A 135,768-nucleotide genomic window follows, 5' to 3' on the forward strand; every position below is an offset into this window, starting at 1 on the left:
TAAGTAGCTGAGCTGTCTCTGCCTCCTGAATGCTGGGATTACAAGCGTGCACCACCATGCCTGGCCTCCCAGCCCTATTTTTTTTATCTTTTATTTTGAAACAAGGTCTCACTGAGTTGTAAAGGGCCTCACTATGTATCTGAGGCTGTCCACAAACTGATCCTCCCAAATGCTAGGATGACAAGCATGCAGCACCATGCCTGGCTCATAATCCTAGTACTTGGGAGGCTGAAACAGGAGGATTGTGAAGGTTCAGAGGCAACCTCAGTTACTTAGTGAGATCCTGTTTCCAAATAAAATATTAAAAAATAGGTTTGGGGCCGGGCATGGTGACGCACGCTTGTAATCCCCACGCTTGGGAGGCGGAGACAGGAGGATCACGCAGGTTCGAAGCCAGCTGTGCTGGTTTAGGAGCCCCTGTTTCCAAAAATATAAAAAGTATAAAATAGGTCTGGGAGTGTAGCCCAGAGGTAGAAGAGCTTCCAGGAACCCCAGTTCCACCAAAAAAAAAAAAAAAAGGTCTGAGAGTGTAGCCCAGAGGTAGAAGGCCCACGGGTTCCATCCCCAGTACCATTAAAAAAAGAAAAAAAGATGACGTGAGCCAGGTGTGGTGCCACATACCTTTTTTTTTTTTTTTTTTTGGTGGTACTGGGGATGGAACCCTTCTACCTCCGGGCTATACTCCCAGACCTATTTTGTATTTTATTTGGAAACAGGGTCTCTTAAGCCAGCAAGACTGGCTTCAAACCTGCGCAGTCCTCCTGTCTCCGCCTCCCATGTGCGGGGATTACAAGCGTGAGCTACCAAGGTGGGCAACGCACATACCTTTAGTCTGTTTTTGGTAGACTGAGATAGGACCGTCAGGTTCAAGGATAGCCTCAGCAACATAGCAAGACTCTTAGCCATAGTGAGACCCTGTTTCAAAAAAATAAATAAATAAAAGGGCAGATGGTGTTAACTCAGAAATAGAATGCCTCTGGGTTTGATCCTCAGTACCAAAATACAAACAAAAAAAAGAGATGAAAGCTGGGTGTGGCAGCATACACTTATAATCTCAGTACTTGGGAGGCTGAGATGGGAGGATCTCAGGCTCTAAGGTAGCCTCAGCTACTTAGTGAGGCCCTCTGAAACTTAGCAAAATAAAGAAAAAATAGGACTGGGGGTGTAGCTCAGACGTAGAATGCCCCTGAGTTCAATCCCCAGTACGGAAAAAAAACAAATAAAACAAAAAAAATGAAAAGGCCGTGCGTGGTGGCACACGCTTATAATCCTAGCACTTGGGAGGCTGAGAAGGGAGGATCACACAGGTTCGAAGCCAGCCTCAGCTACTTAGTGAGGCTCTTAGCAACTTAGTGAGATTCTGTTTCCAAGTAAAAAATATAAAAAGGTCTGGAAGTATAGCCCAGATGTAGAAAACCCCCTGGATTCCACCCCCCAGTACCACAAAAAAAAAAAAAGAGGTGAAATTCAACTCCCTGAATATTTAGGCATCTATTGTGTGTCAGGTACTGTGTTCTATGAGAAATTACTACATTGGTGATAGAAAACTTTCTGTCCAGCTTTATGAAATACTGCAGAAAAGGTCTTTTCTGATCTGGAGTTGTGTAAGAGAATATTTGCATGAGAGAGGAAACGTAGGACTTAATTTGTCAAACATTTATTTAGCTTTGCCATGTACACTGCAAAACAGGTAGAACTCTACAGGATACCAAGATTAATCTAGCCAGGGTTTGTGTGGTAAGTGTCTATAATGTGTTATGGAGCTGAGATACCAGGTAGCTGAAAGAGGTGGCCCATGAGCAGGACCTCCAAGAATGGTTCAGATATTTGTGTGTGGGAGTTGGGGGAGGATGGGGATTTAACCAAGGGGCACTCTACCACTGAGCTATATTTCCAGTCCCCCCTTTTTTTGAGTCTGAAGATTGAACTCTGAGCTACACCCCCAGCCCTGTGTTTTTGTTTTTTTTTTTTTTTTTTGGTGGTACTGGGGTTCCTGGAAGCCCTTCTACCTCCGGGCTACACTCCCACGGGCTACACTCCCAGACCTATTTTATATTTTTTATTTGGAAACAGGGTCTCTTACGCCAGCACAGCTGGCTCCGAACCAGCGCGATCCTCCTGTCTTCGCCTCCCAAGCGGGGGGATTACAAGTGTGCGCCACCACGCCCGGCTTTTTTTTTTTTTTTTTTTGAAACAGGGTCTTACTAGGTTCACTAGGTGTCACTACGTTCTGAGTTTCTCCTCGAACCTGTGATCCTCCTGTCTCAGCCTTCCAAGTACTAGGATTACATGTACCACCACACCCAGCTCCAGCCCCCTTTTAAAATTTTATTTTGTGACAGGGTTTCTCTAAATTGCTCAGGCTGGCTTCAAATTTAAGATTCTCTTGCTTCAGCCTCCTAAATTGCTGGGATTACAGGTTGTGCCACTACACCAGACAGTATCTTAATACTTACTTATGAACCAGTATTTTCCAGTCTGAATGAAAGCATGAGTATAGTGGTGAGTGCTGAGGAAATAGTAAAGATGTCAATTTGCCTGAAGAGCAGGGTTGTTACCAAGGATGTTATTGGAGGTAAGAGTAGAAATAGAAATTGAACAACAGCAACAAAAGTAATAGATAAAGCTCAAAAAAATAGGGATCACTCACATATTTTTCTACTTTCTAATGTGCTGAACATTATGCAAGTGGAACTTTATTTAATCCTTATACAACCTAGTTAATATTACTGAACACCAAATTCAAAAGGTACTCATAGTATAAATAGGTATTTAGGTTTGTATTTATCCTTGGCCAGCTGTAACATTCCCCAACATGCACACAGACGCGACAGCAGTTCCCATTAGTCACCTTCTTTACTGATACTGAACCTGTTGAATGTTAGTTCCAGACTACCTATTTATTATATACATTTTCTAAAAACCATAGGAATCTTACAGAAATAGTTGCAAATTTATGAATCAGATTCTTCTCTGAAATTTTTTTTCTTTTTCTTTTCCTTTTCCTTTCCTTTTTTTTTTTTCTTTTTTCTTTTTATGTTTTGGTGGTACTAGGGACTGGGGATGGAACCCAGGGGGATTCTACCTCTGAGCTAAACTCCCAGTCCCATTTTTTTTTTTTTTTTTTTTTTTTGGTACGAGCATGTGGATGGAACCCAGGGACATTAGACCTCTGAGCTACAACCCCTGCTCTATTTTTTATTCTTTATTTTGAAACAGGGTCTCACTAAGTTACGGAGGTCCTCACTAAGTAGCTGAGGCTGTCTGCGAACTGTGATCCTCCTGTCTCAGCCTCCCAAATACTGGGATTACAAGCTTAAATTTTCAAGGAACAATCATAAACTGTTTTCAACCATGGCTGCACCAATTTATATTCTTGAGAGTCTAGCTAAGTCACCCAAGCTAGCCTCAAACTTAATGATCTTCTTGCCTCAGCCTCCCAAGTAGTGGGGATTACAGATGTACACCACTGTGACCAGTTCTCTTTCTATAATTTTAAATTTTGTATGGAAGTAAGGCTGTGGCTCTTCTATAAAATACATACTTAAAAATTTCAAACTCAGCCGGGCATGGTGGCGCATGCTTGTAATCCCTGCGCTTGGGAGGCAGAGACAGGAGGATGGCGCAGGTTCGAAGCCAGCCACGCACTGGTTTAGGAGACCCTGTTTCCAAAATAAAAATATAAAAGTAAAAATATAAAAATAGGTCTGGGAGTGTAGCCCGGAGGTAGAAGGGCTTCCAGGAACCCCAGTACCACCAAAAAAAAAAAAAAAAAAATCAAACTCAATGTGTGGCGCACGCCTGTAATCTACTTGGGAGACTGAGACAGGAGGATCCGGCTTCAAGGCCAGCCTCAGCTACTTAATGAGGTCTTCCACAACTTAGTGAGACTCTCTTTCAAAATAAAGAATAAAAAATTGGGCTGGGGGTATAGCTTGGAGGTAGAATGCCTCTGTGTTCAATCCCCAGCACCACAAAAAAAAAAAAAAAATTTTTTTTTTCCAAACTCAGCTGGGCATGATGGTACATGCCTATAATACCAGTACTTGGAAGGCTGACACAAGGAGGTTCTCAGGTTCAAGCCATCCTCAGCAACTTAATGAGGCTCTCAGCTACTTAGTGAGATCCTGTTTCCAAATAAAAATTAAAATAGGGCTGGGGCTATAGCCCAACCCCTAAATTCTACCCTCGGAACCAAAAAAAAAAAAAAAATCTTTTTCAAACTCTTGGAGAAATTCAAAAGAACTTTGGATAACTGCCATATATGAATAAAAATGAGAAAAATTTAGATAAACAAGTATCTTAAGACTTTTTTTTAATTGGTGCATTGTAGTCATATATCTTTTTGCAGTACTGGGGATGGAACCCAGGGGCCTTCTATCTCCAAGTGACATCCCCAGCCCTATTTATTTATTTATTTTTATTTTTTTGCGGGTCTGGGGATGGAACCCAAGGGTATTTGACCTTCAAGTTACACCCTCTGCCCTATTTTTTATTCTTTATTTTGAAACAGGGTCTCATTAAGTTGCATAGGGCCCCACTAAGTAGCTGAGGCTGTTCGTGAACCATGATCCTCCTGTCTCAACCTCACAAATGCTGGGATTATAAGCATGCACCACCACACCCATCTCATAGTCATACATCTTTTTTTTTGGAGTATTGGGGATGGAACCAAAGACATTCTACCTCTGAGCTACACCCCCAGCCCTATTTTTTATTCTACTATTTTTGAAACAGGGCCTAAGTAGTAGCTGAGGCTGTCCGCTAACCATGGTCCTCCTGTTTAGCCTCCCAAATGCTGGGATTACAAATGTGCACCACCATGTCCGGCTTGTAGTCATACATCTTGGAGTACAAGATGGTAGGGCCATACATGCACACATCACTCATTTAGCCCTTCCCCCATTCCCACCCCATTTTCTACCTCCTCCCTTCTCATGTTTGGCTTAGTGATTGGCTTTGATATGTTTCTTAATGTATATCATGTACATTAGAGAATTTCCTTTTTCCTCCTCCCAACCCCCCAGTTACTTTATAAAGAAAATATAAATAGAATTAAAACAAGATAATCTATATTTTGTCTCCCCCTCTCCCCCCATGGTAATAGAGACTGAATCCAGGAGCATTATAAGTCTGAGCAACACCCCCAGCCCAATTTTGTAAATTTTGAAATAGGGCCTCACTAAGTTGCAGAGGCTGGCCTCAGACCTGTGAACCTGTATCAGCCTTGCAAGTACTGGTATTACAATTGTTAGCCACCACCCACAGTTGCAAATAAACTATAACCAAAAAAGAGATATAGATTGTAATAATGTAACAGGACATTAACATGATTTTGTGGTGGTGATTTGTGGTTTTGTTTGTTTGGTAATCTCTGTATTGGGAGGCTAAAACCAAAGGATCACAGGTTTGTGGCCAGGCTCAGCAACTTGTGAGGCCTTCTGCAACTTAGTGAGACCTTGTTTCAAAATAAAGAATAAAAAATCTGGCTGGGAGTATAGCTCAGAGATAGACTGCCCCTAGGTTCAATCCCTAGTATTTAAAAAATTTAAAAATGAACAACTATTTTTAAGCAGATAAACCTGAAAATCCTGAATCAAAACTTACTTTTCCTTTCCTTGTGAAGTAGAAGCAAATTCTGAGTTCATAAAAGATGCTTTACACAACTACCCAAAAAGCACCCAGAATTTGTTTCTATTTCTTAGCCTCTTAGTGTTTCATTTGGCTGCCTATTATGTAAGAATGATCAGTTTTAAGTATTTTTCTGATAATTCAAATTATAAATTTTTTCTTGCTTTTTTCTGTTATGAATTATACCTAATAGTACTTTCCTTTCCTCCCCCCCCCCCGTGGTACTGAAGATTAAACTTAGTTCTACCTCTGAGCTACACCCCAGCCCTATTTAATTAATTAATTAATTAATTTATTTATTGGCGGGTCTGGGGTATGGAACCCAGGGGCATTCGACCTCCAAGCTACACCCCCTACCCTATTTTTTATTCTTTATTTTGAAACAGGGTCTTACTAAGTTGTAGAGGGCCTCACTAAGTAGCTGAGGCTGTCTGCAAACTGAAATCCTCCGGTCTCAGCCTCTCGAATGCTGGGATTACAAGCGTGCATCACCATGCCCAGATTTATTTTTTTAAATAGGGACTCACTAAGTTGCTGAAAACTTCACTTAATTGCTGAGACTAGCCCCAAACCTATGATCCTTCTGTTTTAACCTCCCAAGTACTGGGATTACAGGCATGGGCCACTGTGCCCAGCTAATATTTTCCTTTCAAACCACAAAAGTAGTATAAATTAATTGCAACAAGCTATACATTAGATGAGGTGTCTGATGAAAAAGCCAGCCACCTCTCTTTTCTAGTTCCTAGTTTCCAAGCTATCCATATGGAATAACCTTAGTGTGATTCTTCCACATTTTTCTTTATCCTCTTAGAAATACAAATATAGCCGGGCGTGGTGGCACACGCTTCGCGCTTGGGAGGCTGAGACAGGAGGATCACACAGGTTCGAAGCCAGCCTCAGCTACTTAGTGAGGCTCTCAGCAACTCACTGAGACCCTGTTTCCAAATAAAATATAAAATAGGTCTGGGAGTGTAGTCCAGAGGTAGAAAGCCTCTGGGTTCCACCCCGTACCACAAAAAAAAAAAAAAAAAAAAAAAAAAAAGCCGGGCGTGGTGGCACAAGCTTGTAATCCCAGCATTGGGAGACTGAGACAAGAGGATCAGTTTGAGGACATCCTCAGCTTCTTCTTAGGCCCTTTGCAACTCAGTGAGACCCTGTTTCAAAATAAAGACTAAAAAGTAGGGCTGGGGGGTGTCGCTCAGAAGTAGAATGTCCCTGGGTTCCATGCCCAGTACCGCTAAAAAAAAAAAAAAAAACAAAAAAAACAAATATAAATACTGATTTATTTTATAAAGTTACCATATTACCGTACATTTTGTTTTGCAACTTCTGCTTTTTACTTTTCTTTTTTTTTCTTTTCTTTTTTTTTTTTTTTGGTGGTACTGGGGTTCCTGGAAGCCCTTCTACCTCCGGGCTACACTCCCAGACCTATTTTATATTTTTATTTGGAAACAGGGTCTCTTAAGCCAGAGCGACTGGTTTCAAACCTGCGCGATCCTCCTGTCTCTTCCTCCCAAGCGAGGTGATTACAAGGTGCGCCACCACGCCCAGCTCTTTTTTCTTTTAACTGGTCGTCTGCTATCTTGTTTGTTTGTTCATTTGTTTGTTTTTGCGGTACTTGGATTTGAACTTAGGGGCATTCTACTTCCGAGATACACTCCCAGCCCTATTTTTTATTCTGTGTGTGTGTGTGTGTGTGTGTGTGTGTGTGTGTGTATGTGTGTGTGTGTGTGGTACTGGGGATAGAACCCAGGGGCATTCTACCTCCAAGCGACACCCTTAGCTCTATTTTTTATTCTTTATTTTGAAACAGAGTCTCACTGAGTTGCAAAGGGCCTAAGTAGCTCATGCTGGCTTTGAACCTGCATAATCCTCCTGTCTCAGCCTTCTAAATGCTGGGATTACAAGTGTATGCCACCACACCCAGCTTTTATTCTTTATTTTTGAAACAGGGTCTAAATTGTGGGGGGACCTCACTATGTAGCTGAGGCTGGCTGTGAACCTCCAACCCTCCTGTCAGCCTCTCAAGTACTGGGATTAAAAGCTCGTGCCACCACACTCTGCTAATGCCCTGTTTATGTATGTTTCATTCAGTGAGTAGTCAGGTCTTTAGTGATTTATTTTCCATCATAAATAATATTATAATAGACTCTTTTCCTTCCTCCTTCCTTCATTTTTTCAGTATTAGGTTTTGAACCCAGGTTCTTTCCTATGCTAGGAAACCACTCTACCACTGAGTTGCACCCCATCCCCTTTTAAATTTTGTTTTGAGCTGGTCGGGGGACACATTTATAATCCCAGCTACTTGGGAGGATGGGGTAGGAGTATTGAAAGTTCATTGCCAGTCTGGCCAACCTAGCAAGGCCTTAGAGTAAGATCTTTTCTCAAAATAAGAATAAAAACCCAGCCCATGTGGGGTGGTGTACACATCTATAATCCCCATACTTGGGAGGCTGAGACAGGAGGATTGTAGGTTCAAGGACAGCCTCAATAATTTAGTAAGATTCAGCCATCCAGTGAGACTCTATTTCAAAACAAAACATAGAGCCAGGTGTGGTGGTACACGCTTGTAATCCCAGTATTTGGGAGGCTGAGACACAAGAATCACAGTTCGTGGCCAGCCTCAGCTACTTATGCCCTTGCAACTCGGTGAGACCCTGTTTCAAAAAAAGAATAAAAAAAAATAGGGCTGTGTGTGTAGCTCGGAGGTAGAATGCCCCTGGGTTCTAATCCACTACCAAAAAAAAAGCTCTTTGTGGTGGTACACACTTGTAATCCCAGCAGGAGGCCGGGACAGGAGGTTGTGGTTTGGGGACAGCCTCAGCTACTTAGTGAGGCCCTTTGTAACTTAGTGAGACCGTTTCAAAAATAAAGAATAAAAAAATAGAAAATAGGGCTGGAGGTGTCGCTTGAAGGTAGAACCCCTGCTGAGTTCCACCCCCCCCCCAGTACGGCAGTCAATCAATCAGTCAATCAATAAAAGGTATAGCCTAGTGTGTTCATTCCAGTACCACATTAAAATAAATTACTCCCACTGGCACTAAAGAATAACTAAATTTCTTGATAAATACTCCTTGAGCTAGTTTTGTTCTTGTTTTTGTTACTGGGGGTTGAATCCAGGAGCATATTACCTCTGTGCCATGTGCTCTTTGTTACTATTATTATGTGTGTGTTACTGGGGATTGAACTGAGGGGTAGTCCACCTGTGACTTATTATACCCCCAGCCCTATTTTTTTTTTTAATTTTTTATTTTGAAACATATTTTAAGTTGTGAAGGGCCTTATCCAGTTGCTGAGACTGGTTACAAACTTAGGATCCTCCTGTTTCAGCCTCCCAAGTAACTGAGATTTCAGGCATAAACCACCATGCTGGCTGTCCTGTTTTATTGATTGATTGATTGATTGATTGATTGATTGATTTCAGGTTTGGGGATGGAATCCAGGGGCATTTGACCTCCGAGCTACTCCCCCCTGCTCTATTTTTTATTCTTTATTTTTGAAACAGGGTCTCACTGAGTTGCAGAGGGCCTCACAAAGTAGCTGAGGCTGTCCGCAAACCGCAATCCTCTGGTCTCAGCCTCCCCAAGTGCTGGGATTACAAGCGTGCGCCACCACGCCCGGCTATTTATTTTTTTAGAGTGGGGTACTGGAAATTGAACCCAGGAGCTATACCCATGCCGTATTTTAATCTTTATTTTGAAAAAGAGTCTTACTAAGTTGCAGTAGGCCTTGCTATATTGTTGAGGTGGCCTTGAACCTACGATCCTCATTCTCTTGTCTTAGATTCCCAAGTACTGGGGATTGCAGGCAGGCATGCACCAGTTCCTTAGCTTTCTTGAAAGGAGAGGTTATTAGCCAGACACAGTGGTTTATACAGTAGTATCGTAGGTTCACAGCCAGCTTCGACAACTTAGGGAGACGACCCTTATTAACTTAGCGAGACCCTGCTTCAAAATAAAAAATATAGGGTTGGGAATGTAGCTCAGAAGCAGAATGCCTCTGGGTTCAATTCCCAGTACCACAAAAATATAAAAAAGAAGAAAAAGAGGTTCTTCTTAGCTCTAGCTCTGGTGTTCTATCCTCACGTTTTATAATTTAAAACTCTTAGGCTCAGAAAGATTGTGTCCTACACAACTTTAAGGAAGATCACAACTAGAACCCAAGGCACATCCACTTTCTATTATCATCCTATATTTCTTTATTATAAATACTGCTAGTCTATTCTGACCCCAGTTGATTTTATTACTAATAATTTGACATGTGCCTTTACTGAGAGCATTAAAATAATTGGATACCCAGGTTAGGAAATGTTGCATAGGGATTGGACTTTATTTAACTTCATTATATGGATAGTGAACCAGTTGCCATAATGCGGAGTTGTAAACTCAGAACATTTGTGTTTTTCATTTATTTGTTTTCTTGTCTGTTTTCGCAATTGTCATTTATAGTACATGTTTTTGCAGAGTATAAGTAGGAGAATAAATGTAAAGTTCTGATATTATCAACATATATACAGCTTTTAAATGGAGAGACAGTGACAAGGACTATATAGATAAGTTTATCTGTGATCTAGGATGAATTATAAAAAAACCTCTGTAGGATCCTGTTTCTTTACTTTTATTTCTCTTATTTTTGGTACTAGGAATTGAATCCAGTGGCATTTTATCTCAGAGCACAACCTCAGCTCCCCTCTTTAAATTTATTTATTTGTTTATTTATTTATATTTATTTTCGGTTCCAGGGATTGAACCCAGGGATATTTTACCTTCAAGCCACACATACCCCCAGCCCTTTTTAATTTTTTTCCCCCTCTTTTTGTGTGTGCTGCTAGGGATCGAATCCAAGGATATCCTACCTCCAAGTTACCCTATTTTATTTTTTATTTTGAAACAGGGTCTCCCTAAGTTGATGTGATCCTAACTGAGTTGCTGGGGCTGGTTTTAAACCTGTGATCCTTTCTCAGCCTCTCAAGTACTAGGGTAACAGGCGTGGGCCACCGAGTCCTACCTCCAGCTGGTGTGTGTGTGTGTGTGTGTGTGTGTGTGTGTGTGTGTTTAGGGGTTGAACTCAGGGGCATTCCACCTTGAGCTATATCTCCAGCCTAATTTTATTTTTTATTTGGAAACAGGGTCTCGCTAAGTTGCTATGGCTGGCCTTGAATCTACTATCCTCCTGTCTCATACTCTCAAGTACTGGGATTACAAGCGTGCACCACCATGCCTGACTTGCCCCAGCCCATTTTATTTTATATTTTGAAACATGGTCTCACTAAATTGCTGAGACTGGTCTTGAACCTGTGATTCTCTTGTCATAGCCTCCTAAGTACTAGAATTACAGGCATGGCCACCAGGCCTGACTTGTAGGACTCTCTTTAGTACTAATTCCTTCCTTCCTCTTTTTTTCTTTCTTTTTGTGGCACTGGGGATTGAACCCAGGGTTATTCTACCTCTAAGCTACGCTTCCAGAGCTATTTTATTTTATATTTTGAAATAGGGTCTTGCTAAGTTGCTGAGAGTCACTACTTTGTGAGGCTGTCCTCAAACCTCAGTCCTCTCTCAGCCTACCAAGGGTTTGGATTACAACTATGTATCACCATGCCAAATTAGGACTTTATTTCTGATACCTACTTAATTATAATCTTTCAGGGATTCTGCTCAGAACAAATCTCTTTATCGTGTGTGTGTGTGTGTGTGTGTGTGTGTGTGTGTGTGTGTGTGTTACTAGAAGTGGAACCCAGGGACATCCTACTTCCAGGCTGAACCCCCAGCTCTATTTTACTTTTCATTTGGAAACAGGGCCTCACTAAATTGCTAAGCACTTCACTAAGTCCTCAGGTTGACATTGAACCTGGGATCCCCTTATCTTAACCTCCTAGGTACTGGGATGACAGGTTTGGGCCACCATGCCCAGCTGCAGTATCTGTTTTTTTTAAATGTGTTAATTGAAGTGTAACACACATAAAGAAAAGTTTGCTAATCCTAATTATAATGATTTATTAAATGAACACACTTTGTAACCAATATGGAGGTATCCTGAACTTCCTTGATTATAATAAGCTTTGTTACAAATCACTGTTCTAAAAATTACATCATGTTTTGTACAATAAAATCAGCAGAAATAAGATGGATGTGGTGGCGTAGGCTTGTAATCCCAGTAACTTGGGAGGCTGAGGCAGGAGGATTGCACGTTTGCAGCCAGCTTCAGCAGTTTAGTGAGGCCTCTGCAACTTAGTGAGACTGTTTCAAAATAAAAAGATTAAAGCCAGGCATGGTGGTGCAGTTTATAATCCCAGCATTTGGGAGGCTGAGACCAGAGGACAGCAGTTCATGGACAGCCTCAGCTACTTAGACCCTCCACAACTTAGTGAGACCCTGTTTCAAAATAAAGAATAAAAGTAGGGCAGGGGGTGTGGCTCAGAGGTCAAATGCCCCTAGGTTCCATCCCCAGACCCGAAAAAAAATAAAAATTAAAATAAATTCTACATCCTAGCTATACTTGGAGGTATAGGTAGGAGGTAGAATGCCCCTGGGTTCCATCCCCGGTGCCAGAACACACACAAACACACTCACATATATACTCACATATCAGAAACAATGATAGATGAAATTTGGCCAGTTACAAAAATTTACTTTAAATAGGTTTCGGGTTAGGGTTTTTTCTTTCTTTTTTGCCCCTCTGATGTTTTTCTTCTTCCTCTTTGCCCTTTTTCCTTTTTCTCTAGGTCCTGGGAGGAATGGAGAGGGGTCCCACTATCTTTTCTGAGAGTGGTCAGAGAGCTCTTAAACAGGTCTGTCAATTCTATAGAATACAAATAAAAGCTTGATTTATAAGTCTTAGTTTCAACTTAAAGGATTGAGTTAGAAAAAGTCTTCACTGGGCTGTGGTTATAGCTCAGTGATAGAACCCTTGCCTAGCATGTGCAAGGCCTTGTTTTCAATCCCCAGTGCTGCAAAAAACAAATAAATAGTAATCTTAAAAAAAGAAATAGACTTTTTTTTTCGTGTGTGTGTGTGTGTGTGTGTGTGTGTGTGTGTGTGTGTGTGTTTACAGGGGATTGGACCCAGAGGTATTATGCCTCCAAGCTATATCCCAGCCTTTTTTTATTAATGAAACAGGTCCTTTTTTTGGGGGGGGGTACTGGGGTTCCTTGAAACCCTTCTACCTCTGGGTTACGCTCCCAGACCTATTTGATATTTTTATTTGGAAACAGGGTCTCTTAAGCCAGCAAGGCTGGCTTTGAACCAGCGTGATCCTCCTGTCTCCAGCTCCTAAGTTTGGGGATTACAAGCGTGCACCACCACGCCGGGCATGAAACAGTCCTTGCTAAGTTGCTGAGAATTTCAGTAAATTGCTACAACTGTCCTTAAACTTGTGATCCTCCTGTTTTAGCCTCCCAAGTTCTGGGATTACAGGTGTGTGCCACCATGCCTGGCTGACTTTACTTCTTAAGAAGGTGGTAAGCTGGTTCTTGGCCAGCCTAAGCTACTTAATGAGGCCTTCAGTAACTTAGTATGACCCTGTTTCAAAATAAAGTATAAAAAAATAAATGAGCTGAGGGTGTAGCTCAGAGGTAGAATGCCTCGGGGTTCAGTCCCCAGTACTACCAAAAAGAAAAAGAAAAAGAAAAAGAAGAAGCCGGGCATGGTGGCACACACGTTTGTAGTCCCAGTATTTGGGAGGCTGAGAAAGGAGGATCATGGTTCACAGACAGACCGCCTCAGCTACATAGTGAAGCTGCTTGCAACACAGTGAGACTGTTTCAAAATAAAGAATAAAAAATAGGGGTGGGGGTGTAGCTTGGAGGTAGAATGCCCCTGGGTTCCATCCCCAGTACTGCAAAAAAAAAAAAAAAAAAAAAAAAAAGGTATTTTTATCTAAACAGGGTCTTTTAACTTTGACGAGTTGCATTTGGCATGTGGGTTTGATCCAAACTGACTAAGATCTGCTTAGTAGAAAAATATTTGAGTTGTGTCTTTGTCAGTTGTGTTGAGTATGTATAATACGGCAGAATTCTTTATTCATTTAAAGAGCAGAGAATTAATTTCTCTGTTTTTCGTGATCTTGGAATGGAGCCATAGATAAACTCAAAAAGAAAATTATTTTATTTTATTTTATTTTATTTTTTACTTCTTTTTTATTTTTTAAAATTTTTTTATTGGTGCACTGTATTCATACATCATAGTGGGATCAAAAAAACTTTTGTAGACATACATGCACACATCTCCCAGTCAGCCCCCACCCGATCCCCACCCCATTCCCTCCCCATCCCTCCTTCCCATGCTTGGCTTAGTGGTTGACATCTAGTATTATAGCAATTTATCCAAAATTAAAAATTAGGTTAGCTCTCTTAAAATGGGCCCATAATTTCTTCAATGTCAGATTCCTGCTGTCGGATATTTTTTTCTAGATTAGAAACTATGCGTTCGTTTTTGGAATGATCATCTTCTAAGAGCAAGATTCTGTTCTCCATGTGGCCTAATCGGTTGTTTGTGCTTTGAATTGAGGCCTTTACTTCATTAATTGCATCCTTTATCTCTTTTTGGCTCTCTCTGAATTCTTTTCGAAACACCTCTATTATTTCTACAGTTATTTTCCTGATTTGATCTTCTAGAAATCTCTGAATTTCTGTTTTATCGGGTTCTGATGTTGTGGGGTTGTGGGCATTCATTGCTCCATTGTTATTCCTCTTTCCCATGATTTTGGAAGTTTGTGCCTTCTCTGGGTTCTTCCCTTGGGTCACTACGACTTCACTTAAGGTGCTCTGGATCTCGAGTCTGTGGTATCTCAGACCCCACTACTCCTTTACTGGGTTGTATTGCAGAGTCTCAGACCCTGGGAGTCAATAGAGGCTGCTTTAGACTATGGGGGGTGCCAGGTTGGGCGTTCTCCTATGGTGTGATATCTCTGCCACCGCCACTCCCCCACTGGGTCAAGTCCCTGGGAGTCAGTACTGGGATTTCTCCTCTGGGGCCCGCAATTTGACTCACTGTTGTTGAGTACGCAGATGGAGCTGTAGTGGACTCAGTGAATTCGCTGCTGCTGCCACCGGTGGCAATATGGTGCCGTTGCCACGCCCTCGGCCGTGAGGCTGGTGTATTTCTTCTCTGGTTTTGAGCTCCACTCTGAGTCCCTGTAGTGTGTGCTGAGCCCAGCCACCGGGAGCTTTATACGCTCCCTGTGCCGAAAAATCTGCCGAATCCCGCCCGGCTGATCCGCAGCAGCTCACCTCGGCTTGCTGCCCGCTGCTCCATTGGTCTGTAGCCATAGTCGTCTGGTGAATTCGCCGCTGACGCCGGCAGTAAGGCGCTGCTGCCGCGTCCTTGGGCGTGAGGCCGGCGTATCTCCTCTGTGGCTCTGAGCTCCATTCTGAGACCCCCTCCTCTCTGGGGCTGGTGCTGCAAAAGTTGATGGCGCCCGCCCCTTTGCGCCGCGGCTCCGGCCGCAGCACTGCAATCTGGTTTCTTTCTGGTGTCCTGTTTTTCCAGCCCTCTTTTTCTCTGTCCCTTGTAGTTACATTTTTTTGTTTCTCTGGTGATGGTGTTTTCTAGCTATGAAAGGCGCTGATTTTGTGGTAATAGAGATTGGTTGTTAGCGGGGCTCTTAAGCCCCGCTTTTCTTGGTCGCCATCATCCCGGAAGTCCCCAAAAGAAAATTATTATTTATTTGGTCTTTCCTTATGTTCTCAGAATTCATAATGAAGAAAAAAAGGAAAGCTACGTTTCAGATCTCAGAAGGGTGGGTGTACTTGTTTTAATTCAGCTACCTCTCTGTGTTATCACAAATGAGCTTTATTATTATTCAGACAGATAAAAATCCTAGATCAGTGATTTCCCAAACTTGTCTCCTATTGGTATCACCTTTCATTCTTGGAAAACAACTGATGTCTTTGTCTCCTTTAGATTGTGATTTAATTGGCATGTGGGTATGGCCTGAGTTTTAGAATTCTTTAAAGATTCTAGGTGAGCCGGGTGTGGTGGCACACACTTGTGATCCCTGCGCTTGGGAGGCTGAGACAGGAGACAGTGAGACAAGGTCTCACTGAGTTGCTGAGAGCTCACTCAGTATCTGAGGCTGGCTTCAAACCTGTGTGATCCTCCTGTCTCAGCCTCCCAAGCGTGCACCACCACAGCCAGCATGTTATATATTTTCATTACCATTCTATCTTTAGCATTTAGAATACTCCCTATCATATTTGCATAGTTAAATATTTGTTGAATAAATGAATGACCCCATCAGTCTTTAGTGATCTGAGAGTTGTTTTAACCAAATATTTTAAGTAGTTTGAGTATGTGGAATGTTGTGGTAGTGAGCCCAATTTAGAATCTGGCTACCTGAACTTAAGTCATGGCACATATCTCTGTGCCTCAGTTTCCTCATTTATAAAATGGGGGTAGTAGAACCCATTTCATTGGGTTGTTGATGTGGTGGCACATACCTTGGGAAGCTGAGACAGGAGAATTGCAGGTCCTTGGCCAGCCTTGGCAACTTAGGCTCTCCACAACAGGGTGAGACCCTATTTCAAAAATAAAGAATAAAATAGGGCTGGGGGTGTAGCTCGGAAGGAGAATGCCCATGGGCTCAATCCCCAGTACCCCTAACAAAGGAGAAGGAGAGGGGGTCTATGAATTTTGTCAAATGACTTTTAATATTTTTGGGAGGGGGTTGATGCCAGGGGCATTCTGCTTCTTGAGCAACACCCCCAGTCTTATTTTCTTATTTTGAAACAGGGTCTTAGTAAATTGCAGGGGTCCTTGCTAATTGCTGAGGTTGGCTGCAAACCTGCGACCTTCTTGTCTCGGCCTCCTAGGTATTGGGATTATGGATGTGTGCTACCATGCCCAGTTTAATTTTGTGTGTGTGTGTGTGTGTGTGTGTGTGTGTGTGTGTGTGTGTGTGTGTGCATGCGCGCGTGCACTACTGGGGATAGAACCCAGGAGCCTTCTACCTCCATGCTACACCTCCAGACATATTTTATATTTTATTTGGAAACAGGGTCTCACTAAGTTGCTGAGAGCCTCACTAAGCTGCTGAGACTGGCTATGAACCTGAGATCCTCTGGTCTCAGCTTCCCAAGTACTGGGGTTACAAGTGTGTGCCACCACACCCAGCTCCAGTTTAATATATTTTAAATGTAGAGATAACATAGCCAGGTGTGGTGACACATTTGTAATCCCAGTACTTGGGAGGCTTAGACAGGAGGATCGTGCAGGTTCAAAGCCAGCCTCAGCTACTTAGGCTCTCAGCAACCTAGTGAGGCCCAGTTTCCAAATAAAGAATAAAAAATAGGGCTGGAGGTATATATCTCGGAGGTAGAATGCCCAAGTTCAATCCCCAGTACCACACACACACACAAAAATAGAGATGATCATATAACCTTTCCCCTTAGTTTTCTAATACCAAGCCTTTTTTTATATTCATAGAATAAACTTCACTTAATCATGATACATTATTCTTTTAGTGTATGGTGTGAGTCTGTTTAAAATTTGGCTTAAGCCACGTGTGCTGGCTCACACTTGTAATTCCAGTACTTGGGAGGCTGAGACAGGAGGATCACAGGTTCATGCCTAGCCTCAGCAACTTGTGAATCCCTCTGTAAGTCAGTTTGACCCATTTTCAAAATAAATAATAAAATAGGGTGGAGGTTATAGCTTGGAGGTAGAAATGCCCCGGAGTTCTCTCCCCCCCAAAAAAAAAAAATAGAAGAAAAGAAAAGAAATTTGGTTTAGAATCTCACAGAGAGAAAGAGTGAACAATGTGAGAGATTTATTTGTAGTTTTCTGCCTATAATTTGTATTAGCTTTTGGTATTGATATTTTGATATTTGCTTCATAAAAAGAATTGCCAAGTTTTCTTTTTTCTTTTGGTGCCTGGATTGAACCCAGGGTCATTTTACATCTGAGTAAAAGCCCCAATCGTTTTTATTTTGAAACAGGGCCTTGCTGAGTTGATGAGGCTATCCTTGAACCTGTAGTCCTTCTATCTCAATTTCCCAAATACTAGGGTTATATGTATGTGCCAACACACCTGGCTACTTCTTTTTTTAAATATCTTTTTATTTTTATTAAAGCGCTCTAGAACAGTTTCAGACTGTGGAACCTACATGCTATTTATTTATTCATTTTCGTAGTACTAGGGCTTGATCATAGAGATGCTCTACCACTGAGCTACATCTCTAGCCCTCTTACTTTTGAGACAGGGTTGTGCTAAATTGCAGAGACTGGCCCCAGTTTTGGAATCCTCTTGCCTCAACCTCCAGAGTTGCAATGATTACAGACATGCATCACTATGCCAAGGTAACTTACATGTTCTTTAAAGGGTTCATTGTAGGCATTATGGGGCACACATATAATACCAGTACTTGGAAGGCTGACACAGGAGGATCGCAGATTCACGGCCAGCCTCAGCAACTTAATGAGGCCCTCCACAATTTAGTGAGATGCTATTTCAGAATAAAATAGAATTGGAGGGGTATAGCTTGGAGATAGAATGCCCCTGGGTTCCACCCCTAGTACCACAAAAAAGGGGAGGAGGGGTCATTGTATATTTTATTAATTTTTTTTTTTTTTTTTGCTGGTTCTGGGGTTCCTAGAAGCCCTTCTACCTCCAGGCTACACTCCCAGACCTATTTTTACATTTTTCATTTTGGAAACAGGGTCTCCTAAGCCAGCGCACGCGGCTGGCTTCGAACCTGTGCGATCCTCCTGTCTCTGCCTCCCAAGCGCGGGGATTACAAGCGTGCGCCACCACGCCCAGCTTTTATTAAATTTTTATGTGGAACCCAGCACAGTTGTGCATGCCTGTAACCCCAATACCTGGGAGATTGGGGCACTATTTGCAGGTTTAAGGCCAGCCTAGTGAGCACCCTTAGTATTTAGTGAGGCCTTGTTTCAAAATAAAAAAAAAGCAGGGCGTTGGTGGGACACACATTCCTATTCCCAGCATTTGGGAGGCTGAGACAGGAGGATCACGGTTCAAGGACAGCCTCAGCCACTTAGTGAGGCCCTTTGCAACTCAGACCATTTCAAAATAAAGAATAAAAAATAGGGCTGGGGGTGTAGCTCAGAGGTAGAATGCTCTGGGGCCTATCCCCAGTACTGCATTAATTAATTAATTAATTAATTAAAGGCTGGGAGTGTTGCTTAGAGATAGAATGCCTGTGGGTTCAATCCCAAGTGCCACAAAAATAAATAAATATTAAATAAAATGGGCTGAGGATGTAGCTTAAAGGTAAAAATGCTCCTGGGTTCAATCCCCAGTACCAAAAAAAAAGAAAAAAAGAAAAAGCACCTAGCTCTTCAACTGTTTTTTCTCCCAATGCAACAATATTTGGACTTACTTATTCAGATGTTTTTTCTTCTTATTGATTGTATGTATTAATTTCTTCATTTTTCTTTTTTTTTTTTTTTTGGTGGTGGTACTGGGGTTCCTGGAAACCCTTTGACCTCCGGGCTACACTCTCAGACCTATTTTTCTAATTTTTTATTTGGAAACAGGGTCTCTTAAGCGATCCTCTTGTTTCCGCCTCCCAAGCGCAGCGATTACAAGCATGCGCTACCACGCTCGGCTTTCTTTCAGTTTACTTATTTTAGGTTTTCTAACTTTGAGTCAGATATTTAAGTCATTTATTTTAATCTTTTTAATTTTCTTTGAGTTTGCTGTATTCTTAAATTCCTATATGTAGTATTTCCTTATGTGTTTAGAAACTTGTGATTCTGATTCATAATATTTTTTAACTGAGTCCAAAAGTTTTGCATTAGTGTTACTATGGAAAGGCCTTTGTTTCTTGAGCTTTGAATTTATAATTTCAGTTCATTGTCATCAGAGTATTTGACTGTCCTATTGTTGCATATTATTTTTTTATTTATTTTATTTTTATTTATTTATTTATTTTATTTTTTTATTGGTGCACTGTATTCATACATCATAGTGGGATACAAACTTTTGTAGACATACATGCACACATCACCCAGTCAGCCCCCACCCGATCCCTACCCCATTCTCTCCCCATTCCTCCTTCCCATGCTTGGCTTAGTGGTTGACATCTAGTATTATAGCAATTTATCCAAAATTAAAAATGATAATTTCACATAACAGTTTCATTTGTCTGATACCAAGCTTTTGATGACTTAAAGATAACATTTCAATATTTCTTTTTGTTTTCTTTCTTACCAGAGAATATTTTTTTTTTTTAGGTGAAACTATCATATATTTATATATTTATTTTTCAGAAAAAAAATCTATCCTAATATGGAATATGGACTCTAGATACCCAAAACGATCTTGAAAAAGAACAAAACTAGAAGATATATATTTTCTGATTTCAAACCATATAAAGCTACAATAATTGAAACAGTGTAGTACTGTTATAAAGGCAGATATATAAACCATTGGAGTTAAATAAAAGCCTAGAGCTAAATTCTTCCCTATATTGTCAAGTTATTTTTGACAAGGTTTCCACGAACATTTGGTGGTGGAAATAATAATCTTTTAATAAATATTGTTGAAAAATAATACTTACATGGAAAAGAATAAAATTGGACCCTTACCTAATCCCATTTACAAATATTAACTCAAAATAGATAAAAGACCTAAATATAAATCTTAAGACTAGAAACTTTTAAAAGAAAATCTGGGTCATAAAACCTCACAACATTGAAATTGGCAGTGATTTCCTGGATATGATTTCAATGGCACAGGCAACAAAAGAGTATACAAACTCCCTAAAAAATAAAAATAAAAATTGTATATCCAAAGACAATGTAAACAGAGATAACAGTTACTAATAGAATGGGATAAAATATTTCCAAATGCTGTATCTGAAGGTATATTAATATTCCAACTAGACATCTTAAGAATTAGCAACAATAAAGGCAAACAATACAATGTAGAGATAGGTAAAAGACTAACATAAATAATGAATCTCCACAGATAACCAATCTTAGTTGTCTGTTGGATGGAAAATCTTGTTTCTCTGGTTCTGGTGTGTGTTACCTATTTCTTCTTTGTAGTTAATCTCTTTGAATATTTTCTCTAGCGCTGGTTTTGAAGACATAAATTCCTTCAGTTTCTGTTTGTCATGGAAGCTTCTTATTTTTCCATCTAATTTGATAGAAAGTTTTGCTGGGTAGGAAATTTTTGGCTGGAAGTTGTTTTCTTTCAGAGTTTGGAATATGTTACTCCAAGCCCTTCTGGCTCTCATGACTTGGTTTGGGAAGTCTGGAGTGATTCTAATTGGTTTGCCTCTGAATGTCACTTGGCCCTTTGTTTTTGTTGCCTTTAAGATTCTCTGCTTGGCTTCCACATTGGTCATTTTGACAATTATGTGGCGTGGGGATCCTCTTCTCCGATCCTGTCTAAAGGGAGTTCTATAAGTTTCCTGGACCTGTGTATCGACCTCTTGCTCTATGTTTGGAAAATTTTCTGCTATTACTTCCTTGAAGAGATTGTTGATCCCTTTGGTTTCACCTTCTTTTCCCTCCTCTATTCCAATTATTCTTAGGTTAGCTCTCTTAAAATGGACCCATATTTCTTCAATGTCAGATTCCTGCTGTCGGATATTTTTTTCTAGGTTAGAAACTATGCGTTCATTTTTGGAATGATCATCTTCTAAGAGCAAGATTCTGTTCTCCATGTGGCCTAATCGGTTGTTTGTGCTTTGAATTGAGGCCTTTACTTCATTAATTGCATCCTTTATCTCTTTTTGGCTCTCTCTGAATTCTTTTCGAAGCACCTCTATTATTTCTACAGTTATTTTCCTGATTTGATCTTCTAGAAATCTCTGAATTTCTGTTTTATCGGGTTCTGATGTTGTGGGGTTGTGGGCATTCATTGCTCCATTGTTATTCCTCTTTCCCATGATTTTGGAAGTTTGTGCCTTCTCTGGGTTCTTCCCTTGGGTCACTATGACTTCGCTTAAGGTGCTCTGGATCTCGAGTCTGTAGTATCTCTGACCCCACTACTCCTTAACTGGGTTGTATCACAGAGTCTCTGACCCAGGGAGTCGATAGAGGCTGCTTTCGACCATGGGGGGTGCCAGGTTGGGCGTTCTCCTATGGTGTGATATCTCTGCCACCGCCACTCCCCCACTGGGTCAAGTCCCAGGGAGTACAGTACTGGGATTTCTCCTCGGTGGCCCGCAATTTGACTCACTGTTCTTGAGTACGCAGATGTAGCTGTACTGGACTCAGTGAATTCACTGCTGCTGCCGCTGGTGGCAATATGGCGCCGTTGTCACGCCCTCGGCCGTGAGGCTGATGTATTTTTTCTTCTCTGGTTTTGAGTTCCACTCTGAGTCCCTGCAGCGTGTGCTGAGCTCAGCCACTGGTAGCTTTAGATGCTCCCTGCACCGAAAGATCCCGCCTGGCTGTTCCGCAGCGGCTCACCTCGGCTTGCTGTAGCTGTCCCCTATTGTTGCATTTTAGACTTACTGAGATTTTCTTTCTGGCCTGGCCTTTTTTTTTTCTTTTTTCGGTACTGGGGTTGGAACCCAGGGGCATTCTACCTCTTAAGCTACACCCCTAGACCTATTTTGTTTTTTATTTGAAAACAATATCTTGCTAAGTTGCTGAGGCTGTCTTTTGAACTGCAGTCCTCCTCTCTCAGCCTCCCAAGGGCTGGGATTACACGTGTGTACCACCAAGCCTGGCTGGTCTGACTTTAAAAGTAACTTTTCAGCCGGGCGTGGTGGCGCACGCTTGTAATCCCCGCGCTTGGGAGGCGGAGACAGGAAGATCGCGCAGGTTTGAAGCCAGCCGCGCTGGCGTAAGAGACCCTGTTTCAAAAATATAAAATAGGTCTGGGAGTGTAGCCCGGAGGTAGAAGGGCTTCCAGGAACCCCACTACCACCAAAAATAAAAAACAAAAAAATTTAACTTTTCTTTCTCCTTTTTTTTTTGTAGGTCTGGTGATGGAACCCAGGGGCATTTGACCTCTGCACTATACTCTCTACCTTATTTTTTATTCTTTGTTTTGAAACAGGGTCTCACTAAGTTGCGGAGGGCCTCACTAAGTAACTGATGCTGTCTGTGAACTGTGATCCTCCAGTCTCAGCCTCTCGAATGCTGGGATTACAAGCCTGCACCACCACATCTGGCTTAAAAATAATTTAATATCTGGGCTTTGTGGCGCACGCTTGTAATCCCAGTGCTTGGGAGGCTGAGACAGGAGGATTGCACAGGTTCGAAGCCAACCTCAGCTACTTCGTGAGGCTCTCAGCAACTTAGTGAGACCCTGTTTCCAAATAAAGTATAAAATATGTCTGAGAGTATAGCCCGGAGGTATAAAAGGTATATAAAATTTATATAAAGGTATATAATTTATAAAAAGGTATATAAAAAGGAGGTATATAAAATTTCAAGGTATAGTCAATACTTGAGAATAATATAAAATCATAGCAGCCAAGTTAAAGATGTTATAGATGATACTTTTGTGTGTGTGATACTGTAAATTCAACCCACTGGGGTTCTATCTCTGAACTACAACTGTAGCCCTTTTTTTCTTATTTTGAAACAGGATGTTGATAAATTACTGGGTGCTAGCTTCAAATCTGCTTTCTTCCATCTCAGCCTCCCTACTACCAGGATTACAGGCATAGGTTGATACTTATGTAATGGGTAATTTCTTGTAAAAATGCCAAAATAACACATTTTCCATGCATGATTTATCATTTATTATCATTATTATTATTATTATTATTATTATTATTATTTTGCTGTGCTGAGGATTGAACTCAGGGGCATTTTACCTCCAAGGTATACCTTCAGCTCTGTTTTTTTATTGTTTAATTTGAAACAGGGTCTCACTGAGTTGTGAAGGATATCACTAAATAGCTGAAGCTGGCCCCAAACCTGTAATCCTCCTGTCTCAGCCTTTCACATACTGAGATTACAAGTGTGTGCCACCACACCTGGCTATTATTTATTGATTTATTTATTGTTTATTTGCAGTACTGGGACTCAAATTCAGTGCTTCATACATGCTTGGCAACCATTTATTACATTCTACTACTGAGCTACATTCCCAGCCCTTCCATGTATAATATTTATGTCTACCATAAAAAATATTTTAAAACTTACTAAACTGAATTTGTGTGTGTGTGTGTGTGTGTGTGTGTGTGTGTGTGTGCGCGCGCTACTGGGGATTGAATCTAGGGACATTCTACCTCTGAGCTACACCCCCAACCATTTTTTTATTATTCATTTTATTTTTATTATTTATTTATTATCACTTAGTGAGGGTCTCACCTCACTAAGTGGCAGAGGGCCTCACTAAATAACTGAGGCTAACTGTGAACCTGTGATCCACCTGTCTCAGCCTCCTAAGTACTGGGATTATTATCGTGTGCCACCATGTAGGATTTACTAAACTGAAAATTGAATGAACCTATATAATAAGCACCAGCATGGTGGTGCACACCTGAAATCTCAGTTTTTTGTTTTTTGGGTGTGGGGTTTTTTTTGTTTTGTTTTGTTTTTGGTACTGGGAATTGAATCCAGGGGCATTCTATTGCCATGCTAGAGCCCCAGCCCTTCAAAATACTTTTTATTTTGAAACAGGATCTCACAAAGTTAACTGAGGCTGGCTGTGAATCAGGGATCCTCTTGTCTCAGCCTCTCAAGTACTGGGATTACAAACTTGAGCCACCACACCTGGCTTAATTGGTAACTTTTGATAATGTAATTTACATCCATTTCTGTTGCAAAGATAGGTAATCTCTGTGATTTCTTTATATTACTATGATTTTATTTTTTTTCTCTTTTCTTTTTTTTTAGAATTCTGATTTGGCTGCTACCTTGAAATTCCAGCCCTAAAAATGCCAGTTTGTTGGACTTAGAAGATGATCTGGATAAATGATTAAAATTAAGAAATACACTTTCATGAACAAAACCTTATGTGAGTAGATAAAGTCTAAATCAGTGTTTATCCTTTTGGCTTTCCAGGTATTATCTTCCTTTTTGCAGAGACTGCTTAAAATGCATGTATTCTTTTGAGAGCCATTGAATAAAATGAGAATGGCATTCTATTTATTTGTTTGTCTGTTTGTTTGTTTGTGGTACTGGGGTTCCTGGAAACCCTTCTACTTCCGGGCTACACTCCCAGACCTATTTTTTTATATTTTTATTTGGAAACAGGGTCTCTTAAGCCAGTGTGGCTGGCTTTGAACCTGCTGCTATCCTCCTGTCCCTGCCTCCCAAGCGCGGGGATTACAAGCATGCGCCAACACGCTGGGCCATTCTGTTTATTTAAATGGGGTTTCTACCTAGGCGTGGTAGCCCAGGCTTGTAATCCTAGCATTTAGGAAGCTGAGGATAGTGGTTCTTGGACAGCCTCACCTTCTTAGTGAGGCCCTCTGCAACTCAGTGAGACCCGGTTTCAAAATAAAGAATAAAAAATAGGGCAGGGCATGTAGCTCGGAGGTCGAAGGCCCCTGGGTTCCATCACCAGACCCACACAAAAAAAATAAATAAAAGTTTAAAAAATGGGGTTTCTATTATAAACTTTTTATTCTCATCTTTTTTTTATATAAGTTGAACTCAGGTTTCACAGTATAAAATGGTTAAAGAACAATAAACAATAACTGGTTATTAAAATGTATGTTGATGAGGGTGTGATGGTACATGCTTGTAATCCCAGTACTTGGAAGGCTGGGATAGGAGGATTGCAGGTTTGCAGCCAGTCTCAGCTACATATGAGGCCCTCTGCAACTTAGTGAGAATCTGTTTCAAAATAAAGAATGAAATATAGGGCTGGGGGTATAGCTCCAAGGTAGAATGCCCCTGGGTTCAATTCCTAGTAGCATAAAAAAAATAAAGATGTACATTGATTAAAAGTATAATAGGGGCCAGGCATGGTGATGCACGTTTGTAATCTTAGCAATCGGGAGGCTGAGACTGGAGGATCGCAGTTTGCAGTCTCAGCTACTTAGTGAGGCCCTCCTCAACTTAGTGAGACCCTGTTTCAAAATAAAGAATAAAAATATAGGGCAGGGGGTGTAGCCCCTAGGTTCCATCCCCAGACCCACAAAAAAATAAAAAAAGAAATTTTAAGCAAATACTTTTAATTAGAAACAGAAATAGGTAGTATCAGCCTGTAGTCCTAGGTACTTATGAGGCTGAGATGAGAAGATACTTGAGCACAGAAGTTCAAGACCAGCCTGGAAAACATAGTATGATGCCATCTCGAAAAGAAAGATATGTGGAAAGTTGCAAATACAACATAACTGTTTAATGCTGCGCTTAGTTTTGAGGTGAATGAAAACCCAATTAGATTATTTTTATATTGAAATTTGTATTTCCTTCTTTTATAGCCTCTGTATAGCACTCTAATAACAGATCCTGGCAATCCTCACCACGATGTTGTCTTATAGTGGATTTAAGCTGGCCCAGGGGTGTCTTCTGAAATACTTCATGAGGCTACATGAATGGCCATATTCTTTTTGAGACAGGCTCTTGCTTAGTTGCCCAGATTGGCCTCAACTGTATACGTATATGTATATGTATGTTTGTGTGTACGAATGAATATGTATATGTATATGTGTATGTGTATAGACACACACAAACACACTTTTTTGCTCTGAGCCTGAGTTGAGGCTAAACATCGTAACAGAAGGATGTAGTGGAGGAAGCTGCTCTACTCTTGGGACCTAGGAAGGAGAAAGAGAGACTGCACACATGCCAGCAGTCTGTCTGTCTATCTATCTATCTATCTATCTATCGATCTATCTATCGATCATCTGGTATTGGAGACTGAACCTAAGGGACATTCTACCTCCAAGCTACACCCCAACCCTATGTTTTGATTTTTTATTTGGAAGCAGGGCCTTGCTAAGTTGCTGAGAGCCTCTCTAAGTTTCTGAGGCTAACTTTGAACTTGCAGTCCTCCTGTATCAGCCTTCCAAGTACTGGGATTACAGACATGTGCCACTGTGCCCAGCTCATACAGTCTCTTAAATCTTTTAATGTAGAAAAGTTTCTACCCACTTTTTTCTTCCCCCATGACCACCACTCACTTATTGGAAAGACCAAACCAATTGTCTTGTGGACATCCTATACTCTGGATATATCTGATTATTCCCTCATGAATATATATAAAATTTTTTTTTTTTTTTTTTTTTTTTTTTTGGTGGTGGTACTGGGGTTCCTGGAAGCCCTTCTACCTCCAGGCTACACTCCCAGACCTATTTTACTTTTGGAAACAGGGTCTCTTATGCCAGTGCGGCTAGCTTCGAACCTGTGCGATCCTTCTGTCTCCGCCTCCCAAGCGCAGGGATTACAAGTGTGCGCCACCACGTCCAGCCCTCATCATTTTTTAAGTTGTTTCTTTATCTCCTGCTAAAGATTTGATAGATTTTTGGGGGAAATATTTCATGGATCTTCTGTGTGCTTAGTGTTGAACATAATTTCTGGTTCTTCTAAAGTTGATCATTGAATTCAGGTGACGACAGTCACATCTTTCTATTGTGAAGTTAGTTCTTCTTTTGCTGGCTACAAATCTCTGAGATGATACTTTGGCATCATGTAAATATCCAGTTCTCTTTCAGTTTTTCATGTTTCAGCTTATCCTTATTAATGACCCTTGCCTGAATTACTTTATTAGAGGTTACAAAGCTGTGATTTTTCTTTTTTCTTTTCTTTTCTTTCTTTTTTTTTTTTTTGTGGTACTGGGGATAGAATCCAAGGATATTCTACCTCCGAGCTATACCCCTAGCCCTATTTTCTTTTCTTTTCTTTCTTTCTTTTTTTTTTGGGTGGTACTGGGGTTCCTGGAAATCCTTCTACCTCTGGGTTACACTCCAGGACCTATTTTATACTTTTTTATTTGGAAACAGCGCCTCTTAAGCCAGCACGGCTGGCTTCGAACCTGTGCGATCCTCCTGTCTCCGCCTCCAAAGTGCAGGGATTACAAGAGTGCGCCACCACGCCCGGCTCCCCCAGCCCTATTTTTATTCTTTATTTTGAAACAGGGTCTTACTGAGTTGCAAAGGGCCTCATAAGTAGCTGAGGCTGTCTGTGAACCACTCTCCTATGGCCACCATGCTTGGCTTGTTTTCTATTCATTATTTTTATTTAATTAATTAATTAATTAATTTTTTTTTTTTTTTTTTGCGGTACCTGGGATAAAATCCAGGAGCATATACCTCCGAGCCACATCCCCAGCCCTATTTTTTAGTCTTTTTTTTTTTTTGTGTGTGTGTGTGTGGTACTGGGGGTGGAACCCAGGGGCTTTTCTACCTCCAGTCTATACTCCCAGGCCTATTTTTTATACTTTATTTGGAAACAGGGTCTAAGTTGCTGAGAGCCTCACTAAGTTGCTGAGGCTGGCTTTGAATCTGCACCATCCTCCTTTCAGCCTCCCAAGCGCTGGGATTACAAGTGTGCATCACCATGCCTGGCTTAGTCTTTTATTTTTTGAAACAGGGTCTCACTGAGTTGAGAAGAGCCTTGCTAAGTAGCTGAGGCCCTCCATGAACTGCGATCGTCCAGGCTCCGCCTCCTGAATGCTAGGATTACAAGCATGCACCAAGATGCCCAGCCTATTCTTTATTCTGAAACAGGATCTCGCTGAGTTGCAAAGGGCCTCACTAAATAGTAGCTGCAGCTCTCTGGGAACTGTGGTTCTCCTGTCTCAGCTCTCAAATGCTGGGATTATAAACATGTGCCACTATGCCTGGCTAGGAATGCTTTTTAAATATTTCCTGAATGATACATTTATTTTTTTTTAAATTTTTGCAGTAATGGGAATGGGACCCAGTGGCATTCTACTACTGAGCTACACCCCCAGCCCTATTTTTTATTTATTTTTAAATTTTTTCTTCTTGTTCTTCTCCTCTTTCTCCCTTTTCCTTTTTCCTTTCCTCCTCTTCCTCTTCCTCCTCCTCCTCTTTTTCCTTTTTCTTCCATCAAATTGAACACGGGGCGTTTCACCTTGAGCCATATCTCCAGCCCTCTTTATTTTTCTCTTTTTGAAACAGGATCTCACCACTTAAATTCTTTATAAAAGATTAAAAAGGATCCAAAAAAGTGAAATCATTAGACAATCTATAATACATATTGTGGCAGTGAACAAGATAACTAGTGGTCAAGCTCAGTAAACCCAGAGGGACAACTCAACGCTCTCTTATGACAGATTGCCGTGAGCACATATGTCTCTTGAAGTTTCACCTAAAAATATTTCCTCTTTCCAAGAGCAATTAACTGAACTGCAGTTTGCTTGAAGATTGGTCAGTTATTTTGATGCTAAATCCTTTATTAAGAGTTTGATTGTGCTAAGCATGGTGGCGCACGCTTGTAATCCCTGCGCTTGGGAGGCGGAGACAGGAGGATCACGCAGGTTCGAAGCCAGCCGCGCTGGCTTAAGAGACCCTATTTCCAAATAAAATGTATAAAATAGGTCCTGGAGTGTAACCCAGAGGTAGAAGGGTTTCCAGGAACCCCAGTGCCACCAAAAGAAAAAAAAAAAAAGAGTTTGATTGGTTTTAAGTGTACGTTTTCACAACAAATGAATACCTTAGCTGGAAGGAGTTTCTTTAAAATGTAGTTTTCTGGAGGAGAGGCCAACAAATTTCCATAGACTGAGTGACTTTCTTTTTTCTTTTCTTTTTTTTTTTTTTTTTTTTTTTGTGTGTGTGTGTGTGTGTGTGTGTGTGTGTGTGTGTGTGGTACTGGGGTTGGAACCCAGTGGGTTTCTACCTCTGGGCTATATTCCAAGACCCATTTTATGCTTTATTTGGAAACAGGGTCTCACTGAGTTGCTGAGAGCCTCACTGAGTAGCTGAGGCTGGCTTAGGACCTGTGCGATCCTCCTGTCTCAGCCTCCCAAGGGCAGGGATTACAAGCGTGCGCCACCACTCCCGGCTCTTCCCCCCCCCCCCCAGTACTGAGGACAGTTACCCAGGGGCATTCTACCTCTGAGCTAAACTCCCAGCCCTATTTTTTTTTTTTGGGTGGTACTGTGGACGGAACCCTTCGACTTCCGGGCTACACTCCCAGACCTATTTTATTATTTTATTTGGAAACAGGGTCTCTTAAGCCCGCAAGGCAGGCTTTGAACCTGCGTGATCCTCCTGTCTCCTCCTTCCAAGCGCAGGTATTACAAGCGTGCGCCACCACTCCCAGATGCATCCCTATTTTATATGCTTTATTTTTGAAATAGGGTCTCACTAAGCTGGGCATGGTGGTGCACGCTTGTAATCCCAGCATTCAGGAGGTTGAAACTGGAGGATCCCAGTTCACAGATAGCCTCAACTATTTAGTGAGGCCCTCTGTAACTTTGTGAGACCCTGTTTCAAAATAAAGAATAAAAAATAGGGTAAGGGGTATAGCTTGGAGGTCGAATGCCCCTGGGTTCCATCTCTAGACCTGGGGGGGGGGGAATGGTTTAATTTTATTTGCTACCTTTAAAACTGAATATTTTAGCTGGATGTAGTAATATGTATCGGTAATCTCACTACTCAGGAGACTGAGACAGGAGGATCTCAAGTTAGAAGCCAACCTGGACAACTTGATGAAACCCTATCTCAAAGTAAAAATAAAAGGGCCGCATGTGCTAGTGCACATCTTTAATGTCAGTATTTGGGAAGCTGAAACAGGTGAATTGCAAGTTCAAGGCCAGCCTTGTTAATTTATTGATACCCTGCCTCAAAACAAACACATAAATAAATAAAATTAAAAATAGAGCCAGGCATAGTGGGACACACTTGTTATCTCAGTACCTGGGAGGCTGAGACAGGAAGATCAGAGGTTTGACCAAGCCTCAAGTCCTTCCATCCCTCATTGAAATACTATTTCAAATAAAGAATAAAAAATAGGGCAGGGGGTATAGCTCAGAGGTCAAATGCTCTGGGTTCCATCTCCAGAACCGCACCAAAAAAAGGGGGGGGGTGCTGGGGGGTATAGCTCAGAGGTAGAATTCCTGGGTTCAATCCCTTGTACTGCAAAAATAAATAAATAAAGGAAGGAAGGGCTGGAAGTTAGTCATGGTGGACATACCTGTAACCCAAGTACTTGGGAGGATTACAGGTATGAGGTTAGCCTCAGCAACTTAACAAAATCCTGTTTCAAAATAAAAAACAAAAGCCAGGTGTGGTGATACATGCTTGTACTCCCAGTCCTTGGGAGGCTGAGATAGAAGGATCGCAGGTTCGCAGCCAGCCCCAGCTACTTAGTGAGGTCCTTTGCAAATTAGTGAGACCCTATTTCAAAAGAAAAAATAAAAAATAGGGCTGGGGGAGTAGCTCAGAGGTAGAATGCATATGAGTTCCATCCTCTGTACCTCATAAAAAATAATAATAAGCCGGGTGTGGTGGCTCATGCTTGTAATCCCAGTGCTTGGGAGGCTGAGACAGGAGGATCACATAGGTTCAAAGCCAGCCTCAGCTACTTAGTGAAGCTCTCAGCAACTTAGTGAGACCCTGTTTCCAAATAAAGTATAAAATAGGTCTGGGAGTAGGGTTGGGGAGTAGCCTGGAGGTAGAACAGCCCCTGGGTTCCACCCGCAGTACCACTAAAAAAAAATTGATAATAATAATAAAATAAATAGAATAGAATAGATGCCGGGCATGGTGGTGCACACTTGTAATCCCAGCATTCAGGAGGCAGAGACAGGAAGATCACGGTTCAAGGACAGCCTCAGCTACTTAGCGAGACCCTTTGCACCTCAGTGAGACCCTGTTTAAAACCATATAAATATATAAAGACTAAAAAATAGGACCGGGGGTGTAGCTCGAAGGTAGAATGCTCCTGGGTTCCATCCCCATTACCTCAAAAGAAAAAAAAAGCCAGGCAAGGTGGCGCATGCCTGTAATCCTAGTACTTGGGAGGCTAAGACAGGGTGAGGCCTTCTGCAACTTAGTGAGACCCTGTTTCAGAAATAAAGAATATATAATATGGCTGGAGATGTAGCTAAGAGGTAGACTGGTGCAGGGTTCCATCCCCAGTACCACACATACAAAAGAATACTAAATACGCCTGGGGTGTGGCTTGGATGTAGAATTCCCCTTGGTTCAATCCCTAGCAACACACACAAACACAACAATAATAATAAATAAAGCTTGGCATGGTGACACACTTGTAATCCCCACTACTTGGGAGGCTGAGACTGGAGGATCACAAGTTTGAGACCAGCCTCAGCAATTTAGCAAGGTGCTTTGCAACTTAGTGAGACTCTTTAAAAAAAAAAATAGGGCTGGGTGTAGCTTGGAGATAGAATGCCCTTGGATTCAATCCCTAGTACCACAGAAAAATAAAAGTATAAAATAAGGTTGGGGATGGCTTGCAGGTAAAAAGCCCCTGGGTTCACTCTCCAGTACCACAAGGTAAAGGGAAGTCTGGAGCCGGGTGTGGTGGCGTCAGTTTGTAATCCCAGCATTTGGGAGGCTGAGACAGGAGGATTGTGGTTCGTGGACAGCCTCAGCTACTTAGTGAGGCCCTATTTCAAAATAAAGAATAAAAAATAGGGCTGGGGGTATAGCTCAAAGGTAGAATGCCCCTGGGATCCATCCTCAGTACCGAAAAAAAAAAGGCTTGGGGATTCTGGGCTCAGTGTTAGAGCACTCCTGTGCACCCTGTCCCCTCCCACACACACAAGAAATGAGTGAATCTTAATTTTAGAATCTTAAATAGTTTTAGGTTTTCTGTACTTTCTTAAATTTCTTAGTAGGTTCCTAACACTTGGTAAATAAATTAGTTTTCATTGAACTATGGGTTACACATTATTGAATATATAATTATGTGTTCTAATACTCCTTTTATATCCTCTTCTCTTTTGAAGGTTTTCTTATTGTCCACTTGGTATATGCTTCTGGAATAATATTCACCATGGTTTTGGATGACCTGCCCAACTTGGAAGACATCTATACTTCCTTGTGCTCATCAGCAGTGGAAGAATCAGAGATGGATTTTGACTCTGGACTAGAAGATGATGACACAAAAAATGACAGTATTTTGGAGGATTCTACCATTTTTGTGGCCTTCAAAGGAAATATAGATGATAAAGACTTCAAATGGAAATTGGATGCAATATTGAAGAATGTGCCTAATTTGTTGCACATGGGTAATTTGCTTTAATTGTTTCCTCCTTACTGCTTTTGAAGCATTTGTCCTATAATTATCTTTAGTTTTATCTTGAATAAGTTTGTGTAAATAGGCTGATTTTAAGTGCAAAGTTAGAAAAAGAAAAACATCCATTTTTCTAAGAGTCTACTTAAAATACTTGAGATGTAGTGTTTTTTTTTTGTTGTTGTTGTTTTTTTTTGGTGGTGGTACTGGGGGTGGAACCCAGGGGCTTTCTACCTCCGGGCTATACTCCCAGACCTATTTTATATTTTATTTGGAAATAAGGTCTCGCTAAATTGCTGAGAGCCTCACTAAGTAGCTGAGGCTGGCTTCGAACCTGTGCAATCTTCCTGTCTCTGCCTCCCAAGTGCTGGGATTATAAGCGTGCGCCACCACGCCCGGCTAAGATGTAGTTTATTTTTGTAGTGCTGGGTGGAACTTGGGGGTATTTTACCCCGAGCTATACACCCAACCCAATTTTTATTTTTTAGCTGGAAGTAGGGTCTTGCTAAATTGGAGAGGCTGGCTTTGAACCTGTAATATTCCTGTCTCAGCCTCTCAAGTACTCTACAATGTACTTTAAATTTTGGGGGGTTAGAGGTCACTGACAGTGTGTTGGATATAGTCTGTTGGATCATGTGTTATGTGGCTTACTTTAGTGTTTGGATATTTTGTTTTTAATATTTGGCTTTAATTGCCAATGCTTTAAAAATTGAGATATTTTTCATTAGAACTGAGATTTTTTTGAATTTGTTTAAAAATAGGAAGATTGGATAATATTGGGTGAAGTTCATCCCCCCCTTTCCAGATAATGTTAAGTAGCAATTGCTTCTGAGGGTAGGTTTTTCTCTCTACAGTTGCATCTGTCCTTTTTATACTTTTTTTTTTTTAATTGATAGCGGGATTGAACCCAGGGGTGTTCTTCTGAGCTATACCTCCAGGTTTTTACTGTTTTTTCTTTGTGTGTTTGTTTATTTGGGGTGTGTGTGTGTGTGTGTGTGTGTGTGCACATTTGTGTGCATGTTTTACTGGGGATTGAACACAGAGGCATTCTGCTTCCAAGCCATACCCCCCAGCCCTATTTTTTTATTGTTTTATATTGAAATAGGGTCTCACTGGAGTTGCAGAGGGCCTTACTAAGTTTCTGAAGCAGGCCACGAACCTGCAATCCTCCTGCTCAGTCTCCCAAGTATTAGGATTACTACTATGCCCAACTTTCTACTTTTGAAACAGGGTCTCACTATATTACTGAACCTGCTAGCTGGGCGTGGTGGTGCACACTTGTAATCCAAGCTTTTGGGAGGCTGAGACAGAAGGATTGGGGTTCGCAGATAGCCTCAGCTACTTAGTAAGGCCCTTTGCAACTAAGTGAGACCCTGTTTCAAAATAAAGAATAAAAAATAGGGCTGGAGATGTAGGTACTGTTTCTAAATAAAGAATAAAAAAATAGGGCTGGAGGTGTAGCTGGGAGGTAGAATGGCCCTGGGTTCAATCCCCAGTATTGCTGCATATGTATATGTGTATGTATGTATGTATGTATGCATGTATGTATATCTGAGGCTGACCTTGAACGTGTAATCCTCCTTCCTGCCTCAGTCTTCCAAGTACTAGGATTACAGAAGTGCTTTTTACCTCTGAGCTATACCCTGAGCCTTTATTATTTTGAGACAGAGTTTCACTAAATTTCCCAGGCTTGTTTCAAACTTGTGCTACAACTGACCCAGCCTCCTGTTGAGTTTTATACTTTTTTTTATAAAATTTATTCCAAATTCTTTTACTTATTTATTTTTCTAGAGCTGGGATTGAGCCCAAGGGCTCATGCATGCCAAATACAGGCTCTATCACTGAGCTTCATTCTCCAGCCCTCCAGTATTTTATTCTTTTTTTTTTTTTTTCTCATGGTACTGGGAATTGAACCCAGGGATATTCTACCTCTGAGCTACACCCCCAGCCCTCTGTAGTTTTTGTTTTGAAACAGGGTCTCACTAACTTGTTGAGGCTAATTTTGAACCTATGGTACTCCTATTTCAGCCTCCCAAATACTGGGATTAAGGTATGTGTCACCATGCCTAACTCATCTTTGCCCATTTTTTTTTAATGTTTTTGTTGTTGTTGTTGTTGTTGAATTTTAGGCTTTTTTTTAATATATATTCTAGACTAAATCCCTTAAATATACATGATTTGTAAGTAATTCCTCCCTTCTGTTATTATCTTTTTCTTTTGTTCTGTTTTTGTTTGGGGTTTTTTTTTTTTTTGAGATTAAACCCAGGTAAATTCTACCTCTGAGCTACACCCCAGCCCTATTTTATCTTTATTTTGAAATAGGATCTCACTAGATTGATGAGAGTCTCACTACTTGCCAATGCTGCCCTCTAACCTGCGATCCTCCTGTCTCACCCTCCCCAGTGCACCACTACACTCAGCTTACTTTTTTTTTTTTTTTTTGCGGGTCTGGGGATGGAACACAGAGGCATTTGACCTCCGAGCTACACCCCCTGCCCTATTTTTTATTCTTTATTTTGAAACAGGGTCTCACTGAGTTGCGGAGGGCTTCACTGAGTAGCTGAGGCTGTCCGCGAACCGTGATCCTCCAGTTTCAGCCTCCCAAATGCTGGGATTACAAGTGTGCGCCACCATGCCCGGCTCCAGGTTACTTTTTTTGTTTTAAAACTGGATCTCACTAGGTTGCCAAAAGTCTTGCTATGTTGCTGAGGCTGTCCTCAAACTTGTAATCCTCCTGTCTCTCAACCTACCAAGTTTGTACCACTATGCCCAGCTCTGGTTGTCTTTTTACTGTTAACAGTGTCTTTTTTTTTTTTTTTTTTTTTGAGGTACTGGGACCGAGGGGCATTATACCTCTGGGCTGTACCCCCAGCCCTATTTTTTACTATTACATTTTGAAACAGGTCTCACTGAGTTGCAAAGGGCCTTACTGAGTAGTAGCTGAGGCTGTGAACAGCGATCCTACTGTCTCAGCCTCCCAAATGCTAGGATTACAAGTGTAGGGGGTTCCTGGAGACTGATCCCAGGGACATTTAATCTCTGAGCTACATCCCAGCCTCTATTTTTTATTCTTTATGTTGAAACGGTATCACTAAACTGCAGAGGGCCTCACAAAGTAGCTGAGGTTGGCAGTGAATCTGCGCTCCTCCAGTCTCAGCCTCCCAACTACTAGGATTAATTACTAGTATACACCCCCACTAGTAATCCTAGTTTGTGTTGTGTGTGTGTGTTACTAGGAGTGGAACCCAGGGGAATTCTACCTCTAAGCTACACCCCCAGTCCTTTTTTTTTTTTTTTTTTTTTGTACCAGGGATGGAACCCTGGGGCATTCTACCTCAGAACTACACCTCAAGCCCTATTTTTTATTCCTTATTTTGAAACAGGCTCTCACTGAGTTGCAAAGGGCATTACTAAGTAGTAGCTGAGGCTGTCCATGAACCGCGATCCTCCTGTTTCAGCCTCCCAGATGCTGGGTTTACAAGGGTGTGCCACCATGCTGGGCTTAAATTAAATTGTGTCTGTTTTCTGTGTGTGTCTGTGTGTGTGTGGTTGGTGCTGGGGATTGAACCTAGAGGCCTCTGGGCTACACTCCCAGACCTATTTTCTATTTTATTTGAAACAAAGGGCCTCACTAAGTAGTAGATGAGGGTAGCTGCAGACTGCAATCCTCCTGTCTCAGCCTCCCAAATGCTAGGATTACAAGTATGTGCCACCATGCCTGGTTTTAAAATTTTATTTATTTATTTATTTATTTATTTATTTATTTATTTATTTATTTGTGGCACTGGGGGTTGAACCCAGGGGAATTCTACCTCTGAGCTCTACCTCTTACTCTATTGTGTTCTTTTATTTTGAAACAGGGTCTCGCTGGGCGCATGCTTGTAATCCCAATGCTTGGGAGGCTGAGACAGGAGGATCACATAGGTTCGAAGTCAGCCTCAGCTACTTAGGCTCTTGGCAACTTAGTGAGACCCTGTTTCCAAGTAAAATATAAAATAGGTCTGGGAGTATAGCCCGGAGGTAGAAAGCCCCTGGGTTCCACCCAGCACCACCAAAAAAAAGTAAGAAAGAAAGAAAGAAAGAAAGAAAGAAAGAAAGAAAGAAAGAAAGAGAAAAGAAAAGAAACAGGGTCTCACCAAACTGCTGAGGCTAGCCTTGAACCTGCAATCTTCCTGTCTCAGCCTTCCAGGTATTGGGATTGCAAGTGTGTGTCACCATGCCCTGCTTTGTGCTAAGTTTTATTGCACATATTATCTCATGCGATACAATTTCATGGAATAGTTTTTTTCATAGGTTTAAAGAAAAGGAAGGTAATTTCCAGAAAGGTTAAATAACTTTTTCTAGTCACACTGGATTTAGATTTCAAGTCTGCCTAACACAAGCCCAAACTCTCAGATATTCCAAGCTGGTCCTTTATCTTTTTCTTTTTTTGGCTGGTTGGTTGTTTCTTCTAGTAGCTGCAAAATCACTAATATTATTCTTTTCTCTTCATGACCAAGAATCCAGCAAGCTAAAGGTACAGAAGGTAGAGCCCTGGAACAGCGTGCGTGTGACATTCAACATCCCCCGGGAAGCGGCGGAGCGGCTACGGATCCTGGCACAGAGCAACAACCAACAGCTTCGGGATTTGGGGATTCTCTCCGTTCAGATTGAAGGTCTTTTACTTTATTTTGTGCCCACCTGGACCAAAATGTAGCAGTAGAATGTAGTGTCATCTCTAGTACACCATTGTCTGTTCCTCTGCTCCAGTGTTTCTTACCTTGTATAATCTATTTCACATTGTAGCACTTTAGGATAAAGAGGACTTTAGGCTATGTCCAGGTCTTTATGTTCTTCAGCAGCTATAGACTTCGACTCCATTCTTTTGGTTAATTTTGGCTATCAGTCTTAAAACTTTGGTTTTACTGATAGGAGCTTATTTGTCTTTTATAGAGTGTCTAATTTTGCCCCAAGCATGGTAGTGCATGCCTGTAATCTCAGAACTTGGGAGGCTGAAACAGGATTGCAGGCCAGCCTCAGCAACTTAGTGAGCCCTTTAGCAATTTAGTGAGACCATGTTTCAAAATAAAAACTAAAGCTGGGCATGATAGCACACATATGTAATCCCAGGATTTAGGAGGCTAAAATAGGAGGATTGCAGGTAGAGCAATCCCTCAGCAGCTTAATGAGACCCTGTTACAAAACATTAAATTTTGTGTGTGTGTGTGGGGGGGTTTGAGGATGGAGCTCAGGGGCATTTGACCTCCAAGCTATACCCCCTGACCTATTTTTTTTATTATTTGTTTGTTTGTTTGTTGGTTGGTGGTACTGGGGTTCCTGGAAGCCCTTCTACCTCTGGGCTCTGCTCACAGACCTATTTTTATGCTTTTTTTTAAAATTTGGAAACAAGGTCTCTTAAGCCAGCGCGGCTGGCTTCGAACTTGCACAATCCTCCTGTCTCCGCCTCCCAAGCGCGGTGATTATAAACGTGGGCCACCATGCCCGGCGCCCTATTTTTTATTCTTTATTTTGAAACAGGGTCTCACTAAGTAGCTGAGGCTGTCCGTGAACCGCGATCCTCCCATCTCAGCCTCTGGAATGCTGGGATTACAAGCATGTGCCATCATGCCCAACTCTCAAAACATAATTTTTTTTTTTTTTTTTTTTCAGTTCTGAGGATTGAACCCAGGAGCATTATGCCTCTGAGCTACACCCCCCAGCCCTATTTTGAATTCTTTATTTTGAAACAGGGTCTCACTGAGTTGCAAAGGGCCTCACTAAGTAGCTGAGGCTGTTTGTGAACTGTGATCCTCTTGCCTTGGCCTCCTGAATGCTGGGATTACAAGCGTGCACCACCTTGCCTGGCTTCAAAACATAAAATTTAAAAAGTGCTGGTTGAGTACCTCAGAGATAAAGTATCCCTGGATTCAATCCCCAGTACCACAAAATTTAAAAAATAAATAAAGTGCTGGGGGTATTGCTTGAAGTAGAATGCCTTTGGGTTCAGCCCCCAGTACTACAGAGGGAAAAAAAAAAAAAGAAAACAAAAAAGCATCAGAAATGGGCAGGGTGTGGTGGCGCACGCTTGTAATCCCCATGCTTGGGAGGTGGAGACAGGAGGATCACACAGGTTTGAAGCCAGCCTCGCTGGCTTAAGAGACCCTGTTTCCAAATAAAAATATAAGAAATAGGTGTCTGGGAGTATAGCCTGGAGGTAGAAGGGTTTCCAGGAACCCCAGTACCACCAAAAAAAATAATAATAATAATAATCAGAAATGAATTTTTGTTATTAAAGGAGAAAATACTGTGAGGTAAGATTATAGAGGTAGACAAAGGCTCTGTATGTATTATAGAGGTAGACAAAGGCAGTCTAGTATGGTTGCCACCAGCCACATGTAGCTGGAAATATAGCTAGTCCAAATTGACAAAATACATATTGGATTTTAGAGAATTCGTAAACTATCTCCTTAGCAATTTTTATACTAATTATATGTTGAAATATGTTGGATGTATTATATTAAATAAAATATATACTAGAGTTATTTTCACCTGTTTCTACGTTTTTGCTATGGCTTCTAGAAAAGTTTTAAAATACATGTGTGTTGGCTGGGTGTGGTGGTTCACACTTGTAATCCCAGCATTCAGGAGGCTGAGACCAGAGGATAGCCTCAGCTACTTAGCGAGGCCCTCCAAAACTTAGTGAGATCCTGTTTCAAAATAAAGAATAAAAAATAGGGCAGGGGGTGTAGCTCGGAGGTCGAATGCCCCTGGGTTCCATCCCCAGACCTGCCCCCCCCCCAAAAAAAATGTGTTTCATATTTGTTTTAACATCACCAAGCTAATTTGAGTCTTTATATTCCTTAATAAAACATTTGGTGTTTATTTTTTAAAAGAGTAGGAAAGCCGGGCGTGGTGGTGCACGCTTGTCATCCCCGCGCTTGGGAGGCGGAGACAGGAGGATTGCGCAGGTTCAAGGAGATCCTGTTTCCAAATAAAAATATAAAAATAGGTCTGGGAGTGTAGCCCAGAGGTAGAAGGGCTTCCAGGAACCCCAGTACCACCAAAAATAAATAAATAAATAAATGAGTAGGAAATATTGAAAGAGTGTTAAGCAAAGAAATAACATAATCTGATGTCATTTCAGGAATTCTTTCTGCAGCCCAAGGTGGCACATGTCTGTAATACCAGTATTTGGGAAGCTGGGACAGGAAGATTACAGGTTCATGGCTATCCTCTGCAATTTAGCAAGACCCTTAGCTAACTTAGAGAAACCCTGTTTCACAATAAAAACTAAAAAGTGCTGGGGGTATAACTCAGAAGTACAATGCCCCTGGGGTCAGTCTTCAGTGCCAAAAAACAAACCTCTTTCTGCTTAAAATGTGTTAGCAAGTATATTGGTATATGTCTTTTCCCGTTGGTGGAAACCCTTAAGACATTTATTCTCTTTCACTCTTATTTTTTTCCCCCGTATGGGTGTTAAACCCCAGAGGCATTCTTCCTCCAAGCTATACCCTCAACCCTGTTTTTATTCGTGTGTGTGTGTGTGTGTGTGTGTGTGTGTGTGTGTGTGTGTGTGTATAGTACTGGGAATTGATCCCAAGTGCATTCTACCTCTGCGCTACACCTCCAGTCCTATTTATTGTTTATTTTGAAACTGGGTCTCATTGAGTTGCGGAGAGCCTTATATTTCTGTAGCTGGCCTTGAACCTGCAATCTTCCCTCTCAGCCTCCCAAGTACTGGGATTACAAGTATGCGCCACCTTGCCCAGCTATTTTTATTTTATTTTATTGGGGGTTGAACCCAGGGACATTCTTCCTCCAACCTACATCCCTAGCCCTATTTTTTATTCTTTCTTTTGAAACAGGGTCTCACTAAGTTGCAAAGGGCCTCACTAAGTAGCTGAGGCTGGCTGTGAACCTGTGATTTTCCTGTCTCAGCCTCCCAAGTGCTGGGATTATAAGCGTGTGTCACCATGCTCAGCTTCTATTTTACTCTTGACTCCTATAGGCACGTCAGAGGATCTGTGGCCTTAGTGACTGTTCCCCTGTTTGTATGATGTTGTTCCCCATAATCAGCCACCCAGTCTTGCTGATTAAAATACACAGAGAAAGCTGACCTAAGTCAGTAACAGGACTGAAGAAACTTACGCCATCACTAGCTTCCTGCTGTATCGTCAGACTATAAACCAAGACTCTTCGGTATGGAAGAGCTTTGGGGAATGGAGCCTTTCTACTCCTAAACTACAGGCTACCTGTATTTTGACTGTCTACAAGGTGGTTTTGTCTTCCATAATAATAGTCAAAATTGAGGACTAAGTTCAAGAAACAGTCTGAAATTTGTTTCAGAGACTTTTTAATTATTGGACCAACTAAGACATAAGTTGCCTCTAAGGTTAGGGTCTACTTAATTGAACACTTTTATTTCTAGTAATATTAGCTACAAAGCTATCGTGAAACTTAAAATGAGATAAACTTTTGTAAACATTAAAAACCTTACACGGGGTTGGGAAATGAAACTCATTTATAGAGTATATCCTTAGCCCTCAATTCAGTCCCCAGCACTACCAAAAAAAGAAAGAAAGAAAAAATACGTATACAAATACTGGTCTTATCAGGGGTCACAGTATTCTATTACATGAAATTCTCTGAGGAAATTTAATATTGCAATTATTGAAAGAAAATCATTATTTTGCTTATAAGTACTAAGTGGCCCCACACTATCATATTTTCTTTCTTATTTAAACCCACTCATATCTCTACCTTCTGATTATAAATTTACAAAAGCAAATCTTGGACTTTGAGAGCTTTCAAAAATGTTTTCTCTGCTCTCTCTCTCTCTCTCTCTCTCTCTCTCTCTCTCACACACACACACACACACACACACACACACACACACACACACACACAATGAGCTGGCTAAAAGTACTCAGAGTTCCTTGGCAGTAAGCATCATTAATGATTGTCCATTTGCCATATTTAAGAAGAATTGTTTATGATCTCTTTGTGCTTCATGTAAGTAAACCTGCTTAGATGAGTTAAAAAAAAAAAGACCCATTTAAACCAGATGTACTGATGCATGCCTCTAATCCCAATACTTGGGAGGCTGAGACAGAAGGATCATAGGTTCAAGGCCATCCTCAGCAACTTAGTCCCTCTACAATTTAGTGAAACCCTGTTTCAAAATGGAAAAAATAGCTGGGTGTGGTGGTGCACGCTTGTAATCCCCGCGCTTGGGAGGCTGAGACAGGAAGATCGCACAGGTTCGAAGCCAGCCTCAGCAACTTAGTGAGACCCTGTTTCCAAATAAAATATAAAATAGGTCTGGGAGTATAGCCTGGAGGTAGAAAGCCTCTGGGTTCCACCCCCAGTGCCACAAAAAAAAAAAAAAAAAGGAAAAAATAAAATAGGGCTGAGGGTACTCAGAAGTATACAATGCCTCTGGATTCAATCCTTAGTACTACAAAAAAAAAAGAAAGAAAGAAAGAAAAAATCTAAGTAGTATTGACCCACTCTTTTTATGATTGTAAACTTACCATAATTCTTTTTTTTTTTTTTTTTGGTGGTACTAGGGTTCCTGGAAACCCTTCTACCTCCAGGCTACACTCCCACACCTATTATACATACATATATATATATATATATTTTTTTTTTTTTTTTTTTTTTTTGAAACAGGGTCTCTTAAGCCAGCAAGGCTGGCTTCGAACCTGTGCAAACCTGTGTTTGTAATCCCCGTGCTTGGGAGGCGGAGACAGGAGGATCCCGCAGGTTCATAGCCGGCCACGCTGGCTTGAGAAACCCTGTTTCCAAATAAAAATATAAAAATAGGTCTGGGAGTGTAGCCTGGAGGTAGAAGGGTTTCCAGAAACCTCAGTACCACCAAAAAAAAAAAAAAAAAAAAAGCAGAAAACTAAAGCTCTGTGTACCTGTTTATTTGAATCTTGCTCTGATGATGTCCTTTTTATAATTTGACTGTCATTTTCAGGGGAAGGTGCTATCAATCTGTCTTTGACTCAGAACCGAAGCCAGGATGTGAGAATGAATGGACCTATGGGAGCTGGAAATCCCGTGAGGATGGAGGCAGGATTTCCCATAGCAGGTGGTCCAGGTAAGACCTCCCACTTAATTTTATGACATTTTACTAGTTTCTTTTGGGGGCTTTTTGCTAAGGTTTGATCATTTGAGTTCTGCAAGAGAGCTAGAGGCTCATGATACACTCACATCCCTCTTTTCTAAATCAGGAAAGTGGAAAGTCACCCAGGAGGCTAAGGCCCTAGAGCATGAAGTGTATGGTCTTCGCCATCTTTGCTCAAAGGTTGATGAATACTGAGCCATGCAACAAAACATTTATTGAGATTCTCTTGTATAAGCGGACCACTAAGTTATACTTAGTGTATACTAAGTGTTGAAATAAAAGAATAAGCCATTTTCCATCCTCAGCATGTTTGTAATATAGTGGAGACTGTAGCTTTCTAACTCCCACTTTCCCTAGGGCTGAGAATCTGTAAACAGTTCTAGTGTGCTTATGTGGTTGAATTTGTGTTTTTCAAATGCGCATTTTAGAATATATATTTATAGTTTGTGAGAAAATTGAGCAAATTATTTGCTTCCTTTTCTAATTGAACTCAGCATTGTGACTCACACAATTAGAATTGAGTTGGCTCTCTGATTTACTGACAGGTGTGCTGGCTCACGCTTATAATCCCAGCGCTTGGGAGGCTGAGACAGAAGGATCGCACAAGCCAGCCTCAGCTACTTCGTGATGTTCTTAGCAACTTATTGAGACCCTGTATAAAATAGGTCTGGGAGTATAACCCGGAGATAGAAAAGCCCCTTTGTCCTACCCCCAGTACCACCAAAAAGAAAAAGAAAGAAAAAAAAACAACTGAGGGACCTGTTTAGTGTTCTTTTTACTATACTGGTAGATTTCAAGCCTTTCAGGACCCTTTATTAAATTAAAATAAAGCAGAATAGCATAGCTGCTGAGGTTGAATTAGAGTAAAAGCCTGAAACTATACCAAGTAATTTAATTATCTGCCCGCAACAGTAGCTTTTGAAGGAATTCAACAGATAGAGGAGCTTCGTATGCTGCTATTCTGAACTGTAGCTGAGGTCGTGGCCATAGAATTGCAATTAGGTTTTTATACTGAGACTATATTTACTGGTTACCTCCAGATACTTACTATATTTTCCCAAGTAACAGTTTTCTCACCTTTAAAATGAAATAATAAGCCGAAATAATAAGCCGGTGTGGTGTCGCATGCTTGTAATCTCAGCTTTTGGGAAGTTGAGACAGGAGGATCCAGGTTCACAGACAGCCTCAGCTACTTAGTGAGGCCCTTTGCAACTCAGTGAGACCCTGTTTCAAAATATAGAATAAAAGGGCTGGGAGTGTAACTCAGAGGTAGAATGCCCCTGGGTTCCATACCCAGTACTGAAAAAAAAAAAAAGAGAGAGAAAAAAAGAAAAGAAATAATAGTGCCTACAGCCCTTTGAGTTCATGCTTGAAGGTAGATGAATCTTCCCATACAGCAAACATTTCCTGAGTTCCTGCTGGTTTTTTTTTTTTGTTTTGTTTTGTTTTTTTGTATGTGTGGTACTGGGGATTGAACCCAGGGGCATTCTTCCTCTGAGCTATACCCCAGCCCTGTTTTTTTATTTTTATTTTGAAATAAAGTCTCACTAGGTTGATGATAGTCTCAGTACTTGCTGAAGCTGTTCTCGAACCTGTGATCCTCCTGGCTCAGCTCCCAAGTACTGGGATTACAAGCATGTGCCTCCACACCAAGCTTGAGTTCCTGTTTTATGTTTATGGCAGGACTTGTACTGTGGAATGATGTGCAGTACCATATAGTGGATAGATACCTAGCATCATCTCTTGTTCATAGATTTAGTTCCCCATAAAATCCCAAGCATTTGATGTTAAGGCAGCTTGATGAGAAATTATGGGTGACACTGTTGCTACTACTTGAAGAACAAGGTCTAGAAGCAGAATGGGAAGATCCTGGCCAAGTTGTATATAGTTCATAAAAGAATGAGTAGACCTAGTATTAGCGTCAGGAAATCTGGGTTCCAGTTTCCCCTCCTAGTTAAAGGATATCGTGGACAACAGTGATTGTGCAGCTGTCTTCTCTACCCTCTTGCATGTTGGACATTTGATATGTTAGTGAAATGACCCAGAATAGCCAAGTTAAGTCATTAAGTACTTCTTGACTGGTACAGATGCCCCTACACATTCTCAACCAAAGTAATTGCAGACTTCTCTTAGTTAAAGCCTACTGACAAATGAACTTACATTCTCAAATTTATAAAGTTTAGGATCACCCAGGTGTGGTGGCGCACATCTGTAATCACAGTACTTGGGAGGCTGAGACAGGAGGATCACAGTTTCACCGCAAGTCTCAGCAACTTAATGAGGTCCTCAGCAAGTGAGACCCTATTTCAAGATAAAAAGAAAATAGGAAGGGAGTATTGCTCAGTGTTCAAATGCCACTGGGTTCAATCCTTAGTACCACAAAAAATAAAGTGTAGGATTAGACTTCCTTCTTCCAAAATTCTAGGTTATAAGCTGGGTGTAGTGGCGCATTTTGTAATCCCCATGCTTGTGAGGCTGAGACTGGAGGATCGCGCAGGTTCGAAGCCAGCCTCAGCTGGCTTAAGAGACCCAGTTTCCAAATAAAAATACAAAATAGGTCTGGGAGTATAGCCCGAGGTAGAAGGCCCTGGGTTCCATCTCCAGTACCACCAAAATAAATAAATAAAATTCTAGGTCATAGGAATATCAAGGTGTTTAAAATTATTAAAATTATAAGAAGCTGGGCGTGGTGGCGCACACTTGTAATCACAGCATTCGGGAGGCTGAGACCGGAGGATCACGGTTCGCGGACAGCCTCGACTACTTAGTGAGGCCCTCTGCAACTCAGTGAGATCCGGCTTCAAAATAAAGAATAAAAAAATAGGGCAGGGGCTGTAGCTCAGAGGTCAAATGCTCCTGGGTTCCATCCCCAGACCTGCAAAAAGAAAGAAAAGAAGAAGAAAACAAAAAGCCAGGCGTGGTGGCACACGCTTGTAATTCCCGCGCTTGGGAGGCAGAGACAGGAGGATCGCGCAGGTTCGAAGCCAGTCTTGCTGGCTTAAGAGACCCTGTTTCCAATAAAAATATTAAAAAATGGGTCTGGGAGTGTAGCCCGGAGGTAGAAGGGCTTCCAGAAACCCCAGTACCACCAAAGAAGAAGGAGAAGGAGAAGAAGAAAATATTATCAAAGCATAAAATATTTGGGGGAGATCAGAACTTTAAAAAAATTTAAAAAGCATCAAAGTGAAGAATTTAGTCAGCAAATTAGAAATAGCTGGATTTGAGATGGGTATGGTGGTGGATGCCTCCCAATACTGGTAATCCCAGTACTGAAAAGCTGAGACAGGATGATTGCAAGTTTGAGGCCAGCCTCAGCAACTTAGCGAGGCCTTCAGCAACTTAGTGAGCTCCTTTTTCAAAATAAACAATGAAGCTGGGCTTGGTGGCGCACTCATGTAATCCCAGTACTTGGGATGCTGAGGCAGAAGGATCCGGGTTCACAGCCAGCCCCAGCCACAGTGAGGCCTCTCTGCAATTTATTGAGACCCTGTTTCAAAATAAAGAATAAAAAATAGGGCTGGGGGTGTGGCTCAGCGGTAGAATGTCCCTGGGTTCAATCCCCAGCACCATAAAAAAAATAATAAAAATAAAAGATGAAATAGGGCTGACCATGCAACTCAGAGATAGAATGACTCTGGGTTCAATACCTAGTGCCACAAAAAACAAACAACTAAGCTAGATTTGAAAGGTGAACTTGAAGAAATTAATCAGAAATTTGCAGACAGAAATGAAGTATTGGATATATGAAAGAGGTCTAGAGACATAAGCGGTAAAATGAAGAAAGTTTTACATATCTTTGTTTGTTTGTTTGTTTGTTTTTGGTGGTACTGGGGTGGAACACCCAGGGGCTTTTCTACCTCCGGGCTATACTCCCAGACCTATTTTATATTTTATTTGGAAACAGGGTCTCACTAAGTTGCTGAGAGCCTCACTAAGTAGCTGAGGCTAGTTTCGAACCTGTGTGATCCTCCTGGCTCAGCCTCCCAAGCGTGGGGATTACAAAAGTGCGCCACCACGCCCGGCTCTTAACATATGTTTAAAAAGACTCCAAACAAAGAAGATAAATTGAGTAATGGCAAGAGTTAAAAAGAGAACATCTAAAAATTTTCTATAACTGATAAAAGACCCAAGTCCTCAGTATCAGAAGCCCAATAATCCTGAGCATACAAATAAAAATAAACCCACATCTAAACAAAATAGTGTAAAACAACAGAGCAGGAAAAACAGAAAGCTAAAAAAAAAAAAAAACAAAGAAAGGACCAATTATTTTCAAAGTAAAGGCTCTGAAATTCACAGCTGATTTCTCAACAGGAAATTAGAAGTCAGGAGACATTAAAATAGTATCTTCAAAGTGCCAAAGAAATAATTGACAGCCTAGATTTCAACCTTACTGTCAACAGTAGTAGAAATAAAAACCTTTTCAAAGAGACTTAAGAGAATTTACCATTAACAGACCCTTGCTAATTGAACTGCTCAAGGATGTACATCAGGAAGAAGAAAATTGAACCTAAGATGGAAGAAATAAGCTCTAAGAAGGAATGGTGAGCTAAATAATTGGTAAACATGGGGTAAATCTAAATAAATATTCACTTTTTTAATAATAATTATATATTGTCACTAGACTTTAAGTCACATATGTCAGTTGACATTTTAAATATATCAGTAAAATAATAGAACGTACAACTTCTAAACTAGTAGCAGAGGGTTAGAGAGGAAGGGCACAATGGGAAAAAAGTCCATGAAAAATAGGAAAACTATCAGATAAAGGAAGGTAAATAGAACTCATGGGATGACAAAATAAATCAGACTATATAAGTAATCAGTAAATGGATTATGAACACTGATAATAAGGCTATGATATTTAGAATAGCAATCTCAGGTTTATTTTTATTTTTATTTTTTGTGGGTCTGGGGATGGAACCCAGGAGCATTTGACCTCCAAGCTACACTCCCTGCCCTATTTTGTATTCTTTATTTTGAAACCGGGTCTCACTGAGTTGCAAAGGGCCTCACTAAGTAGCTGAGGCTGTCTGTGAACCACGATCCTCTGGTCTCAGCCTCCCAAATGCTGGGATTACAAGTGTGCACCACCACCATGCCTGGCGCAATCTCAGGTTTAACTATATCCTTTTTTTTTAAATACTAAAGATTAAACCCAAGCTGGGCGTGGTGGCGCACGCTTGTAATCCCAGTTCTTGGGAGGCTGAGACAGGAGGATCATGCAGGTTCGAAGCCAGCCTCAGCTACTTGGTGAGGCTGGCAGCAACTCAGTGACACCCATGTTTCCAAATAAAATGCAAAATAGGTTGGGGGTATATCCTGGAGGTAGAAGGCCCCTGGGTTCAATCCCCAGTATCACCAAAAACAAAATAAAAGAAATAAAGGTTGAACTCAGGGATGCTCTATGTTTTAACTATACCCCCACCTTTTTTTTTTTTTTTTTTAATAAACTGGGTCTCAAAGCCAGGTGAGTAGTACTTGCTTGTAATCCCGGTACTTGGGAGGCTGAGATAGGAAGTGTGCAGCCAACTTTAGCAACTTGGTGAGGCCCACCATAACTTTGAGACCTTGTTTCAAAATAAAAGATTAAAATAGGTCTGGGAGTATAGCTCAGAGGTAGAATGTCCCTGGGTTCCATCCCCAGTATGAAAGAGAGAAATAAAGAAAGAAATTGGGTCTAGCTAAGTCTCTGAGGGTCTTGCTAAATTGCGGAGGCTGGCCTCAAACCTGCATTTCTCCTGTTTTCACCTTTCAAGTACTGGGATTATGGGCATTCACCACCACACCTGGCTTAGCTAAAGCTTCTACTGAAAATATAAAGACCCAGAAGGCTTAAAGTTAGGACAAACAAAGATTAAATCAAGCCAGGTATGGTGGCACATACCTGTAATCTCTATACTTGGCAGGCTGAAACAAGAGGATCGTAAATTTGAGGTCATTGGTTGGTAACTTAGCAAACCCTGTTTCAAAATAAAAAGGGGTTAGGGATAGGTTACAAGTAAAATGTACCTGGATTCAATCTCCAGTATGACTCACACAAAAAAAGATTAAATGAAATCTTCAAGAAAAAAAGATATAGACATTAAGAGGAAAAGTATATAAATGGATAGATCCATTATATGATGTAGAAGGAAGAATTCACAAAGAAGCTAGCTTAATTTTTATGTAGTTTATAACCTAGCCTTAAAATATGTAATAATTACATGAAAAGAGGAAATGTTAGAGAAGATTTTAACATATCTTTGTTAGTAATTGATGGATAGAGGTTATAAAAACTTAGGATAAAGAAAGCTTGAATAATATAATAAAAATACTTTATATAATGGCCATATGTATACACTATGCAGAGTTCTTAATCTTTTCAAGCATAAATAGAACATTTAAGGCCGGGTGTGGTGGTGCACGCTTGTAATCCCAGTATTTGGGAGGCTGAGACTAGAGGATCGTGGTTCTCAGACAGCCTCAGCTACTTAGTGAGGCCCCTTGCTACTCAGAGACCCTGTTTCAAAAAAATAAAGAATAAAAAATTAGAGCTGGGGGTGTTGCTCAGAGGAGAATGCCCCTGGAGTTCAATCCCCAGTACTGGAAAAAAAAAAAAAAAAAAAAAAAAAAAAACATTTATACAAATTGACCCTGAACTATTTCAAAAGGTAGTTTCAGTAAGTATGAAATACTAATACCACACAGTTAATGTTCTATGCCTAAGGCATAGAAAACTTGAAAAATCCATAACCATGTAAAAAAATAATTAAAAATCTGTTTTCAGCTGGGCATGGTGGTACATACCTATAATCCCAGTATTCGGGAGGCTGAGACAGGTTTGTGACCAGCCTTAGCAAATTAGGCCCTCTGCAACCTATTTCAACTTTATTTCAAAATAATGGAATTAAACAAAGCTGAGGTAGAATGCCCCTGTGTTCAGTCCCCAGTGCCACCAAAAAAGTCTGTTTTCCTGTGAGTCAGTATAATCCACACGTCCAGAGGGTTTTACAGGTGAGTGGTATTACATATTTAAAGACGGTGCACATACTCTTCCAGGGTATAGAAAAAGAAGAAATGTACTTTTTAACTCATTTGAGTTTGTTTGTTTATTTATTTATTTATTTATTTATTTATTTATTTATTTATTTATTTTGGTGGTACTGGGGTTCCTGGAAGCCCTTCTACCTCCGGGCTACACTCCCAGACCTATTTTTACATTTTTATTTGGAAACAGGGTCTCCTAAGCCAGCGTGCGTGGCTGGCTTCGAACCTGCGCGATCCTCCTGTCTCTGCCTCCCAAGCGCGGGGATGACAAGCTTGCGCCACCACGCCCGGCCATTTGAGTTTATTTTAATTTTGATGCCAAAAATCAAAGAAGGACAGAAAAATAAGATAATTATAGGCTGTTCTCACTTATGAGTGTAGGAAATCCTAAAAAATCTTTAATAGTATCAGAAATTAGAAAGATACAGAAAAAGGATTTCTAAATCTGCTATTTGGAGTATAAGTTTGTGTAACTTTTAAGAACAATTTGCCAAGACGGGTATGGTGGTACACTTGTAATCTCCACTTCTACCTGGTAAACAGAGACAGGAGGATTACAGGTTTGAGGCGAGCCTTAGGTACTTGGTGAGGCTCTGTTTCCAAGTAAAATAGTGTAGTTCAGAGTTAGAATGCCCCTGGGTTTAATCCCCAGTACTGCAAAATAAATACATAAATAATATAAGAGCAATTTTCCAGTTACCAATAAAATTGAAGATGCTTAAACTTTAAAACCTAGCAATTGTAAACGTATAATTTAAATGTATGCTCATGTACCTATAAGAATTCATGACAAGCTGGGTGTGGTGGCGCACACTTGTAGTCCCCGTGCTTGGGAGGCAGAGACAGGATAGCACAGGTGCGAAGCCAGCCTCAGCTACTGAGTGAGGCTCTCAGCAACTTGGTGAGACCCTGTTTCTAAATAAAATATAAAATAGGTCTGGGAGGATAGCCTGGAGGTAGAAGGCCTCTGGGTTCCACCCCCAGGACCATCAAAAAAAAAAAAAAAAAAAAAGAATTCATGACAAATTGTACCTGAGTGTGGTGGCATACACTTGTAATCCCAGTACTTTGGAGTCTGACACAGGAGGATTGCAGGTTAATGGCCAGCCTCACCTCTGCAGCTTAGTGACACCCTATTTCAAAATAGAGAGTTAAAAGTAGGGCTGGAGGTGTAGCTCAGAGCCACAGTGCCCCTGGGTTTAATCCCCAGTACCACACACAAAAAAGAATTCATGACAAATATATAACATTGTAAAATTGTAAGAATAAAAAGTTAGAAAAAAATAAAACTTCACTGGGCATGGTGGTGCACACTTGTAATCCCAGTACTTGGGAGGCTGAGACAGGACAATCGCAGGTTCACAGCCAGCCTCACATTCTTAGTGAGGCCCTCTGCAACTTAATGAGATCCTATTTCAAAATAAAGAATAAAAAATAAGGCTGAAGGTACAGCTTGGAGGTAAAGTGCCCCTAGGTTCAATTCCCAGTACCACAAAAAAAAAAAAAGAAAGAAAGAAAAAGAAACAGAAAACTTTAGTATTCGTCAGAAAAAGTTTGATAGCTCGCCTTGGTGGTGTATGCTTATAATCTCTACTTGGGAGGCTGAGACAGGAGGATCACGCAGGTTCAAAGCCAGCCTCAGCTACTTAGTGAGGCTTTCGGCAACTTAGTGAGACCCTATTTCCAAATAAAATACAAAATAGGTCTGGGAGTATAGCCCGGAGGTAGAAAGCCCCTGGGTTCCAACCCCAGTACCACACACACAAAAAAAGCCAATCATAGCAGCTTATTGAGGCTTTCAGCAACTTAGTGAGACCCTGGTTCCAAATAAAATATAAACTAGGTATGGAGGTGTGGCTCAAAGGTAGAAGGCCCCTGGGTTCCAGCCCCAGTACCACAAAAAGTAAAGTTTGTATGATTCTATACAATGGAGCACTTAATAGTAGTCCAGAGGAATGAGCCTCAAGAAAATAGTATTATGTGGAAAAGGAAGCTGAAGCAACACATTTATATATATATATAGTTTGGAGTCACTTATTCAAAGATAAAATGCCTACAAAAATTCTATGAAGTTTACCTACATATGTGGGGAAGAAAGACATACGCAAACCTGTTAACACTAATTATAGTAAGAGAGAGGAAATGGAATGGGATTGAGGTGTGGGGGACTTCTGACATATCCACATATATATATCTGTAGGAGATAGGACAAAGGTTTCGATTTTGAAAAGGTACATGATAGGTATAGAAATTTTTCATACCTCTTCATATTCTTGAAATATGTCATTAAAGGCCAGGTGTGGTGGCGCACACTTTTAATCCCAGCATCACAGTCATTAAAAACAAAAATTGGCTGGGCGTGGTAGCACACACTTGTAATCCCGTGCTTCGGAGGCAGAGACAGGAGGATCGTGCAGGTTCGAAGCCAGCCGCGCTGGCTTAAGAGACCCTGTTTCCAAATTTAAAAAAATATAAAATAGGTCTGGGAGTATAGCCTGGAGGTAGACGAGCTTCTAGGAACCCCAGTACCACCCAAAAAAAAAATAAAATTTAGGGCTGAGGTGTAGCTTGGAGGTAGAATCCCCCTGGGTTCCATCACCAGTACAAAAAAAAAAAAAAAAAAAAAAAAACAAGAAAAGAAAAGAAATTGTTCCAATTACAGTACTCTATTCTATGACTTTATTTTATTTTTTAATTTTTCCCCCTAGGATTAATGAGGATGACCAGCCCTGCCACTGTTATGGTGCCCCAGGGTGGAAACATGTCATCTTCCATGATGGCACCGGGCCCCAATTCAGAGCTGCAGCCCAGGACTCCTCGCCCTGCCTCTCAGTCAGGTAATGACTTTCAGTCTTTGAAGATGAAGAGACTGGAATTTCTTGCAGAGATCATTATAAAATTCACCTATCTCTGATGCTGAATTTCAGACTGCCCAACGCAAATGCTACCTTCTTTACAAACTCTGCCCTGATTTCTGTAAGCTAAATACTAAGTGAGTATGATGGCACACATTCGTAATCCCAGTGCTTGGGAGGCTGAGACAGGAGGATCTGAGTCAGGAGGATCTCAGGTTTGAAGCCAGCCTTAACAACTTGCTGAGACCCTGTTTCCAAATAATGAAATAAAAAGGGTTGGAGTTATAGCTTGGAGGTAGAATGCCCCTTAGTTCCACAACCCCAGTACCACAAAAAAAGTGATAATTTTCTTCTCCGAATTTTTGTTATTTTCTTTACCAATTATATCTCAACATTCCTGAAAAAGGCATGCACTGGGGGATTGTGGCCTAGTGGTAGAGCACTTGCCTAGTTCTGGGTTCAATTCCTAGTACTAAAAAAAAAAATCCTAGGCCTATTTAGTTTTATAAGATACTACATAACATTCTGTAGTCAAATAAATTTGGTAAATGTACCATACTTTATCCTGCCTCTTTGAGACTCAAAACTAATATATTGGAAAGCCGGGTGTGGTGGTGCACGCTTGTAATCCCAGTACTTGGGAGGTTGAGACAGGAGGATCTCAGGTTCACGGCTAGTATCAGCAACTTTTTCAGGCCCTCTGCAACTTAGTGAGACTGTTTCAAAAATTAAAAAAAATAGCTAGGCATAGTGGCGGCACACTTGTAATCCCAATACTTGGGAGGCCAAGACAGGAGGATTGCTGGTTTGCAGCCAGCCTCAGCTTCATAGTGAGGCCTTCTGCAACTTAATGATACCCAATTTAAAAAATAAAGAATAAAATTGGGCTGGGAATGTAGCTCAGAGGTAATAATTACGCCCCTGGGTTCAATCCCTAGTACTGCAAAAATAAATAAATATATAAATATATAAATAAATAAGGCTAGGGATTTAGCTCAGATGTAGAATACCCCAGGTTCAATCCCCAATATCTATCTATCTATCTCTCTCGCGCGCACACACACACCTTGGAGGCACTTAATATACTACAGTAAAGAAGAAACTTGTTTAAGGTTTTTAGGTCCAGTGTTTACCAAGCCTAATTTATTGTTTTTGTTTGTTTGTTTTCTTTTAACAGTATTTAATACAGTTCCCCAGAATATGATTTGGAAAGCACTGGTGTCCACATTTTATGTTTGGCTTTTACATCCACAGTTAAACCATAAGCTCTTTTTAAGGTGGGATTCATCTTTCTATCATCCTTGGTGTATTGTTTTGCACATAGAAGGTGTTCACAAACATGATAACATGAGTAGTGCCAGCAGACCCAGGCCTTTGCTCTAAGGATCTAAATTGCAATAGGTTGATTATTGCTTTGTTGACTATCTTTAAACAGATGCAATGGATCCACTCCTCTCTGGGCTCCATATGCAGCAGCAGACTCATCCCTCAGGATCTTTAGCTCCTCCACATCACCCAATGCAGCCTGTCCCTGTGAACAGACAAATGAACCCAGCGAATTTTCCCCAGCTGCAGCAGCAGCAACAACAACAGCAGCAGCAACAGCAACAGCAGCAACAACAGCAGCAGCAGCAACAGCAGCAACAGTTGCAGGCAAGACCCCCACAGCAACATCAGCAGCAACAGCCACAGGGGATTCGACCCCAGTTCACTGCCCCAACTCAGGTGCCTGTTCCTCCAGGCTGGAACCAGCTGCCTTCTGGAGCCCTTCAGCCTCCTCCAGCCCAGGGTTCTCTGGGCACAATGACTGCAAACCAAGGGTGGAAGAAGTCTCCCTTGCCTGGCCCAATGCAACAGCAACTTCAGGCAAGACCATCCTTAGCCACGGTACAGACACCTTCCCACCCTCCCCCTCCATATCCCTTTGGCAGCCAGCAAGCCTCACAAGCCCATACAAACTTTCCTCAGATGAGCAACCCAGGCCAGTTCACAGCTCCTCAGATGAAGAGCTTGCAGGGGGGCCCCTCCAGGGTCCCAACTCCCCTGCAGCAGCCCCACCTCACCAACAAGTCTCCTGCCTCCTCACCCTCCTCCTTCCAGCAGGGATCCCCTGCATCCTCCCCAACGGTTAACCAAACTCAGCAGCAGATGGGACCAAGGCCACCTCAAAATAACCCACTTCCCCAGGGATTTCAGCAGCCTGTCAGCTCTCCGGGTCGGAATCCTATGGTTCAACAGGGAAATGTGCCACCTAACTTCATGGTGATGCAGCAGCAACCACCAAACCAGGGGCCACAGAGTTTACATCCAGGCCTAGGAGGTGAGGAGCACTAAAGCTATCTGTGTTGGTCAATTTGCTGGAGGTAGATCTGAGTAGAACTTCAGTTTTTAGAGTTAATAGAGGGAGTGAAATAAGGATGTAATTACCTGGCTTTGTGATATGGTGGTGACACTTGATAGTTAACTTGATGCATTATTGTCCTGATACATTATGCAGCATCTTACTGATTAAATATAAACTAGCTCTCTGGATAAAAATGCAGGTAAAATTCAATATAGAGATGTTCATCTTGTTTTTCAAATTATTTTTGCTTGATCCTGTACTAGTAAATTAAATTATCCAGAAGAAACATGCATTTTATGTACAACTTAAGCTTTTCAGTTGTTGAGAAAATTAAGATTTTGCAATAAAGCAAAATGAAAAGATAAGTACAGGTTCTTTTGGGGGAAATGCCCTTTTAGTTATCAGTTTTGATAATCTTAGCAAAATAGTAAGCATGGTATTTGTTAAGTTTGATTAAAGTATTAAATGGGAATAAGTTCAGAAATCATTGACTTTTATAGTTTTTATAATGCCAATGCCTGCTCCTCAGAGAGGGAATTCCATTAGTTATACCTAAAGGAGATTTATTTATTTATTTTGTAAGGTGCCTCTTGTATGAAGAAAAAGCAATGGAGCTTAATGTGTGAGAGGTAAAACGATTACAGTAAAACTTATCCATCTCCATGTTTATTATTTATTCTTATTAATCATTGATCTAGTGCACATGACTGTGCTTGGAGCTTTTCAGTAAAGCGTAGAGAGTGTCAGTAATACTGTCATCTGATAAGCATATCCCCCACCAAAAGACACCCATTGCCTATCCAGAAAAAAACCCTTGCATCTTTAGTGCAACACAGCAAAGGCATGTTCCCATAGTTTCTGGTGAAATTAAGTTGCTCATCAGTCTTTTCACTCTCTTGTGATTAATTTTGCTGACATGCAGGCTCTAATGTTTGAATCCTAAGAAGGATTTAGAAAATGCAAGAATGTTTCAGCTCCAAACTTCACTGTTCTGGGCATCTAGCCCTGGATCAATGGAAGCTGGGTAGTCCCTCCTGAAAATGTGATTACTGTTTAATGGGAACATGCAAATAGGGACTTGTCACTGCTAAAGAAAGGGCAAATGCATATTTGTCTGCAAAGAGTTTTTCAGGGCATTGAAAATTTGGCCCTTAAAAAAAATAAATGGACAAATATAAGAAAATTTCAAGCAAGCTTTAGGTCTTGATGCTTTCATAGAGCAGATGATATGCTCACCTAGGTGATCTGGCCACATCAAGGCCTGTGTTATAAACAATGAGTGGGTCTGAGATTCTCCCTATTACAAATTTGTTTTCTAAAATAGGCCTTTCTGAAAGAAAGTAATACTTAAGATTCATTTAGAGCATGGATTTTGGTACCATAGCTGTCAGAATCACAGCAAACCTTATGAGAGGAAGGCTTAATGAGTATAATATAACTTCACTTTAAAGCATTCTATGAACTGTTTGTAATCTCCAGTCTCTTCCAAAGAGACAAGCACAACATTGGGGGGAAATTTTCTGCAAAGGAGATTGTCATCCCTTTCCTCAAAGGGGAATAAAAGTCAATTATCTATCTTTAATATCAGGACCCAGCTCTTTGTTTTATAGTATTTTATATCAATTTGTTTCAGTATGAAAAGTTTACATATTCCTTTGGCACCTTTGTTAAAGTATGTAAAGTTTTGGGGTCCGTTGTATTGAATAGAAAAGTGAGCCCTCAAACCTTGCTGTGGCATGGCCTCAGATCACATTTAGGGAGCAGATTGCCATCTTTTCCTTGGCATGTTCTTAAATGTAAACTTTTTAGTATTTCTTTTTCATTTTTACAATGCTCATGTAAGAGATTATGTTGATTTTTTTAACCATCTTTCCCAACCTTATTATTAAAGATCCTACCAGTGTGACAGAGAGCTAAGCCAGTGGAGACTTCATGCAGCTCATCCTTCCTTATTCATTCCATATCTTAGCAAGAGTACAAATTTGCTAGGTAACTGCCTTACTCGTTGTTTTCTATTAAGGAATGCCTAAACGCCTCCCACCTGGCTTCTCAGCAGGACAGGCCAATCCGAACTTTATGCAAGGTCAGGTGCCTTCCACTACAGCAACCACCCCTGGGAATTCAGGAACCCCTCAGATGCAAGCAAATCAAAATGTTCAGCATGCAGGTTTGTTTTCTGTGATTTATTCAAGTACTATTTATTGAGCATTGTGTGGTAGATACCTAGATAAACAACAGGCGTAATACAAATTAATAAATCCTGCTCTCCCTTTAATTCCTAAGGCATAAATAATCTTTCATCGCAGTATTTGATACATGGAACATAAGTAATATGTCTCAGGAGCTGAGACAAGAGGATCACAGGTTCATGGCTAGCCTCAGCAATTTAGCGGGGTCCTCCCTTAGTGAGATCTTGTTTCAAAATAAAAAAATAAACCAAGCATGATAGCACATGCTTGTGATCCCAGTACTTGGGAGGCTGAGACCGGAGGATCATAGGTTCATGGCCAGCCTCAGCTACTATGAGGCCCTCCACAACTTAATGAGACCCTGTTTCAAAATAAAAAAATAAGCTTGGCATGGTGGCGCACACTTGTAATAATCCCAGTACTTGGGAGGCTGAGACAGGAGGATCACACAGGTTCGAAGCCAGCCTCAGCTACTTAGTGAGGCTCTCAGCAACTTAGTGAGATGCAGTTCCTAATAAAATATAAAAGTAGGTCTGGCAATGTAGCCCAGAGGTAGAAAGCCCCTGGGTTCCATCCTGGGGGTAAATAAATAAATAAATAAATAAATAAAATAGGGCTGTGGGTATAGTTGGGAGATAAAATGCACCTGGGTTCAATCCTCAGTACTATAAAAATATATAATAAAATAGGCCTGGGGGTGTAGCTCAGAGGTAGAATGCTCCTGAGTTCAATCCCCAGTACCACAAAAAGAAAAAGAAAAAAGGCCAGATATAGTAAATAATTTTAGGTTATATGGTTTTTTTTGTAACTATTCAACTTTGCTTAATTAGCATGGCAGCATTTCAAATACTTATTTATTAACAAACCAGCAGTAGACCTGATTTAGCCCCTGGGCTATAGTTTGCTAACCCGAGTTAGCCCTTGTTCAGGTAGTAAAACGGCAAAAGGCATTTCTAGCATAGGAAAGCCATGTAGGCAGAAGGCATGTTTGGACAATTGCAGTTTTAAAATCTCTGTATAATGTGTGTTAGCTGTTTATACTAAGTGTCTGATTCTGGTGTGCAGTGTGATTTTACAATTTTAATCAGTAACAATTTAATGCCAAGAGTGTGCTATATATAAAAAGAAATTTTGGAGAGGAAATAAGAGACAGAAGAATGGCCAAAAAGTAGTATTTGTAAAGCAGTATTGTGTAAACCTAAACTTCATGTTATAACTAATCCTCTTATTCTTTCTCATTCAGGCAGCTTAGACTGGTGTAGCTCTGCATTCCCATCCCCACTTGGAGTTAAATTTAGTTATATGGCTCCACCTTCAGCTGTAAATGTAAATCACTAAGTAATGAGAAAAGTTTTGACAATGAAAAATATTTAAGCTATCTCTTAAAGGAAGAGAGAAGGGTAGGGCAAATTATTTGATTTTGCCAGACATGGTTGTACACATTTAATCCCAGTACTTGGGAGGCTGAGACAGGAGAATTGCAATTTTGAGGACAGCCTTGGCAATAGTGACACTCTCATCAACCTAGTGAGTCCTGTTTCAAAATAAAAATAAAATAGGGCTAGGGATGTAGCTTGGAGGTAGAATGACCCTGGTTTCAATCTCCAGTGCCACACACACATACACATTATTTGATTTTCCCTTTCTGCTAAAGAAAGACTGCATTCCTGAGTTATATGAATTAATATTTTATAGGAAGTTTTTAGTATATATTTATTGGTGTATTAGGAAGTTTTAAAATATAATTCTAATATAGCTTTTGTATTTTCATATGGTATTTCCAAATGTACCTGTTTTTTTGTTTTTTGTTTTTTGCAGTACTGGGGATGGAACCCAGAGGCATTCTACCTCGCAGCTACACTCTACCCTAGTATTTTATTCTTTATTTTGAAACAGGATCTTACTGAGTTGCAAAGGTCCTCACTAAGTAGCTGAGTTTGTCCATGAACCACAATTCTCCTATCTTAGCCTCCCAAATGCTGGGATTACACGTGTGTGTCATTATGCCCGGCTATGTGTGTACCTGTTGTTTTGATTTCCCCATTTAGCCTTTTTATTATTTATTTATTTATTTATTTATAGTGGTACTGGGGATCCTGGAAGCCCTTCTACCTCCGGGCTACACTCCCAGACCTATTTTTTTTTTTTTTTTTTAATTTGGAAACAGGGTCTCTTAAGCCAGAGAGGCTGGCTCCTAACCAGCGCGATCCTCCTGTCTCCGCCACCCAAGCATGGGGATTACAAGCGTGTGCCACCACACCCGGCTCATTTAGCCTTTTTAAAGTACCTCTCAGAGTCGGGCGTGGTGATGCACACTTGTAATCCCAGTAATTGGGAGGCTGAGACAGGAAGACCCGTGGTTTGTGGACAGCCTCAGCTACTTAGTGAGGCCTTCTGCAACTTAGTGAGACTCTGTTTCAAAATAAAGAATAAAAAAACAGGACTGGAGGTGTAGCTCAGCAGGTTCCATCCTCAGTACTGGGGAAAAAAAAAAAAGTACCTCTTATCTGTCATTTTCTTTTTTTTTTTTTTTTTTTGGTGGTCCTGGGGTTCCTGGAAGCCCTTCTACCTCTGGGCTACACTCTCAGACCTATTTTTATACTTTTTTGTTTGGAAACAGGGTCTCTTAAGCCAGCGTGGCTGGCTTCAAACCTGCGCGATCCTCCTGTCTCTGCCTCCCAAGCGTGGGGATTACAAGCGTGCACCACCACGCCCGGCTGTCATTTTCTATTCTGTTGCCCTATTTTATTTCTCTTGTTAGCTTCTACTGAAAAACATAGTTGGCCTTATTGGGTCTCTTGCTAACAAACACCAAAGGGACCTGACCTAGCTTATGTATTAATAGTATATTAACATAAAAAGTATACTATACATATTATATACTCAGTAAATAAATTTATTGTTTTAATTAGATGCAGTATATATAAACAGTGATCGATCATCGAGTTCAGGTTTGAGTTTATCAAGCTCACCTAGAAAGTCTTCTTTGGGCTTCAGGAACAGTCTGGATAATGTGGACAAACAATACATTGTCTGGCTGGAGCATGACTGGCTTCATAAATTCATTATGGTTAAGGTTCCCACTTTCTAGTCACCCCTTAAAAGTGCAAAATTAAGATAAAATAAGCTAGACAGTTATTCATTTAAAAGGGAGGAATATGAGCTACAGATGTAGGTCAGTGGTAGAGCCTATGCCAAGTATGCCTGAGACCCCTAGCACCAATAACAATGAGTGGAGCAGTAATGCAAATAGCTATAGGAAAAGACCCAGGACTGGCTGGGCGTGGTGGCGCATGCTTGTAATCCCAGCATTCTGTAGGCTGAGACAAGAGGATCAAGGTTTGCAGACAGCCTCAGGTACTTAGGCCCTTTACAACTCAGTGAGGCCCTGTTTCAAAATAAAGAATAAAAAATAGGGCTGGGATGTAGCTCAGAGATAGAATGCCCCTGGGTTCCATCTCCAGTACTGGGGCGGGGGGCGGGGGAGGGATGCCAAGAACAGAACAATAAATAAACATTGTAGTAGGCCAGGTGTGGTGGCGCACACTTGTAATCCCAGCATTCAAGAGGTGGAGACCTAGGATCGAGTTTTACAGACAGGCTCAGCTACTTAGCGAAGCCCTTCACGACTCAGTGGCACTCTGTTTCAAAAAATATAAAGACTAAAAAATAGGGCTGGCGGTATAGCTCAGAGGTAGAATGCCCCCTGGGTTCCATCCCCAGTACCACAAACAAACATTACAGTAGGCCAAGCATTACCTTTTGTCTAAATTAGAAGTAACTGAGAAGAATAGAATATCCCATGTATTCTCCTACGGGCTGCCACAGGGTAGGGTCACTGAAGTTTTAGCATCCCTCTGTCTGCAGCTTCCAGATGGGTCATCTAATCATTGGGTCCCACTACAGGATATCGTCCACGTCAGGATTAAATAATTATTTTACCACACTGGGGCAAAGGAGACCTGCCCTTAAAATGTATTAGGTACTCTCTTCTTTATTATTTATTTTTTTTTAATTTATTTATTTTTGCAGTACTGAGGATAGAACATAGGGGCATTCTACCTCCTAGCTACCCCCCGAGTCCTATTTTCTTTTCTGGGCAGGTCTAGGGATGGAACCCAGAGGCATTCTACCTCCAGGCTGCATCCTCAGCCCTATTTTATTTATTCTTTTTTTGTGTGTATGTGGGTCTGGGGAAGGAACCCAGGGGCATTTGATCTCCAAGCTACACCCCCCTGCGCCCTATTTTTTATTTTTTATTTTGAAACAGGTCTCACTAAGTTGAGTAGGGCCTCACAAAGTAGCTGAAGCTGTCCACAAACCAATCCTCTGGTCTCAGCCTCCCAAATGCTGGGATTACACGTGTGCGTCACCACACCCAGCTTATTCTTTATTTTCAGTCTCACTAAGTTTTGGAGTACCTCACTAAATAGCTGAGGCTGGCCACGAACCTGCAATCCTCCCAAGTACTGGGATTATAAGTATGTGCTACCACACCTAGCTGTACTCTCTTCTTTAAAAGAAAAATGCAGCATCCAGCTATCATAAACATGGCCTTTGAGGGTCAACAATTAATTTTCCAAAACCAATTTTTCAGTCTCAAAATTGTTGAGATTTTAAGAAGACACTAGCACATTCTTTGTTTCTCTGGCTCATTTTTAGCAGAGCTTATTGCTCTAGCCTATGGTGCTCTTTGTTAGTTTTCTTTACAATACAGTAGCTACAAGTCATAGAAAAGCAGGGAAACAGTGCTTTATCTTTATTTAATCTGAAAGAAAGTAAACTTTCATTGTTTTTTTTTAATATTATTTTTAAATGACCACAAAGGAGTAAAGAAACTTTTCTTCTGTTGTATGGTCATGGAAAATGTAAACAACTATTCCATAGCACATCTTATAGTTTAAAGAATTCACAGAAAGTGTATCAAACACAGTACATTTATGTTGGTCATAATGGGTATATGGATGATGGTTAACTTTATACGTGAGGCTATTTGAGTATTGAATGCTAATAAAATAATAATATTTCTTTCTGAAATTGTGCTTTTTTTTTTTTTTTTTTTTTTTTTAAGGTGGCCAAGGAGCTGGTCCTCCTCAAAACCAGATGCAAGTTTCTCATGGGCCACCAAATATAATGCAGCCAAGCCTCATGGGAATTCATGGCAACATGAACAGCCAGCAGGCTGGTAGCTCTGGGGTTCCTCAGGTGAACCTGGGCAACATTCAAGGCCAGCCCCAGCAGGGCCCAGCATCTCAGCTGATGGGCATGCACCAACAGATTGTGCCCTCCCAGGGCCAGATGGTCCAGCAACAAGGAACTCTGAATCCTCAGAACCCTATGATCCTTTCAAGAGCTCAGCTTATGCCACAGGGCCAGATGATGGTGAACCCTCAGAACCAAAATCTTGGGCCTTCGCCTCAAAGGATGACCCCACCCAAGCAGATGCTGTCTCAGCAGGGCCCACAAATGATGGCGCCACATAACCAGATGATGGGGCCTCAGGGGCAAGTTTTGCTCCAACAGAACCCAATGATAGAACAGATCATGACCAATCAAATGCAGGGGAATAAGCAGCAGTTTAACACTCAGAACCAGTCCAATGTTATGCCGGGACCAGCACAGATAATGAGGGGACCAACTCCAAACATGCAAGGAAACATGGTGCAGTTTACAGGACAGATGTCAGGACAGATGCTGCCCCAGCAAGGGCCTGTGAACAATAGTCCATCTCAGGTTATGGGGATTCAGGGGCAGGTCCTGCGGCCACCAGGGCCCAGCCCTCACATGGCCCAGCAACATGGTGATCCTTCTACTACAGCAAATAATGATGTCAGCTTGTCTCAGATGCTGCCTGATGTTAGCATGCAACAAACCAACATGGTCCCTCCCCATGTGCAGGCCATTCAGGGAAATAGTACCTCGGGAAACCACTTCTCAGGCCATGGGATGCCCTTCAATGCACCTTTCAGTGGAGCACCCAATGGAAATCAAATGTCCTGTGGCCAGAATCCAGGCTTCCCAGTCAATAAGGATGTAACACTAACAAGCCCATTGTTGGTCAACTTATTGCAGAGTGACATCTCTGCAGGCCATTTTGGGGTAAACAATAAGCAAAATAATACCAACGCAAATAAACCGAAGAAGAAGAAACCCCCTCGGAAGAAGAAAAATAGTCAGCAGGATCTGAAGTAGGTTGTGATAATTTTGCCTCAAATTTTACTCATTTGTCTTTTTTCGTTTTTCTGTGATACCAGAGATTGAACCCAGGGGCATTCTACCTCTGAGCTACACCCCTAGCCCTGTTTTTTCTTTTTGAAACAGTATCTCACTAAGTTGATGAGAGTCTCACTTTTTGCTGAAGCTGTCCTCAAACCTCCTGTCATCCTCCTGTCTCAGTCTTCAAGTACTAGGATTACAAGCTTGTGCCACCCGGCTTCAATATATACCTCTAACAGATAAGGGTAGGTTTGGGTTTCTTTTATTTTGTTTTGTTGCAGTACCAAGATTGAATGCAGGGCCTTACATGTGCTAGGCAAGTACTCTACAACTGAACTACATTCCTAGCCCTGTTTATTTTTTCAGTCTTCCTGCCTCAGTCTCCTGAACATCAGGGATTACAGGCATATACCACCTCAACCATTTTGGACAGTTCTTTTTATGAGTACAAAGTAATACCATTAGCACATCTAGAAAACTAACACATCTTGGCTGAGAATGTAGCCCACTGGTAGAGCAGTTGCCCAGCAGGCATGAGGCCCTAGGTTCAATCCCTGGCACCACAAAACAACAAAACAAAGGATAGAAAACAAATGTTTCTTTAATAGTCTCACATTTCTACACAATGCTCACATTTCTCTATCTCAATTTGTTTTCTTTGTTTGCTTGTTTAAGGATCCAAACAATGTTCATATGTTGCAGTTGGCTGGTATATCTCTCTAGTCTTAGAAGTCTCGGGGGTTCTGACACTCAGAACCCAAAAGTAACCAGTGCTACCATATTGTGGCTCCACAAAGCATAGGCTTCAGGCTTCGTATGGCTATTGGAGAGTCAAAGAGGCCAAATGTTTTTGGGAATGAAAACTACTTACAGAGACTCACTGTTGTTTCTCAAATAAAGACGGTCCTTTGTCCAGGCACCTTTCCTTTAGGGGTTTTTAAATCATTCATAAAAGCTTAAGCCCCATGCCAAAGATCATTAGATGTGTTTTGTGTGGTACTGGGGATTGAACCTGGGACATTCTACCTCTGAGCTACATCCCCAGCCTATTTTTTATTCTTTATTTTGAAACAGAGTCTCACTGAGTTGCAAAGGCCCTCACTAAGTAGCTGAGGCTGTCCGCAAACTGTGATCCTCCAATCTCAGCCTCCCGAATGCTGGGATTATAAGCCTGCACCACCACGCCTGGCTAGGGGATGTTCATTTAAACAAGCTTAAATGTTCAAACTAAAACCAACTACCTTTATTCTAGCCTTTCTTCAACATTGGTTTTAATCTGATTGTATTGTTTGAACTTGCTGTTTCTTGAATCTTATACATTAAAAGTCAGTTAATTAGCCAGGAGTGCTAGCCTATAATCTCAGTACTTGGGAGGCTGAGACAGGAATATCACAGGCTCACAGCCAGACTCAACAATTTAGCGAGACCATGTGACAAAAAATAAGGACTGGTTGAGCCGGGCATGGTGGCACATGCTTGTAATCCCAGTACTTGGGAGACTGACACAAGGATCACGCAGGTTCGAAGCCAACCTCAGCTACTTAGTGAGGCTTTAGCAACTTAGTGAGACCCTGCTTCCAAATAAAATATAAAAATAGGTCTGGGAGTGTACCCGGAGGTAGAAAGCCCCTGGGTTTCATCCCCAATACCACACACACAAAAGGGGTAGGGGGTTGGTTATAGTTCAGGTAAAATGCCCCTGGATTCAATCACATTACCAAAAAAAAAGTCAGTTAATTGTATATTAGCAGCCTGTGTTTTTCTGAATTCCAACTTAAGCCTTTTAATTATCTAATGTTTTGGTACCTCATTCTAAATTAAATTTCTTACTACTGTCAACATTTTGGAATAGCAATTTTTATGAGGATAATTACTATCAATGTGTCCCAAACCAGGATAAGGTCTTAAAACATCTAAGGTATGAGTACATAAAAACCATGTTAGAAATTTATGAAAAGCACATGAAGTAAATACAGTACTGTTAGATTAAGTCAATTTTAACATTTAATGAAATTGCCAGATTATTTTTATGCCAATATTAAATATTTTATCCAGAAGAAAGAGACGTAAGTAATAGTAAGGATGATAGTACTTAAAAAGATTGTAGTTCCTTAGAAATATGGAAGTGGAGCCGGGCGTGGTGGCACACACTTGTAATCCCAGCATTTGGAGACTGAACCCAGAGGATCGCAGTTCGCCGACAGCCTTAGCTACTTAGTTAGGCCCTCCGCAACGTAGTGAGACCCTGTTTCAAAATAAAGAATAAAAGCTGGGCATGGTGGCTCATGCTTATAATCCCAGCATTCAGGAGGCTGAGACCGAGGATCGCTGTTCGCGGACAGCCTCAGCTACTTAGGCCCTCTGCAACTCAGTGAGACCCGGTTTCAAAATAAAGAATAAAAAATAGGGCAGGGGGTGTAGCTCGGAGGTCGAATGCCCCTGGGTTCCATCCCAGACCCGCAAAAAAAAAAAAAAAAGTTGAGCTAGTTTCATGTACTTCTATCAACTTACTCTCAAATGTGTTACTCATTTCTTAGCACCCCAGATAATCGCCCAGCTGTTATGGAGGAGGCAGATCAACAGCCCTTGCCTGGAGAACAAGGAATTAACTTGGACAACACAGGCCCTAAACTGCCCGAGTTTTCAAACCGGCCTCCAGGTAATAAAATGTAGCTATAGATTGGATGCTTGTCCTGATGTGTGCAGCAGGCTTCCTTCTCTTCAAAGAAAGTGATATTTTATTTTGTCTGCTAACCTAGTCTGCTTTAGCCATTTAATATGTCTAGTATTTGAAAGCTTTGCCTTGATGTTAAGCAAATATTTCAACTATAATATCTGAAGGTGCGCGTGCACACAAACACATATCCTGCTTAAATTATCTTCATTATTTAAAGTTCTCATAAAATTAGACCAAAATGTGAAGCTGGGTGTGTTGGTACATGCTTGTAATCCCAGTACTTGGGAGGCTGAGACAGAAGGATTGCAGATTTCAGGACACCTCAACAAATAATGAGACTCTCATCAACCTAGCAAGACCCTGTTTCAAAATTAAAATAAAAAAGGGCTGGGGGTATAGCTTGGAGTTAGAATACCTCTCCCATTACCATACACACACACACACACACACACACACACACACACACCACTTTAGACTGAAATGTGAAGTACCTCTTTATTCATGTCAATGTCAAGAGTCTATTTGGCATCAGAATCAAGTAAGATTAAATAGAGATGTTTTTACTTGAATCCTCCTTGCCTGCCTTTTCTATAGTCTGCTCCTGGGGCCTTCTCAAAGCAGGGAACTGCCAGGGTTTGAACTACTAGGGACTAAAGGAAATCTTTTTTATAGAAGTTTACCATAGATGTTTAAAACATCAGAGATATATAAAGAATGAAAGACATACTCATGAGCTTACTACTAGCTTAATAATGAACAATTCCAACATTGTTGAAGCCCAGTTCTGATCATAAAATATTATCCTTTAAATGTTGATAAATTATGCTTTAAAAGAAAAAGGTTTTAAGTTCATTTCTTCCAACCCAGTTGTTTAGAACCAAGGCCAGCTGCCATAATATCTCTAGACCTGGTTGCTCCTGGTCTGAGCAGGAATTTGTAACTTTATTTCCTCATGACACAGTTGAAGATGTCAAACCCTCTACACTCAGGCCACTCTCCCCTGTCTACAAAGAGTTATGTTTTATGCTACTTTATAGCATATAAATAAGGTGATGTTAGAGCTTAACTTTACTCTTAATTTATATATGTTAAGGGAATTTAAAAAAGTAAATCCATCGTGATGTCAATACTTTGTGTTATTACAAATTACTTGAGCATATGACAGTTCCCATCAGTGAGTTGCAGCAGCACATTGAGACTGGGAGTTTGCCAGTCTTTGGCAAGTATGTCCTGAAGGCCTTGTGAGCATGAAGGCTACTGGAGCTTGTAGGCTAAATTTGGCCTATAATGGGTTTGAATTGCCCTGCTGCATCTTAAGCAAAAACCTAAATTAACATGCCTTTAGAAAGGGAAGCTAGAGCAGGTGTGGTGGTGCATGCTTGTAATCCTAGCATTGAGACAGGAGGAACCTTTGCAACTCATTGAGACCATGCTTCAAAATAAAGAATAAAAAAATAAAATAGTGCTGGGGGTGTTCCTTGAGGTAGAATGCCTCTGGGTTCCATCCCCAGTACCGAGAGAGAGGGGGGGGGTAGGGAGGGAGGGAGGGAGGGAGGGAGAGAGAGAGAGAGAGAGAGAGAGAGAGAGAGAGAGAGAGAGAGAGAATATCTAAAGCCAAGTGAGGTGGCACATGCCTATAATCTCAGTACTTGGGAGACTGAGACAGGAGGATTGCAAGTTCAAGGACAACCTCAACAAGTAATGAGATTCTCATCAGCCTAGTGAAACCCTGCCATGGTGGTGCATGCTTGTAATCCCAGTACTTGGGAGGCAGAGACAGGAGGATTGCAGGTTTGCAGCCAGCCTCACCTCAGCTACTTAGTTGAAGCCTTCTGCAGCTTACTGAGACCCTGTTTCAAACTAAAAAAGATAAGGCCAGGAGTGAAACTTGGAGATAGAATGACCCTGGATTCCATACACAAACACAAAATGAGTAAATAAGGCTGGGGTGTCACTCGGAGGTAGAATACCCCTGGGTTCAATCCTCGGTACTGAAAAAGGTGAGGGGGGGCATCTACTCTGTGATTTTCGCAGTGTTCACAGGATTCCTCTTGTTTTATAGCAGCCTGTTTCTCTTCTTTACTACCTGCTTGGCCCTTAAAGGCATATGCATTTGCATCCCGTAACTAGTAAATTTGTTTGAGTTTTGTACGGGCAGTGAATCATATGTCCTGGCTTTCCCTCTCCACCATTCTGTCACATCAACACCAATCTGTCTTCTCACTAGTGTACTTTTTTTTTTTTTTGGTACTGGGGATGGAACCCAGGGGCATTCTACCTACGATCTACACTGCCAGCCCTAGTTTTTTATTCTTTATTTTGAAACAGGGTCTCACTGAGTTGCAAAGGGCCTCACTAAGTAGTTGAGACTGTCCACGAACTGCAATCCTCTTGTCTCAGCCTCCCAAATACTGGGATTACAAGCGTGCGCCACCACACCTGGCTCACTAGTGTACTTTGGACTGCTGCCTCCAACTTCTGGACCTATTATTGTAGCCATGCCTATAGTTACTACTTTCAAGAGGCCACTGTATTGTCTATGCTGCACTCTTTGGTATTTACTATGCTGTCTGGTAAGCTGATTTTAAAGATGGAAGGCATCTATGTAATAGCCCTGACATAAATGGACTTTTGCAAAAATTATAATTTTTCTAATATAATTTTCCTAATGTGGGAATCCCAGACTAGATGTAAAAAATAAAAACCCACTGTGTTTGACCTGTAGAAATGCCTTGTATTGTTGGCTTTATAAATGTCAAGAAGTTATTTGGGCCAGGGGTAGTTGCACATGCCTATAACCCCAGTATTTGCAATACTGAGACAGAAAGATTCCCAATTAGAGGACATCCTCAGCACCTTAATGAGAACCTCAGCAACCTAGCAAGACCCTGTTTCAAAATAAAAAGTAAAAAGGGATGTAACTGAGAGGTAGAATGCTGCTCTGTACAAAAAAAAAAAAAAAAAGTTACTTGGGCCTAAACCAGAAAAGGATTTTAAAGAAAATCTTCAAACCCGGATTCTACATTTCTACATTCTACACATTGTACTCATTAGTACAGTGAAAATCTTTGACCAGAAGACATTAATGAGCTATTGCGCACAGATTCTGACCCACAGCATTTGGTCACTGCTTTGTTAAAATCTTGAGCCAGCATTTCCTTCCACTACCAGAGCCAACCATTCACATTCCTGGGCCTTCTTAAAAACCTAGCCAGGTAATCCCAGCATTTGGGAGGCTGAGACAGGAGGATCACGGTTCAAGGACAGCCTCAGCTACTTAGGCCCTTTGCAACTTAGTGAGACCCTATATCAAAATAAAGAATAAAAAATAGGGCTGGGGGTGTAGCTCAGAGGTAGAATGCCCCTGGGTTTTATCCTCAGTACCAGGAAAAAAACAAAACAAACCTTCTGAGTGTATTTTTCTTACAACATTGGAATAATCTAGTTTGTGAAGCTATCCCAGCTAGCTGGCCACTTTATCCCACTGAACCACCTTACTCTTGATTTGATTATCTTTCTCTTCTTTCTGCTGATTTTGTAAGGTTTTTGTTCTAAAATGCTAAATAAAATCTTCACAAAAGAGAATCATTTGAGATATTGCCATCTACAAATGTGAAAGGTATTAACCCTCTGAGTTCTTTTCCAAAAAATACTTTTTATTCCTAAGGGCTGTGCTTCTGGCTTATTCACCAATTGTGGATTCAAAGGAAATGTTTCTCCATAAAGAGGTTTGCATATAAGAAAGTAAATGGAAATTAATATGCACAAACGCTTTGGTGCCCTCATTTCATTTTCAGTATGTATTCTCAGCCTCTGATGCCCCTGCTGTTTATTAAACTGATGTATACCAAAGGTTAGTTTAATTAAGTTGTTTTCCCCCAAAGGACTGAGGCCAAAGGATGCAGCATAGTGTATGGAGCCAATGGATTGGAGTAATCTTAAATGCTTCTTAAGAACTGAATCCTAGACTTTAATATTTCCCTTCTGTTGAAAGAATTGAAAAGCTATCTTCAGTGCTGGTGTTTTCAATAAAACCAAAGCTTAAACTAGTCCTCTAAGTGAATCCTAAATGGTTTACTTCATTCACATGTACAACAAAATACTGATTCTGTCCAATGCTGGTGAGCAGTCGCTTACTCATGATGGAGTTTTTCTCTCCTGTGTGGCTGGAGGAGACGTAGACATTTGCAGTGCGTAGCAGAGTGCCTTTCAGAGTCTTAGTACAATAATGCCTCATTCAGACCCTGCATGCTGAGAGCTCCAGGTTCTTAATGCTTTGCTTTTTGCTTCCTTAAGCAGTGTGCCTTTTTGCTCATGTCATAACGAGGGGCTGCCACCTGCCCCGGGAGCAGGAATGTCTGAGCTGTTTGTGCAGTCCTGCCACCTACATGAGTATTGCTTGGCTATACTCTAAAGGTAGCAATGTTTTCCTGCTGAAGTCTAACTTCCCTGATTTTGGGGACTTGTTTTAGGTTATCCTACTCAACCAGTTGAACAGAGGCCACTGCAGCAGATGCCTCCTCAACTCATGCAGCATGTGGCACCCCCACCACAGCCACCACAGCAACAGCCACAGCCACAACTGCCTCAGCAGCAGCAGCAGCAGCAGCAGCCTCCACCTCCTAGTCAGCCGCAGTCTCAGCAGCAACAGCAACAGCAAATGATGATGATGCTCATGATGCAGCAAGATCCCAAATCCATTAGGCTTCCAGTCTCCCAAAATGTTCATCCCCCAAGGGGACCTCTGAACCCAGACTCCCAGAGAATGCCCGTGCAGCAGAGTGGCAATGTACCTGTCATGGTCAGTTTGCAAGGACCTGCTGTGCCACCATCACCGGATAAACAAAGAATGCCAATGCCTGTGAATACTCCCTTGGGAAGTAATCCGAGGAAAATGGTATACCAGGATAACCCACAGAATCCTTCTAGCTCACCATTGGGAGAAATGTCTTCACTTCCTGAAGCAAGTGGCAGTGAAGTACCATCTGTCTCAGGAGGCCCAAATAACATGCCTTCACATTTAGTAGTTTCTCAGAATCAGTTAATGATGACAGGGCCCAAACCTGGACCATCACCCCTTTCAGCAGCTCAAGGTACAACTCCCCAGCAGCCCCCTGTAAATTCCCTTCCCAGCAACCATGGCCACCACTTTCCAAATGTGGCTGCTCCAACTCAGACATCTAGACCTAAAACACCAAACAGAGCCAGCCCCAGACCCTATTATCCTCAGACACCCAACAACCGTCCTCCCAGCACAGAACCTTCAGAAATCAGTTTGTCACCAGAAAGACTCAATGCCTCCATAGCAGGACTCTTCCCTCCACAGATTAATATTCCTTTACCTCCTAGGCCAAATCTAAACAGGGGCTTTGATCAGCAAGGCCTAAATCCAACAACTCTGAAGGCCATAGGGCAAGCACCTTCAAATCTTACCATGAATAATCCTTCCAATTTTACTGCCCCGCAGACTCACAAATTAGATTCTGTGGTGATGAATTCTGGAAAACAGTCTTCTGGAGCAACAAAACGAGCAAGTCCAAGCAACAGTCGCAGGTCTAGTCCTGGGTCCAGTAGGAAAACCACCCCAAGTCCTGGGAGGCAAAATGCAAAGGCCCCCAAACTTACTCTGTCCTCTCAAACAAATGCAGCCCTGTTGCAGAATGTAGAGTTGCCAAGAAATCTGTTGGTCAGCCCCACTTCTCTGGCCAATCCCCCTGTGCCTGGGAGCTTTCCTAACAACAGTGGGCTGAATCCTCCAAATCCCACTGTGCCTGTGGCTGCAGTAGGGGCTGTTCTTGAGGATAATAAGGAAAGCTTAAATATGCCTCAGGACAGTGATTGCCAGAATTCCCAGGGTAGGAAGGAGCAGGTAAATGTTGAGCTAAAAGGAGTTCCTGCCCAAGAAGTTAAAATGGTTGTCCCTGAAGATCAACCCAAAAAGGATGGGCAACCTTCGGATCCTAACAGACTTCCCAGTGTTGAAGAGAACAAAAATTTGGTGTCTCCTGCCATGAGAGAAGCACCAACATCATTAAGTCAACTTCTTGACAACTCTGGAGCTCCTAACGTGACCATTAAACCCCCTGGGCTTACAGATCTGGAAGTAACATCTCCAGTAGTTTCGGGGGAGGACCTTAAAAAAGCATCTGTCATTCCCACACTGCAGGATCCGTCCTCTTCTAAAGAACCCTCTAATTCCCTCAATTTACCTCCCAGTAATGAGCCGTGTTCAACTCATGTGCATCCAGAATTGAGCGAGGTCAGTTCTAATGTTGCACCAAGCATCCCTTCAGTAATGTCAAGGCCCGTCAGCTCTTCCTCCATTTCTACTCCCTTGCCCCCAAATCAAATAACTGTGTTTGTCACTTCCAATCCCATAACCACTTCAGCTAACACATCAGCAGCCTTGCCAACCCATTTGCAGTCTGCATTGATGTCTACTGTTGTCACAATGCCCAGTGTGGGTAGCAAGGTTATGGTTTCTGAAGGACAGTCAGCTGCTCAGTCTAATGCCCGGCCTCAGTTCATTACACCTGTCTTTATCAATTCATCCTCAATAATTCAGGTTATGAAAGGATCTCAGCCAAGCACAATTCCTGCAGCCCCACTGACAACCAACTCTGGCCTGATGCCTCCCTCTGTTGCAGTTGTTGGCCCTTTACACATACCTCAGAACATAAAATTTTCTTCCACTCCTGTACCACCTAATGCCCCTTCCAGTAGTCCTGCTCCAAACATCCAGACAAGTCGATCCTTAGTCCTTAACTCACGAGCCACTCCTGTTCAGCTTCCTTCCCCACCTTGTACATCTTCTCCAGTTGTCCCTCCTCATCCCCCTGTTCAGCAAGTGAAAGAATTGAATCCAGATGAGGCTAGTCCTCAGGTGAACACTTCAGCAGATCAGAGCACTTTGCCCTCTTCACAGTCAACCACAATGGTTTCTCCTCTTTTGACCAATAGTCCAGGCTCCTCTGTCAACCGGCGAAGCCCAGTCTCATCCAGTAAGGGCAAAGGAAAAGTGGACAAAATTGGCCAGATTTTGCTGACCAAAGCATGTAAGAAAGTTACAGGCTCTCTCGAGAAAGGGGAAGAGCAATATGGTGCAGATGGAGAGACTGAAGGCCAAGGGATAGAGACCACAGCTCCTGGGCTCATGGGAACAGAGCAGTTATCCACAGAGCTGGACAGTAAAGCCCCAACGCCCCCAGCACCTACTCTACTAAAAATGACCTCTAGCCCTGTGGGCCCAGGCTCCGCCTCAGTAGGACCCAGCTTACCTGGTGGTACTCTTCCCACCAATGTACGCTCAATAGTACCCCCTCTGGTGTCCTCCGAGCTCATCTCCACAACGCCGACCACAAAAAACAATCACGGCGGCATAGCATCCAAGCCACTTGCAGGTGGCCTAGTGGAGGAGAAGGTGGGATCCCATCCAGAGCTTCTACCCAGCATAGGTATGTACTTGGGCTTGACATCTCCTTTCAGAGTGTTTTGATGACCCCTCCCATAAGAGAGAAAGCATGACTTTTCTACTCATAGTAAAAAGAGTGGGCTAAATGGCAATAATGGTAGTTTTATTTATTGAAAATATGCTGGAAGCCGGGCATGGTGGCACATGTCTGTAATCCCAGTGCTTGGGAGGCTGAGACGTGAGGATTGCAGGTTTGAAGTCAGCCTCAGCAATTTAATGAGGCTCTCGGCAACTTAGCGAGACCCCGTTTCCAAATAAAAAATAGGGCTAGGGGTGTAGCCTGGAGGTAGAAGGCCCCTAGGTTCCACTCCTAGTACCTAAAAAAGAAGAAAATAAATGGGAAAATATGCTTTTAATTCCCATGTTAAGTTTACACTTAAGTTGACATGTTTCTCAACTCTTGAAAAAATGTTTCATACATATATGTTAATATATTTCACATTTCATATTTACATGTTTTTAGTTACGAGGGAACATTTTTATATACATTCTCTCACATAATCTTCATACCAACCATGCTAGGTAGTCTCACCCCATACTAGGAGTGAGAAGATAGAAACTTATAGAAGGTCAGTATTCATTTCTATACTGTGAGCCCCTAGCCTGACACTGTCCCTTAAATGTGAATAGCAGCTTCTGCAGGTTTCTTTTACCATGAAGAAGGCTTGCTCACAACTGTGTCAGAGCATGTTCTCCTTGTCCCATTTTCATTGTGCTCTACCTCATGGACCATTCCCTTTCAGTTTAAGCAGAAAAGAAATTTTCAGAAAAATTAGATTTTGTGATAACAGTCATAGAATGGTCAAAGTGGTGAAGTGTCAGATAGGCTTGGGATGGTATCACAGCACCAGCATTTAGCAACCATATGGGCAGTTTACTTGACCACTCCAAACTTTTATTTTTCTGCTTTGTAATATGGGGACAATAGTAGTTGTAAGATTACATGAGGCTATTAGGCATATAATGTGCTTAGCACAGGGCTAAGAATATAGTGACTGATCAATAAATGGTTTGAAAGTATTACCAGTTTCCTTTTCTACGATCTCTTTGTAAATTGTGGTTGTCTAGTTCAGAATATTTCCAAGATGGGTTAATAATGGAAGCAACTCTCAATCCCATCCCTGCTCCCTTTCCAACCCCATGTTCCCCTTCTTCCTGTGAGACTTAAACAGTATATGTGCTCCATTTCCCCAAAGGCAATTAAGTCCCACACTGCCCAGACCTGGGAGGACCTCTGCAATATCCTAGGTCAGCTATAGTGCCTGCCTTATTTATACAGCTAAAATGCTTTGAGCCAGCCACGCATAGTGGTGTGTGCCTGCACTCCCGGTACTTGGGAGGTTGAGATAGGAGGATCACAAGTTAGAGGCCAATCTTGGCAACTTAGCAAGATCCAGTGTCAGAAAGGGCTGGGCTTGGGCTAGGCCAGGCCTAGTGCATGCGTGTAATCCCAGTACTTGGGAGGCTGAGACAGGAGGATTGCAGGTTCAAAGCGAGCCTCAGCAATGTAGGGAGGTACTCAGTAACCTATTGAGGCCCTGTTTCCAAATAAAGAAATTTAAAATATTGGGCTGGGGGCATAGCTTAGAAGTAGACTCCCTCTATGTTCAGTTCCCAGTACCAAGAAAAGGGGAGGCTAGAGATGTAGCTCAGTGGTAGAGTGCCCCTGGGTTCAATCCCTAGTACCCCCCCACACACAGGCTTTGAGTGCTGACAGCAGAAAGAACACAAGCTTCAAGTGATGGTCAGAGTTCAGATTTTAGTTCCATTGATTACTAGTTACAGTCAGGTGAGTTCCTTGTACTTTACCTTTGAAGCAGATCATAATTCCTACCTACCAGAATTCATACAAGGGTTCAGTGAGAGGATTTACATCAAATGGCTGGAACACTGCTTCATGGGAAGCAGTGGGCAGGCTAATTTCCCTTCTCTCCACCTCTATTTACTTCAGTGTTACAAGAGGCACAAGGCAAACTCCTGCATAGAGTTTGCTGCCTTAATAGGAGACAAAAGACTTCAGACAGAGGGTGGGGACTCTGTGTTTCATGTTTGAGTTCTGTTGACCCTGAGAAATTTTTAAAAAACTACCTGGTGTGACTTGAATATGTTCTGTGCTATGAAAGATTTCCATTTCTACTTTATTTTAGGAAACTTTCTACTACTAAGAATAACGATGTAATTAGAAAATATTTATATTCAGATTTATATATAATACATAATATACATAATATATATATATATCACACAAATGTGCATATATATATATTACATAAATTGACCCTCAACAAGCCAAAAATGTATGTGCTAATGTTCTCATGGGTCCTCGAGAAATTAATACTCCTAAGTAAATAGTATTCTTTGTCACATAGTGTTAAAGTAGTTGATTTGTTAAGTGAATAATAAAATGTACTTGTAATTTCAAGGTCAGCTTCCAGTATTACAGAGTACTTGAACTAACTGCTAGTTTATCTTTATGTATTTCTCTAGAATATTTTTATGGTCCAAATATAAATATTTTCTAATTATTTCATCATTGTTCTTTTAGTACTAGAGTAGAAAGTTTCCTAAACTGAAATAGAAATACCCTGTAAGAGTATGGTGTTCCAGCAATTATTTAGTCTTTGATTCAGTTAATGCTTTCTGCTTTATTTAGGAAAGAAAGTAAAAGGTCTGTAATTTTTTTTCTCACTTTAGCCTCTTCACAGAATTTGGTCCCAAAGGAAACGCCAGCCACAGCACTGCAGGGGGCTGTTGCCAGGTCAGGTAAGGCACACTCTGGAGAAACATGTTGGAGTGGGATGGGTCACATGCAAAGGAACTGCTTCTGTCCTGAAGGCCACATGTTCTCCTGACAGGGAATGGCTGGAACAGTCTTACCTGTTTGCTTCCAGGATGACTGGTTGAGTTTACGTAGGACCCAGAGATTATTTTCCCCAACCCACTTACTCTTACGAATTTGTCAGTATTGGCCAGGGAACTCAAGAAAGGTATCTCTGTGTCTGTCATCTGCCATCCAGCCATGAGTGGTGTCCACCGCAGAGTTTGCCCTATTCCTGACCCTGGCACCCGTAGCTGGCAGCTGACTAACTGGCATATGGTGAGTTTCTGGAGTGGCAGGCATTAATGCACAAGATAATGCTTACCTTACAGGTAAGCCTCTGACAGGATCAGAGGCTTGCTCAGACAGCCTCTCCTATAGTGAGGTCACCATTCCTCTAGAGAGGCCGTCATTTCAGTCATCTCTAGATGGCATTAAGCTTCTCCCCCGTGACTGAGATATTGTAAATAGCACTAGGGATGTTTTTTCTGGAAACCATGGTAACCTGACAAGTAATTGCTATGGGATGCTGAGTCAGCTCTGAACACTTGGGATCCTAGTGGCAGTAACAGTACTGTTCTTCCTTCATATATTAGATTGCAGAAGGAGATAAATATCATAGCTATATTACTATTTCATTTTGCTTGACCCTTTGTTTTTGTAGATTATTGAGGGATACAAAAGAAAGTACAACTGGTTCCCATAGGGAAGTTAGACTATCATTGAAGGTGTACACATTTATTTATTTTTGTAATACATTTGGAAACAGGGTCTCACTAAGTTGATAAGAGTCTCACTATTTGCTGAGGCTATCCTCGGCAAACCTGAGATCTTTCTGTCTCAGCCTCCCAAGTACTGGGATTACAAGCATGTGCTACACCTGGCCCATGTGATTATTTTAAAACTTGCTTCAGGGTGCTATATCCTGGATGATGGTAAGCCTTTGGACTGTACATTCAGGGAAAGACCAGGCCTCTGTAAAGAATGTATGAGCAGAAAATATTTCAGACATCCAGATTCTTTCTTTGTTACCAATTGCCCACATGATAACTGACATTGTGCTGAGCATTTGGGAAAGATAGAATAGAACAAATTATTTAGAAAAGAAAAGGGGTCTTATAATAAAACTCACTTTTTTTTTCCTAAACTGCGGATAGAACTCGGGCATTTTACCTATGAGCTACACCCTCAGCCCTATTTTTTAGTCTTTATTTTTGAAATGCCCAGAGGCATTTGACCTCCGAGCTACACCACCTGCCCAATTTTTTATTCTTTATTTTGAAACAGGGTCTCACTGAATTGTGAAGGGCCTCACTAAGTAGCTGAGGCTGTCCATGAACCGCGATCCTCTGGTCTCTGCCTCCCAAATGCTGGGATTACAAGCATGCACCACCAGGCCCAGCCTTAAAACTCACTTTTTTGTAAGAAAAGGAACAATTAAAAAAGGAAGGGAATTCCATTTCTTGGCCTCTTTACTCCAGAAAAGACTTTACAATTATCATGTTCCCTTTTCAGAGTAATTGGCCCAAGGGCCCTGTTCCATTGTAAAGTTTGGCTTAAATGAATTTCCTTAAAATATCGTCAGAGTCCTCCACTTAAAATCAGCAGTGCTAGTGTTAAATCTCAAAATCAGCCAAGCATGGTACTGCACACCTGTAATCCCAGTACTCTAGAGGCTAGGACAGAAGGATTGTGTTTTGTTTTGTTTGTTTTATAGTACTGAGGATTAAACCCCAAAGTATTAATTCTACCTCGGTGCTACACCCTCATCCCTTTTTTTTTTTTTTTTTTTTTTTTGTGGTGCTGGGGTTCCTGGAGGCCCTTGTATCTCCTGGCCACACTCCCAGACCTATTTTATATTTTTATTTGGAAACAGGGTCTCCTAAGCCAGCGCGCGCAGCTGGCTTCGAACCAGCGCGATCCTCCTGTCTCCGCCTCCCAAGCACGGGGATTACAAGCATGCGCCACCACACCCGGCATCCCTCTTATTTTTAATTTTTAATTTTATTTTTAATTTTACTAAGTTGTGGAGAGCCTTGCTAAGTTGCTGAGGCTGGCCTTGGACCTGTGATCCCCCATCTCAGCCTCCTAAGTACTGAGATTATGGTGTGTGCCACCACACCCAGCTTGATATCTATTTCGTGTAGAGGGATTTCCAGAACTGATGGGTTAGACAGGAAGCTAAGTAGCAAATGAGAAACAAGGCTACCCACCTGCCATCATCATTGAAGGCAGAGTAGTTCAGCTTCTTCACATGAAAAGCTTCATGAACATGATTATCATGGAAGTCATAATAATAGCTAATTAATACTAAATATTACTAAGCATCAGGTGCCTTACACTAAGATTTTAGTATGCATTCTCTCATTTAATCTTCTTAACTTTGAAATGGGTAAAGCGGTTATTTCTGTTTTTTCTATGAGGCATTGAACACTGAGAGGTCAAGTAATTTGCTTTGCCCAGGATCACATGATTAGTAAGCATTGAGGTCAGTATTTTAAGCCAGCATATTTAGGAGGCTGAGACAGGAGGATCATGGTTCACAGACAGCCTCAGCTACTTTAGTGAGATCTTTTGCAACTCAGTGAGACTCTGTTTCAAAATACAGACTAAAGCCGGGCGTGGTGGTGCATGCCTGCAATCACCACGTGGGAGGCGGAGACAGGAGGATCGCACAGGTTCAATGCCAGCCACACGCGCTGGCTTAGGAGACCCTGTTTCCAAATAAAAATATAAAATAGGTCTGAGAGTGTAGCCCGGAGGTAGAAGGGCTTCCAGGAACCCCAGTACCACACACACACACAAAAAAAAAGATATATAATAGAAGAAGCGGACAGCCTCAGTTTTTAAGTGAGGCCCTCTCCAACTTAGTGAGACCCTGTTTCAAAATAAAGAATAAAAAATAGGGCAGGGGGTGTAGCTCGGAGGTCAGATGCCTTTGGGTTCCATCCCCAAACCCACAAAAAAAAAAGAATAAAAGCTGGGCATTGTGGTGCACACTTGTAATACCAATACTTGGGAGGCAGAGACAGAAGGCTCACAGGTTTGAGGACAACCTCAGCAACTTAGATCTGCTGCAATTTAATGAGACCTCATTTCAAAAATAAAAGAATAAGCCAGGTGTGGTGGTGCATGTTTGTAATCCCAGTACCTGAGAGGCTGAAACAGGAGGATTGCAGGTTCACCACCAGCCTCAGCGTTTTTGTTTGTTTGTTTGTTTGTTTGGGGTTTTTTTTTTTTTTTTGCAGGGTCTGGGGATGGAACCCAGAGGCATTTGACCTCTGAGCTACACCCCCTGTCCCATTTTTTTAGTCTTTATTTTGAAACAGGGTCTCACTGAGTTGCAAAGGGCTTCACTAAGTAGGTGAGGCTGTCTGCGAACCGCAATCCTCTGGTCTCAGCCTCCCAAATGCTGGGATTACAAGTGTGTGCCACCACACACGGCAGCCTTAGCTATTTAGTGAGGCCCTCTGCAACTTATTGAGACGCTGTTTCAAAATAAAAAATAAAAAGTAGTGCTGGGAGTGTATCTCAGAGGTAGAATGCCACTGGGTTCAATCCAAGTACCACAAAAAACTGAAAAAATAAATAAATAGATAGATAGGGGTGGAGGTATATTTCAGAGGTGGGGTGGAGGTATAGCTCTGTGTTCAATCCCCCATTTACACACACACACACACACACACACACACACACACAATATATATATATATACATATATATATATATATGTATATATATATATATGGTAGAAATATTTTAAGAATGAAAACAATCTCTTCTACATGAAAGTAAGAGGCTTATTTTACTAAATAACCTAGTTGTACCTGAGTGATATAGGAACCAGGCAGTTCTGTTAATCCAAACAGGATTATTTCACGTTATGAAGTAGAAATAAAAATAGACCGATTGTCGTATATTCCCAAGAAACCAAATTGGGTCTATACCATATAGAGCAGAAATCCTGCTGGGCATAGACACCTGTTAGCCCAAATAGGGCATTCAGGATTCTTGTACATACCTAACTTCTTCCTGTGGGCGTAACAACAGTAGCTTCCACATCTCATGACTGTCCTTTGTGTTTTTTGCAGAACTTGAGGCAAATGCTGCCGTAGTCTCTGGGCAAAGGTAAGATAATCATTTCTTTAGACTTAGCATGACCACAGCATAAGCCTCTGAAGGGTGTCAGCTTTCTTAATCCTTAAACTTCTCCTCACCTTGTCCTTTTTCTGCATTCTTGCACCAGTCTGTTTTTACTATTCACAGAACTGCCATGAGTCCTAACCCCTCAATTGGTGGTTGGGTTTCTACTTTTTATGATTGTTCTGAAAACTGAATTGAGATACATGTTCAGCATTCAACATAGTGAGTAAATAGTAAGTATTCAGTATATGAAAGGCATTCTCAGTGTGATGAATAATAGTTCTTGAAACTACTTCCTGAGGTATAGCAGTTTGATCTTCAAGGCGAGAGAGAGAGCCAAGCAAGGTCTCACCCAAAAATCCCTGTTTGTTCTGTTAACTGCTGTCTCACATAACCTAACCGAATGGAGCACCTCTGTAGCTTCAACCTCATTAGCCCTATTTATTCATTTACCTATTTACTATTTGTTGTTTACTACTAATTATTTGCTCATTAGCCCTATGCTACCCTACCATCTTCCAAAAGTCAATCTTTTTTGTGTGTGCGTTTGTGGAGGGGTACTATGGATCGAACCAAGGGCCTCACTCATTCTAGGAAGTGTTATACCACTGAGCTATAGCCCCAGCTCTTTTTATTTTTTATTTTAAGATAGGGTCTTGCTAAGTTCCTGGCCTCAAATTTGTGACTCTCCTGCCTCAGCCTTCTAAATACCTGGAATTATTGGCTGCACCTGGTTTATCATTCCTATTATAGTGTAGGAATGAACTAGGTAACAGTTTAAAGAATTTTTTATATTTGTGCAGCAACTTAGTTTGCAAAACATTTCACAATCATTTCCTCATTTTACCTTCATAATCAACCCTGTAACAGGTAACATTTATTTGAATGCTATTTCTTGCTATGCAATGGTCTACAAGCTCCCTAAATGTTTTATCACTTGATTTTCACAACGTTTCTTAGGGAAGTAAATTCTAGCCTATCAGTGAGAAATCTAAAGCTCAAAGAGGAGCCAGGCATGATGGCTCACACCTATAATCTCAGCAGATAGTAAGACTCTCATCAACCTAGTGAGACCCTGTTTAAAAATAAAAATAAAATAGGGATGAGGCTGTAGATCAGAAGTAATTCAATCTTTAGTACGACAGAAATAAATAAATAAAGCTCAACGAGGTTTACTAGATTGTCCAAGGTCGTGGCGTTATTAGTAAATGGTGAAGCCAAGGTTTAAACCTAGGCCTTCTGACTCCAGAATCCTCATATGTAATCTCTGTATTATGGCAGAAAAAAATAGAGGTTTATAGATCTAGAGTTGGAAGCAAAGAGAGTTAAATATCATGTCTGATAAATGCATATCTCCAACTTGACCCTTAGTCATCTGACTCTACACTCATTGCTATTCCCGCTGCACCACTCTTCCTGATTTTATTTGTAATTAATTTTTATTTCTTATAATATACCAACTATTTATTGTCTAGAGAAAGAAACCTTGTAGGTGTTTGTTTGCAGAGCTACCGGGGCATTGGCCATATAAACACAAGAACATTATTGCTGCGGCTTTTGTTTTGCCAGGAAAAAGAGGCCTCTCCATTAGAAATCTTCCTTCCTCAGAATTTTTTACCATTTTCTGGGATCCCAGCTGGAAAACCATTCTTACAACCTCTAAAAGGAGGTCTTAATTTCCTTGACTTATAATTCTATGGCAGATCCAGTCTGGCCTTTGACTTGTATCAGCTTGTGGTTGGGTATGGGCCGCTGTTATACATCAAGCTAGGATAGTGAATAGGTGGCCTCATTCCCAGCCACACGCTATAGCAAAAAGTCTTCTGGCAGGAATGAGCAGTGACGTGTAGAGATAGTTGATAACCAGACCATGGACTTTGCCCTTAAGGAATTTATAAGCTAGTGGAGAACATAAGGCATTCAAATAATGTTTATAGACTGCTGGGTACTAAAGAATGTCAGATATAATCCAGGCATTGTAGTTCATACCTGTAATCTCAGTGCTTTGAAGGCTGAGACAGGAGAATTACAAGTTCAAAGCCAAGCCTAACAACTTAGTGAGACCCTATTTCAAAATAAAAGGGCTGGGAGTGTATCTCAAAAGTAGAATGTTCCTGGGTTCAATCCCTAGTACCAATAAGAAAATAGTTTATTTTATTTTGTTTAACAGCAGCACTAGGGATTGAACCCAGAGGTATTCTACCTTCAACCTACACCCCCAGTCTTATTTTTTTTATTTCTTCTCTTTCTTTTTATCTTTTTTTATTTTTTTATTTATTTATTTATTTTGTGGTACTGGGGTTCCTGGAAGCCCTTCTACCTCCGGGCTACACTCCCAGACCTATTTTTATATTTTTATTTGGAAACAGGGTCTTAAGCCAGCGCACTCGGCTGGCTTCGAACCTGCGCGATCCTCCTGTCTCCGCCTCCCAAGCGCAGGGATTACAAGCGTGCGCCACCACGCCTGGCTTTATTTTTATTTTTGAAACAGGATCTCACGACGTTTTAGAGGGCCTCACTAAGTAGCTGAGGCTAGCTGCGAACCAGTAGTCCTGTCTCAGCCTCCAAAGTACTGGGATTATAAGTGCACGCCACCACACCTGACTTTATTTTTTCTTTTGAAGCAGGGCATCATTAAGCTACTGAGGCTGGCTGCAAAACTGTGATCCACCTGTCTCAGCCTCCCAAGTACTTGGGATTACAAGCATGAGCCCCTACACCCAGCTAAAACACCCCCCCCACGCGGTACTGGGGGATGGAACCCAGGGCATTCTACCTCCAAGCTACACCCCCAGCCCTATTTTTTATTCTTTATTTTGAAACAGGGTCTCACTGAGTTGCAAAGGACCTCACTAAAAAGCTGAGGCTGTCTGTGAACCTGGATCCTTCTGTCTCAGCCTCCCAAATGCTGGGATTACAAGCATGTACCACCCCGCCTGGTTTAAAACACCCTTTTTAATGACTCTAAAAATTATAAAAATAAGTGTGGGAGTGTAGCCTGGAGGTTGAAAGCCCTTGGGTTCCATCCCCAGTACCACAAGCTAATAATAAGAGTAATAATAATTTAAAAATTATAAAATCAAGCCAAGCAGGGCATGGTGTCACCTGATTGTAATCCCAGTACTTGGGAGCTTGAGACAGGAGGATTGCTGGTTAGCAGACAGCCTCAGCTACTTAGTGAAGCCCTCCTCAACTTAGTAAGACCCTGTTTCAAAATAAAGAATAAAAAATAGGGCTAGGGGTGTAGCTCAGAGGTAGAACGCTCCTGGGTTCAATCCCTAGCACCACAAAAATGAATAAATGAATGAATGAATGAATAAATAAATAAATATAAAAAATAGGGCTGGGGTTGTAGCTCAGAGGTAGAATGCTACTGGTTCAATTCCCAGTACCACACATACACACGCACACACAAAATTACAAAATCTACCAGCATGGTGGCACTGCAGTCCCAGTACTCTGGAGGCTGAATCAGAAAATTACAAGTTCATGACCATCCTCAGCAAGGCCCTCTACAACTTAGACCCTGTTTTAAAACTTAATAAAGAGGCTGGGTATGGTGACACATGTTTGTAATCCTAGTATTTGGGAAGCTGAGACAGGAGGATCCAAGTTTGTGGCCAGCCTCAACAACTTAGTGAGGCTCTCAGCAAACCTAGTGAGACCCTGTTTCAAAATAAAAAATAAAGCTGGGTGTGGTGGCACATGCTTATAATCTCAGCATTTGGAAGACTGAGACAGGAGGATCACAGTTTGTGGACAGCCTCAGCTACTTAGTGAGGCTCTTTGCAATTTAGTGAGAACTTGTTTCAAAATAAAGAATAAAAAATAAGACTGAAGGTTTAGCTCAGAGGTAGAATGTCCCTGGGTTCCATTTCCATTACTAAATAAATAAATAAATAAATAGCCAGGCTTGGTAGCACACGCTTGTAATCCCAGTACTTGGTAGGCTGAGACAGGAGGAGAGCGGTTTGCAGACAGCCTCAGCTACTTAGTGAGGCCCTCTGCAACTCAATGAGACCCTGTTTCAAAGTAAAGAATAAAAAATAGGGTTGAGGGTATAGCTTGGAGGTAGAATGCTTCTGGGTCAATCTCCCAATACCAATAAATAAATTAAAAAAAAAATAAGCCAGGCATGCTGGGGCACGCTTGTAATCCTAGTATTGGGAGGATGAGACAGGAGGATTTCAGGTTCATGGCCAGCCTCAGCAACTTAGCAAGACCCTGTTTCAAAACAAAAAATAGGGCTGGGGGGTGTAGCTCAGAGGCAGAATGTTCCTGGGTTTAATTCCCAGTACCACAAAATTTAAATGTATGCATACATACATACATAATAAAATAGGACTGATGTAGAATAACTCAGACATAGAATGTCCTTGGATTCAATCTCCACTGCTACACAAAAATAAAAATTACAAAATCTGAAATCTTGATTTTTTTTTTTTTCTTCCCGGTACTGAGAATGAAACCCAGGGCCATTCTACCTCCGAGCTACACTATCAGCCTTATTTTTTATTCTTTATTTTGAAACAGGGTCTCACTGAGTTCAAAGAGCCTCAGTAAGTAGCTGAGGCTGTTCTCGAGCCACGATCCTCTCGTCTCAGCCTCCCAAATGCTGGGATTACAAGCATGTGCCACCACGCCTGGCTCAAATCTTGACTTTTGAAGAAGAATATTACTACTTTAGGAAACTGAAGAAGGGAGTTTACTGGGAGGTTTTCTCTAAGTTCTTTATGTTTGTTACCTATTTTCCAACAATTTCACCAGCATTATGCTTAGAATTTTACTCTTACTAATGTCACAAGTGAGACTTGTTTTTAAATTCTCAATACTGTAGAAGGTAATCTGCTCATATATTCTCCCCAGGGCAGAATATTTTCTCTCCAGAATGATGTTTTAATCTATTCTCTTATGACTTGAGCTGTCTGAAGAGTTCTTTTTTTGTGTGACTTGATTCCCTCACCTCCTTGGAAACCTTGTGCTTCTTTTTGTTAGCAGTGAGCCAAAAGAGATCGTAGAAAAGTCCAAAACCCCAAGCAGAAGAAACTCCCGAACTGAAGAGCCACCTGCGGCCTCTGAAAGCATGGAAAACGGACATCGGAAACGATCCTCTCGACCTGCTTCAGCCTCCAGCTCCGCTAAAGGTTAGCGGTGGGGTGTGGTGCTCATTGTGAATCAAACAGAGGAGCAGGGGCCTCATCACAGCAGCAGAAGACTGCCGTCTTCATCTTTGCTCCTGTTCCCTAGACTTGCCAGGTTACCTTAACTTCTATGGCTTGTTTGCTCCTTCCTTTGCTCATTTAACTATGTGATTTCTCTGTGTCTACACAGAACAAGCACAGCTAGAAAAATAGAATATAACAGGGCAAATTGATCTCATCTTAAATTTATATCACCCTCCTCAAACAGATCCTGAATACAACCCAGCCATCTTTTTGTGTTTCTGAAGTCAACTCTTTCCTACTTTATACATCTGGTTCCCACTTTCTTTCCTCCCTCTCAGTAGAAACCTTCACCTCTTCACAGAAAAAGTAGAACTCTCAACTTCCCACAACTAGGACCTAAATCTAGTAGCTTCCTTCATTCCTACTGTGATAGGGTAGCTGTCCAAGGCCAAGTCCTCGACCTGTGCCTTTGAGCCCATCTTTTCTGACCTCAGGAACTTTACACTACCAGCTTTCTATGTTGAGTGTGTGTGTGTGTGTGTGTGTTTTACTAGGGATTGAATCCAGAGGTATTCTACCTTCGAGTTATTCTCCCAGCCCAATTTTTATTTCTTATTTGGAAATGGGGTCTTGCTAGGTTGATGAGAGTCTCACTGCTTGCTGAGGCTGTCCTAAAACCTGCGATCCTCCTATCTCACCCTCCCAAGTACTAGGATTACACCCTGCACCACCATGACTGGCCTTACTATCTCTCTTTTTTTTTTTTTCTGTGTGTATGTGTGTGTCTGGGGATGGAACTCAAGAGGCATTCGACCTCCGAGCTACACCCCCTGCCCTATTTTTTTTCTTTATTTTGAAACCGGATCTCACTGAGTTGCAGAGGGCCTCACTAAGTAGCTGAGGCTGTCCGCGAACCGCGATCCTCTGGTCTCAGCCTCCCGAATGTGTGTGCCACCACGCCCAGCTTTGTTTTTCTTTTTTTATTTATTTACTTTTTTGTTACGGTCCTGGGGATGGAACCAAGGGTCATTCTACCTCCAAGCGACATCCCCAGCCCTTTTTTTTTTTTTTTTTGAAACAGAGTCTCACTGAGTTGGAAAGGGCCTCACTAAGTAGTTGAGGCTGTCCAGGAACCGTGATTCTCCTGTCTCAGCCTCTTAAATGCTGAGATTACAAGCATGAGCCACCATGACCAACTCCTATCTCCTTTGTGAATTGATTCTTTTATTGGCTGCTGTGACGTAGAACTCTGAGTCATTTTCTGCTACCTCTCTGGCTACTCCTTGTTCTGCATACCCAGACAGAAAATACTGGCTTTCTTTAAACTTCAGTTTTGAGTTGCCTTTTCTCTTCAACTTGTATTTTCCCCTAGTTGCTCTCCTTCATGCCCCCCTTCTTTAGTTATAATCTTTCACAAATGACTCAGAAGTTCGTATTTCTAGCCAAGCATAATGGTGCACACCTGGAATGCCATCTATTCCAGAACCTGAGGCAGGTTGCAAAAAAAAAAAAAAAAAAAAATTAAAAGTAGGTTTGGGGGTATAGCTTGGAGGTAGAATCCCAGTAGCACAGAGAGAGCGAGAGAGAGCGAGAGCGAGAGAGAGATGTTCAAGCCCGGCATGGTGGCAAATACCTATAATCCTAATACATTGGAGGCTGAGACAGAAGGATCACAGATTCACTGCCAACCTCAGCAACTTGACAAGGTCCTCAGCAACTGAATGAGACCTGCCTAAAAGTAAAAATAAAAGTTGGGCATGGTGGCCCATGCCTGTAATCCCGGTACTTGGGAGGCTGAGACAGGAGGATCACAGTTCAAAGGAGTTGGAGGACTAGATCAGCAATAAGTGAGACTCTCATCAACCTAGCAAGACCCTGTTTCAGAAGAAAAATAAAAAAAATAGGGCTGGGGTGTACATTAGAGGTAGAATGCCCCTGGGTTCAATTCCCAATACTACAAAAAATCAAATAGGGCTGGGGAATAGCACAGAAGTAGAATGCCCCTAGGCTTAATTCTCAGTAACACAAAAGAGAGAAAGAGAGAGATGCTCAAATAGAGCCACTTTTCAAAAAGCTTCCGGCCAAGTAAAGATGAAAAGCTGGAACTTGTTTCATTTATCTATTTTTTTTTTTTTTTTTTTTTGGTAGTACTGGGGATGAAACCCAGGAGCATTCTACCTTTGAGCTACACCCCCAGCCCTATTTTTTATACATTATTTTGAAACAGGGTCTCACTGAGTTGCAGAGGGCCTCACTAAGTAGCTGAGGCTGTCCACGAATCGCGATCTTCCTACCTCAGCCTCTAAAATGCTGGGATTACAAGCCTGTGCCACCACGCCTGGCCCTCGTGGAACTTGTTTTAAAGGGGTTTGGAAGATAGGGAATAGATCTATCCCCTTAAATTGGCATAGGTCCAGTGTGTTAATAGATCTATCTCCTTAAATTGGCATAGGTCCAGTGTGTTAATAGTCATTTTGGGATGCCTATAAAATGCATGGTTTGAGATTTAGCAGCTGTCCTGGAAGAAACCATAATAAGCAGGACACAGTGGCACACATCTGTAATACCAGTACTTGGAACTCTTGAGATAGAAGGATCAGAGGTTCCAGGACAGCCGCAGCAATTTAGCAAGACTCTTAACAGCCTAGTGAGACTGTTTCAAAACAAAAAATAAAGCTTGGTATAGTGGTGCATATTTGTAATCCTAGTACTGGGAAGGCTGAGACTGGAGGATCACAGGTTAAAGGACAGCCTCAGTACTTTAGTGAGATTCTCAGCAACCTAGTGAGACCGTTTCCAAATAAGAAATAAAAGTGTGGTGGCGCATGCTTGTAATCCCAACATTTGGGAAGCTAAGACAGCAGGATTGCAGTTCGTGGATAGTCTCAGCTACTCAGTGAAGCCCCTTGCAACTCAGTGAGACCCTGTTTCAAAATAAAAGAATATAAGCCAGACGTGGTGGCTCACGCTTGTAATCCTAGTGCTTGGGAGGCTGAGACAGGAAGATCGCACAGGTTCAAAACCAGCCTCAGCTACTGAGTGACGCTCTCAGCAATTTAGTAAGACCTTGTTTCCAAATAAAAGTATAAAATAGACCTGGGAGTATAGCCTGGAGGTAGAAAAGCCCTTGGGTCCTACCCCCAGTACCACAAAATAAATAAAATAAAATAAAAGAATATAAAATAGGGCTAGAGGCATAGCTCCCAGGTAGAATGCCCCTTGGTTCCACCCCAGTACCACACACACACACAAAAAAAAAAAAAAGCCAGGCATGGTGGCACACACTTGTAATCTCAGTACTTGGGAGGCTGAGACAGGCAGATCTTGCAGGTTCAAAGCCAGCCTCAGCAACTTAGACCCTGTTTACAAATAAAATATAAAATAGGTCTGGGAGTGTAGCTCGAAGGCAGAAACTCCCTGGGTTCCATCCCCAGTACCACACACCAAAAAAAAGAAATCTGTGAACATAGCTCAGAGGTAGAATGCCTTTGGATTCAATTCCCAGTAAAACACACACACACACACACACACACACACACACACACACCCCAAAAATTGGGCTGGGGGTGGTGTTCAGAGGTAGAATAGCCCTGGATTCCATCCCCAGTACCAAAAAAATAAAAGAGAGGACAAAATGACTCTTGGGCCTTGGAGTCTAGCATGGAAGAGTGGTGAGTAAGTGTATCTCTAGACAATTACAGAGTTTTGGCCAACTCAGGAGTTACAGTCAGGTATAGGTCTCCATGTCAGCCTCATACCCTGACGCTGTCATTCTCTAACTGTCATAGGGTACTAGTTACCTTTTAAATCAGACATGAGTACCATAGTTCTTTTAAGTGCAAAATAAAACCTAGCTGGGCATGATGGTGCATGCTTGTAATCCCAGTACTTGGGAGGCTGAGACAGGAAGATCACAGTTCACAGCCAGCCTCAGGTACTTAGTGAGGCCCTTTGTAACTCAGTGAGAACGGTTTCAAAATAAAGAATAAAAATAGGGCAAGGGGTATAACTTGGAGGCTGAATGCCCCCTGGGTTCCATCCCCAGACCCACAAAAAAAAAGTAATAATAATAATAAAGGATAAAGCCAGCCAGGCATGGTGGCGCACACTTGTAATCCCAGCACTTGGGAGGCTGAAACAGAAGGATCGCACAGGTTCAGAGCCAGCCTCAGCTACTTAGTGAGGCTCTCAGCAACTTAGTGAGACCCTGTTTCCAAATAAAGTATAAAATAGGTCTGGGAGTAAAGCCCGGAAGTAAAAAGCCCATGTGTTCCACTCCCAGTTCCACACATACACACACACACCCCAAAATAAAGGATAAAGCCTGGTGTGGTAGTGCACACTTGTAAAATCCCAGCACTTGGGAGGAGAAAGGAGGATCACACAGGTTTGAAGCCAGCCTCAGCTACTTCGTGAGGCTCTCAGTAACTTAGTGAGATCTCAGTAACTTAGTGAGACCATGTTTCCAAATAAATTATAAAATAGGACTGGTGTGTAGCCCAGAGGTAGAAAGCCCCTGGGTTCCACCCCCCAGTACCACAAAAATAAAAAGAAAGGATAAAAAGTGGGGCTGGAAGTGTAGCTCGGAGGTAGAATGCCTCTGGGTTCAATCCCTAGTACCCCCCCCCCAAAGAAAAAGATTTTGGTTCTATATGCACAGACAAAATTAGGAACAGTCTGTTTTTTATGAAAGTTGGAAAGCTGAGAAATAGGAGCAGTTTATAATAAGAAGTATCAAGCCAGGTGGCACACACATATAATCCCAGTACTTGGGAGGCTGAGAGAGGAGGATCACAGGTTCACAGTTAGCCTCAACAACTTGGTGAGGACCTCAATGACTTAGGGAGACCTTTTTTCCAAATAAAAAGTAAAATTGGGCTGGGAGTATAGTTCAGAGGTAGAGCGCCTTTGAGTTCAATCCCCAGTGCCACCAAAAAAAAGTTAAAAAAAAAAAAAAGAAGTGTTGGTGATTTTGTGTTGTAGGGAACCAGTGACATTGACCATGTCCCTGCTGTGAGAACAGAGTTTGATTACATCATTCTGGCCAAGGCTTGCTAGACTGCCAGATTGGAGCAGGTGGGATGGACGATTTCTGGGCAAGTCCAGGGAGTTCCACATGGTTGGTCATTCTGTTGTTTTTGTTTTTGGTTGATTGATTTTTTTTCCTCCCATTTTTAATTAAAAAGTGATTCCCACAGGATAGTAAACTTTCTTTTAAAATTGCACCTGATCAGGTATGTTGTTCACAAACATGCAAATGAATAATTCTGCTTCCTGAGATCAATTCACCATTGACATAGAAATGGCTTTTGGAATTTGTTTTGTTGTTCCTTATTTACTCTTCAATTTACAGTAGTTTTTGTTATATATTTTTCAGCTAAAATAAAGATCAGTAGTCAAAAACATGAATATACGTTAATGCTAGGGGAGTTGAGAGCAATCTATAACCACCAGCAGCTGTAGTATCCCTAAGAGGCCATATGGTATCTCTGACAGCACCATGGGTGATGGCCCTTCCCTTCCAAAAGCCAGTGCCTTGAGAAGCAACAGTACAAAAACTCTCAAGGAATATAGATACGACTAAAACAGAAGTGTTATTGCAGAAATGAAAATAAACATAATTAGTTGCATCTTGTTTGAGAAAAATCAGAACTATTACTAAAAATTGCACTCTGGTCAGGCGTGGTGGCAAATGCTTGTAATCTCGATATTTGGGAAGCTGAGACAGGAGGATCACAGGTTCACAGCCAGCCTCAGGAACTTGGTGAGGACGTCAACGACCTAGGGAGATCCTGTTTCAAAATTAAAATAGGGCTGGGGGTTTAACTCAGAGGTAGAACACCCCTGGGTTCAATTCCTAGCACCACACACACACACACACACACACACACACACACACACACACACACACTGCACTCTTGGAGCATCATTTAAAATCAAGCCCTAGCTGGGCGTGGTGGTACACGCTTGTAATCCCTGCGCTTGGGAGGCTGAGACAGGAGGATCGCACAGGTTCGAAGCCAGCCTCAGCTACTTAGTGAGGCTCTCAGCAACTTAGTGAGACCCTGTTTCCAAATAAAAATATATATTAAAAAAAAAATAGGTCTGGGAGTAGAGCCCAGAGGTAGAAGGCCTCTGGGTTCCACCCCCAGTACCACAAAAAAAAAAAAAAAAAAAAAAAAATCAAGCCCTATAGCCAGGTGTGGTGGCACACACTTGTGATCCCAGTACTTAGAAGACTGAGACAGCTGGACATGGTGGCACACGCTTGTAATCCCAGCATTTGGGAGGTTGAAACCAGAGGATCGCAGTTCACGCAGTCTCAGCTACTTAGTGAGACACTCTATAACTTAGACCCTGTTTCAAAAAATAAAGAATAACCAGGCGTGGTGGTGCACGCTTATAATCCCCGCGCTTGGGAGGCTAAGACAGGAGAATCTCACAGGTTCGAAGCCAGCCTTAGCTACTTAGTGAGGCTCTCAGCAACTTAGTGAGACCCTCTTTCCAAATAAAAATATAAAGTAGGTCTAGGAGTATAGCCCAGAGGTAGGAAGCCCCTGATTTCACCCTCAGTACCACCAAAATAAAGACATAAAGAATAAAAATAGGGCAAGGGCTGTATCTCAGAGGTTAAATGCCCCTTTTTCAAAATAAAGAAAAAATGGGGCTGGAGGTGAAGCTTGGAGACAGAATGTTCCAGGTTCAATCTCTAGTACCACAAAAAAATAAAATCCAGCCATGTAAATTTTGAAGGAAAACTTACAGATTTTTTTTTTTACTACTACAAAGAAGTTTGGCTGAAAGAAATACGATAAAAAGCACAAGCAAGACTGAAATTGATTTTTAAAATACCTTGAAAGGTAAAGCCCACATACTAGAGGATTTACTAGAGCCTTACAATGTATATTTGGCCAAATTGGTATTGATTGTGTGTGTGTGTGTGTTACTGGGGGGCTTTTCTACCTCTGGGCTATACCTCCAGACCTATTTTATACTTTATTTGGAAACAGGTTCTCATTAAGTTGCTGAGAGCCTCACTAAGTAGCTGAGGCTGACTTCGAACCTGTGAGATCTGCCTATCTCAGCCTCCTAAGTGCTGGGATTACAAGCGTGCGCCCCCACACCTGGCTCCAACAGACTTTTTAAGAAAAGTAAGCTGGTAAGACCTAACAGTATCATTAGCCACTCTGTCAATTCCCCGGAATTTCATACCTTTTAAGAATTTGTCTCTAGATTATCATACTGTGTTCAATGGAGTGGTAGTCAAAGTGGTGACTTTTTGGAGAGAGTATAAATTCAAAAGAGAAAAAATTTTTTTTTGTCCTGTGGCATTCTACCTTCAAACAATACCCTCAGTCTATTTTTATTTATACTTTGAAACAGGGTGTCTCTTAAATTTGCTGAAGCTGGCCAAGAACCTACCAGGCATGATGGTACACACTTAAAATCCCAGTACTTGGGAGGCTGAGACAGGAGGAATGCAGGTTCAAGAACAGCCTCATCAACCTAGCAAGGCTCGATGTTTCAAAATTTAAAAAAGAAGCCAGATGTGGTGGGGTACGCTTATAATGTCAGTACTTGGTTAGGCTGAGACCGGAAGATCATAGATTTGTGGCCAGCCTCAGCTACTTAATGAGGCCTCCACAACTTAGTGAGACCCAGGCGTGGTGCCGGACACTTGTAATCCAAGCATTTGGGAGGCGGAGACAGGAGGATCTGGGTTTGTGACCAGCCTCAACTACTTAGGGCCTTTGCAACTTATTGAGACCCTGTTTCTTTTTTTTTTTTTGGTGGTACTAGGGGTGGAACCCAGAGGCTTTCTACCTCCGGGCTATACCCCAGACCTATTTTATATTTTATTTGGAAACAGGGTCTCACTAAGTTGCTGAGAGCCTCACTAAGTACCTGAGGCTGGCTTCGAACCTGTGCGATCCTCCTGTCACAGCCTCCCAAGCACAGGGATTACAAGCGTGGGCCACCATGCCCAGCTCGACCCTGTTTCAAAATAAAGAATAAAAATAGGGCTGGCAAGCCAGGTGTGGTGGCACACGCTTGTAATCCCAGCATTTGGGAGGCTAAGGCCGGAGGATCGCAGTTCGCGGACAGCCTCAGCTACTTAGGCCCTTCGCAACTCAGTGAGACCCTGTTTCAAAATAAAGAATTAAAAATTGGGCAGGTGGTGTAGCTTGGAGGTCAAATGCCTCTGGGTTCCATCCCCAGACTCTCCCCCGCCCCCCCCCCAAAAAAAAGAGGGCTGGTGGTGTAGCTCAGAGGTAGAATGCCCCTAGGTTCCATCCCTAGTACCAAAAAAAAAAAAAAAAGAGGGGGGCTAGGGATGTAACTCAGAGGTAGAGACAGGAGGATCATGGGTCGTGGCCAGCCTCAGTTACTTAGTGAGGCCCTTTGCCATTCAATGAGACCCTATTTCAATGTAAAGAATAAAAAATTAGGTTGGGAGCAGGGGTGGTGGCACATGCTTTGTAATCCCAGCAATAGGGAGGTTGTGACCAGAATATCGTGACGGTTCGCAGACAGCCTCAGCTACTTAGTGAGGTCCTCTGCAACTTACTGAGACCCTGTTTCAAAATAAAGAATAAAAATAGGGTAGGGGGTGTAGCTTGGAGGTCGAATGCCCCTGGGTTCCATCCCCAGCACACACACACACACACACACACACACACACACACACACACACGCTGGAGGTATAGTTTGGAGGTAGAATCACACACACACACACACACACACACACACACACACACACACACACACACACGCTGGAGGTATAGTTTGGAGGTAGAATGCCCCTGGCTTCCATCCCCAGTGCCGCAAATAAAAAAGCCAGGCGAGCTAGGTGTGTTGGCGTACGGTTGTAATCCCTGTGCTTGGGAGCAGAGACAGGATCCCGCAGGTTTGAAGCCAGCATGCTGGCTTTAAGAGACCCTGTTTTGCCGGGCGTGGTGGCGCACGCTTATAATCCCTGCGCTTGGGAGGCAGAGACAGGAGGACCGCGCAGGTTTGAAGCCAGCCGCGCTGGTTTAGGAGACCCTGTTTCCAAATAAAAAGGTATAAAAAATAGGTCTGGGAGTGTAGCGCGGAGGTAGAAGGGCTTCCAGGAACCCCAGTACCACAAAAAAAAAAAAAAAAAAAAAGCCAGGCAAGCCAGTATTGGTGGCTGGCACATGCTTGTAATCCCAGTCCTCGGAATTCTGAAATAGGAGGATCCGGGTTCGCAGACTGAGACATCAGCTACGTAGTGAGGCCCTTTGCAATTTAGTGAGACCCTATTTCAAAATAAAAAAAATAATAATAAAAAATTGGTCTGGGGGTGTAGCTCAGAGGTAGAATGCCCCTATATTCAATCCTGAGCACCATACACGTACAAAAAAGAGTCAGGTGTGGTGGTGCACACCTGTAATCCCAGTACTTGGGAGGATGAGACAGGAGGATCATAGGTTTGCAGCCAGCTTCAGCTACTTAGGCCCTCTGCAACTGAGTGAGACCATTTCAAATAAAGGATATAAAAATAGGGCTGGGGGTGTAGCTCGGAGATAGAATACCCATTAATTCAGTCATACCCAGTAAACACACACACACACACACACACACACACACACACACACACACACACACACAGTATATTATAAAAGGGCTAGGGAAGCCAGGCTTGGTGGCACACACTTGTAATCCCAATATTTAGGAGACTGAGACAGGAGGATGGTGGTTCGAGGACAACCTCAGCCTATTAGTGAGGCCATTTGCAACTCAGGGAGACCCTGTTTGAAAATAAAGTATAAAGCTGGGTGTGGTGGCACACGCTTGTAATCCCCGCGCTTGGGAGGCTGAGACAGGAGGATCATGCAGGTTCGAAGCCAGCCTCAGCTGGCTTAAGAGAGAGAGAGACCCTGTTTCCAAATAAAAAAAATATAAAATAGGTCTGAGAGTGTAGCCCGGAGGTAGAAGGCCCCTAGATTCCATCCCCAGTACCACCAAAAAAAAAAAAAAAAAAAGAATAAAAAATAGGGCTGGGGGTGTAGTTCGGAGGTCAAATGCTCCTGGGTTCCATCTGCAGCACCACAAAAAGAAAAGGAGGGGCTAGGGAAAGCCAGGCATGGTGGCTCACGTTTGTAATACCAGTACTTGGGAGGCCAAGACAGGAGGATCGCAGATTTGTGCCCAGCTTCAGCTATTTAGGCCCTCTTCAACTTAGTGAGACCTTGTTTCAAAATAAGATAATAAAAAATAGGTCTTGGAGGTAGAATGCCCCTGAATTAGATCCCCAGTACTGCAAAAAAAGTAGAGGACTGGGGGTGTGGCTCAGAGGTTAATGTCCCTGGGTTCAATTCCTAGTAGCACACACACACAAAGAGTTGATTATAGAAGCTCATTGTGGTGGTACAAGCCCATAATCCTGATACTTGGAAGGCTAAAACAGAAGGATCTCAGGTGGTACACACTTGAAATCCAGTACTTGGGAGGGGTATAGTTCAAAGGTAGAATGCCCCTGGTTCAATCACCAGCACCAAAAAGGGGCGGGGGGGGGTATCAGGTTTGAGGCTTGCATGATGGTAACTTAGCAAGACCCTGTTTCAAAATTTCGAAAAATAAAGCCAGGCATGGTCGCGCTCACTTGTAATCCAGCGCTTGGAAGGCTGAGACAGGAGGATCACACAGGTTGGAACCCAGCCTCAGCTACTTAATGAGGCCTCAACAACTTAATGAAACTCTGTTTCCAAATAAAGTATAAAATAGGGCTGGGAGTATAGCTTGGAGGTAGAAAATCCCCTGGGTTCCACCCCTAGTACCACAAAAAAAAAATTGTTTTTTTCTTCAAAAAATAAAATAGGAGCCAAGTGTGATGACACACACTTCCAGTACTTGGGAGACTGAGATAAAAGGTTCGCGGTTCATGGCCAGCCTCAGCTACTTAGTGAGGCCCTCAGCAACTTATTGAGACCTTTTTTTCAAAATAAAGAATAAAAAAGAGGGCTGGGGGGGTGTAGCTCAAAAGTAGAATGCCCTGGGTTCCATCCCCAGTACTTTTTTGTTGTTGTTATTGTTGTTTTTGTTAGTACTGGGGTTCCTAGAAACCCTTCTACCTCCAGGCTACACCCCCAGACCTATTTTATATTTTTATTTGGAAACAGGGTCTCCTAAGCCAGCGTGGCTGGCTTCGAACCAGAGCAATCCTCCTGTCTCCGCCTCCCAAGAACAGGGATTACAAGCTTGCACCACCACGCCTGGCCCATCCCCAGTACTTTAAAAAAAAAAAGAAAAGTAAAATAGGACTGGAGGTGTAGTTCAAAGGTCAGTCCCTGTACCATAATTAAATAACAAAATAGAACCAAGGGTATAGCTCAGAGTCAAAATACCCATAGGTAAATTCCCAAACCCACAAACACATTAAAGAATTGATTATGAGAAGTTGTGTGGACTGTGTGAGACTTTTTTTTTTTTTTTTTTTTTGGTGGTGGTACTGGGGGTGGAACCCAGGGGCTTTCTACCTCCAGGCTATACTCCCAGACCTATTTTATATCTTATTTGGAAACAGGGTCTCCCTAAGTTGCTGAGAGCCTCACTAAGTAGCTGAGGCCGGCTTTGAACCTGCACGAGCCTCCTGTCTCAGCCTCCCAAGTGCAGGGATTACAAGTGTGCGCCACCACGCCCAGCTGAGACTCTTAGTTCACTCACATGGATTAACACCTTGATGGGGCGATGTGCTGCCTGTAGTCTCAGAAGATCACAATGTCAAGACCATATTAGGCAGTTTAGCCAGACCCTACCTTAAATTCTTTTTAGAATAGGACTCAGTGATAAAGTGCTTTTGCCTAGCATTTGGAGGCCCTGGATTTAATCCCCAGTACTGCAAATAAGTAACACTGTTACCAACATTTGCTCAGACTGTCCTCTCACTAGTGAAAAACCAATAAATAAATCAGGTGACCGCCAGGTGTTTTAGTGAAGACCTGTAATCTCAGTACTTGGGAGGTTGCCCAAGGAGGATCACAGGTTCAAGTCAGACCTCAGCAATTTAGCAAGATCCTCAAAAGTTGAGACCCTGTTTCAAAATAAAATCTGGGTTTGGGCCGGGCGTGGTGGCGCACGCTTGTAATCCCCGCACTTGGGAGGCGGAGACAGGAGGATCGCGCAGGTTTGAAGCCAGCCGTGCTGGCGTAAGAGACCCTGTTTCAAAAATATAAAATAGGTCTGGGAGTGTAGCCCGGAGGAAGGAGGGCTTCCAGGAACCCCAGTACCACCAAAAAAAAAAAAAAAAAAAAAAAAAAATCTGGGTTTGGTGATGCACACCCATAATCCCAGTACTTTGGAGACTGAGATGGGAAGGATCACAAGTTCAAGTCAGCCTCAACAATTTAGTGAGGACCTCTGCAACTTAATGAGACCTTGTTTCCAAATAAAACATAAATAGGGCTGGGAGTGTAGCCCAGAGGTAGAAGGCCCCTGGGCTCAATTCCCAGCACCACATACCAAAAAAAAAAAAAAAATAGACTGATTCTACTATATGGCACAAACAACATGACCTCCCAAGTAAGAAGATACACTTGGAAACTTTCACTGCCACTTGGTGTGGTGATGCACACCTGTAGTCCCAGTACACAAGAGGATCACAGACTTGAGGATAGCTTCAGCTACATAGCGAGACCCTGTTTCAGAATAAATAGTCAGATGTGGTGGCACATGCTTGTAATCCCAGCATTTGGGAACCTGAGACCGGAGGATCGTTGTTCGTGGACAGCCTCAGCTATGTAGTGAGGCCCTCCGCAACTCAGTGAGACCCTGTTTCAAAATAAAGAATAAAAAACAGGGCAGGGGGTGTAGCTCAGAGGTCAAATACCCCTGGGTTCCATACCCAGACCCACACAACAAAAAAAAAAAAGAATAAAATAGGGCTGAGGATGCAGCTTGGAGCTAGAATGCCCCTGGGGTCAATCCCTAGTACCATAAACCAAAAAAATTATTTTCAGCAAGATTAGCATGAAAATATTCCACAGATCACCTCTTGGAAAGTAATGGAGTCAGATGTGGTGGCAGCACACCTGTAATCTTGAGTGCTTAAGAAGCTGAGACTATAGGATCACAGATTCAATACAGTCTCAGCAAGGACTGAGATCTCATTAACCTAGTGAGACCCTGTTTCAAAATTAAAATAGGGCTGGGGGGTGTGGCTCAGAGGTAGAATGCCTCTGGGTTCAATACTCAATACTTTAAAAAAAAGTTGTAGGCTTCATTTTATAGCAATTACCATAGCAAACTACAGGAAAATTTTAGTTTTTATATCCATATGTATGGAAGCCTGGGTTCTCAAAATATTATAATACAAAATACAAGAGTAAATTTGCTTAGAACACTAACCTCGCATGCAGCATCAGAAACTTCAGCCTAATCTGGTCGTGGTGGTGCACACTTGTAATCCTAGTATTTGGGAGGCAGAGAGACTGGAGGATCACAGTTCCTCCAGCTCCAGCTGAGACAGCCTCAGCTACTTAGCGAGGCTTTTCACAACTCAGACCTTGTTTCAAAAACTAAAAATAGACTAAAAGAAAAAAAGAGGACTGGGAGTGTGGCTCTGAGGTGCAGTGCCCCTGGGTTAGGAGGGTGAGGCAGATCACAAGTTTGAGGCAAGCCTGAGCAATTTAGTGAGGCCCTGACTGAAAACAAAAAATAAAAACTCCTAGGGTTATACCTCAGTGATGGAGTACCATTGCATTTAATCCCCAGCACCAACACATATACACAGTCTCACTCCTCTTTTTTTTTTTTCTTTTTTCTTTTTTTTTTTTTTTTCTAGTACTGGGGGTGGAACCCAGGGCATTCTACCTCTGAGTTACACCCCCAGCCATATTTTTTATTCTTTATTTTGAAACAAGAGTCTCACTAAGTTGAAAAGGGCCTCACTAAGTATCTGAGACTGTGAACCTGTGATCCTCCGGTCTCAGCCTCCCAAGTCTGGGGTTACATGCCTGTGTGACCATGCCTGGCTCTTCTATTTTTATTTTGAAGCAGTGTCTTACTAAGTCAATGAGAATCTTACTACTTTCTCAGTTGAGATCCTCCTGTCTCAGCCTCCCAAGTACTGGGATTACAAGCCTGCGCCACCACACCTGGCTTGACTCTTTTTTTTTTTTTTTTTTTTTTTTTTTTTTTTTTTTGGTGGTGGTTCTGGGGTGGAACCCAGAGGCTTTCTACCTCCGGGCTATACTCCCAGACCTTTTTTATATTTTATTTGGAAACAGGGTCTCACTAAGTTGCTGAGAGCTTCACTAAGTAGCTGAGGCTGGCTTCGAACCCGTGTGATCCTCCTGTCTCAACCTCCCAAGCGCAGGGATTACAAGTGTGCGCTACCATGCCCGGCGACTCATCTTTTTATATTAATGTGTTAGATACTATTTTTTCCTCTACAAGAAGGATATAAAGCCTGATTTTCATATGAATAGCAAAATATAGAGCCAGGCATGGTGGGGCACACTTGTAGTCCCAATTTTTGGGAGGCTGAGACAGGAAGATCACACACAGTTCAGGGCCAGCCTCAGCTACTATTTAGTGAGGCCCTTTACAACTCAGACCTTTTTTCAAAATAAAGGATAAAAATCAGGGCTGGGGGTGTCCCTTGGAGGTAGAATGCCCTGGGTTCCCGCCTCAGTACCGCAAGAAGAGTGACTTTTTTTTAGTAAATACACTTTTGTGTGTGTTTGTTTTTGCATTTTTATTGTTCCGTTGGTTGGTTTTTGATGGTACTGGAGATTGAACCCAAGAAGCATTGTATCACTGAGCTATACCCCCAGCCTTATTTTGTTTTTTATTTTGAAACAGGATCTTGCTAAATTGCTGAGGCTCACATCAATTTCACATAAAGTTCTGTGGCAGAGTACAAAGAATAGGTTGAAGCTCTCGCCAGGTATAAACATTTCTTTCAGCTCGGGGTGGTGGCGCACGCTTGTAATCCCAGCATTTGGGAGGCTGAGACCGGAGAATCACGGTTTGTGGACAGCCTCAGCTACTTAGGCCCTCCGCAACTTAGACCCTGTTTCAAAATAAAGAATAAAAAAAAAAATAGGGCAGGGGATGTAGCTTGGAGGTCAAATGCCCCTGGGTTCCATCCCCAGACCCGAAAAAAAAAAAAAATAGGGCTGGGGGTGGAGCTTGGAGGTAGAATGCCTCTAGGTTCCATCCCCAGTACTAAAAAAAAAAAAGAAAGAAAGAAAGAAAATAAATGTCTTTGGGTTTTTTGGTGTGTTTTAGTTTTTTTGTTGGTTTGTTGTTATTTTTGTACCAAGGATGGAACCTAGAGGCATTCTACCTCCGAGCTAAACCCCTAGCCAGATTTTTTGGTTTTTGTTTTTTATTTTATTTTTCTTTGTGGTATTGGGGTTCCTGGAAGCCCTTCTACCTCCCAGACCTATTTTTTATATTTTTATTTGGAAGCAGGGTCTCTTAAGCTAGCTCGGCTGGCTTTGAACCTGTGCGATCCTCCTGTCTCCGCCTCCCAAGCGCGGGGATTACAAGCATGTGCCACCATGCCCGGCTGTTTTTTATTTTGATACAAGGTCTCACTAAGTACCTAAGGCTGGCCTCGAACCTCCTGTCTCAGCCTCCCAGGTATTGGGATTACAAGTGTGCACCACCACACCCAGCATAAACATTTTTTTTTTTTCAGTACTGGGGATGGAACCCAGGGGCATTCTACCTCTGAGCTACACCTCCAGCCCTATTTTTTATTCTTTATTTTGAAACAGGGTCTCTTATTGTGTGTGTGTGTGTGTGTGTGTGTGTGTGTGTGTGTGTGTGTGTGTGTGTTACTGGGGATGGAACCCAGCGGCATTCTACCTCCGAGAGACACCCCCAGCCCTACTTTTTTTTATTCTTTATTTTTGAAACAGGGTCTCACTGAGTTGCAGGGGACATCACTTAAGTACCTGAGGCTGTCCATGAACCCCGATCCTCTTGTCTCAGCCTCCCATATGCTGGGATTACAAGCGTGCACCACCATGCCCCACCAGCATAAACATTTCTTTAAAATGTCATTAGCTAGCTGGGCATGATGGCGCACACTTGTAATCCCCGTGCTTGGGAGGCAGAGACAGGAGGATCTTGCAGGTTCGAAGCCTGCGGCGCTGGCTGAAGAGACCCTGTTTCCAAATAAAAAATATAAAAATAGGTCTGGGAGTGGAACCCGGAGGTAGAAGGGTTTCCAGGAACCCCAGTACCACCAAAATAAAATAAAATAATATAAAATAAAATAAAATAAAAATAAATTGTCATTAGCTAGAACTGGGCGTGGTGGCGCACACTTGTAATCCCTGCGCTTGGGAGGCTGAGACAGGAGGATCGCACAGGTTCAAAGCCAGCCTCAGCTACTTAGTGAGGCTCTCAGCAACTTAGTGAGACCCTGTTTCCAAATAAAATATTAAAAAATAGGTCTGGGGTATAGCCCAGAGGTAGAAAGCCTCTGAGTTCCACCCCCAGTACCACTAAATAAATAAATAAATAAATAATAAAATAAAATATCATTAGCTAGACATAATGGCACCCAGATAATAGTGTGGGGTGGGGAAGGGTACTAGGGATTAAGTCCAGGAGCATTCTAACTCTGAGCCAATCTCTAGCCCCTTTTCATTAGAGAGAGATAATACTGGGAATTGAACCCAAAGGCATTCTACCTTCGAACTATATCCCCAACCCTTTTTATTTATTTTACTTTTTGTGGTACTTGGGATTGAACCCAGGGGACTTCTACCTCCAAATTACACCCCCAGCCCTATTTTTTTTTTTCTTTATTTTGACACAGGGTCTCACTAAATTGCAGAGGGCCTCACTAAGTAGCTGAGGCTGGCCCTGAACCTAAGATCCTCCTCTCTTAGCCTCACAAACCCTGGGATTACAAAAGTGAGCCACTATGTCTGGCTTTTTTTGTTTTGAAATAGGGTCTCACTAGGCTTCTGAGAGTCTTTACTACTTGCTGAGACAATCCTCAAATCTGTGATCCTTCTGTCTCAGCCTTCCAAGTATTGAGATTACAGGCATATGCCATCACTTCCAGCTTTGATTAGTGATTATTTTTGATGAAGATTGAACCCAGGGGCATTCTATCTCTGAGCTGCATACACCCCCAACCCTTTTTTAAAATTAATTATTTATTTTTGTTTGTTTGGAAACAAGGTCTCACTAGATTTTTGAAAGCCTCACTACATTGCTGAGGCTATCCTTGAACCTGTGATCCTTCTGTCTCAGCTTCCCAAGCACTAGGATTACAGGCACCACACCCATCTAATTACTGAGTTTTTGTTTTGTTTTCTGTTTGTTTGGTGGTACTGGGGATGGGACCCAGGGGCTTTCTACCTCTGGACTACACTCCCAGACCTATTTCATATTTTACTTGGAAACACGGTCTCACTAAGTAAGTTGCTAAGAGCCTCACTAAGTACCCGAGGCTGGTTTTGAACCTGCGCAATTCTCCTGTCTCAGCCTCCCAAGTCCTAGGATTACAAGCATGCGCCACCACGCCCGGCTTTTAATTACTGAGATTTTTTTTTATTTATTTATTTATTTATTTATAATTTTTTTTAATTTTATTTTATTGGTGCACTGTATTCATACATCATAGTGGGATACAAACTTTTGTAGACATACATGCACACATCGCCCAGTCAGCCCCCACCCGATCCCCACCCCATTCTCTCCCCATCCCTCCCTCCCATGCTTGGCTTAGTGGTTGACATCTAGTATTATAGCAATTTATCCAAAATTAAAAATGATAATCTCACATAACAGTTTCATTTGTCTGATACCAAGCTTTTGATGACTTAAAGATAACATTTCAATATTTCCTTTCGCTCTCTTTCCCACCAGAGAACATTCCTTTCTTTTTTTTAGGTGAAACTATCATATATTTATTTTTCAGAAAAAAATCTATCCTGATATGGAATATGGACTCTAGATACCCAAAACAATCTCGAAGCAAAAACATAGCTAGAAGATGTATATTTTCTGATTTCAAACCATATAAAGCTACAATAATTGAAACAGTGTAGTACTGTTCTAAAGGCAGATATATAGATCATTGGAGTTAAATACAAGCCTAGAGCTAACTTCTTCCCTATATTGTCAAGTTATTTTTGACAAGGTTTCCACGAAGATTTGGTGGTGGAAATAATAATCTTTTAACTAAATATTGTTGAAAAATAATAATTACATGGAAAAGAATAAAATTGGACCCTTACCTAATCCCACATACAAGTATTAACTCAAACTAGATAAAAGACCTAAATATAAATCTTAAGACTATAAACTTTTAGGAGAAAATCTGGGTCATAAAACCTCACAACATTGAAATTGGCAGTGATTTCTTGGATATGATTTCAATGGCACAGGCAACAGAAGAATATACAAACTCCCTAAAAATTAAAAGAAAATATTGTATATCCAAAGACAATGTAAACAGAGTTAAAAGTTACTAATAGAATTGGATAAAATATTTCCAAATGCTATATCTGAAGGTATATTAATATTCCAACTAGAAATCCTAAAAATTAACAACAATAAAGGCAAACAATACAATTTAGAGATAGGTAAAAGACTAACATAAATAATGAATCTCCGCAGATAACCAATCTTAGTTGTCTGTTGGATGGAAACTCTTGTTTCTCTGGTTCTGGTGAGTGTTACCTATTTCTTCTTTGTAGTTAATCTCTTTGAGTATTTTCTCTAGCGCTGGTTTTGAAGACATAAATTCCTTCAGTTTCTGTTTGTCATGGAAGCTTCTTATTTCTCCATCTAATTTGATAGAAAGTTTTGCTGGATAGGAAATTTTTGGCTGGAAGTTGTTTTCTTTCAGAGTTTGGAATATGTTACTCCAAGCCCTTCTGGCTCTCATGACTTGGTTTGGGAAGTCTGGAGTGATTCTAATTGGTTTGCCTCTGAATGTCACTTGGCCCTTTGTTTTTGTTGCCTTTAAGATTCTCTGCTTGGCTTCCACATTGGTCATTTTGACAATTATATGGCGTGGGGATCCTCTTCTCGGACCCTGTCTAAAGGGAGTTCTATAAGTTTCCTGGATCTGTGTATCAACCTCTTGCTCTATATTTGGAAAATTTTCTGCTATTACTTCCTTGAAGAGATTGTTGATCCCTTTGGTATCACTTTCTTTTCCCTCCTCTATTCCAATTATTCTTAGGTTAGCTCTCTTAAGATGGGCCCATATTTCTTCAATGTCAGATTCCTGCTGTTGGATATCTTTTTCTAGATTAGAAACTATGCATTCATTTTTGGATTGCTCATCTTCTAAAAGCGAGATTCTGTTCTCCATGTGGTCTAATCGGTTGTTTGTGCTTTGAATTGAGGCCTTTACTTCATTAATTGCATCCTTTATCTCTTTTTGGCTCTCTCTGAGTTCTTTTCGAAGCACCTCTATTATTTCTACAGTTATTTTCCTGATTTGATCTTCTAGAAATCTGATTTTCTGTTTTATCAGGTTCTGATGTTGTGGGGTTGTGCACATTCATTACTTCAGTGTTATTCCTCTTTCCCATGATTTCGGAGGTTTGTGCCTTCTCTGGGTTCTTCCCTTGGGTCACTATGGCTTCACTTAATGTGCTCTGGATCTCGAGTCTGTATTATCTCAGACCCTACTACTCCTTTACTGGGTTGTATCACAGAGTCTCCGACCCAGGGAGTCGATAGAGGCTGCTTTAAACTATGGGGGGTGCCAGGTTGTACGCTCTCCTATGGTGTGATATCTCTGCCACCACCACTCCCTCACTGGGTCAAGTCCCAGGAGGCACAATACTGGGATTTCTCCTCTGTGGCCCGCAATTTGACTCACTGTTCTTGAGTACGTAGATGTAGCTGTACTGGACTCGGTGAATTCACTGCTGCTGCCGCCGCCAGTGGCAATATGGCGCCTCGGCCACGCCCTCGGCCATGAGGCTGGCGTATTTTTTCTTCTCTGGTTTTGATTTCCACTCTGAATCCCTGCAGCGTGTGCTGAGCTCAGCCACTGGGAGCTTTAAATGCTGTCTGCGCCGAAAGATCCCGCCTGGCTGTTCCGCATCGGCTCACCTCGGCTTGCTGTAGCCGTCCGCTGAGTTCGCCGCTGCCGCCGGCAGTATGGCGCTGCTGCCGCGTCCTTGGGCGCGTGTGTCTCCTCTGTGGCCCTGAGCTCTGTTCTCAGTCCGCTTTCTCTCTGGAGCCTGGTGGTTTTTTTGTTTTTCTGGTGATGGTGTTTTCTGGCTATGAAAGGCGCTCTTTTTGTGGTAATGGAGATTGGTTGTTAGCGGGACTCTTAAGCCCCGCTTTTCTCGGTCGCCATCTTCCCGGAAGTCTCCCCTATTTTATTTTTGAATCAGGGTCTTGCTAAATTGATAGTCTCACTACTTGCTGAGGCTGTCCTCAAACCTGTGATTCTCCTGTCTCAGCCTCTCAAGTGCTGGGATTACCTGAGATTTTTAAAGAAATGTTTACACCTGGAGAGCTTCAATCTATCCATTGTACTCTACCACAGAAGTTTGTGTGAAATTTCTGAGATATATAGTTTAAATCTGGGATAAGACTAAGACACTGATACTGGGCATGGTGTGGCATGCTGGTAATCACAGTACTTAAGAGACTGAGACAAGGATGGCAGGTTCAAGGACAGCCTCCACAATTTAGCAAGATGGGGGTGTAGCTCAGAAATAGAATGCACCTAGGTTCAGTCCTGAGTATCGTAATGTGCATGGGCACGTGTGCACATGCGTGCACACACAAAAAAAATGACACTGAAAATACAAGTCATAGCAGCCAGCAGTGATCACATACACTTGTAATGCTCGCACTTGGGAGGCTGAGACAGGAGGATCGCACAGGTTCAAAGCCAGCCTTAGCTAGTTAGAGGTTCTCAGCAACTTAGTAGACCCTGTTTTCAAATAAAATATAGAAGAGATATGGGAGTGTAGCCCAGAGATAGAGGCCCCTGAGTTCCATCCCCAGTACCACAAAAAATAAAATAAACCCAGTCGTAGCTGAGTTTGATGGTACATAGCTGTATACCTGTAATCCTCGATTTCGGGAGACTATGACAGGAGTAGTTCAGGTTCGAGGCCAGCCCCAGCAACCTAGTGAGATTTGGGGCAACCTAGAAAGACCATGTCAAAGTAAAAAGAAAGGGCTGGGTGTAGCTCAGCGGTAGCATGCCCCTGGGTTCAGTGCCCAGTACCCCCACAGCTGCACGCAGTTATCCCTTTGACGTCACTGTTCCCTTGTGCAGACATCACTCAGCTCCCACAGCTTCCATGTAGCCCTGAGGCGAACCTGGGCTGGGGGGAGAATGTTGCTTGTTCAGAGTTGCTTCTATACCTTATGTGTCCAAAGCTTCACTATATCTAGGCCACAGTAGACACGTGGTGACCAAGGTCCTTGCTCATGTTGTATACAGATTTTGACTATAGTATGACGAGAAAAGTTCCCTACTGCAAAATAATGGCGTGGCCCCAAAAGGGATCCAAAAGCAGGTTTTCTGGAACAGTTTACTCATATGTGGCATCATGACTCATTGTGTTGAAAGAGGGTAGTTATTGGAGAATGAGCCCGAGGCGCTCTACCACTGAGCCGTATTTCAGCCGTGTGTGTGTGTGTGTGTGTGTGTGTGTGTGTGTGTGTGTGTGTGTGTTCCTGAGGACGGAACCCCAGGGGCATTCTACCTCCTAGCTGCACCCCTAGTCCTATTTTTTCTTTTTCTTTTTATGGTGGTACTGGGGTTCCTGGAAGCCCTTCTACCTCCGGGCTACACTCCCAGACCTATTTTATATTTTTGAAACAGGGTCTCTTACGCCAGCGCGGCTGGCTTCGAACCTGCGCGATCCTCCTGTCTCCGCCTCCCAAGCGCGGGGATTACAAGCGTGCGCCACCACGCCCGGCGTCTCCCAGACCTATTTTTATATTTTATTTGGAAACAGGGTCTCTTAATCCAGTGAGGCTGGCTTCGAACCTGCGCGATCCTGTCTCTACCTCCCAAGCACGGGGATTAGAAGCTTGCGCCACCACGCCCAGCCTATTTTTTATTCATTATTTTGAAACAGGGTCTCACTGAGTTACAAAGGGCCTACACTAAGTAGCTGAGTCTGTCCACAAACCATGATCCTCCTGTCTCAGCCTCCCAAATGCTGGGATTACAAGTGTGCGCCACCACACCCGGCACCCTTCTTATTTATTTTATTTATTTATTTATTTTATTTATTTATTTATTTATTTTTATTTATTTTGTGGTACTGGGGGTAGAACCCAGGGGTTTTTCTGCCTCCAGGCCATATTCCCAGACCTATTTTTATACTTTATTTGGAAACAAGGTCTCACTAAATTACTGAGAGCCTCACTAAGTAGCTGAGGCTGGCTTCAAACCTGTGTGATCCTCCTGTCTCAGCCTCCCAAGGACTGGGATTACAAGCATGCGCCACCACGCCCGGCTAATTTTGTTTTTTTTTAATCCAGGGGCATTCCAAACTACACCCCCAGACCTATTTTACTCTTTATTTTGAAACAGAGTCTCACTAAGTTGTGGAAGGCCTCACAAGTTGCTGAGGCTCACCACGAACCTACAATCCTCCTCCCTACAATCTCAGCCTCCCAAATACTGGGATTACATGCATGCATCACTGTGCCATTATTCATTCACTAGTGAGGGAGATTGTGGGGGTAATTGCCCAGCGAAAAAGTGCCCCATCTTGCCACTTTTTCCAGCTTGGTTCCTGTTTTATCTCCACCACACCAACATTTCTCCAACCACCAGGCCTTAGTATGCAGCGTCACGTTCTCTCCCCACAGAAGCCACGAGGCAGTCTGTGGCTCACACTGAGTGCTCCTTAGACGGCCTGGATCCAGTGGTGCTTCTCTCTCCAGTGCTTGCTCTCGTGAGCTGCCTGAAGGGCCGAGGAGTAAGAGCTGCTCCCTGAACATGCTCTCCTTTCCTCCCCAGATACAGCCAGCGCAGCGCAGTCCAAGAGAAGGAAATCCAAGTGAGCACGCTGACGGCGACCGATGCTTGTAAATGTGTGAATTTCACCAAGAGCAGCTTTTGAGCTGTGACTTTTTTAAATCTATTTCTGTACAGTTGGTCATTTTAATACTGTGGCCCTTTTCCTAGTCCTGCCACCTGTTTCACAAAGTGCAATGGGAAGCAGGTCTGTCGGCCCTTGTGGTGTTGCAAGATGAAGTTCAAGGTTTTAAAATGTTGCCATGTATTAAGAGGAGCTAATGCCATTGTAAACGTTACTAGTTTCACACTTCCTAAGCAGCCTAGAGTACAGGGTGAGCATTTTTAGATCTTTGAATGATATATTGTGCTGTGGAAGTACTGTGTGTGAATAGCCATAGTGAGGGCAAAAGCAATCTTGTCATTTGGAAATGTAAATAATGTTATTATATAGTGTTTTGGATGTATGTGTTGTAGAAATGGACCAGTGAATAAAGAAAATCTAAGGGTTTGTACAATGTGAAATAGTGAATGTGTTACATGGCATTGTCATAGAACTTGACAGTATGTTCCTGGTAAGAGACCACTGGATAAGCCAACTTTTTTTGTTTTTTTGTTTTGTTTGTGGTACCAGGGATGGAACCCAACGGCATTCTACCTCCAACTTACATTCCCAGCCCTATTTTTTACCTTTATTTTGAAACAGGTCTTGCTAAGTTTCAGAGGGCCTAAGTAGCTGAGGCTGGTTGCGAACCTGTGACCCTCCTGTAGGCGTATGCCACCATGCCTAGACTGAACTTTTTTTTTTTTTTTTTTTTTTTTTTTTTTGGTGGTACTAGAGGTGGAACCCAGAGGCTTTCTACCTCTGGGCTATACTCCCAGACCTTTTTTATATTTTATTTGGAAACAGGGTCTCACTAAGTTGCTGAGAGCTTCACTAAGTAGCTGAGGCTGGCTTCGAACCAGTGCGATGCTCCTGTCTCAGCCTCCCAAGCGCGGGGATTACAAGCGTGCGCCACCACGCCCGGCTTGAACTAACTTTTTCTTTGGACCATAAGTGAGCACACACAGCCTTCTTTGTGAATTACACATACCACACCTGAAATACCATCTGGCAAATTTGGAAATTGATATACTTGTTTATTCAGTGCTTTGGCTTTGAAGAAAACTAGCCCTGTTCAGCCTTTTACCAGGTACTTTGATATATATTGGTCAAATTTCTTTTGGTTACAAATAACAAAACCAATTTAGGATCAAAGTCCACCCAAGATTTCCTAGAGAAGAAACGTTGAGCAGCCCAGATAGCACTTTATACCTCACACCTCTGCTTCCCCATGCATGTGGTAGATTGCCCCAGACAACTATTTAGATCTCCATTCTTTTTTTGTTTGGTTTCTGTGGCACTGGGGATCGAACCCAAGGCCATTTTATATCCAAACTACACCACCAGCTCTATTTTATTTTATTTTATTTTATTTTATTTTATTTTGTTATTATTTTGTGTGTGTGTGTGGTACTGGGGGTGGAACCCAGGGGCCTTCTACCTTCGGACTATACTCCCAGACCTATTTTATATTTTATTTGAAAACAGGGTCTCACTAAGTTGCTGAGAACCTGAGTAGCTGAGGCTGGCTTCAAACCCATGCGATCCTCCTGTCTTAGCCTCCCAAGTACTAAGCCACCACGCCCGGCCTATTTTAATTTTTTGAAACAGGGTCTCACTGGGTTGATGGGAGTTTCACTATTGCTAAGGCTGTCCTCATACCTGTGATTCTCCTATTTCAACCTCCCATTACCTTGAGCATTCGTCACCAAGCCCAGCTTCCTCCATTCTTTAGATAAACCCAGCCAGGCGTGGTGGCGCACGCTTGTAATCCCCGCGCTTGGGAGGCAGAGACAGGAGGATCGCGCAGGTTCGAAGCCAGCCACGCGCGCTGGCTTAGGAGACCCTGTTTCCAAATAAAAATGTAAAAATAGGTCTGGGAGTGTAGCCCGGAGATAGAAGGGCTTCCAGGAACCCCAGTACCACCAAAAAAAAAAAAAAAAAAAATTAACAGAAGAGGCTGGGCATTGTAGCACACACTTGTAATCCCAGTACTTGGGAGGCTGAGACAGGAGGATTGCAGGAGTTCGAAGCCATCCTCAAGCTACTTAGCGAGGCCACTGGCAACTCAGTGAGACCCTGTTTCAAAAACTAAAAAGACAGCTGGGCATGGTGGCGCATGCTTGTAATCCCCGCGCTTGGGAGGCTGAGACAGGAAGATTGCACAGGTTCAAAGCCAGCCTCAGCTACTTAGTGAGGCTCTCAGCAGCTTAGTGAGACCCTGTTTCCAAATAAAATATAAAATAGGTCTGGGAGTATAGCCCAGAAGTAGAAAGCCTCTGGGTTCCACCCCTAGTACCACCAAAAAAAATAAATAAAACCTAAAAAAAAACCTAAAAAGACTAAAAAATAGGGCTGGGGGTGTGCCTCAGAAGTAGAATGCCACCTGGATTCCATCCCCAGTACCCTGCCAAAAAAATATATTAGGGCTTGGGATGTCACTTGGAGGTAGAATGCCCCTGATTTCCATCCCCAGTACCACCAAAAAATAAATAATAAGTCTGAGGTAGCTCAGCCCTATTTTAGCCCAGAGGTAGATGCTCCTGGTTTCAGTCCCCAGTGCTACAAACAAAACCAAAACCAAATTTTATATATATATATATATATATACTATATATATATATATATATATATATATATATATATATATATATATCTCACAGACTGGGCATGGTGACACACACCTGTTATCCCAGCTATGCACAAGGCTTAGGCAGGAGGATGGCAAGTTCAAAGCTAGAATGAGCAACTTAGTGAGACCTGTCTCAAAAAGGTTTGGGGATGTGGATTGCCCTGGGTTCAATCCCCAGGAACACACACACGCCAGAATTAGAGTCAGGTTTCTACTTTTTTTTTTTTTGGTGGTGCTGGGGATTGAACCCAGGGACATTCTACCTCCAAGCTATACCCCACCCGAGTTTTTATTTATTTTCACTAAATAGCTGAGGTGGGCCATGAACCCTGATCCTCCTGTTTCAGCCTCCCAAGTACTGGGATAACAAGCCTGTGCCATCACACCCGGCTCAGTTTTCTACCTTTAATCCAGTTCTGTTGTTAAGTGGGCAACTCCCAAGTTACAGGAGATATTCTGTGTTATATATTTCAGAGATGTCTACTACATCCCACTTTTTGGCTGCCCTATTTCTCATTAGCATACCCAGCTTTTTCCCTTTCCTGGCTCAATTCTTTCTTCAAAATGTATATAGTCTCAGCCAAGTGTGGTGGCTCACACTTATAATCCCAGCACTTGGGAGGCTGAGACAGGAGGATCGCTCAGGATCGAAGCCAGCCTCAGCTACTTAGTGAGGCTCTCAGCAACTTAGTGAGACCCTCTTTCCAAATAAAATACAAAACAGGTCTGGGAGTATAGCCCAGAGGTAGAGAGCCTCTGGGTTCCACCCCCAGTACCACACACACACACACACACACACACACACACACACACACACACACCAAAAAAAAAAAAGTATATAGTCTTGCCGAGCATGGTGGCACACACTTGTAATCCAAGAGTTTGGGAGGCTGGGACAGAGGATCACAGTTCACAGACAGCCTCAGCTACTACTTAGTAGCTGATTGTTAGATTGCAACTCAGTGAGACCCTGTTTTAAAGTATAAAAAATAGGGCTGGGGGTGTAGCTCGAAGGTAGAATGACCCTGGGTTTCAACTCTAGTACTAAAAAAAATTAGTCTCTAAAGCCCGCTATTTCTGTTCCCATCATACTCAAGCCTTCAGGGAGTTCCCTGCTTGGGCCCCGTCCTGTGTCTGTGTGAGCCACGGCCTTTTTGCTATATCTTCTAAAGCTAGACTAAGACCATCCCTTCCCATTAACTTCTGTGCCATAACTCAGAGACCAAAAGAATGTATCAGAGCCTGTCATGCTCTCTTTGAACTGTCGTAATTTATATGTGTCTTATATCATATGAATTCTCTAAAAATTGGTTTTTATGAGTCAGACCCCACATTGTCTGGTTCTGTTCCCAGTGAACTTACCAACCCACTTCCTCTCCCATAAGGCACACACGCCAGAACCAAAGCCAGCATAGTGCCGTCCTGTGCCTCCACAGTGCTGAGATCACAGGGGCCCATACTCAGCTCAACTCAGGCAGAAGGCATGATGTGCTTTAAATAAATTTTTATTTGTTTTTCTTTATATTAATTTTTTCTCCCATAGAGGAACAGCATTACAATCTAACAATCAGAATCCTGTTACACACATACACAGGCATGCCACATGACCAGGTCAAGGTGGCTGTGTCCTTGAGTCTGTTGACACATCACAACATGTCAGCCAAAGTTTCCTCATTTCAGCCAGTCTCAACACAAAACACCCAACAGGGATGCACTCAACATGTTGGTTCCATTTGGAACTAAGTGGCAGGGTTAAGAGGGGGAAGTGTTAGAAGCAGGCTGTGGTGTGTCTGCATTCAGTCCCCTCACACAAAGCTACGTGGATCTGGGGAGGCGTCCAAGAGCTCTGATAGGGTCCTTGTTGCACCTAAGACGTGGGTCACAGCAAGTTGATCAGTGGGTTCCAGGCAAAGGGCTAAGGGGCAGGCATACTCCAAAACAGCACCAAACTGCACTCACACACACAGTGCCTGCTGAGGCTAGACTAGCCAAGTTCAGAAAGTGACACCAGCTCAAGGGAACCACTCAAGACTCACTGGGAAAAACTGGAAGTTGCCCTTTGATGTAAATGGGACACACTCTAGAAACAGGTCTCTCTGGCATCCTTAGTTTTGGCAAAGTGCTGGTAATATTGACATTAATACTTACACACACCAATACAAACTTGTCCAGAGTTTCCTAAAACAGCAGTCGAGACAGACTCTCTAACCTCTTCTCCTGTCTAAGGTTGCATAGGACTTTGTGAATTCTGGTTCCCTCGTGTATTCAAGTTCTGTGGTTTAAGGAAGAAATCCTGAAGCATGCTCAAGGTGAAAGGCACATACACAGTCAATACAGTATGACAAGGTCTGATGCTTCAGGAGTTAGACTAGCAGGAGACTTAGCAGTGTTGGTTCTTAGAAATGTACACACAAAATATTGCCACACTCAAATGCTACAGGATCTATAGGAAAGTCCAAAATAATGTATGTCTTGCAACCAGCCAGGTGAGAGAGTGAAGGGTTCTAAAACTACAGGGACCTCCGTAAATAAATGTAAGGAGCAGAGCCTTTTGAAATGTAAGCCAAGTGCCCTATCGCTCCAACTTCCCCCAACAGCAGGACTGTGGGCACTGCTCAGGACTGAGCCTAGGTCCCAGGTGCTAGTAAGGGTAGGCAAGAAGGGTTGGAGGGAGTTTCAGCTATTGGAAATGCTGAAGACCCTAAGCTGGCTGTGAAGTGTCCAAGGGGTAACTGGAAGAGTAAAGAGTATAATAGGTTACACTGAAGAACTTGAGAGTGAAGATGTCAACCACTAGGGCCCTAGTGAACTGATGTGGGGACTCCGATCTGCTCGTAGTGTTGATTTGGCCTTGGTATAGGAGACCCCAAAAGGGCTTCCTCTGTCCCCATCGCAAACACCCATGGGGACATCCCCTCTCTTCCCCACACATGCCTAAGGGCTATAGGGTCAGGGAGGGCAGCTGCCTTTGCCCTTATGGGAATGCAGAATTTTCTCCAACCCCAGCTTGGCTATGACGCCTGGAAACCTGGAATTGGGGTAAAGGGGAAGACCTATGTTAGTATGTAACAGGAAATCTTAAAGTTTCAAGGAAGAGCACACACTAGAAAAACACAGCTAGAAAGAGAATGGGAAGCAATTCAGGGCATCCCAAGAGGCTGTTGCTGGTGTCTAAGCCCAGAATTCAGTCCCAACAAGAGCAGGGGAAACCTGGCTGCCCCCCCACCTAGGGATTCAGGTTCCTTCCTCTAGATACTTAGTGGAGGAAGAGGAGAGGGAAGCCATAGGGTACCCATTTCTCCCCAGCAGCCTAGAAAAGAAGAGCCCTGGGGGAGAAAATGAGAAGACTGAACCTGCACAGGGACATTTGAGGAATAAGGATAGTGGGGCTCCTGGCCTCCTACCCAGGAGTGTTTATTAGCCATTCTGAGCAGGGTATGAAATATAAGGCCAGAGGCAAGATGAAAGGCTGAGCTGTCAAGCCTTGGGATGGCTTCACCCCAACACTTGTTCTCTTCAGCATCATTCTTCTGCATTCTTAGGGGGGGTCCTTTCCCTGCTTAGAAGCCCTCTGGCCTGCATCTCCATCTCTCTAGCACCTTGGGCACGAGAAGAGTTGGCCAGGATAGCAGGCCTGCCCAGTTTCCACTCCAGGGATGGCATCTCAAGCTAGGGTGGCAAGGTACTAAGCCCTTAAGACGCGGGGCATGTAGGGGGGTCTAGGAAAATATTTGGAAGGTTTGATTATGGGAAAGGAAGTGGGGGCAGACTCCGGGCTCCAGCCTGAGAGCAGGGCTTGGCCTCTCTGAGCAAGCACAGTGCCAGCTCCCATGGTGCCCTGCTCCTTACAGCTTCTCAATCTGTCTGTCCTAACTACATCTCCAGTAGGCTGCCTGTTCCCTCGATTCCCTCCACCATCTTTTTCTAACACATGTCACTGTCCTCTTTCACATACTTTACCTTTCCAGGCCTACGCAGCTTCTAGGAGTCTAGCCCCCATGGGCAGAGAGAAGGGAGAAACTAAAAGCAAAGGACTGTGGCCCAGGCTGCACAGGTTGTACCTGGCTGGTCAGGGTTGGGCTCAGAGTCCTCTTCCTTTGACCATTTTGAAGGGAAGTCCTGGGAATGAATAATCAAGGAATCAGGTGTGAGTGTAATGCCAAACCACAGGAAAGGGAATAGTGGAGAGTTGAGGATGGGAAGGAGCCAGATCAGGGTGGAAGAGGCTCTCAGAAAGAGGGGTGGGCCACCAGGCGTGGTGGCGCACGCTTGTAATCTCCGCGTTTGGGAGGCTGAGACAGGAGGATCGCACAGGTTCAAAGCCAGCCTCAGCCACTTAGGCTCTCAGCAACTTAGTGAGACCCTGTTTCCAAATAAACTATAAAATAGGTCTGGGAGTGTGGCCCGGAGGTAGTAAAGCCCCTGGGTTCCACCCCCGGTACCACCAAAAAAGAAAGAAAGAAAAGAAATGGGGGTGGGCCAAGAGGGCAAAGGTGAAGGGAGAAAGGGATGGAGGCCAGAGAATTTGGAAACATGGAGCATCAGGAGTTGAGAGGATAGAGGATTAGGCAGGCTGAGTATGGGGAGCTGAGGGCTGGAGGGCATTCGGAGGTGAATTAGAGGATTAGCTATGGGGAATGGAGGGAGTGAGAGGAAGGGCCATCATCCCACCTCACATACTCCAAGGAGGGAGGCTGTGGTGTCCAGCCCCAGGCGGGCTTGGCCGCCCCTCGAGCAACGCACTGGCTGCTGCAGAGGGGACTGATGGGGATTGGGAGACAGCGAGGGATTCGTGGCGCGGCTGGTAGACGCTCAGTAGTTGAACTGGCGTTGGCATGGCTGGTAGACGAAGCTACCCTGGTGCTTGGGCCGGCGCGGACGGCTCTCCCGGGCACGATTCTGCCGCTGCACCACCTTGGCGCTCAGCGCGTGGCGCTCAGCCCGCTGCCGGGCCCGCTGCAGCCGCCGAGCCTGGCCTGCCTTCTCCAGCAGCACCGCCCGCGCCGGCAGAGGGGCAGCGGCGTGGTGCAGGGCTCGGGGTTCACGGGGAGCGGGCACCAATTCTCTGCAGGAACAGAGTGGGGCTGGGTCAGGGCGGGCCCAGAGGGGCGGCTGGGGAGGCTGTGTCTCCACCCTGGCCTAGGCATGATGCTGTTTCTGCTGAGTAGGATGCTGGACTCTATTCTGGCGGGTAGCCTTCCCGCAAGCCAACCCTGAGATGCCTCCTCGGTTCTACCCCCTGGGACAGGTCAAATGGACTCCCGGGCAGGGCTCTGTCCCAAGCCCCTAGCAGGCTTCGCTCCTTTGCCTCCAAACCCAGCCCAAGCCTCTCAGCCGTCTCTAAACCACGCCCCCTAGGCCACGCCCACCCACCTGAAAGCCCCGCCCATCGGCCACCGGTACTTCCAGAGCCCGCCAGGCTCGGGTCACGTCCCGCCCGCAGCCTCCCACCTCCCTTCCATGCTCACCCATCGCTGAGGCTGAGGTCGCCGTCTGGCAGGACAGCGTCTGGGTGTGGGGACGGGGGCCCAGGCTCCAGCACTATGGTGCTGCCGGTGACGTAAACGGACATGCTGGGGTGCTCGATGAGGAGGTCCTCCAGGGGGCTGCTCTGGAGGCGGGCGGGCCCGAGGCCGGGCCCCTCTGCAGTAAAACAGGCGGGAGGGGTAACAAACCAGCTCTCGTCCATCAAGGAGGGCGCGGGCGGGGGGCGGCCCGCGGGGGCGGGGGCAGCCCCGGGGCTGGAGGGAGCCGCGTAGCTGTCTACGGGGCGCGGGGAGGGAGCCATGCGGAGGAGGGGAGCAGCGGGGAGGACACACACACACCGGACACAGGGGGCGGGGAGAGAGAGGGCAAAGTTAGTCAGACCCGCAACCCTGCCCTCCGTGCCACGGAGCGCCCACAGGCCAGGAGTCTCGCCCTGCCCCCCTGAGGTGTGGGCCCAAAGAGGAAGGGGCCGTGGTACCCCACCTGCGGGTCACTGCCCAGCAGGCCTAGAGCACTCCCTAGCCCCCAAGCAGCTCCCTGTGCACTGCGGGCGTCAGCCCTTCAGATGACTTCACAGGCTCAAGAGTCAGGGTCCTGGCCCCGCCTCACCCGGCAGGTCAATAATGAGCCAGCCGTCCACTTCATCTTCCTCCGAGACAAAGGCGCCGGGGCAGTCGGAGTCCTCGGGCGGCGAGGGGGTGCTGAAGAAGAGACTGGTGAAACGCTGGAACATGGTGGGGCAGTGAAGAGGCCTCACAGAGGCGCCCTGTGGCAGTGCAAAACCCTGGGAATCACGGAGAAGAGTCAGAGCTGCGGACCAAAGGCTTGAGACATCACCCTAAGCCTAGAGCTGACAAGAGCCCCCCTGAGCTGTATGGGGAAGTTTGGGGAGTGTGAGCTTTCTCTTTTTCTTTTCTCCCCCCTCTCCCAGTACTGGGGATGGAACCCAGGGGCATTCTACCTCGGAGCAACACCCCCATCCCTATTTTATTCTTTATTTTGAAACAGGGTCTCACTGAGTTGTAAAGGGCTTCACTAAGTAGTAGCTGAGGCTGTCTGCGAACCTCAATCCTCCTGTCTCAGCCTCCCAAATGCTGGAATTACAAGCTTGTGCCACTATGCCCCCACTGGGAGTATGACCTTTCTACATTCGAATTCAGGCCTTTCTGTCTTCCCAATGAATTTAGGAAATTATTTTCCGGCAGGGCCTGGTGGCGCACACTTGTAATCCCAGCATTCGGGGGGAAGAGACCGGTGGATCACAGTTTGTGGGCAGCCTCAGCTACTTACTGAGGCCCTTTTCAACTCAGGGAGACCCTGTTTCAAAATAAAGAATAAAAAAATAGGGCTGGGGGTGGAGCTTGGAGGTAGAATGCCCCTGGGTTCCATTCCCAGTACCCCCAAAAAAGGAAGTTATTTTCCTGTGCCTTTGTTTCCTAAATGACAATGATGATAGTGCCCTCTGGGCCTTTATAAAAATTAAATGAAGCCAGGTGCAGAGGCGAGGCTGTAATCCCTGTACTTGGGAGACTGAGACAGACTCAGCAATTTAGCCAGACCTTCAGCAACTTAATGAGACTGTTGCCAAATAAAAAGGGCTGAGGGTGTAGCTCAGAGGTAGAATACACCTTGGTTCAATCCCTAGTACCACACACACACACACACACACACACACACACACACACACACACACATATTTTAAATGAATTGGGCTAGAGGTGTAGCTCAGTGGCAGAGCATGTATCTAGTAGTGGCACACACCTGTAATCCCACCTACTTGGCAGTCTGAGACTGAAGGATTGCAAGTCTAAGACCAGCCAGGGCAACTTAATGAGACTCTGTCTCAAAATATAAAAGATACCCAGGCCTGGTGGCACACACTTGTAATCCCAGTACTTGAGAAGCTGAGACAAGAAGATCGCAGTTTGAGGACAGCCTCAGCAAGTAGTGAGACTTGCATCAACCTAGTGAGACCCTGTTTCCAAATAAAAAGGGCTGAGGATGTAGCACCAAAGTAGAATGCTCCTGGGTTCAATCCCCAGTATTGCAAGGAAGGAAGAATTAAGTAAATTAAGCACTTATGAAGTGCTTAGAACAGTGTCTGGGCACACAGTAATGAGTACCTGATAAACTAATAAACTAGTTGGAAGCTGGGCCTGGTGGTGCACGATTGTACTTCCAGTAACTTGGGAGGCTGAGATAGGATGATCACAGATTTTCGCCAGCCTCGGCTATATAGTGAGGCCCTCTGCAACTTAGTGAGACTCTGACGAGATCAGGTGCATTCAGGGTGGTATGGCCAGTGAGACTCTGTTTCAAAGTAAAGAATAAAAAATAAGAGCCAGGCCGGGCGTGGTGGCGCACGCTTGTAATCCCAAGCACTTGGGAGGCAGAGACAGGAGGATCATGCAGGTTCAAAGCCAGCCGCGCTGGCGTAAGAGACCCTGTTTCAAAAATATAAAATAGGTCTGGGAGTGTAGTCCGGAGATAGAAGGGCTTCCAGGAACCCCAGTACCACCAAAAAATAAAAAATAAAATAAAGAGCCAGGCATGGTGGTGCACCCATGTAATACTAGCACTTGGGAGGCCCAGACAGTAGGATCACGGTTTTCAGACAGCCTTAGCTACTATTTAGTGACACCCTGTTTCAAAATAAAAAATAGGGCTGGGGGTATAGCTCGGAGGTAGAATGGCCCTGGGCTCCATCCCCAGTACTGCCAACAAACAAACAAACAAACAAATAAATAAATGGCTGGGGATATAGCTTGGAGGTAGAATGCTCCTGGGTTCAATCCCCAGTACTGCAAATAAATAAATAAACAAACAAACAAACTAGTTGGTGTTTTCGTTTTTGTGGTGCTGAAGATTAAACCCAGAAGCATCCTATCTCTGAGTTACATCCCAGCCTTATTTTTTCATTCTTTTACTTTGAAACAGGGTCTCACTAAGTTGCAGAGGGGCTCACTAAGTAGCCAAAGCTGGCATGAACCTGTGATCCTCCTGTTTCAGCCTCCCAAGAACTGAAATTATAAGCATGTGCCACCACTCCCAGCTAAACTAGTTATTACAATGTGTTTTAAGGACATGGAAAGAGTGATGTGTATGACCAGGCTCTGTCTGGGAAGATCTCCAGAAGACTAAACTTCCAAACAGGACCTTGAAGAATAAATAGGATTTCTCCAGGAATAGAAAGAATTGCCATATTGTAAGTGTTTATCATCATAATATATCTAGCATTCATGTATCAGGCAGGTACTAAGCAGCTTCCCTTCCGTTACCTCACAACAAATATGGAATGTGAGCAGGACTCTCTTCTCTTTTACAGGTGAAGAAAAGAAAGGTAAGGTGAGACTCAGAGAAAGAAGTTTACTTGCCCAAAATCTTACAGCTAGTAAAAGATAGGTGGAGCCAGACATGGTGGCACACACCTGTAATCAAAGTACTAGGGAGGCCCAGAGGAGGTTCTCAGGTTCAAGGACAGCCTCAACAATTTAGCAAGACCCTGTTACCAGATTAAAATAAGGGCTGGGGGGCCAGGTGTGGTGGCGCACGCTTGTAATCCCAGCATTCCAGAGAAAGAGACTGGAGGATCCCAGTTCGTGGACAGCCTCAGCTACTTACTAGGGCCCTTTGCAATTCAGTGAGACTCTGTTTCAAAAATAAAGAGACTAAAAATTAGGGATGAGAGTGTAGCTTGGAGGTTTCTTTAGAATGCCCCTGGGTTCCATCCTCAGTACCACACACACAAAAAGGGCTGGAAGTATAGGTTGGAGGTAGAATGCCCCTAGGTCCAGCCCTCAGAACGACACACACACAAAAAAAAACAGGTGGAAGCCGGGCATGGTGGCACACGCTTGTAAACCCAGTATTCGGGAGACTGAGACAGGAGGATCTGGTTCGTGGACAGCCTCAGCTACTTAGTGAGGCCCTCTGCAACTCAGTGAGACCCGGTTTCAAAATAAAGAATAAAAAGTAGGGCAGAGGGTGTGGCTTGGAGGTCGAATGCCCCTGGGTTCCATCTCCAGACCCACAAAATAAAAAAAAAGAACATTTGAATCTATGCAGTCAGATTCCAGAGTCAGCACTCCATCACTTCCTTTGCTGAGTGTCTGGACTAGACATTTTTAATTTGATGACTGGGGTCATGGTCTATGTGTATTTTTCTGGAAGGAAGGACCTTGGTTTTTATCAAGGAAATAGCAGTCTTTGACCCTAGAGACTAACAAGCACTCCAGGAGCCTGTGCTGTTTAAAAAGTGCTAAGAAACCCTACAGAACTGCTACATCTGACCAAGTGATTGGGCAAGCCTCAGACATGTCTGTCAGATAAGTTGTGAAGATCATATCCTCATAGCTCCCCACCCCACCCCCCGCCTCCTTTTCCTAGACTCCAGCTCAAGGGTGGCATCCCTTGTTAGAAGAAAGATCAGGCTGCCTGGCTACAAAGAAACAGCAGGTCATGGGAGGTGATGGTGGAGGGAGGGAGCTGTCACGTCACAGGAACCCTTAAGGATGAACACTGAAGATTGGACCAGGACCCAGAAATCCTGGACTAGAGACACAAAGGTGGTGGCTATGGATTTTGTTCTCAGTCCAGTTGACAATCTGAAGTTTAGAGAGAGAACAAATCTATCCAAAAACACATGGCTTGATAGTGGTGGGGTCACTGAGCATTGGGTGTAAAGTACACACCATTAGGAAAGTCTCAGCAGGCCATCTCTATAATATTATGACACTGGGAGACAGGAAGGTCAGAGAACTTGACCCCGTCACTACACCTCTGCCCACAGAAAGGCCGGGGCTCCTGGCATGTATGTACCAGAGCACCCACTGCAGAGCATACACTGGACCTCCTCAGTTACAGGAAGGCTCAGGGGAGAGGACCCCTGCCTGAGGTGCCCGCCCCTCTCCTGACCACTGAGGGAGCCTCTTGGATTTTCTTTCCTAGCCCTGCCAGCTTCCTGGTTCTCAGATTCCTAGCTCTGCTCCAGGAAGAACCATTCCCTTTAATAACTACAGCAGCTGTGCCCAGAATAGCACTTGAGCCCTAAACTATCCCTAGCCCAGCCCACCCTTGAGCAAACCCTCCTGGGAGAAGGCTCCAAGTCCAGCCTCTAGGCCCATCCACTTGGAAAGGCCCATTCCCCTCTGAGCAGAAAGAAGAGGCCTCTGCAATCCCAGCACTAGGCCAAGTCACATTCCTCCTGGCTGACAAGCCCGGGAGTGGGGAGGTGATGAGCAGCCAACGGGGAACTTCCTAAGTTAACCGGCATCGGCCCTGGAGACACCTGAAGCAGGCACCGACTCACCCTACTGTGGTCAAAACTGGTCAGCTGGAAGGCAGCAGTTTTACTGGGCTCTGAAAGTAAGGGCAGAGGGAGTCAGGGCCACCAAAAAGGACCCAATCTCCAGAGATCTTCCAGAAAAAGAGGAGTAAGGAGACCTAGGAGCTCTACGAAACGGGGATGGTGCTCAGTCCAAGATAGGTCCCCAGAAAAAGGAGAATTGTAGCTTGTCGCTAGTACTGAGCTCCTACATCCATCCGTCACTCTGCACCTGACTGTCATTGGTTTTGTAGCCTCGAATAAGCTCCTGTAAAATTAGGTCTAGGAGCGCTCATTTGGAGGCGAGGAGCGACATCAAGGAAGCCGGCAACACACTTGTCAAGGATTAGGAGGATGTTATTACGTTAGTCCCTGGGAGGGGTGGGGGAGGCGGGGCCTGGAGTCAGGGAGGGGATTCCGCCACCATCTGGCGCTGCCCCAAATGACCTGGAGTCCGAAGGCCGCCTAGATCCCCAGACGACCCCCTCCACCTAGACCTACCTAGATGTGCCGTCAGACCCTCTCAAGTCCAAGGATAAAGTAGGGGGCCGGAGGCCTGGCTCCAGCCTAGGTGAGCCAGGAAGCGGCCGAGTCCTCCGGCCCCGAGGCTTTCAGCGTCTCTCACCCCGGCCCCGCCCGCCACGGCGCCCACCGGGTCAAGGGAGGACAGGCGACCCGCGCCTGGGGGCGGTGCTGGCCTTGGTGACGTCTCAATGTCATATGCAAATAGCGGACGTCACGGTCTACCGGCGAGCGGCAGCCAATCGGGAGCCGGGAGCGCAGCCCCGCGGCCGCCGGCGGAGCCAGACAAAGGCCGGGGCGCGGGGGGCGCGGGCGTGCCGGGCGCCCCCGGCCTCGGCGCGGGACTCACCGGGCTGCGCGGCGCGGCGGCGCTGAGGTAGAGGGCGGCGGGCTCCCGGCCGCTGCTCACAGGCCGGGCCGCATCGCGGGGCCGCGGCCGGCGCTCGGGCTGCTGCGCTCGCCGGGGCTGGGAGTGTGCGGCCGCGGCAGCCGGGCTCACGGCTCTAACTGAACGCTCCGACAGCTGATTGTGACGTCACAAGGGCCCGCCCTCCGCGTCACCGCCCGGCGGCCAATCCCCGGCCGCGGGTCCCCGCCCCGCCCCCGGCCGCGGAGTCCCGGGCGACCGCAGAGCAGCCCGAGCGCCCCGGCCTCCCCGCGCGCCCCCCGGGGCTCAGCCGCGCGCCCGCGCTCCGCCCCGCGCCCCGCGCCTCGGTTTTCCCTGCGCCCCCTCCCTTCTTCGCTGCATCTCCTTATCCCTGTTTTCCCACGCTTTCTTTTCTCAGTTCGGCCGGCTGGACCAGGGGGGACGTGTCCCTCCCCCGGTTCCGGTAGAGCACCTGTGAGTGCGGGGGAGTTGGCGAGGGTGACGTGGAAATTTTCCAAAGAGTAGGACTTGGAGAGGAATTGCTCTGAGCTTGAATAAACATTGACCTGGAGACGGCTCTGCCCCGGACCGTTTACACACCGTATTTAACCCGCCTTGCTACCTTAACTGGACAGAAGAGTGACAGCACGGGAGTTACTAGTTCTGATTTGCTCTGGGGGAAATTGAGGGCTCACAAATCTTGCTTAATATGTGAATTCATATTCACTAATGCATTCAAAAACATCCACTGGGCACCTGCCAGAACACTAGCTGACATTTATTGAACACTTACTGTGTGCCAGGCAAAATGCTATGGTTTTTTACCTTCACAGCAACCCCAAAAGACAGGTATCCTGGAGTATTATTACAGGCACAGGCCTGTAATTCCAGTGCTTGGGAGGCTGAGACAGGAGGATGGTAGGTTCGAGGCCAGCCTGAGTAACTTAGCAAGACCCTGTTTCAAAATAGGACTAGGTAGTAACTTGAAGGTTGAATACCTCTGGGTACAACTTCCAGTCCCCCCCAAAATGTGTGTATTTATTTTGCAATTGAGAAAAGAGACTGGGAGAGCCTAAGTAAATTCCCAAGGTAATTAAGCTCAAGTCAATGGCAGAGGCAGGAGTTGAACCTATGTACCTCCCAGCCCTGACCCTTTCTGTTCTCTGCCAGCACCAAATAGTCTAAACCCCAGGACACTTCAGCCTCCCCAGGGAGACAAGGCTACAGTCCTGACTATGTCCCAAACTTGCTATGTGACCTCAAGCAAGTCATGTTACCCCTCTGGGCCTCGGGAGATTCCTCCGCCTGTGCATCTTCAGGAGCCTGCCTATCTAATGCTGAAGGCCCCCCGCTCTCCTGGGAGAGCCACAGATACACATCCTAAGAAATACACATCCGAAGAAGCCCCGGGGCCGGAGATTCTAAGTTCTCAGTGGAGAGCAGGGCTGGTGGGTGAGGCTCTGAGAACAGCCCATCTGGCCACAGTAGTCCTGAGGTTTATGCTCAGGTGATAAACCTACCCCGGCCTAGTCTGAAACACCTGAGGGAGGACTCAGCTCTAGCAACTAGGGAAGAAGCCAGGAAATAATACCCAGAGGCTGGGGGAGGGCATTGTGTTTAGAGAGGTGTCCCAAAGTGTCCTCACCCATGCAGCCCTGAGCTGCTGCCTGTCACAGCCACTTCCTGCTAACCTCATACCCTCTGCACTTCCTTGCTGACAAGCCGATCCCCAGCACACCTATCCTGCGGCACCACTTGTTTACTCTAAAACCTTGGCTCCTCGCAGGGTCCCACACAGCGCACTGACAGCCCTATGACGGCTCACTATCTCTCCCTCTCTCTCTCCCTGCCCCCCTTTGCTCCCTTCCCCCATGCACTTGGTGCTGAGGATAGACTCCGAATTCAGTCTTCAACAGTCTCTCACCTCCACATTTTTTGTTTAAGCTCTTTTCCTTGGCTGGCATATCCTCTTCAGGTCTTTCTGAAAACCAGATCTTTCCTGTCTTCAAGATTCAACTTACCTCTTTTATTTATTTATTCAGTAGTACTGAGATGGAACCCAGGGGCATTCTACCTCCAAGCTACAAACCCCCAGCCCTATTTTGTATTCCTGTTTTTTTTGGGTTTTTCTTGTTTTTTTTTTTGCGGGTCTGGGGATGGAACTCAGGGGCATTTGACCTCTGAGCTACACCCCCTGCCCTATTTTTTATTCTTTATTTTGAAACCGGGTCTCACTGAGTTGCAGAGAGCCTCACTAAGTAGCTGAGGCTGTCCGCGAACCATGATCCTCCAGGTCTCAGCCTCCCGAATGCTGGGATTACAAGCGTGCGCCACCACACCCAGCTTGTATTCCTTATTTTGAAACAGGATCTCACTGAATTGCAAAGGGTTCCACTAAGTAGCTGAGGCTGTCCATGAACCCGATCCAGATCCCAGCCTCCAGAATGAGGGGATTTCAAGCATGCACCACCATGCCCGGCTTACCTCTTCTTCTTTTGGTAGCCTTCCTTATCCCTACCATGTGCCAATGGCTACCTTGATAGACACTCACTTATTTGTTTAGGACATAGTGAATAACCAGGAGTGGTAGTATACTCATGTGGTCCCAGCTACTGGGGAGGCTGAGGCAGGATTGCTTGTGCCTAGGATTCAGGGCCAGCCTGGGAACCATAGCAAGATCCTGTTCCTTAATAAAAAACAAACAAACAAGCTAGGCATGGTGGCGCACGTTTGTAATCCCAGTTCTTGGGAGGCTGAAACTGGAGGATCTCAAGTTTGAAGCCAGCCCTCAGTAAGTTAATGAGGCCCTCCCACAACTTAGTGAGACCCTATTTTTTTATTTTTTTATTTTTGGTGGTACTGGGGTTCCTGGAAACCCTTCTACCTTTGGGCCACACTCCCAGACCTATTTTTTATACTTTTTATTTTGGAAACAGGGTCTCTTAAGCCAGCGTGACTGGCTTCGAACCTGTGTGATCCTCCTGTCTCCACCTCTCAAGCGCGGGGATTACAAACGTGCGCCACCATGCCCAGCCCTATTTCTTTGTGGTCTTGCTCGGGGATGGAACTTAGGGGTCTCTACCTCCAGGCTACGCCCCGACCTATTTTATATTTTATTTGGAAACAGGGTCTCACTGACTTGCTGAGAGCCTCACTAACTAGCTGAGGCTGGCTTCGAACCTATGCGATCCTCCTGTCTCAGTTTCCCAAGTACTGGGATTATAAGTGTGCACCACCACACCTGGCTATGTGAGACCCTATTTCAAAATAAAAAATAAAATAGGACTGGAGACAGAGCTTAGAGGTAGAATTTCCTGGGTCCAATCCCCAGTACATACATACATACATACATACATACATACATTTGACTGTGTGTGTGTGTGTGTGTGTGTGTGTGTGTGTGTGTGTGTCTCCCTGAGTGGACAGTTGGTGTCCTAAGAGCAGAATCTTTGTCCATATACACCCTACTCAGCCTGTGATGGGTCTAGTACAGAGTAGACTCTAATCAAAGGCGCAGTAGCTGCAGCCTGTAGCTCAAGGGTGTCTGGCATAGGCACCTACACTTGGACCCTCTACCCTGATCCAGGCAGAGTTGTGTTGGGCATAGGGTTCTGGCTTCCCAAGCCCACAGAAGAGGGCTCTCGGCATATACTCTGGTACCCTAAATGACCCATATTCTGTTCCCAGCATTAGCTGAGACCCACCTTATAGGCTTCTAGGCAGAGTCCAGAGGCAGTGGGCTTCCTGACAGGTGGCAATCCTAGAATTTCACTTCTAGTTACTAGAAGGTGCTATTCCTGTGTACATACATTTATATACATGAAGACATCCAGGTACAAACACACACACGTGCACGTGAGATCACACTCATGGGATTAAACGCTGCCTACACCCATCTAATCCATGCCAAATTTGAGCACCTTCCCAGTTTTATAGGCTCCAAGATTGCAGGTCAAGAAGCTGCTCTTCTGTTCCTATTTAGGCCTTGGACTTGCCCTTACTATGCCTTGGGGGCTCCCCACGAGAGCTTGGCCTCAAACCCACTCACACTTCAAAGGCAGATATGTGTCAGCCTGGGTGTGTCCCTCACGGGACCTTGTGTATGCCTGGTTGGATGACTTGCTCACCATACCGCACCCCCCAACACACACACACACCTTAAAATAGTGTGAGGCCCGAGGAAGCCTTCTGATGTGGATTTTACAGGTGAGGACACTGCAAACAGGAAATTCGGGGTTTTTGTTTGTTTTGTTTTGTTTTGGTACTGAGGATTGAACCCCGGGGACAGTCTACCTCCCTACAGTCTACACCACCAGCCCGATTTTATTTCTTATTTGGAAACAGGGTCTCACTGGTTCACTGACAGCCTGGCTAAATTGCTGAGGCTGGCTTTGAAACTGCGGCCTCCTGTCGCAGCCTCCCAAGTACTAGGATTACAAGAGAGCTGCGCTACCACGCCCGGCTTGGAATTTGTTTTTGAGATAAGGTCTCAAAGCTTTGTTGCCTAGGCTGACTCTAAGCTCCTGAGCTCAAGTGATTCTTCAGTCTTCACTTCCTAAGTAGCTCCAGCTACAAGTGTGTGTCGCCATGTCTGGCAGAGGCCAAAGAATTAATTGATAAATACAGCCAGGCCACACATCGTCCCCAAATTGCCACAACAGATGGGCCTGACGATATCCTGAGAACTTTTACTCAAAAAGCTTTGCTGTTCAACCCAGAGATGTCTAAATTTAAGGGTAACGTGTGTGTGTGTGTGTGTGTGTGTGTGTGTGTGTGTGTAAAAGATTTGGCTTGTATTATCTATAAATCCAGATTTCTGTTGTGTTGTGTTTTGCTTTGTTCTGAGATGGAGTCTTCTTTGTTCTATGCTGCTTACCCTGGGCTTGAACTCCTAGGTTTAAGTGATGCTCCCCCCTCGGCCTCCTGTGCAGCTGGGAATACAGGCACATGCCACCCTGCCTGGCAGGTAAGCACCGATTTTAAGGCTGCTCTGTCCCAGACTCACTGCCTAACCCCAGGCAAGTCAGTGCCTTTTTCTTTTTTCTTTTTTCTTTTTCTTTTTTTTTTTTTTTTTTTTTTGGTGGTACAGGGGGTGGAACCCAGAGTCTTTCTACCTCCGGGCTATACTCCCAGCCGCATTTTTATTTTATTTGGAAACAGGGTCTCACTGAGTTGCTGAGAGCCTCACTCAGTAGCTGAGGCTGGCTTCGAACCCGCGCGATCCTCCTGTCTCAGCCTCCCAAGCGCGGGGATGACAAGCGTGCGCCACCACGCCCGGCTGTCAGTGCCTCTTTCTAAGCCTCAGTTCTCCCATTTGCAAAATAGCCGGCTCCATGCTTCCTTAGCAGTAACAACCAGGGGCACCCAGGTTGGTTTGTGGAATGCACTCGGTGTCCCTGTCAATGAGCAGGGGATGCTCAGGACAAGATTCTTTTCAGAGAGAGCAGGCTAGAAAACAAAAGCCCAGCTTAGTTTGGTTTGGTTTGGTTTAGTGGTACTGGTAATTGAACCCAAGGGCATTCTACCTCCAAGCTATACCCTTAGCTGAATTTTATTTTATTTTATTTTATTTTTACTTTGGAACAGGGTCTTGCTACATTGCTCAGAGTCTCACTATGTTGCTGAGACAATCCTAAAACCTGCTCTCCTTCCATCTCAGCCTCCCAAGTACTGAGAATACAGATGTGGATCACCACACCTGGAATTTTTATTTATTTTTACTTCTATTTTTTGTGGCACTAGGGATTGAATTCAGAGGCATTCTACCTCTGAGCTACACCCCCAGCCTGACTTTATTTCTTATTTGGGTCTCACTAAATTGCAGAAGGCCTTGCTAAATTGCGGAGGCGGGCTTTGAACCTGTGATCCTCCTGTCTCAGCCTCCCAAATACTGAGATTATAAATGTGCACCACCGCACACTTGTAATCCCAGCATTCGGGAGGCTGAGACTGGAGGATCACAGTTCGCGGACAGCCTCAGCTACTTAGTGAGGCTCTCTGCAACTCAGTGAGACCCGGTTTCAAAATAAAGAATAAAAAATAGGGTAGGGGGGTGTAGCTCAGAGGTCAAATGCCCCTGGGTTCCATCCCCAGACCCACAAAGAAAAATAATAATAATGCCAGGAGTGGTCCCACCAGTACTCAAGAGTCTGAGTCGGGGGGTTACAGTTTCAAATCCAGCCTCAGCAACTCAGTGAAGCTCATATCAACAAGGCCTTGTTTTCAAATAAAAAATAAAATAGGAGCCAGGCGTGGTGGTGCACGCTTGTAATCCCAGCATTCGGGAGGCTGAGACCCAGAGGATCGCTGTTCGCGGACAGCCTCAGCTACTAAGTGAGGCCCTCTGCAACTCAGTGAGACCCGGTTTCAAAATAAAGAATAAAAAATAGGGCAGGGGGTGTAGCTTGGAGGTTGAATGCCCCTGGGTTCCATCTCCAGACCCGCAAAAAAATAAAATAAAATAAAATAAAATAGGGCTGGGGATAGCGCTTGGTGGTAGAGTGACCCTGGGCTCAATCCCCAACAATAAATACACACACACACACACACACACACACACACACACACAGAAAATTAATTGCATTCCAAGCTCTGGAGATACACAGGAGCAAGGAGAGGGATGGGCATCTGGGGTTGTGCCCTCTGTCAGCATGGCCAGGCTCTGGCAGCTCCCTCCTGGCCCTTGGCTCGGGGCTGCATCGCTGGAGGCTTCGAGGCTGGAGAGGAGAGGGTGCGCAAGGCTTCCCTTGGCACGATCAGGCGCAAGTGCGGCCCTGTGCCGCTGTGCTGGCGCTCTCTATTCTTTGGGACCAATATGAGTAGTCGTTTATATTTATTGAGCTTTTGCCCTGTGCCTATAGTCCTTCGAGATGGGCATCATTGTTAGCTCCATTTTACAGATGAGAAAAATAAGGTGTGGGCTTGCAGCACACGCTTGTAGAACCAGCCATTCAGGACGCTGGGGAAGAGCAATCACTTGAGCCTAGGAGTTTAAGACCAACATGGGAACAAAGTGAGATCCTGTCTCAAAGAAGAAGAAGGAGAAGGAGAGGAGGAGGAAGAAGAGGAAGAGGAAGAGGAAGAAAAGGAGGAGGAAGAGGAAAAGGAGGAGGAAGAGGAGGAGGAGGAGGAAGAGGAGGAGGAGGAGGAGGAAGAGGAGGAGGAAGAGGAGGAGGAGGAAGAGGAGGAAGAGGAGGAAGATGAGGAGGAGGAGGAGGAGGAGGAGGAGGAGGAGGAGGAAAGTCCCAGCATTTGGGAGGTTGAGAAAGGAGGATCACAGTTCACAGCCAGCCTCAGCCACTTAGTGAGGCCCTTTGCAATTCAGTGAGACCCTGTTTAAAAATTAAGAATAGCTGGGCGTGGTGGCACATGCTTGTAACCCCAGCATTTGAGAGGCTGAGACAGTAGGATCACAGTTTGCAAACAGCCTCAGCTATTTAATGAAGCCCTTTGTAACTCAGTGAGAACTTGTTTCACAATAAAGAATAAAAAATAGGGCTGGGGGTGTAGCTTGGAGGTAGAATGCCCCTGAGTTCCATCCCAAGTACCGAAAAAAAAAAAAAAAAAGAATAAAAAATAGAGCCAGGCATGGTGGCGCACACTTGTAATCCCAGTACTTGGGAGGCTGAGACAGGAGGATCACAGGTTCAAGGCCAGCCTTAGCTACTTAGTGAAGCCCTCCACAACTTAGTGAGACTCTGTTTCAAAATAAAGAATAAAAAATAGCGCTGGGTGTAGCTTTGAGGTAGGATGGCCCTGGATTCAACCCCCAGTACCACAAATAGGTAAATAAATAAATAAGTCAATGCAAGCCAGGCCTGTTAGTTTATACCTATAATCTCAGTATTTGGAAGGCTGAGACAGGAGGATTGCAGGTTTGAGGACAGCCTCAGCAAAGTAGTGAGACTCTCATCAACCTAGCAAGACCCTGTTTTTAAATAAAGAAAATCAATCTGGGGGATGGAGCTTGAAAGTAGAATGTTTCTGGGTTCAATATCCAGGAACACACACACACACACACACACACACACACACACACACACACACACACATTCAATGCAGAGCTGGACATGGTGGTGCACGCTTGTAATCCCAATACTTGGAAGGCTGAGATAGTAGAATTACAGATTTAAGAATGGTCTCAGCAAGTAGTAAGACATCAACCTAGTGAGATACTATTTAAAAAAAAATAGAGCTGGGGGTGTAGCTCAGAGGTAGAATGCCCCTGTATTCAGTGCCCAGTACCCCACACACACACAAACACTGCATCCAGGTGTGGTGGTGCATGCCTGTCATCCCAGTCCATGGGAGGCTGAGATAGGAGGATTGCAAGTTTAAGACCAGCCTTAGCAATTTAGTGAGATTCTCAGCAACCTAGCAAGACCCTGCTTCAAAACAAAAATTTTAAAAAGGGACTAGGGGTGTAGCTTGGAAGATAGAATGCCTTTGGGTTCAATCCCCTCTGCCAAAAATGAGAAAGAGCCAATGTATAGCCAGACATGGAGGCACACTCCTATAGTTCAAGTGCTTGGGAGGCTGAGACAGGAAGATGGCAGGTTTGAGGACAGCCTCAGCAAAGTAGTGAGACTCTCATCCTAGCAAGATGTTGTTTCAAACTAAAAATAAGCAGGGCATGGTGGCGCACGCTTGTAATCTCAGCATTCAGGAGGCTGAGAATGGAAGATTGCGTTTCACGGACAGCCTCAGCTACTTAGTGAGGCCCTTTGCAACTCAGTGAGACCCTGTTTCAAAATAAAGAATAAAAAAAAATAAGGCAGGGAGTGTAGCTTGGAGGTTGAATGCCCCTGGGTTCCATCCCCAAACTTGCAAAAAAAATAAAAAAATAAATAATAAATAATAAATAAATAAAAATAAAGGGCTGGGGGTGTAGCTCAGAGATAGAATTGCCTTTGTGTTCAATCACCAGTCCCACAAAAAAAAAAAAAGGAAGAAAGAAAAAGGAAAGGAAAAGAAAAGAAGAGAAATGAAATGAAATACATGTGTTGAAAAGGAGTCGGGCTTGTTCTCCTTCTGTTTCGATTCGTGACAGTTAAGAGGGGCCGGAGGGCAGGAATGCCTGTCTAGCGTGTGTGAAACCCTGGGTCTCTCCTCAGCCTGGCCACAACAAAAAGCTCTTAATCTTATTCTAGTACATTGTGTTTTAGTGTCAATGATTTTGTAAAACACCCAATAAACCATTATAATTGGGGGGAAATAATATTTTTATTTTGATTTTTCCAAAGTCACATAATTGAAATTGGGTAATCTGAATGTGTAGGATTAAAGCTCCAGGTAATGTATAGGCAAAAGGGCACCTTCCTCCAGGAAGCTCTCCAGCGGCTCCTAAGGAGAAAGGAAGTAATGTTTTTCTCCTTAGAGCCCCCAAAACACATGCCAATCTCTTCAAGCTCTGCACACTTTCACTTTACCACACACCCAGGAATGCCTAGTGAGTTTCTGGGAGACAGATGTCTTTTCTATATTTAAGAGTCTCATTCAGTATAAATAGAAACATAATCAGAGACATTATCATACAGGAAGACAAAGTCTAGGGCGGTGTGTAGGGCAAGGTATTAAGGAAACCCAGAACGGAGCGAGGGCTAAGTGGGCGCGGGCCGGGCCTGTGCCCAGTTATGGGGCCCTGAGAGGAGCCTGGAGCACAGCCTCCGCGACTTAGCGAGAGCTTGGCAGTTTAGCAAGACCTTGTTTTATTTTTTTATTTTTTATTTATTTATTTATTTATTTATTTATTTATTTATTTTTTGTGGTACTGGGGTTCCTGGAAGCCCTTCTACCTCTGGGCTACACTCCCAGACCTATTTTTACATTTTCATTTTGGAAACAGGGTCTCCTAAGCCAGCGCGCGCGGCTGGCTTCGAACCTGTGCGATCCTCCTGTCTCTGCCTCCCAAGCGCGGGGATTACAAGCGTGCGCCACCACGCCCGGCAGCAAGACCTTATTTTAGAATAAAAAATAAAATAGAGCTGTGCACGGTGGCACACGCTTGTAATCCCCGTGCTTGGGAGGCTGAGACAAGAGGATCGCACAGGTTTGAAGCCAGCCTCAGCTACTTAGTGAGACCCTGTTTCCAAATAAAATAGAAAACAGGTCTGGAAGTGTAACATGGAAGTAGAAAGCCCCTGGGTTCCATCCCAGTACCACCAATAAAATAAAACAGGGTTGGGGTATAGCTCAGATTTAGATGACCTCTGTGTTCAATCCCCAGAAGCATGCACACATGCACACACTCGCGTGCGCATGCACACACACACACACACACACACACACACACACAAGGGGGTTCAAAGGACTGAATGCCTGAGAGAGGACCCATGGGACAGGCTGTGAATGACAGCAGGCGGTGGCGATTGCTTTGGGGCAAATGGGTTGAAATAACGCTGGAATATGTTTTTTTTTTTTTTTTTTCTTTTGGCACTGGGGATCGAGCCGGGGGGCATTCTACCTCCCAGCTACACCTTCAAACCTATTTTTTGTTTTGAATTAAGGCTCACTAGGTTGATGAGTCTCACTACTTGCTGAGGCTGTCTTTAACCTGCGATCCCCGTCTCTGCCTCTCAAGTACCACCACGCCCAGCTCTGAAATATGATTCCAAATCAGGTGCCTGCACCTCCTGTCTGGCCCTGCTTCCAGCCTGCTACATGATCTTGGGTGACTGTGGGCCGCTATTTCTCTGTCTCTACCATGGGGCACAGTGGGGGTTCCTATCTGCTCTTTTTTTTTTTTCTTCTATCTAGGACTTTCTAAGGAAAGCTTTCTCATTCCAGGCTTTTGAGATATAGAACTGAGAGAACCAGAAAACAGAGACAGAATGGAGAGTAAAGAAAAGAAAGAAAAAAAGGAAAGCATAGGAAAATGTTTTTTATTCTTTGTTTTTGGCATGGGGAATTGAACCCATGAACATTCTACCTCCCAGCTACACGCCAATTTTATTTTTTATTTTTATATTATTGTTGTTGTTGTTATTATTATTATTATTATTATTATTACTTTGCGGCACTGGGGATGGAACCCAGGGGCATTCTACCTTTGAGCTATACCCCCAGTCCTACTTTTTATTCTTTATTTTAATTTTTTATTTATTATTATTATTATTATTGTTATTATTATTATTATTATTATTTTGGTGGTACTGGGGTTCCTGGAGACCCGTCTACTTCCGGGCTACACTCCCAGACCTATTTTATACTTTTTTATTTGGAAACAGGGTCTCCTAAGCCAGTGCGGCTGGCTTCGAACCTGCGCGATCCTCCTTTCTCCGCCTCCCAAGCACGGGGATTACAAGCGTGCGCCACCATGCCCGGCTTTTATTTTATTTTTTATTTATTTTTTTGTGTGTGTGTGTGGGTCTGGGGATGGAACCAAGGGGCATTCGACCTCAGAGCTACACTCTTTATTTTTGAAACAGGGTCTCACTAAGTTGCAGAGGGCCCCACTAAGTAGCTGAGGCTGTCCGCAAACTGCGATCCTCTGCTCTCAGCCTCCTGAATGCTGGGATTACAAGTGTGTGCCACTATGCCTGGCTTATTTTTTATTTTGAAACAAGGTCTCATTAAATTGTGGAGGGCCTCATGAGGTTGCAGAGGCTGGCTGTGAACTCGTTTCCTCTGGTTTCAGCCTCCCACGTACTAGGATTACAAGCATGTAGCACCATGCCAGGCTTTTTTAAATTTTATTTTATTTTAATTTTTTTTGGTACTGGGGATGGAACCCAGGAGCATTCTACCTCTAGGCAACATCCCCAGCCCTGTTTTTTTATTTTGAAACAGGGTCTCACTAAATTGTGGAGGGCCTAAGTACTGAAGCTGTCCGTGAACTGCGATCCTCCGGTCTCAGCCTACCAAATGCTGGGATTAAAAGTGTGTGCCACCATGCCCGCTTATTTTTTTATTTTGAAACACGGTCTCACTAAATAGTTGAAGCTAACTGTGAACCTGTGACTGATTTAATTTTTTTTTAATTTGGAAAGCTGGGCATAGTGGTGCACGTTTATAATTATCAGTACTTGGAAGGTTGAGACAGGAGGATCTTGGCCAGTCTCAGCTACTTTGTGAGGCCCCACCACCATTTAATGAGACCTTGTTTCAAAAATAAAGAATTAGCTGGGCATGGTGGCGCACATTTGTAATCTCAGCATTCGGGAGGCTGAGACTGGAGGGTCACGGTTCACAGACAGCCTCAGCTACTTAGGTCCTTTGCAACTCAGTGAGACCCTGTTTCAAAATAAAGAATAAAAAATTGGGCAGGGGGTGTAGCTCGGAGGTCAAATGCTTTTTTTTCCTTCCATCCCCAGACCCGCAAAAATTAATATGGAAAGAAAGAATAAAAAATAGGGTTGAGGGTGCAGCTTGGGGGTAGAATCTCCCTGGGCTCAATACCTAGTACCATACATACATACATACATACATACATACATACATAAATAAAACCAAAGTTTAAAAAATAAGTCGGGCGTGGTGGCACACGCTTGTAATCCCCGCACTTAGGAGGATCGTGTGCATTCGAGGCTGGCCTCAGCTGGCTTAAGAGACCCTGTTTCCAAATAAAATATAAAATAGGTCTGGGAGTGTAGCCCGGGGGTAGAAGGCCCCTGGGTTCCATCCCCAGTACCACCAAAAAATAAATAAGTAAATAAAAATTAAAAAATAAAAAATAAATAA

The 135,768-nt window shown here is 43.4% G+C and overlaps 2 protein-coding genes across 4 annotated transcripts; one reads left to right on the forward strand and one right to left on the reverse strand.

Moving 5' to 3' along the window:
• Positions 1–32,444: 32,444 nt before the first annotated feature.
• On the forward strand, positions 32,445–108,703 carry NCOA6 (nuclear receptor coactivator 6; the record flags this gene model as incomplete). 2 transcript variants are annotated; one of them, XM_080716309.1, is made up of 13 exons in its annotated part: positions 32,445–32,679; positions 37,184–37,339; positions 42,646–42,768; positions 52,530–52,658; positions 54,112–54,996; positions 57,041–57,187; positions 62,281–63,397; positions 65,963–66,084; positions 70,575–73,556; positions 76,268–76,336; positions 80,483–80,519; positions 85,530–85,678; positions 108,660–108,703. In XM_080716309.1, 13 exons carry the CDS (start codon positions 32,445–32,447, stop codon positions 108,701–108,703), a joined length of 6,195 nt encoding a protein of 2,064 aa, XP_080572435.1. The 2 variants fall into 2 exon arrangements, with proteins under 2 accessions (XP_080572435.1, XP_080572436.1); XM_080716310.1 differs by lacking the exon at positions 70,575–73,556.
• A 7,500-nt stretch (positions 108,704–116,203) lies between these two features.
• On the reverse strand, positions 116,204–117,611 carry TP53INP2 (tumor protein p53 inducible nuclear protein 2; the record flags this gene model as incomplete). 2 transcript variants are annotated; one of them, XM_080716604.1, is made up of 3 exons in its annotated part: positions 116,204–116,456; positions 116,860–117,034; positions 117,488–117,611. In XM_080716604.1, 3 exons carry the CDS (start codon positions 117,609–117,611, stop codon positions 116,204–116,206), a joined length of 552 nt encoding a protein of 183 aa, XP_080572730.1. The 2 variants fall into 2 exon arrangements, with proteins under 2 accessions (XP_080572730.1, XP_080572729.1); XM_080716603.1 differs by having other exon boundaries at positions 116,860–117,154.
• Between the last annotated feature and the right edge of the window lie 18,157 nt (positions 117,612–135,768).

The sequence above is a fragment of the Muscardinus avellanarius genome (assembly GCF_963383645.1).
Source record: "Muscardinus avellanarius genome assembly, chromosome: 19".
Taxonomy (NCBI): domain Eukaryota; kingdom Metazoa; phylum Chordata; class Mammalia; order Rodentia; family Gliridae; genus Muscardinus; species Muscardinus avellanarius.